Source organism: Cyprinus carpio, chromosome A10 (assembly GCF_018340385.1).
Source record: "Cyprinus carpio isolate SPL01 chromosome A10, ASM1834038v1, whole genome shotgun sequence".
Lineage (NCBI taxonomy): Eukaryota > Metazoa > Chordata > Actinopteri > Cypriniformes > Cyprinidae > Cyprinus > Cyprinus carpio.
The window spans coordinates 16,166,492-16,290,602 of NC_056581.1; the positions used below are offsets into that span (position 1 = coordinate 16,166,492).

A 124,111-nucleotide genomic window follows, 5' to 3' on the forward strand; every position below is an offset into this window, starting at 1 on the left:
AGAGAAATAATCCATTTTAACTAGTTACACGGACCGTGTCCATAGTGTCATTGTGTCGCCTGCCAAAGATGTCGTAACCCCTTGATTTCCGGTTTTGTTTTGTAGAAAACAAATGGAAACATCAAAGACGCTTTAATATGGTGTGCATTTTATTAGACAGATGACATCAACACAGAGTTCAATTATAACAGAACTTTCAAATGTATCTAGTATGATAAAACAGCACTGGATCCTCTGCAGTGAATGGGTGCCGTCAGAATGAGAGTCCAAACAGCTGCTAAAAACATCACAATAATCCACACCACTCCAGTTCATCAATTAATGTCTTGTGAAGCGAAAAGCTACATGTATGTAAGAAAAAATTCCATCAATACATTTTTAATTTCAAACCATTATTTCTAGCTAAAATGTGACTCCTCTATCCATATTATTGCTTTCTTCAGTGAAAAAGTTGCCATATTTGAATCAAGAGAGAAATATGCACAGATCAAGCACTGTTAACAAGTGAAAACAGTCCAGAACCATTCTAAACAAAAATGTTTTTAGATTTTTTTATTAGAGAACAACAGGGGATGGACTTTTTCACTTGAGGAAGCATTGTTATGAATTATGTATTTTGGTCAAAAATGAATTTAATTAAATCAAAACCCACCAGGCTTACCCTCACTCAACGGATGACAGTATGTCTATGGCTGGATAATGTTTAGGATGCTGAAACATGCCAGACCTGATCAAACATAACGGCGTATTTATAATCTATTTACTTGCTTTAATGACTTCACAAAGATGAAAAGCTTTTATTCATGAGTATGCAAACACTAAGAACATGGTGTTTTTTAAAAGTATAATTGCACTAAACCATTGCATAATTGTGCATTTAAAGTTCTTTACACGATTAGTGCTCAAATAAAATTGAACATGACTGCAACCTCTTTCTTATTAATATTTTCATAAAATTACATTTAGCTTGGTTAAAACTGCTGAGCATCTGGTGAGATTTACTCAAGGTTATGATTATATATTTTATCATTCAGGACAAATAAGCATGGCAGACACCCTTTTCATGATTTTCAGGATCAGTGTAAATTTCCATTTGAATGGTCAAATATTGTCAGGACTTTCAGCAGAAACATCAGAAACAAAGTTGATATTTAAAGAAAACACAACCGATATCTCCATGAAGTCTCCACAGCTAAAAAAGCAACATAAGAGCATAAAAATGCTATTACATTTTTAACCATTAAGCATTTAGCTTAGTCTTTATCACACATGAAAGTGCAAAACGTTAAAAGATCAACTATCTGCAGCAGTTTTGTGTTGTTATTTATTTCACCGAGGCCTTTGAGATGATGAATTGTTGTATAACAGCTGTTAAAAGGTTCATTATGTTCAAATAAGCAATCTCTGCATTTGATTATTAGTGTTTTCTTTCTAATGGACATTGTTCAGCGGTGTGAACAGAACTAGTGTGGGATGACTGACTCATGAGGCCAGCGTGTTCCACCATCACTCATCAAACCGACTGGCTGCTGCAATCATCTAATGCATGTACAAAAACGGTAAGCAATTTTTTCACTGAGGTGACTTATGCAAATCATGTGTCTGAAGATACACCCTGGTCCAAGCTTTTTACTAGCAGTAATAACATGCCTTAACCTAGCATAAACCTAACAAAATGTAAATGTAGAAATTTAGAATGTAAAAATGTAGTTTTCTGTATAGGTATACGAACTGTGTGGCATACTATAAGATAACAGTATATATTAGATATTAATAAGGCCTAATGCTGTATTCAGTTTACTTTGGAAGTCAGATGTCGGAGCTAGGAATGACATCACACCCAAGTAGAACATGTTCCAGTAGAGTAGTCAGAATAAATGTAATGGAGTTCACTCATGTTAGCATTACCAGTGTTAGCAAAAACAGAGCATTACACTGCATTTTGTTACTGCAGACACTCACATACACCATAGCAACATGTTCACAGATAAAGGTTGGGTAGTAATGAGTGTATTACTCAATAATGACATGGGAAAATAACAGAAGCTTTATAAATATTATAGTATTTATAGCTTTCACTTCTGCTCATGTAGGGAGCAGCCATCTTGAAAAAAAGTAGAATTAAGTTTAAAAAAAAAAAAAGAAAAAAAGAACGCTTTTCCCAATTTCACTTGATGTTTCACTTGATTTCACAATGTTGCTCACTAAAAAAAAAAAAAAAAAAAAAAAAAAACATTCTGTGTGAACCGGCCCACTACACAAACATCATCATTGCTGTGGTGAATGCTATACAGGTAAACATTATTATCACTCACATGATCTTCATAAAGTGAGACACTTGGTTTTCAGTTGCACTGATATACATCATTGAAGCAATTCTTATCATGTTCTCTGATCTAGATTCTTGTTGCAGTAGCCCAAACTTCTACCCACGGCCAAACAGTTTCATGAGAATTTGAAGCTAAGTTCCTCGTATCAGTGAGAATGTCATTTGAACATCCTGTTTCATATCGTTGGTTTGTTCTCCTCGCGTTATCGCCAATGGCCATTTCTTGCCAAACACCCAGCAGCTCTTCAAACAAATGATTAATGTACAAATGAGCCTAACGTGTTTATATAAATTAACAGGACAGACTTTTGACTGAACATACTGGACGAGTCTAGATAAATAGAGCCGTGAAATAAATTCAGAAGCTTTAAATAACAGCTCTTAATCTGCTCAGAAAGCTCCATTCAGCGGCTCAGATCCTGTCTATGAGAGAGTGATCGTGGAGTGCATTTGCTCAGCACAGCTCTCAAGTGATAACACATTGACAAGACGATGGAGTGAAATAATTAGAAATGGAATGTTTTATTGAACCTTTAGACAATCTAAAAAAAACTTGCATAGGTATATTTAAGGCTTGCATGGCTCATATAGCCTAGTATATAATATGGAGTTTTAGTTCATGAGAAAACACCTTATAATTATTTCAGAGGCCCAAACTGAGCAAAAACATCAAATTTAGTGCAGTTGCGGATATTTATATGACCAAACAGTCATTCTGTATCTCCCAATAATATGTCTTTAATAAGCTGATAGTTTATGATGAAAGCGCTGTAGTTTTTATTGTTGGGGGAAAACGTATAATGCAGTGTCATACAATGGTGATTGAGAGATCACAAAAACCTGATGCATTATATTTAATACATTTTAACGTGAGCATATTTAACAATAACAACAACAAAACAACATGATGTGAGAATCAATTAAACCTAAGTTGCTTCAATCCATTAAGTGTTCATCTTGAAATAGTGCTAACAATACAGTATATAAATCATTATTATGTGTACTTCATATAAAACTAGTAAAGAATTCACAGGAAAAAGACGTGTATATTTTACGAATTGTAATAAAAGGCATTTACTTGCTAAAAAAGTATAAACTATTAATCAGATGAGAGACAGCATGTACAGGATTGCGTATAAGTTGGGATCATGTTGATAATTTAGATGCCTTGGAAATTTGCGTATTAAATATAAGTACGCTTTATAAAAGGATTAAGAACAAAGGAAATTTTACAAATTATATATTCACATAATGGTGCCATAATTCTATGGTATTCCAAGGAAAGCATGTTGCTATGTGGTTACTAGGGTTTTTTGAGTGTTTAATTAGAGATCGCTTACAAGCCCAATTGCAAAGACACACAAGTCTTTCCAATGTATGCCATTTCAAGCCATAAACAACCACTTTTGACGGTCAATTTCACCGCCAGCCTCACAATACATTAACTTCTGCAAATTGTGTCAAAGGGCCTCACTTCTTATTGGTACAGTGAAAAGTAGTCAGACATATGCATGAATGCAAGAAAAAAAGTTTTTTTTTTTTTTTTTTTTTTTTGCAAGGGTTTGTTGTTGTCTTATTAAAAGCGAACACAGCAGCCCTCATAATCAGCATTTTGCTACAAATACATCCCACAACTAACAACCAACCAGAATCATTAAAATATGAACAGCTGCAAACAAAAAATTAAACCAAAAAAATATTCACAAAATTAACATGCAACTGGAAGGATGAAAATATGAACAGCTGCAAACAGTAGATTTTGTCGCATTAATGAAGGGATTCAAAGTGTCGTGGAGATACAGATCGTGGTTTGTTAGTTCCTCAGACAACCTCAGGTTTGCATAAGCATTAATACAATGTTGCTCTAACAATCGCAGGATATCAGCATGCATGCATACCTCTCGTAAAACGTTGAATTAGATAAAGGATGGTTAGTTATGAGAGTTACGATCAAGGACTGTGGTCATGATAGAAGACAGAATAAAGTAGCAAACAACTTATCATGGAAACATGGTTTCAGAGTCTAAGAGACTACAATAAAATAAAAAAATAAACAAAAAAAAAAAAAAGAAAAAAAAAAAAAAAAAAAAAAAAAAACAAAGAAAGAAAGAAAGAAAGAAATTACAAATATACTTACAGGATAAATATAAGCTAGGTGTTGGGGGAAATTTTAATTTTTAAACAATTATATAATTATATAATTAATATAAAATAAAAAAATTTAAAATTAATATTTAAAATGAATAAATTAAAAATAGAAATATTTTAAATATTTAAATGTATTTATTACATTTATATACGTTAAAATCCATTGACTCTATTAACTGAACTGAGTAAAACTGCTTAAATTGATAATGCAAGTAAAAAATAAAGAAATTAAAGAAAATATAAGTAATTTAACATTATTCATGTTATTAATAAATATTTTAATGTATTTACATTAAATAGTAATGTAAATATAAAATAAATATGTAAACCTATTTAATTTTTTTTTTAAATAAAATTGAACACTGTAAATTGAATTGGAAAAAAAGGTAAAATTGATAGTGCCACATCTTCCAATGAGTAAAAAAATCATTCAGTTTGTGAGCAATATTAAATTACAGCCAAATATATGTGCTTTTAGAGGCATTCCGGCCTGTGACATATGATGATTCCAACAAATTTTTAATACTAATATATATATATATATATATATATATATATATATATATATATGTATATAGTAGTCAACTTTTGAAGTGGATCAAAAAAGTTCATTAAAATTGTCCTAAGAAAAGAACGCATTTTGGTTTTAGGAAAACTTTGATGAACAGTTTGGATCCACTTCAAATGTTGACTAGTGTATCTATATAATACAGTGCCCTCCATAAGTATTGGAACAATAAAGACCAATTTGCATTGTCTGCTGTGGAGTCAAGAGCTCTGCAAATATGAATAAAAGATGAACGAGAGACAAAACTACAGAATGTCACATTTCATTAGTGGGTGATTCAACATGTATATGTTTTACCAACTAAGAAGATCAGCACTTTTAGAGTTCTAATGTGAGTATTGGGACAGTTGGCTCACAGGTGTTTCTAAGTGATCAGCTGTGTCCTGTAGTATTAATTGTTCTGATATTAAAATCAGGGAATCAACCAATATAGACACCAACGAGAAGACGAGAGAGCTGACTCTGAGATACAAGCAAGCAATTTGGATGCTAAAAGAAAAGAGGAACTCAATTAGAGCTATATCAAAAACAATGGGCATGTCCTTTGGAATGTCCTGAAAAAGAAAAGAAACCACCGGCAACTACAGCAGCCAACAACGACCTGGTCGGCTGAGAAAAACAACAGCCGTTGATGACAGACAAATCATAAAAGCTGTGAAAAAGAACCCTAAAATAGGTGTTTGTAAAATCACCAACAACCTCCAGAGAGCTGGAATGATGGTCGATGGCAGGTGATTGCATGCAAGATATTCCCAACTAAATATTAGCTGTTTAACTTCCACATTTGCTTTAAATTCAACTGTCCCAATACTTATGCTCACATCAGATTAGGGAACGAAACTCTGTAAGTGCTGTCCTTTTTTTTGGTAAAACATATGTGTTGAATCACCCAATAATAAAATATGACATTCTGTAGCTGTGTCTCACATTCATCTTTTAATCATATTTGCAGAGGTCTTGACTCCACAGCAGACAAAGCAATTTTGTCTTTACTGTTCTAGCACTTATGGAGGGCACTGTACAGTATATATCAATAACCATAACATCATATAAATTAACTATAAAACACCAATATGTGAACACAATCTACAATGATATATTAGCAAATTGCACACCTGTTGCTGAAAAAGCAAAAGATGCAGATGATTTAAATGTAAATCTATTTTCACGCATACATTTGCCTTACATCAGCTCATTTCAGCAGGACGCTTAATGGAACCAAATTTGGTTGAAGCAGTTTTATTGTCAAAGACATGCTGAACACAAGCCTAGCTTCACTTATCTGCACTCACACAATCACCAATATCATTTAGAAGCTAAATTAAACTGCACAAGCCTTCTTATGACAGCTCAAAAAATAATAAAAGTCTTATCAAGAGGCATTAATGAGTGCACAATTCATTTACTGGGACAGGTTCTGATAGCCCAAAGCATCAGCCTGCATACAAATCGCCCATTACTTTCAATCAGAACCCATCAAATTAAGTGATCACAGAGACCAAGCAGACTCTTATCCAGGAAATCCATGCCATTCAATTGGTTAAAATATGAAAACCAGCAAAAATGTCAATCAAAATCATGCGTTTAATCTAAACAGAGAGTGATTGGATTCCATTTTAAAGCTAGATAAAGCTGTACATCTTTCATTTGCTTGGGATTTAAGAGTTCTGATACTTTCCCAGAGAGGTGAAGCTCTCTGAAATCTTCTCATATCCAGCTCTGTGATCTCACAATGCAGCGGAGCCAGAAGTGTCTCTGAGAAAGAGCCACATTGTCTTTGAAAGTACACTGGAAAGGTCACAAGCAACATCCTGGAGGCCAGAGAGTCTCTGCAGAGACACCGGCAAAATCTTATGAGAGTTTCTCACATTTGATGAGGCACCTCAGCTGATGAAACACAAAAATTAACGGAATGTGTGCCGATATATCAGCTCAGTTCAGGAAAGGGAAACGCAGATGAAATGATAGTCATCAAAAGAGAATAGTAAATAGCAGTTAAGTCTGGATACAGAGGAAATCACTGTGTGATTCTCAGATATGTATTTATCCTTGAAGAATTTTAAATTCTCTCAAAAAAGAGTCCAGGTTATTTTTATTTTTTTTTACTCCAAAATCAAAAGAAATTGGTTCTATTTTGTTTTTCTTTGTTTTTGTTTTTCGGCATTATTTTGACATGACAATTAAATGGCAAAAAAAACCAAAAAAAAAACACTAAACATGCTCTTTCCAAAACACTGCCTTACAAAGACATTTATGAAGACACGAAGGCAATACTGAACATGCAATACTGAACATTGATTTACATGAAAAATGTCTAGTTTCTTTGGCAAGGAAAACAAATTGTCAAATTATCTTTGCTGTTAGTATTAGTTCCCTCACAGAGATTGTGGTATTTCAGTGAAGGTGCAATTTCCAATCTTATTCTTTATATAGAAAAAAGTACTGAAATTAAAAGGAAGAAATTACACAAAAAGTTCATAATATATTCATTTATATATGGGTGTGCGTGTGTGTAAATGTATGTGTGTGTAAATGTATTATTATCATCATCATCATCATCATCATCATCAATTCTCAGAAGTAAAACACAATAATGGGAATCTGGCTTAAAAGGCCTTTTTTATCATGAAATACTGGAGTGAAATGAGCCTGACAGTTTTTGTAAGCTTCACCTTTGGAAGAAACAAATGTCACTTTATGGTATAAAACTTTTTCAGGGTTGTCTGCTTTCAAAAAGAACAGTCCTTACACCTTTTACACAGAATCGTTTTGAAGGCTTTACGAAAGTCCCTGTTAAAGATGGTGTAGATGAGTGGGTTCAGGGCACTGTTGCAGTAGCCAATCCAGAAGAAGAACTTAAAAAGTGACTTTGGCAGTTCACAAGCCTTTGGACAGATGGCCTGCAAGCTGTAGCTGAAGAAGAACGGGAACCAGCAGACGACAAAAACCCCAATGACGACCGCTAGGACGAATGTGAAGCGCTTCTCGCGGACGATCATGGTTTTCCTCCTGGTGTTCAGTGTTCCTCTTGGTTTCATGTCGGAAAAGGCCAGCTGGCTGCCCTTTAATGTTGCTTTAAAGTTTCGGTACGTTTGAGTTGGTGAGGACGTCTGGTAGCCAGGCTCCAGTGCCCCAATGTTAGAGGTTGTCCTGTTAGAATTATGTCCCTCAACTACCTCAACATCAGAGCCAGAGCTTGAACTGTCCTCATTGTCCTTGCACCTCCTTGAGAGTGTCATCTGCTGCCGGCTCTCTACTGCTGGTTGAGCCTGGTTTATGGTGTCAGATCTGGAAGCAGCCAGATTGGGAACATTTGAGACATTTGCAGGGTCAACACCTCCCTGAGTTTTCCCGTTCTGCAGCTCCCGTCCCATAGAGACGCAGCCTCCACAGTCTTTTCTTAGCTCTCCTGGAGGACATCTACTGTGCTTCTTGGCAATCTGGTAGATGCGAATGTACACCAGGATCATTATGAGGCACGGGGCAAAGAACGACCCGATGGAGGAGTACAGGATGTACCAGACGTCCTCGTTGAGTTTGCACTGCAGGCCGGCCCCATGCTTCAGCCGCTGGGTCTTTTTCATGGAGACCAGCGGGGGGAAAGAGATGATGGCAGAGATGACCCACACCACCCATATGGCCCCCTTGATCTTGTAAGGGGTGCGTTGGGACGCATATTGCACCGGCCGGGAGATGGACAGGTAGCGGTCCAGGCTGATAGCGCACAGGTGTATGATGGAAGATGTGCAGAAGAGCACATCCAGAGCTAAGATGATCTCACACCAAAAGGCCTCAAAGTACCAGCAGCCCATCAGTTCATTGGCCAAGGAGAATGGGATGATCAGTGTGGCCACCAGGATGTCCGCCGCGGCCAGGGACACCAGGAACAGGTTCTGAGGTCCTCGCAAAGAGTGACACGTCAGGACGGCAATGATCACCAGGATGTTCCCAAAGATGGTGAAGAACATGATGAGTGTCATTGCGGTGGCAAACAGAGCCGTGACTTCAGTGGAATAAGGAGTACTGGAATTACTACAGGCTACATCTGAAGGCGGTATCGTGGTCATATTTAAGTTCCAGGTTAGACAGAGAAGTGCAAAGCAGTCTTGGATGTAAACTTAAATCCTAGCGTAATCCTTCCACAAACAGTCTTTCTTTTAGAAAATTGTTGAAAGTGATATGAAATTAATCTTTACAGCAAAGAATGACTTCCTCCAGGTACTTCCTTTGGCAAGTCAAGATGTTTCATTTGCATTTAAGGGGGGGGGGGGGGGGGGGGGGGGGGGGGGCGTGCAGTCAGTCAACTTCACAAGTAAATCATTTAAAATCAAGTAAAACGTAACATGCGTATCTACAAAACCGGTAATTATTAATAAAAACATGGTATTACTGTATAAGCCAAAAAAAGCTCGTTTGCTATATCTGTTCCGACTCCAGTCCAAAAACATGAGCTAGCGCGCATTTGCAGCATTGGAACAAATACGCGCTAGGTGCGCAAAAAAGAAGAAAAAAGAAAGAAAAACCCCACTACGTTTAGATAGTAATATCTATGGAATACAGAAATATAAAAAATGATTCAAACATGGTAGTTCCGTGGGTTTATGCGTTTCCGAGCAGCTCTGAGATTGTCAAGGTGCGTAAAAAGGCTCACCGTCTCCATACGCGCACTCCAAAACTATAGCATCACACTATAAAGACGACCGATCTTTGCATAAACAGTTCCCCCTTCAGAGAAAAAAAAAATAAAGTAAGAAAAGCTTCAGTTTAAAAAAAAATACATATATATATTAAATAAACTTCCTCAGAATCAACGGAATAAAGAAACTTGGAATGTTTAATCCTTCAGTTCATTTCTCCGTTGTTCAAGTCTTACACCAATTTCTTTTCCTTGGCGTTTCCGAGAACTTTGTGCATCAACCGAAATGAACTGACTCGAGTGTAACTTGGCGCGTCTCTGTCCCCCGTCATGACGTCACGTCAGAGAATCACTCCTTCTCATGGTCAAGTTTTGCCATTTATAATCCTGTTATTTTTCATGCAAGTGGTTCAAAATGTAACCGCGTCTAATATATCTATATATGTGTGTGTGTGTGTGTGTGTGTGTGTGTGTGTGTGTGTGTGTGTGTGTGTGTGTGTGTGTGTGTGTGTGTCTTTGCAAAAAAAAAAAATAAAAAAAAAATAAATAAATTCAAAAAACCTCACCAGACGCAAAAATCACCATGGAACTTTAAATGCAAACGCCGTCTGGCGAATGAAACTAAAAACTTACAACCTATCTAGCATTTACAAGACCACAATTAAAGGTAGTTTAGTATACAGTTTACTAGAATCAACGAACATATTAAGGCTGCTTTTACAAAATACAATAAGAAAACAATATCAGACGTACTGCAACAGATTTCAGCTCTCCAAACAAGGAAACCTGATTGTGATTAGCAAGTATGCTGGTGAAATTAAACTCAAAACCATTTAAGAATTAAAAAGAAAAACACTACACTGCAATGTCATAGAACTGACTTAATGAAATGGTACTGTATACTTTTCGGCAACAGAATCCATTCACATTATCCAACTAAAAGTGCACAGTGACTACCACCTACTGGACAAAATATAGAAATGACAATAAAACAAGAACAGTGGAATGAAGGACCTGTAAATGAATTTATTTCAAGTCAGACAACATTGACAAATTCAGAATGAGCCATACAGATGTCGATCTTCAGACCCTTTTGTCCTCTTAGATTCAGAATTCCTGTCATCAAGTATCCATTAAAAATGCCAATCAGAACATTTGTGAGGTTGGACAAGATTTTGCTTGATCCTCATTTTGTCTCGTCTGAAATGGAGAAAGCACAAATTCACAATGTCGAAGTCACAGAACTATGGTAAGGTAAAAATCAAATCAAATAACTGCATCAGGTCTTTTAGAGATACTGCTATTGATTGTTCACTTCCTCTCCTCAGCCCTCAGAACACGAGCAGGTCATAGTGTTTGACAGATTCACAGTTTCTTGGACTACATAGGGATCTCCATTTTTATACTGCAAATCCTGAATTTGCAGTATTTGCCATCTGATCAATTTCTTTCTCTTTATAACAGATTTGGAGAAGTTTAGCATTGCATCACTTGCTCACCCATGGATCCTCTGCAGTGAATGGGTGCCGTCAGAATGAGAGTTCAAACAGCTGATAAAAACATCACAATAATCCACAAGTAATCAACCCATAATATTGCTTTCTCCACTGAAAAGTCATGTCTGAATCTGGAGAGAAACAGCAAACAGATCTAAACAAATATGTTTGTGTATTTTGATGTGAAAGGACACATGGTGTGTCATGACATGACAGATTTATTGCAAACACACAGCTTTTCACTTCACAAGATGTTAACTGATGGACTGGAGTGGTGTGGTTTACTTGTGTATTATTGTGATGTTTTTATCAGCTGTTTGGACTTTCATTCTGACGGCACCCATTCACTGCAGAGGATCCATTGGTAAGGAAGTGATGTAATGCTACATTTCTTGAAAGTGAATACATTCAGCAAATTTTCATTTTTGGATGAAATATTGCTTTAAGTTTATATTTCGTATCAGTTAATGTTTTATTTCAAGTAACATCTATTTTATGGTTTCAGTTGGAGTTAACTATAATAACCCTGGTAAGATAAGTGCACACCACGTACCACAGTGGTACAGTTTCCTGATCCTTTGCACATCCAGATCAGACAAGTGAGTCCTCTGGCCAATAGTTACATTGCTCTCTTTGGGCTGAATTGTGGGTTTTCCATTGCGAGAGAAATAATTGCTGCAAAACAGAACCAAAACATGACTAATGAAATGTACAGCCAGTCAAACGCGTATCATAAATATGACTTCATGCACACTACAGAATACGGTTTGACGAACACCTACCTTCCATAATGCAAAATTGATTCCAGGTCATACTTCAGACCAAGGGTGTTTCCTTTTCTCTTTAAAAAATTTCCCTTTTTCCCTGTAAAATAAAAAGTGGCCAGAACAACCAGTAACTCATGCATTAATACTTCATAACTCTTACTGGCTGCCTACTGTATCATTTGATACTCAAATTTCTAAGGCCCCTAAATTATCAGCATGATCAAAACTTTGCTGGAAAACCTGTCGCACTCGATCTATTGCATGCCTTCTGTCGTCTGATTGATGGTTCAGACTTTTTAGCAAGTTAAAGGCCTTTTAGTATCATTGTGAACCCGTACAGGTCATGGTACACATACTTTTGCAGTAAAATCTTTACCGATTTCCATAAAGCAAACAAGAACATATTTTATTTAGTTATCAATATTTTAAGATGAATACATACTGGACTGAAGTGACATGGTTGACTTGATCATCCATTTTTTTTGTTTTTTTAAATGTTAAATGTGAGATATGATCAATCAAGCTTTTGAGGACGGTTTATTTGTTCATTTCTCACTCACTGTATTTCACTGCATTTTGTTTTCCCCTCCACAATAATAATAATAATAATAACAATAATAATAATAATAATAAACTACAGAGATCATAAAACTAAGCATTTAAATGTTCCATTAAAGTGTGTGAAATGTCAATTTAAGAAGAGAACAAACAAAACACCAGTTACGAATCAGAAGTACAAAACGAGGACTTGTAAAGAAAAATATCGGAAGATTTCAATATAAGCCAAAAGAAGACTGGTTATCCTTTGCTGTAAACAAAACTTGTTTCTTGCAAGACTGGCATATTTTCACCGGACCTTACGCTATGCCCTACATCATCCGCTGGACCTGCACTCTCTCGTAAACGAGCGTATGACAGTTAACGGCAGCTAGAGATTATGGCTTATGAAGTTTTAAATATGGATATTTTTCTTAGAGAGAAAAAAAAAAATGACTTCACTTCAGAAGGCCTTTATTAACTCCCCAGAGCTATGTGGAGTACTTTTTATGATGGATGGATGTACTTTATTTTGCTTGAAAATCTCAACCCCCATTCACTGCCATTATAAAGCTAGGACATTTTTTTAATACAACTCTGACTGTATTTGCCTGAAAGAAGAAAGTCATATACACCTATAGGATGGTATGAGGGTGAGTAAATCATAAGGTCTTCTTAATTTTTGGTTTAACACTAATGGAATAACAGTATAATTAGGAACCAACCCAAATGGGATCTAAAAGGGATCTTAGAATCAAATAAAATGCTACTGGTAATCTGAAATTCCCATTTGAATTTCAGTGCATCTATAGAATGTGACTTCACTTGGATTCCACTTTAAGCCCTTTAGTATTACAAATTATGACAGGAATTCCATTAGCAATTAAATGTGCAGAAATGCTGAATTAACGTAATAGTATGCATACTGTACCAGAGGCGATGTTTTCATCAAGTACAGTGATATAATCACCACGGTCATAGCGGGAATGCTCGTGGTAAAAGCCAAGGGAATGAAGGATCTCGTGGCAGATGTTCCCAATGTGACATTTTGGCCCAGTCACAAGAGGCTGCGCACCCCCCCTACATCCAACGTAAGACGCACACCTTTAGGAAACCGCAAACTAGATTAAACACGTTTCCGACATCTTCCAAGACGTAAATATACTGTGAAAGTGTCCTGACAAAGATACTGAATTAAACTCTATAAATGAGGTTTTTTTTTTTTTTTCTAGTCAAATTAAAATCTGTGACTCACCCATTTCCATCTACAAAGAGCAAATAGTCAGTTTCATTAGTATGTTTATGGAATCCAACGCAGGTCTTCTCAGAGATCATATTTATGGCTTCAAGAATGTCTTCAGTCCTGTTTTCTGAAGCCCATGAACCACAAGCATTTACAGAAACAAGCAAATTCTATGAAAATCAATGCATCTTCAGTTTTTATTACTTAAACACACATCAGACAGTTCATTGAAATTATGACTATACTACAAGAGCACACTATAGGGTAATATCTACAAAAAAACATACCACCAAACATGTAGAAAAACTCACCAATAACAGAATCAATTTCATAAGGCACTGAAAAATTTCCATTCAACTCGGGCCATAGCTCACTCACTGCGTTCCTGTCAGTCTAAAGATAAATAAATAAATAAATAAATAAAAACCCAGAAGCAACGGTTTTTGTATTACAAGTGTTCTGAAATGTTGTTTAAATATGCAAATGAGGTATTATATAACTAAATAAGCACTGGTTCCATTTTGCTGACATATCATACAGTTAAAGAAAAAAATAAATAAAACTCATACAGGTTGAGGATGAGAAAATGACCATTTTAATTTGTAAGTGAACTATCCCTTTAAATGGAGATTTTTGGCTCAGCTAATCAAAAAAAAAAAAAAAAAAAAAACTAATTTTGAGAAACTGTTAAAGATACATATGTAATCGAAATCTACAGGCACAAACAGATAAAGTGAGTAATAAAATAAACACTTAAATCCATATTTTAGAGTTTTTTTCCCCCCAGTCTTCATTTTCCCCAGACATATTATGGAAGCAGAACTGACCAGTGCAGAAATCAAATGAATGGCAACTAGCTCTAGTCTCAATTGTGAATATAAAAGCATAATTTGGGCTTACTGGTAGTATGATATCCCCCTCCTGCACAGCATAGTCTGCCTCAAAATCTGTTAAAGACATTGACAAACATTTAATCAGATCTAAAGACTCTGATGGGTCCAGCTGTTGTGTATACAAATGACCTACCCAGCTGTGTTTCACTTGTCTTCACTAGATGAGGCGGTCCACTCTGCAGTGAGTATCCTGTGGATAAAAGAAAGTGTCTTTTAAATTAAGCTTAGTTCATTAAAAAAGCAGCCCAGTTTTACCTTCAGCATCCTGGATATCAGTGGCATTCAGTGTATCCACAGGAGTTCCCCACACTTAAACATAGAAACAGCTTTATTTTAATCTATATGCTATAACCACAAATGTAAACTTAAAATACAAATAATTTCTTGTGACAGATTTCTTGTGACAGATATGTCTGATCAGTGTACCTTCACAAAACCATGCAACTAGTAAAATTATCCACAGCATTTTAAACAGTTGTTAACTTGTGGAAACAGGGACAGTATTATATGAAACGACTTAGACAGAAGTGTCCTTTCAAACACGTCCTGGATTCGCTAATTATTCGGCCACCTGGGATTCTTGATTGACAATTAGTTCCATGAACTTCAACGAGGGCCCGGTGGGAACCAAAACGCTCATGTTGTAGTTTCATTCCGGACGGTTTTATTGGTGGGACACAGAAAAACACACGTGAGCTGTTTTGTTGTTGACCGCTGATATCTGAAGATATTCTTTTGTGGTGAGCGTGTAAAATTAATTTATTAAATATATTTTTAAATTACAAGAGATACATTTCCACTAACCAGGAATGTTTTATAGAGATTTATCTGCCGAATGTTCGCCCATTTTGAAATAACAGGCCAATTTTTCCAAAAGTCAGTTTTTGATTATGATTAACGTTATTCATGCTATCTGCGAGGAAAACATAATCCGAATTAATATACTGAATCTGGAATATCCCTTATGACATGTATCCCTATAAAATTTGACCGTGGTAAAATTTCGTTTCTGGCAAATTACCGTAGTATCTGTAAGAATTATGATGAAAAAATTTAATAATAAATATTAATTATGTTTTTCATACATGTTATTTTATATATATATATATATGTATGTGTGTATGTATGTGTATGTATGTATATATATGTGTGTGTGTGTGTTGTGACATACTTTGCTGTATACTATGGTACTGAATGTTTACCATATTCACCATAGTATTTCAAAGCACCTTCAAGGTGAACAACATGGTATATTGTCATGGCACTTTTATAGTACATTGATTTTTTTGTTTTTGGTATATGGACTCTGGTATATTGGCAGAAATATGATTATAATAGTTTATATATTATAGCATAAGGTAAATGTTATTTATCTGATCATGAACTTATTCTCTCATTGTAACAGAACTCAAAATGACGAGGTGGGCCCGAGCGAACAACGTCCATAAACACAAAGCAGCAGACGCCACACCATGGAAGCAGCTGAAGGCCAGTGGGAATAAAGGAGAAGCAGGAACCAGAGCCGCTGGCCGACACATCCATCAGGGGCCAGGTGTGAAGAAACACAACCCCAAAAAGAAGACACGAGAGCATGACAGTGACGACGTGAACGGGTTTCTGGAGTATTTAAAGCAGACCGGTCAGACAACCCCGGACCGGGATCTGAGGGGAGAAGTGGCAACGGCACTGAAGAAAGACGAGCGGCGAGAGAACAGACGGATAAAGAGACAAAACACCAAAAAGAACAATATGGTGAGGAACTGGATGTAACATGACTATCTGGGATACTCACAATTATTTTCCGATTGTGGGATAGCCTGTATACTCAAAACTGAGATGTATAAACTTGCAAACACAAGATATAAACTCAGAATTCTGAGAAAAGTCTGCATTGTGAGATACTGAAACTCGCGAGAACCGCCAAGGAACACAAAAAATGAAGGTTATTGTGACTTTTCATCTCACAATTCTGACTCTTTTCTGGCAATTCTGTAAAAAAAAAATAAACTCAGTTGCGAGGAAAACAATCTGAATTGTGAGATGGAAAAAGTTGCAATTACATTTTTTACTTTATTATTCCATGGCGGAAATAAGCTTCCATGGATAGTCTAAATATGAAATATCTGACACACTTCTCATATTTTCAATCTAGATCTGCTTTAACTGCCGGAAGCCTGGTCACGGTCTCGCTGACTGCCCAGAGGCAGATAACGATGAAGAGATGGGCCGCGGGATCTGTTATCGGTGTGGTTCCACTGAACATGAGATCCAGAGATGTCGTGCTAAAGTGGATCCTGCCATGGGTACGAGTTGAACAAGACTTTTGGACACTTAAAGTGAAAAAAAACCTGCTATGGCTTATATTAATGCAGCTCTTTTCTAGGTAATTACCCCTATGCCAAGTGTTTTATCTGCGGTCAGACTGGACATCTGTCCAAAGCCTGTCCTGATAACCCGAAGGGGCTGTATGCTGCAGGTCAGTGATTTACAGTTTAAGCACTAAATATCTGTGAATTTGAACACTCATGTTGTGGTGTTTTGCTCCTCTCCTGTAGGCGGTTGCTGCCGGGTTTGTGGTTCAGTGGAACACTTTCAGAAAGATTGTCCTGAACACCAGAACTCAAGTGAGTTGATGTGACCATGTCCACTGAAAATCTGGTAACTACTTCTTTAACTGAAATAGAAACATCTAAGTTAACTTCTTTTTTGCAGCTAATTCCATCACCCTCGGCCGGCTGTCCAATAGAATCAGCGCCGACCACGAGGACGTCCATGTGCCTGTGAAGAAAGCACAACCCAAAAAAGACAAGGTGGTGGTGTTCTGATCCACAGCTTTTTGAGGGGAAATATAGAAATGGACTATTTAACTGATCGTTGCAGTTTAGATTTGCTTTCTGCAGTTATGGACTCACCAGTGATTGACCGTCTGCCCTGGATGCTTTTAGACACAAACAAAAGCGACTCTTCCTGTTTTGAGAACATTTACTTGCTATTAAAGGTCCTCATGATGAAATTGTCTGAGACTTGTGAACATCACATTTGTGCCTGACTTAGAAATCTAGGTTTTAATTATGAATCATGTTTGTTTTCATTTATATGCTCAAGAAATAGAAGAGAATTTGAATATGAGAAGCAGCATTTATTTATAAGACACTCTGTACAAATATACTCTATTAGAGTGTTGTGAAGTGTGTGGGCCATATTACTTCATGTAACTTTTACCCTGTAGCGGTTAAGAATACAACTGCACGTGTCTTGCAGAAGAGCATTATTTTAGTACCTGGCCATGCAAATTACTTTCCTGGCAATAAATGCAGAAATGTGCTAAAATGTAAATCAAACCAATTTTTTTTTAACTCTTATAAATCCCATTTGATTTTTTTTAAATATTGACATCCAATTAGATTCCACCTGAATCTACAGAGCATGAGGTTTTAAAGTGACAGGCACATACCTGGAGCATATGCTTACAATAAATAATGTTATCATCCATTGGTGTGGATGCTTATATAGATATCATTATAGTTGGCTTTACAGTTATCAATATTGGCATTTTGAACAACATGCTATAACTGAACATTTTAATGATTACTTAATCATGGCAGTTATCGTAACCTTAATAACAATAAAAAAAAATCTATCCTAGAATTGTCCAAATGTTGCAAATCAGAACTGTGTGGTCAGCAAATCTTGCTCCAGAAATGTAATGCAGGACATTGCCGTCTCTTCCATAGATTTGGACCAGCCGGCGATGTTTCCCTCCACATAGGGCAGCACTCCAGAGGTCACCTGGTTGTAGTACGACACCTAGAACAGCAGCCAGAAATGACCAGATTGAGCATGAGAGTGATGTTTTTATTGAGTTTCAGATGTTATAGTTGGTACCTTGCAGGTTGAATAGCCTATTTCGTGAACAAGGAATCCTGCACATTTAACTTCGCTTCGAATAGAGTTCTCCTCTGGTGGAACTGTTGCCACGGTGACAGACCGGAGTGCTATGACATACGGGTCTCTGTGATGATTAAAACAGTTTGAGCCTCACATTAGAAGAATAATTCACTCAGAAATGAATCCTCCTTATCCTCAGGCCATTCAAGATGTAGATGAGTTTGTTTGTTTATTGGAAGAGATTTGGAGAAATGTAGCATTCCATCACTTGCTCACCAGTGGATCCTCTGCAGTGAATGGGTGCGGTCAGAATGAGTCCAAACATCTGATAAAAGCCTCACAATGATCCACAGGTAATCAACACGACTCCAGTCCATTGTTGTGTTGTCTGGATTTCTGTAATGTTTTTATCAGCTGTCTCATTCTGACGGCACCCATTCACTGCAGAGGATCTATTGGTGAGCAAGTGATGTAATGCTACATTTCAAATTTCTTCCAATAAACAAACAAACTCATCTACATCTTGGACAGCTTGAGGGCGAGTAAAGTTTTAGCAAATTTTCATTTTTGGGTGAACTATTCCTTTAATTACATTAAAGATTTGTTAATCCAAAACAGAATGACTCATGTTAGCAGTGGAATCATACCCATTTTTGCAGGGCTGCCTTTTAGACAAAAGAACCACGAAGTCCCGACTTTTGCTTCCATTGACAGTGGTGCATTTAATGTGATAAATGGTTTCCTCCTCATCTGCTTTCTCGACCTCTTCACAGCTCCTGAAGGATGTAGACGGTGAAAAACAATTTTATGTAATTGCAAAACTTTTAGCACTATAAATTTAAGATAGAGGGATGTAACAAAATCTTATTAGCCTACAAATAGTTTTGGTCCCACTGTGGCCGTAACCGCAGGTCAGCGAGCAGCGAGAAAGCATAAAAAGCTGTAGTTTTGACCTTCATCTCAACTTTTAAACTCAGCTTATCTGCCTCCTCATGCACGTAGACTCCTACCTGCAGAACACAAGTCAATTCAGCATGCTAGCCACATACTAGACATAAACAGATGCATCATCTGGAATAAACAAAGTGTTGACCTTATCATTGATGTTACTGGCCTCCCAGCCTCGCTTTCCGGCTAAGACTGTGAGAGCTGCCACGTTGTTATAGCCCAAGTACACCTGCAGAGGGCAGAGATGTTATACAGTGTTAATACAATGGGTATGTTTGGAATAAGCAGTATGTAGTATGCAGCATGTATACTGTTAAGGGAGGTTTCAGTTTTTCTAGAGCACATTGGTTGCATCCAAAATCTCATACTCTGAAAATGTACGTTTGAATAAGTAATTCCTTTAAAACCAATCAAAGTACTCTGTATGGTATGAATGTGTTGTATGAATATAATCTGGGTGTAAGTGTGACCTTATATTGTCATTCGTGTCGCTTTGAATCACTGACATTCACAAATCCTCTCCTGTGGCCTCATGGGATAGTAAAGAGTCCATTATAAGCACACTTCAGAATCTCACAGAAAGTATTAAGTCATCCAGATACTTCTCGCCTACTGTTTAATGAATACTGTGCATTTGGACAAACTATTCTTTTCACATACTGTTTTTCGCCTACTATATTTCAGATGCAGCCACTATGTGGAAAACAGTATCCTATAATGCAATGCGCTCCACTTGACCATCCATTTCATGTGACTTATTAACTGGAAATTATATCAGTAATGATCTGTAGACTTTTTCATTTGATCACACTTCCAGAAGTGACATTTTTGCACAAAATTGTCTAAATCTACCACTCACTGAATTCAACATGTAGCCCACTAGTGTTTGAAACAACATTTGAAACATTTATCACTTCAGCATCATTTATAATACCTCAGTATAATAACAAATATATATTTTTTAAATAAGCAAAATGATTAAATGTATTATTTATTTATTAAAAACGAATTATTTTATTCTATTTAAAATCAGAATTTAGACATTGACTATTTTTTTTTTTTTTTTTTTTTTTAATGATTGTTATTTTATTTTTTGTGGTACCTGATTACTTCTGTCCCAAGGCACAGAAATGGGTCCCTCATCTCCTGAGTACAGAATGTGTTTTCTGGAAAGATAAATTTGGCTTGTTTCTTAAACAATGAGGAATTTAAAGATTTTTTGAGAATTTTTCTACAGAAAGTACCTGGCCATGCGAATTCTCTTCCTGACAATAGAACCAATAAATCGCCTTTCTCCATCCAAAAAAAAAAAAAATGATACAATTCATGTGCTTTAAGTGAGGCTCAGAGCTGTTATACAGTACAGTATATAATGACTATTCTTGTGTTGCTGAACATGTAAATAACTCACAAGAGTTGTGTAGGTGACTTCAGGAAACGTCTGTTTCTCAGTGTCACGTCCTGGGATGTAATAAATCATGGAAGCGCTGTTGATGTGTCTTGGTGTTCCCTCATTCCACTCCTCACAGTTATACGCCTCCACCCGAACACCCACCTCCACACTGATGCACAGAATAAGAGAACAATGTATTTATAATATTCCTCAGTTTATTAGATACTAGTATTAAAGTCAATACGAAATCAAAATGTACTGCATGTACATCCTTAATAAATCTGCCTGGTGTTATTGTGAGTGATGTGGCAAATATGTCATACTACAAATGCATGCTGTCTTTAACAGTCCTGACAGTTAATGCTTCAAAAGAAGGTTGTTTTGTTTATGATTGCACATCTACAGCAGTCAGGTTATATAGCTACTCTACCTGGTCTGAAAGGCATTATTGACCATCGCTTTGAACACCAGTCTGTCACCGACACTGGACGGACCTCGGAATCGAAACATGTCCACAGCTCCGAGAGAAGGATAGCAGCCACACAAACGACTAGGAGAACAGAAACACACAAATAACATTAAAAGAACAACAATAACCAAAATCAAAAAAACAACAATACACAAAGCCACTAAAGAGTGATCTAGCCTGGATCCACCATGTAGAAATGCTGTTAGACCAAAGAAACATAAAACTGCCCACGCATGAATACGCATGTTTCTGGATCTGGTACCTGGCTGCTACTGTAGCCACGTTCTCCATCCAAGCCATGATTTGTCCTCCAAATGTGTTTCCATGGTGATTGGCGTGTGGAGGCAGCACCAGCTCAATGCTCTCGACCCGCGTGAGCTCGGTCGACACCACGGGCGCGACGGGCTTCCTGCTACACAGGCCTGAAATGTCAACAAATCCTGTTCAGCATGAACTTCATTAGCAGCAGGATTTTAGATTGACGGTGTCATGAATGTGTGCGCATTGACTCATGACTGGAACTTTTGATTCCACTGCCAAGTTGTGGTATTGGTGGCTCTTGTTAAGACTCATGTCTGTCCTCTGGCTGACTCTATCATGGGATTCTTTCCACTGGAGACACTGAGTGAGTGGGCAGTGATTTTAATAGCAAATGTTGCACCATTTGTTCTTTCAGGATTTATTGCCAATGAACAACCAATGAAGTTTGTTTCCATGACTTGGTGAAGTTGTTAGAAGTACAATCTCCTGGAGTAAACTGAGGTGTGACATAATAGCTTGCAGATCACTCAATACACCACCCATCTCAGAACCTCGTAAGCAAACACAAGTATACGCTAATTCAATGACAGAGTTCAAGTAAAGAGCTAACCCTTGTCTTGAAGGTTGTAATAGTCCTTCATGAGGTTCTTGAAGGCCTGTTCGTTGTAGAGACGGAGTCGTCGTCTCTCTGAAGCTAGTGAATATTCCAGCATTTCTCCTACAGAGCCCTGAATGTCCAAGGGTTTCAGAGACACCTGCAGAAATAGATATCTCATTCTCTCTCTGTAATTATAATCCATGCTGAACACATATTGAGCTTACATACCCAATATAAACCAATTTTTTAATTTGTTTGAAAAGAAGTCTCTTCTGATCACCAAGGCTGCATTTATTTTATTAAATACAGTAAAACCAGTAATGTTGTGAAATATTATTACAATGTAAAATAACTGTTTTCCATTTGAATATATTTTGAAATGTAATTTATTCCTGTGATGTGCAGCTGAATTTTCAGCATCATTACTCCAGTGTTCAGTATCACATGATCCTTCAGAAATCATTCTAATATGCTGATTTGCTGCTCAATAAACATCTCTTATTTTTAAGAGTTCTAATTCTAGGGTGCCATCTTGACAGAGACGTTTCCTCACCTTGTGTGTTCCTGTTGGTTTGGCGACAAACGTGGAGAAGGCCACGCAAACCCTCTTCGTCACTCCACTGAGCACATCCTGTACTGTTACATAGATGCCTACCTGATAAAACAGTGACCGGATCAGACACAGGAATGCATTATAGTTATTTTGTTAATATTTAATACTGTAAATGTGTTTCGTCTTGTATTACCTCCATACTCGTGTTGAAAGCCCTGTTCACTCTGGCTTTGATATTGATAACCTGCCCAACCCTGAAATACAGAGAGATATGATATGATAACACATCAATTTATCACACAACATAAGGTACTCCAGAAGGACTTAATCCTGCATTCGCTAAACTTTCTGCTAAATTTTTGCATTACATCACTTGCTCACCAATTGGTCCTCTGCATTGAATGGGTGCCGTCAGAATGAGAGTCCAAACAGCTGATAAAACATCACAATAATCCACACCACTCCATCAGTTAACATGTTACTGCATGCTTGTAAACAAAATCCATCATGAAGATGTTTTAACCATTGCTTCTGGCCAAAATATGAGTTGTTTGTGTATTATTATAATGTTTCTATCATCTGTTTGGACTCTCATTCTGACGGCACCCATTCACTGCAGATGATCCATTGGTGAGCAAGTGATGTAATGCTACATTTCTCCAAATTTGTTTCCAATGAAGAAACAAACACATCTACATCTTGGATGGCAAGACGGGGAGTAAATTTTCCTTTATGTGATAAAAAACACATATTCTAGTACCTTACAGTCTCTTCAAACTGGATATCATCCATGGAAGCCGTTACACACGCCATTCCTGCATGTCTTTCAGCTGAAGGAAGAAATGCAGAAAAAAGACTAAGAGATTTATAGCATGAACCAGTATATGAACCATGAAAGATGGGTACAAACTTATTGTTCATATTTGCTTGTCACCGTTATTTATATTTCATGTGTCTAACTGGAGCAGAAACAGGAAGGAGATGGAGCATCTACTATCAGAGAGGACACATGTAAATCATTGATGTGTGCCTTCCTCTAGCCTCTTTTCTTCAGTGGCAGAGAAATATGGATTCTCACCAGATTTGTGGGTAAAAGGTAGATGGATGCTAGTTACCTTCCTCCTTCATAGTCCAAAGGTGACTGCTTATCTGTACCTGCTCTGATGGGCTGATAACACACTAGGTTGTTTTGGAAAAAGGACATTTTTACTGCTTCTGCAGGTCAGTCGAGGTTTCGGCAGTCTTGTTTTTGCAATTTATTAAAGATCACCGTGTCATTGGCAAGACTAAGCAGTCATTTAAGAAGACTCTTTCATCCAAATGGATTTACAGCATAGGATAGTTAAGCAATTTATCATTTACTGCTTAATAACATATTTTAATCTTTGGTATGTACATGATGATTACTAAGAGAAATAAATGAACATTTGCTCTTTTAGTTGTTACTACACAAAACCATGAAAGGGGGGCGATCTTGTCCCACGACTACTAGGACAAAGAGCAGTGAAGTAAACTTATAATATTTTTTATTATTATATTTTGAAAAAGTTGTCTTTATTGACACCATTGATTCCCGAAGCTGGATTCTGTGACACTCACACTGATTTTACTTTGAAGAATAAAAAAAAAAAAAAAAAAAAGCATTATACAAATAAATTTGAAGACTTAAAATAGTAAATCAAATATTTTAGATCAATTTAAATGTTTTGACAATTTATCTATAAATTCAATTATTTTAATATTTAATATTTTAGATAATTTGTTAATAACTTAGAAATATATAATAATTTTATAATGATAAGATTTAAACGTAATTTTCACATTTAATAATCTACTTATAATAATCAGGGAGGAAAAACCTATCAAACTCAACAGAACCCCTGAATTACAGAATCTGAATTGCACTAAATACAGGAATTCTATTAATTCTACACAGTCTTATGTTTTTAATTAAACTGATGTCATAAAAGCTACAAACTATGCATTTACACAATGATTCCACTCAACTGACCCACAGGTTGCGATGAATAATGAAATATTCTATATTAACTGAATTTATAACTGAAATAAATAAAAAATTAAAACACCATCAACAAGATGCCACAGGTGATCTTCTGTCCTAGTTCTTAAAGGGGCATCTTACCCCAATAATCTCGTTTTTTTAGCCTACTTCAAAATAAAAAGCAATATTAATTACCATATAAATCTAAATGAATTACTGCATCCAAAAATTCCCCAACAAATAGGAATATCCAATTATCCATTATTATTCATTGACAACATTAGTTTATTGAACCGAAAACATTTTCATTTGAAATAAATCTTACAAATGTTAATGTGACAGATGAAAGGTCATGATATAACCTTTCAATAAATTTGTTAAGGGAATCAAACAAGCAATTATCTGGTCACCAACCCTGAACTCCATCTCATATCTGCATCTACTACAGCACAGTCCCACTCACCTGCCAGACAGGCGGTAGTGTCCATCCACTTCAGCAGCTGTCCCGCACCCAGCTCTCCCTGGTGGTTTGCATGCATGGGCAGGATGGACTGGCACATTTGCACCTCTACCGGACCGGACTCTTTCTTCCGTCCCTTGTCGCAGGATCCGTCCATGTCTGAACTGTTCTGATCCATGGGGGCTCATTCAGAGATGTGGAGAATAGAAATAACAGGAGGTCAGCTCGTTCCTGGACTCTTATCAAGGCTGATGCCAGGTGACCTCAACTCTGGCCAACTTGGACGTTCTGTAGGACCATGTGACGCTCGCCAAACAGCCAAGCTGACTACCTGAACTACTGCTAGCTGCAGGACACACACACACACACACACACACACACACCTGTGCTGCAGTTGCTGTTACAACACATGGATTGTGATGTAATCGCCATGTGTCTTTTATTAACTTGTTTTATTTGAGAGAGCCATAAAGCTGCTGAGTGTTGACGGACGTAATGTAAGGTGGCAGAATTGAGGAGCTCTGGTGCACCAAAACTTTTACAGGGCAGCCAACTCTTACACATTCAGCGTGAGACTCGCACAATTTTCTCACGCTTTCATGCCACACATCCATTTTCTCACTCAATCAAAAGCACTAATTTTAGGATGTTTCCTATCATTTTAAATTATCACAATGTATATGACAAAGGGTTCTAAAAATACGGCTTCTTATTAAAAAAAAGTGTTTCTGTGGCTCAATGTGCCCCAGGGTGGGAGTAATTGACCCAAGTTGGTGGGTAAGATGCACCATCTGAGTGTAAACTGACCATCTCATTGAATCTAATTCAAACCCATGTGAAATTTTAAGATAATCTGCCTCTTTTAATTTAACTAATTTAATAATCAAATTTCCTTTTCATATTTTGTTTCTTAAAACTAACTTAAACAACATAAATTAAGCTTAAATTCAGCCTTTTGTTGTTTGCATTTATGAAACAATAGGCCTATGTTGAACACCAAAGTTGTAATCTTCCCAAAAACAGACTAAACAAAGAATTTAAGTAAAAAAAAAAAAAAGAAGAAGAAGAAGAAAAGAATTAGAACAGAGGAATAAATGTCACTGAAACTAATAAACATTTTAGCCACAAGATTCTTGGCATGGTATCTTTTCTGCAATGTTGAACCAGCCATTAGGGACTAACAGGAGATTATAATGTGGGAAAAAGCATCTTCTGGTTCTTATCAGAGAAGAATTTGGTGCACCTGTACACTGTACCTATTAAATAAAGTACAAATAATATTTATATATATGATAAACTAAATCAGTTTTGTTATATCACATTAAAATACTCGTTTATACTTAAGAGGTTTAATGACATTAAGTTAAAATGCTGGCTCACTTTGCCCCATAGCTGCAATTTTGAAAAAACACTAGCTTGTTTATCAATTCAGGCTAATTTCTAGCTATTATATGTTGTTAAATCACCTATATGCATCATAAACATTTCTTAGACCTGGATAAATTTACATTGATGTAACAGCCATTACATCTGTTATGCTAAAATTGAAAAAAAAACAAAAAAAAAAACAGTTTTTAAAGTAAATGGGTGCCTTCCACTCCTCCCGTTTCTTCTTTTCAGTCTAGCAGAAATAATGGGTGATTCCAAAATATATGGTCACATGACAGTAAAAGTGTACAGTTGGCAAGATACAAAGTGTGGGTCAACTTGCTCATCTTACCCCACTCTTCCTATGACAGTAACTACTAGGCATGTCTAGATGTCAGACAAAACTCTGGTGTTAAAACAGAATTATTATTTTTTTCAATTTACACCGACGACGTTCAGTATTCAGTTCAGAGTTCTGTCAGAAACTGCAGCGAGTTTTTAAGGTCGCATTTATTTTTATTAACAGTTGTCCTGACACTTTATCCTACCCGTCAGATTTTCCTACCAGGTATTACACATCAATATTTTGTCCTTTTTCTCAAACTGAACAACATTTAATGTACTGTATCTGCATTACTGTAAGGGTAGGTTTAGGGTTGTGGTAGATGTAGATGTTAATAACCCATAACTAACCGTCAATATTTTTAGCACCCTGAAAAACTCGCTCTGAATGTTGTGGACTTTTGTTATTTAGAGTTAAGGTCTGTTTTTACACCAACACCAAGTGTTATGAAAAAAGGTTATGAAAAGGCTCGTTCACACCAAAGACGATAACTATAAAGATTTAATAATCATTCTAATTCTATGAGAATAGGAAAGCTGTAAGCAGAACGACAGAGGAACGATACCGCGATAATCACTTTCAGGACGATTTCTTTCCAACTGATGAACTGAAAATAAAAACATCAGAACCCAACCAACTTTAAAAGAGCTCGAGTGTTACATTAATATAAGACTCCACTATTCTCACAGAATAAAAGCAATTACTAAAACCTTATCGTTCTTGGTGAGAATTGTCTATTGAACAATTTTTAAAACTTTATGGTTGGAGTGAACGGACTGTAACCGATCTAAAATTGTAGGTATGACTAGTAACCAATAAGCAAAACTTCACACAAATAAATTCTGCCGAACAGATAAAATCAGATCAACAAAATAGCATCAAGAAAATCTTTAAAGAAAGTCAAAACATAAAGTGGTGTCTATACAGTAATATATATATATATATATATATATATATATATATATATATATATATATATATATATATATATAAAGATAGTGGAGTTGTCTTTTCACCCACAAAACAGACGCTTAGTTAATGGTAGTTAAGATAGTTAAGGGGTCAGCAAACAAACAGCAGGCTGATGGGTTTCCATTAGGATATCAGTGACTTTAGTGTAAATTGTATTTAATAATATTTTTATAGATATTTTATTTAATCTGGCGAAACTTGCTAAACCTTAATCATTTGCACATAAATATTATAAAAAGTTTATCTTTATATAATATAAAACAACAAAAAAATTTATCAATTAAAACCAGAATAAAAAATAAAAAAAAAAAAAAAATAATAAAAAAAAAAAAAAAAAAAAAAAAAAAAAAAAAAACCCAAGCAAAATGATTTGACAGTCTGTTAAACAGCAATGAGAAGCTTTATATCAGTATAGGATATCCAAAACTTCTCTGTGTATTTACAAAAGTCAACACAAGGTAGAAAATAAACACTTCACAAAATCAAACATCAAGTAAGTCAAATGAAAATGTTGTACACTCATGATGGGGTCTCTCTCGTAGTCAGGAAAAAAATCAGGGGCAAAAAGGGCAAATGTTATTACAAATAAACACGAAAACACCTCAGTTATTGTACAGTATTGTTTTAAATAATTCACAGAGACACAGATGAATCAGATCCCCAAGCTATAAAAAATTCACATATATATTTTAGAAATTCTGCAATAATAATAATAATAATAATTCCACTTGAAATAAAAAAAACAAAAACAAAGCAAATCACAGTTTCTCCGGGTGACACAACAACGGCTGTATAAATAAGTTGATTATTAGAATGACAGATGTACGGAATTATAATTCCCACCCATGTGCCCTTCCTCAGATTGGACCAGTTTCCTTTTTCCATAAAATCTTCCTTCCTTCCCATATTCACATGCAAAGATTTTCACAAAGAAAACGTCGTAATATAAGAGCAGTAAATGCTGTATCCGTGTACGTCACATGATCAGGAGTGTTTTCAAAACATGACAGAAATATTCTACGGTAACTGTAGCTAGTGCGACGATCTCAGTTCAGCTTCGGGGGACGTTCCTCTTGTGTCCCCCACTTGGATTTTTTTTAAGTGTACATATGGAATGGCTGTTCTTCATAGGCATCGTCCTGAAAAATAAATCTCCTGTATATACAAACAAAACCTCCAGGGTGCTGATCAGATTGGGCTGCGTTTGAGGAGCACAGATGTGTGAAGGCCAAATGCAGTTGGAAATGATAAATTACAGACGTCAGTTGGAATTACAAACACATTTCTACCTGTTTCAATAAAATATGAATCAAACTCTCTCGTCGTAATTTATTTTTAGCATTGCGATTATGTCATTTTATGAACTCAACTGCATCTTAAGGGTTTCCTGCAATAAATCCATTTACATAGATCTGTCGATTTACACCATATTTCAAGAAAATATGATTTTTGTTTTCGTTAAAAACAGTTCAAGTCCATCGTCTTTCTTTCTAGGATCAATATATGTCCTTTCATACACATGCACATGTAACTTTGAATGTACACCCACATATATACACAAAGATATACGTAAATATAGACAGGTTGTTGAATCGTCGTTCTCGCCCCAACATGGTTCAGCTTTGTCTCTCAGTGTGACGCGGCCAAGGAGGTGAAAGAATGATGTTGGAAGAAAAAAGAAAACGAAGGAATGAGAGAGAAAGGAGAGGCTTGGACCCATATTCTTCAGAGAGCAGAAGAGGGCTGGCTACAGCGCGCTTGCACAAGTTCCATGTCATGTGGTGGAATCCACCTGGATTTCCAAATGAGGTCTTCACACACTCATGGTCATGTTTGGAGAATACTGCATGGACATAAGAGTTAGAGATGAATTTTAGTGGGTTTTTGAGAACTTTAAATGAATTATCCACCATAGAATAAAAAAAATTGCTGAAAATTGACTCACTCTCAGGTCATCTGAGATATAGGTGAGTTTGTTTCTTCATAAGTTCTGGAGAAATGTAACATTCCATCACTTGCTCACCAATGGATCCTCTGCAGTGAATGGGTGCCGTCAGAATGAGAGTCCAAACAGCTGATTAAAACATCACAATAATCCACAAGTAATCCACACCACTCCAGTCCATCAGTTAATGTCTCGTGAAGTGAAAAGCTGCATGCTCGTTATAGCATTTTTAACTCTTTTAACTGTTTTGGACTGTTTTCACTTGCAAATGGTGTTAATCTGTGCATATTTCTCTCCTGATTCAGAAGAGATGACTTTTCACTGTAGAAAGTAATATTATGGATAGAGAACAAGATGACTAAATTATGTACAGAATACACATCATGTGGATTATTGTGATGTTTTTAATCAGCTGTTTGGACTCTCATTCTGACGGCACCCATTCACTGCAGAGCATCCATTGGTGGGCGCTACATTTCTTAAAATCTTTTCAGATGAAGAAACAAAATCTACATCATGGATGGCCTGAGGGTGAGTAAAATTTTTAGCAAATTGTCATTTTTGAGTGTATATAAAATATGCATTAAAACGCTTCATTTTTTAAATATGGAATGTTATTGTTATAATTTAAAAATATACAAAAAATACAAATACATAAAATAAACATTAAATAAACTCTTTAATGGACGAGTGGCTCTTGTCAAAGTGAAATCACAAATGCACTAGCAGACAGGAAATGACATACACTCTCATTCTGGAAAGGGTTGAGGAAATTTCCGCCAATTTCTCCATCATCTCGAGGAGTTCCAGGCTGGTTGCTCATGCTTAGGTTACCAGGAGAGTTCTGTACAGATAGATAGTTTGATTTTTCAGTCCAATAAGGTTTGTGGATGACCCAGCTTGTGTATGAAGATTAGGGTTGTCAATTTACCCATTTAAATAATAATAATTATAATAAAAGCTGAACTTATGACAAGACAAGAAAAAGCGGCCAAAAATGCCCATCTATCATCATGTAATGAATATGATTAAAATATTTAATAAATTGACAGTCCTAATTATAATGTGAAACAACAACTCTTACCTTGGACATACTGTCCATGTCAGCTGACCCTAAAGAAATAAAAATACAGATTTCTGATATTAAATTATACTGTAGCTGTATAGCTGCAAAGGTAGTACTTTTAAATTGTGTGATTAATCTTCAATTGCCACAAGGTGGCATAATCATGCAAGGCAAAAAATGACAACAAATCAATAAATCAAGCATGAAAGCTGCAATTTCACATTGAATTATGACATGCTTTGATACTCTCCAAGCAAAGTAAGTAGACAGCACTCGAAGATGTCCAAAAGTACGTTCTAGAGTGCTTGTTTGTATTAGAGACGCTCTTACCTAATGATCCATTCATGTGATGAGGCTCCATTCCTGCCATGCTGCCCATTGGACCATCTCCACCCGGACCAATAGGGAACTGTCAAACACGCACACGCACACACGCACACACACACACACACACACACACACACACACACACACACACAAACGCACGCACGCACGCACACACACACACACACACACACACACACACACACACACACACACACACACACACACACACACACACACACACACACACACACACACGGCTCATATAATGTTATTATAAAAACTACAGAGCAGAAAGTTTTGTCAATAAATACAGAATGAACAAATGCAACTCATTGTGAACTGAGATGCATGTGTAAATATTTTAAGCTCTCCTACATTTTGCCTGTTTCCTCCGGGCGGAACTGTGTTGATCATAGTGTAAATATTTTCTCCCGAGTTTGTCGAGTCTGTAGAGGAAGAGCCAAACACACAAACTCATCAAAAACATTTTAGCTAATGCTCAACTGATATGGTTGGAAAAAGTATTTGGTCACTTGAGTAATAAGTAAGTAAATAAATAAATATTTATAAATCTTAATAATAAAAATGATTAAAAGAAATAAAAAATATTTTAAATACAAAAACATTTATTGTTATAATAGAAAATGTAATATTTTTGTAGTAAACACAAACATTATTTAAATATAAGAAATGTATTATGAATTACTAATTATTTAAAAAATAAAATTATATATATGTATATAAATAAAACACTAAAAACATTTTTTAATATAAAAATATTTTATTGCTATATTTAAAAAATATAACATTTTAAATAAAAATGGTATTGTTAAAATTATATATGTATATAAGATATATAATTTTATTTAATTTTTTCATCTCAATATATCTGTCCATAATTAAATTTGACTATGCATGAAAAACCATCTTCTGCAGTCCTACCTGCAGGGCTAGGCATGATAGGAGTCCCCGGGGGCCCTCCTCCTCCGGGTGGACCCTGAAAAAGAGAAAAGACAAATATTGTTCTGAATCTCATGTAACACACTATAATTAGTTATATTTGCATGCTCTTGTGCTACGTACAGGTGTAAATGTGAGGACAGTCCTGTGTGTGTGTGTGTGGTTCATGACAGAGGCCTGAGGCCCTTGCTGTGGTCAGCACTGTGCATATCTGCTCCATCCTCCCTCTTCCCAAATCTAATTATCTCTCCACTTCTCTGCTGACTCGGCTCTGCTTTCCTGAGCAGCTCGTCTTGTCTAGCTGCTTTCAGTAAGCTACCACAGCTTCCCTTCCACAAATCATCTCAGCCGGGAGTCACTGACAGCGGTTTAACAGAATATCTTGTGTAAATGTCTTAAAATGACGTGTTTAGTCACACTGGGTATCTCACATGTGCTTCAGTGTATCTGGCAGTGTCTAGTTGTGTGAAGGACTTTCATTTGATAACTCACCAGATTTTTCACACGTCTTTCCACAAGCTATATGCCTCATTAAAGCAAATATACATATTTATATAATATACTGCTATATCGAGTATAAATATCTAATCATTCTTAAATCAAAACACGTTTGCTATAGAAGCAAAATGACTTAAGATGCTTGTTTTTTAAGGAATCTATCAAAATTAAGTTAGTTTATGCTTAAAAAAATAAACTTTTTCTGACCTCACTGGCAGATAATTATTCTTGATTTAAGCAAAAATTCACTTACAACAACACTTAAAATCATGTCATTTTGCATCGCATATAAATTGATCTACAAAATACTATTTCAGTCTTTCTACTAAAATCATAATATTAAATGTTTCTTGAGCAGCAAATCAGCATATTAGAATGATTTCTGAAGATCATGTGACACTGAAGACTAGAGTAATGATGCTGAAAATACAACATCTATCACAACAATAAAAAACAATATAAAAAAAAATAAAACAAAAAAAAACACCTCTAAAAAACAACAATAATACACAACAATACTGACTTTACTTGAATTTATTATTAGTCAAATAGATGAAGCCTTAGTGAGCAGAAGAGCCTTCTTTCAATAGCAAAAAAATCTTCATTATACCAAACTTTTGAAAGTACAGTATTTATGTTCAAGTACTGACTAGTAACAACCTTAATTGGGTTCCACTAATAAGGGCGCAGAACTATCTGCGATCTGATGCATGTCTAACAGCTGGACGTGAGCATTCATGGCTGTTGTAAATGAAGAAGGTCACGGCACTTACCACATAACTCCCTGGAGATGCCGAGGAGTACGGGATCTTAAATGCCACGTGGATCCGATCAGACAGAAAAAACAGAGAATGTCAACAAATCAGATGCTCTTCAAGTGCAAACATTTACCTACAGCTGTAATGGCTGACATTTCACAACGACTGATTGGAGAAATGACTCACCGAGTTGGAATTTGGTGGATTTGGCCACGGTCTTCCTCCGGGACCCCTATATTAGGACGAGACGTGTTGTACTCATTGACTATTTCAAGGCTATAGTAGGAAATAATCTTTTTTTTCAGGCAAGTACTTGTTAGTGTAACAAGAAGTACGTACATATTCATCCCAGGCATCCCAGGACCCCCAAGAGCATTGAGTGGTGGTCTCATGCCTCCTCCATATGCCTGGAATGATAGAAAGAAATAAGTAAAGTGTCTGTGCACATAGTTTAGATGAGCGATCCAAACATACAGGTGTGATGGTCTTACCTGTGGCCCAAGAGGTACCATCCCTCTAGGCGGAGTCATTCTCTGCATAGCCCCGCCCATATTTGGATGACCTGTCCAATCAAATGATCGAAAAGAAATTAGTGGTAAACGCTTTAGGTAATATTGAATATATATTATTATTATAGTAATATACATATTAGAATAATAAAAGTGGATCTTAAACATGATAGTATAAATTACCTATTTTTATTTAGGATCATAATATTTTTATGACAATTAATCAGTTGTTATCATTACTATAACATGAAAAATATACATTAAAACATATTTAAACAGCATGGAAATATTTAATTAATTATGAACAAAAAAAAAAAAAAAAAAAAAAACATTGTGTCCAGACTTGATTTTCATTACTGAATTACCATAATAAGAATGAGATTTTTTCGCATTACGATTATTAGAATCCTGGGGCAAAAAGCACTTAATTGTTACGAAAAATGTCATCATGGAAAAAATGGTCCTAAAATAGGCTTCAATTTCTCTTTTCAAAATATCATTTATTTTTCATTTTGATTCAGGTGTTAAATATAATCCAAACATTTCTTTGTAAATTTCCCCTTATAAGATGGTTTAATTAATTATTAACAAACCTTGTTGTCTCGATGGGTCCATACCACTGGGTAACAGCGGCTGGTTTCCAGGGACTCCACCTAACGCCTGAACCAGTAAGATACAGTACAAATGAACAAATTAATTTACTCTTGTCAACATCTTCCTAGCATGAGTAGATGAGGCCCATTAGGTTCCCTTGGGCTATGACATTAGATCAGGAGCCAAAATATCCCATTCATGTGACTGAGACAGTCTGACTGGAAATAAAAAACGTGTAGCCTTAAGCCAACAGGAATGGGGAAAAAACATTATTCAAAGAAATATTAGTCTTGGCTGAAAAGTCTTAGCATGACTTAATTAGTCGAGAATAAAATAAAACATCTAAAGCTCTAATCACTCCATTATGAGTTTGTATTTCTGTATTGAGTTGTCATTGTGTATTAAAACAAAACTGAAATGGAAAAGCACCTGGTTGGGTATTCTGAGAGGAGGTCTGGGGCCGCCAGGATAACGCGATGACATGAAAGGCTAAAAAAAAGAAGAGATATCACGTGAAATCAGCATCTTCCTACTCTCAAGTCAACATAAAATCAAAATTGAGTAACATTCGTCTAACAGTGACTAAAGCACCATCTAGACAGCCAGCAGTGACCATACTGACCTGTAGTCTTTTTTAAGATCAGTACACACAGTGAACTAGCTTTACTTCAGCTCTGGGGGCATTTACTTAAAGCTGGAGCAAATCAATAGCACCGAGAACGTCTCGGGAGAACAGAAAACAATTATTTCCAAGCAACCAACCGAACGAGGCCATTTCCACCTCCACATCTCAGGTAAGATTAAGAAAAAACCCTTGATGACAAAATAAACATAATACATGTATCTAAGATGAGAAAGCTCCAGAAAACATCCCTGTTTACACTACAGATCAAACGCTCGGGTCGGTAAGATTTTTTAATGCTTTTGAAGAAAGTCTCTTATGCAAACATACAGTAAAAACAGAAATATTGTGAAATATTAATACAATGCTGACATGATCTTTTTTTTCTAGTACACACTGAGAATAGGTGAGTTACTCGTCTTATCGGCAAAACATATCAACATCATTTTACATATTGGGCCAATGCCGATATTTTAAATTTTAAGCTTTTATCTGCCAATCACAGTAATGTTCCGATAATATTGTACATCCATTATATATATGTATATATATATGTGTGTGTGTGTGTACAGTATCTAGTAATACATCCCTATATTCATAAGTCCCTTCTATAAATAAGCGAGTTAAAAGGTGTCTATTGATCAGTTCACAAGGCTTGGTGGTCACGTCTCATTTCAGACATCAAAGCTCAGACGAGTGGCCGATCTGTTTTGGGCCAACATCTATCAATAATTAAGGGCAATAAGAGGTTCATTCAGAGTCAGTTATTATGATGAGAAAATGAGATGTCTTCACTCGGTTTTCATGAAAATGCAGCTCTTTGTTCATCAAAGGGAACGTAGACGTGAAGAGAAGATGCCCTGGACTCGACGCATACGCGATGCATTTTCAGCCACATTTCTGTGTATGTGTGCATCTCTTATAAAATACAGCCAGAATTACAGAAGCTCTGAAGTCCAAACAAAACATTGAGGGTCTTCTAAAGCAGACACTCAACAGATTTAATTCTGCGTAAGGAACATTTCAACAAACACAAAAGTAAGAGCAAGTTCAGTTTCAGAGTGTGGATTTTCATGAGTCGTGATCGCCTAAGGAAGTAACCATAGCAACAGCAGGCTGCTGGAGTACTTTCCATGAGGATCCATATCAGCCAATACATTGGTAAAACATAAATACTGTCATTATATATTACTTTATTAGATTTAAATTTCACATGGATTCAGGGATCTCACACTTTTTGACCAATACACTTTTTATTAGAGTCATTTGTGATAATGTTTAAAGCAATTTGATTCAAATGGATTCACTAATGAATCATTCAGGCTGTTCTGAACAATTTGACTCAACTGGTTCAAAAGTTTTAGTCTACACAAGATCAGTATCTAGATGAATTATATATTCTAGATCAGAACAAAAATACTATAATCACAACAGAAATTCAAATCTTTTCTAAGATGTTTTAATGTTTTAATGTTTAACACACTGTAGGGATATGTCAAAAAATATTAAAATCCAATTATGTGTGTTTATATATATTGTGTGTGTGTGTGTGTGTGTGTGTGTGTGTGTGTGTGTGTGTGTGTGTGTGTTTGTTTTAAACAACCCTCTAAAGTCATTGTAAAATTTGCACACTTGTACATTTCGAAAGTTTTATTGCTCACAAGAATTATTAGAGTACTAGTTTCATTTATGGAAGACTCAACATGGTCTCAGACACATACAGTGTGATCATAGCTCCATAATCTTCAAGTTAACTCTGTAGTATTCTGGAAGAATTTGATAACAAATGTTTGAGATCTCTGACTTTCGACTGCTGAAATCTGGATCGTGATGTACCTACTGTAGACTAGAAAGAGTAAGTGTATGTGAGAAGCGGTACATCCTCTCAGGGACCGTGCTCGGTTGCTCGGCGCTGTCTGACATGCTCACTGTGGCCCTGCACACCTCAGTCACTGATTAATTATGGACCGAGGTGAGAGGCCTGCATTTGTCCTCTTTAATAATAGATGAGTGAGGTCTGTGGACTTCACCGAGGTGAACAGAAAGGTCTCCTTACAGGTACAAGCAGCAGACAGTACATTCTCAGCCCATGTTTACTAACCTCAGGTTACAAGCCATGCTGATCAAGAACCAAATCCCTCAAAGTACTGTATATATATATACTGCTGCTGACCACAAACACAGACTGTGTGTGATGTTTTATGAATACCTGCCCAGGTCTAATATCTAAAAGCCAGAATAAAACCGAACAGGCCGTTCATCTAATATAATATCTGTCCACTGCATAATTCATGGCTTAAGCTTTCTAAAAATAACACACCGGCACAATCATAAACATCCATAACACTAACAGGCAAAAAAAAAAAAAAAAAACAAAAAACGTCATAAGGCTTAAATCTGGAATTTTGAGCGTGTCTGTACGTGCCTGTGGACTATTCTATTTTTACAACTTATTAATGAAAAAAGCGAACATCAGAGAACCATATCAAGGATGCATTGACATGCTATAGAAATTTAGGCAGAAATTTTTATAATTTATATTGTGGCCAATAACTGATAATTGTTATAAATATTATAAGTCTGTATAAGTTTGTTTGTTGTTTCCAAGCTTTATTTCGGTCTAGAACTGCACATGGTTCAAGACATCAAAACTTAATGTATATAATATAATATATCATTCATACTTTATAATATTACGATGCATATATATACATATAATATATATTATTATATTATTGGCATATTCAGACTAATATTGATCATGCACAATATATCAGCAACATATAATTTATCGGTCAATATTATAAAACCATTTATGCATCTTTCATATTGTACATTATAATATTATGATCCATAAATTCCCTTTTAGCATACAAAGCATTTATATTATTTTTTATTGTGTTTTCATTTTTTTTTTAACATAGTCAAGTCAAGTCAAGTCACCTTTATTTATATAGCGCTTTAAACAAAAAAAAGATTGCATCAAAGCAACTGAACAACATTAATTAGGAAAACAGTTTTCAATAATACAAAATGACAGTTAAAGGCAGTTCATCATTGAATTCATGATGTCATCATGCATCAGTTCAGTTTAAATGGTATCTGTGCCATAATTTTGCAATCAAGTCAACGATATCGCTTTGAAGTGTCCCCAACTAAGCAAGCCAACAAAGGAACCAAAACTCCATCAGTGAGAGAATTAAAAAAACCTTGGGAACAGGCTCAGTTGGGGGGCCAGTTCTATTATTTTTTATTGTGTTTTCATTTTTTTTTTTTATATAGTAATATAAATATATAATACTGGCCAATTATTGTTTATTGGCAATAAAAAAATAAATTAAATAACACAAGAAAATAAAACATATCAACATGTCAATGCACCCTTAAATATTAGAATATTTGCAATACAGAAAAAACATTATACTGTATAAATATAAGTATATTTTTAAATACAGAAAAAAACATACTGAATAAAGAAAATAGAAAATAGAAAATAAAAAACATGAATTATGATTGAAAGAATGAATGAACATGACATCAAAAACTGTCAGCTTGTTATTTGAGCAGGATACCCAAACCTAAACTCTAATGTGTTGCCTTGATGGGTAGATAAGGAATAAACATGTCTGATGTGTACATGTGTGAGAGCTCTGCCCCAGTGAGAAGCTTTTAGACCCAGCATATCCACTGAATACAAGTTTCTGTCTACAAGTTTGGCACATCATTGCTTAGCTCCTGCAAAAACCTACGGATAAAGACCGAGAACTCCTGAGCGAGTTGAAGCATCCCTAGGGTAAATCATCTCCATTAGTCTGGTGGAAGAGCAGTATCTCACACTCGGAGCAGAGTAATACCCAGCATGCTTCACTCTGACTCTAATCAGCAGGACGTGGATCTCTAAGGCCTTCAGCCCTGCTGCAGTACCATCTTTCCCTGTTATCAAGTTACATCAAATTACGCGCATGAAATATTAAGTGCTGGACACTCTCTTGTCCCACTCCATAGAAGGCAAAGAGAAAAATCACTGATATCCAAAGAGTGCAAAGTGATGCAAAAATGTATTTAGACACTTAATAGGATAGTTCACCCAAAAATGAAAATTCTGTCTTTAATTCCTTATCCTCATGTAGTTACAAACCTGTATGAGTTTTTTTCTTATGTTCAGCAAAAAAGAAGATATTTTGAAGAACGTGGGTAACCAAACAGTTGACGGTAGCCACTGACTTCCAACTGTTTGGTTACCCACATTCTTTAAAATCTTCTTTAGGCTTCAGAAGAAGAAATAAACTCATACTGGTTTGGAACAACATGAGAGTGAGTGAGCCAAATATTTGACGGTAGCCATTGACTTCCATAGTATTTTTTTCATACTACGGAAGTCTATGACCATCGTCAGCCATTTAGTTATCCACGTTTACTAAAATATCTTCTTTTACATTCAGCAGATGAAAGAAACTCATACAGGTTCGGAACAACATGAGCATGAGTAAACCAAAGCAGTTGATGGTAGCCATTGACTTCCATTGTATTTTGTTCCCCATACTATGGAAGTCAATGGCTACCATCAACTGTTTGGTTACCAACATTCTTCAAAATCTTCTTTCGGGTTCAACAGAAGAAAGAAACTCATACTGGTTTGGAACAGCATGAGAGTGAGTAAACAATAACAGAATTTTCATTTTTGGGTGAACTATCCCTTTAAATAGCATGAACGTTCAGTGTTTGAAATGATACAACTATGTTCAAAATTAAGAAAAGGTATTGTTGTAGCATGAACTGACTTCATATATCCACTAAAACAAATCACCAAAATACCAGCTGATTAAAATACATTGAGCCAAAATGATGTAGATAGATGAAGTTAGTAAAGTGACAGTGTTATGTGGCTTTCGGGTCTTTGGGGGGCACTGTTACGCTAAAATTCTCTGTGTGATCTAATGACAGTCTGTTGGAAATCAGACAAAGACTGTTGCAGTGGCTGATTCACTAGGACAAAGACAAAACAACTGCAAAACTTATTTGAAACGCTTATCACCATGTTCTCTGTTTATCACATTTTCCATTATTAAAACCTCAACAATGCTGCAACGCTAACGGCATGTCTCATCACAGATGTTCTGGTTGTAGAACATTTTGTATATATATTAACATGTATATATTTATGCGTTAACATACACATTCTGATTGTGTTCGCTGATTAAACACGGATTAAACAGATGGCACTTTAAAGTCTCAATACTTCACGCTGAAAGCCAAGAATAAAGTTTATGAATTGGATGATATAATGAGTGTTTCTGACACAAAACGATTTCCAGCACAGGCAGATGTGCTGCAGTAGAGGACGAGCCGCAGAACACCTGACTGACAAACCATCTGCCTGAATTACTGAAACTTCCACCCACCTCTACAGACATCTGAGAAGCAGATCTCATATATATGCATTCTCAACAGCCTGCATTCACTTTACAAGCCCTATGCATCCGTGCATTTCTTCATATCGAGCTTAAAGATTAAAGTCTTGTCCTCGTCTGACCACATGGTACAGGGACGGGTTTGTTACAACCCAGCGGTGCTCGGGAAGCTGCGTTCAAACTACAATATACTTAATACTGTCTTTGAAATCTTTATTCAAACATAATAACTTGCTCAGCCTTTGAAACAAATCCAGTGATCATGATCCAATCAATTCCTGATGAACAAAACTTGTTGCTTTCAGAAATACATACATCACATCATGAAAGAAAAATAGTGATGTCATGTCATGGTGACTTTGAACTACGGTTAGGCTGTCCTTAAAAAAAGTAGTTAGCTATTTTATTTTAGTAGCTTATTGTATATTGTATGATGAATCTAATTCAGAGGGATATATATATATATATATACACACACACACACACACATTATATGTGTAACTTTTTTAAAACTCAGATAAATACAACAAATGACAATGATACAGATTATTTTTGCAATTATATATATTCAGTTTTTGCTTTTTTGATTTTTGATATATATATATATATAATATATTATATATATATATATATATATATATATATATATATATATATGTTTACATTATATAAAATGAATTTTGTAAATTTTTGCTGATTTTCAGTTTAAATGTAAAAAGATTCTGGTTGATTGGAAGGCAGAAAAGCTACACACACACACACACACACACACACACACACACACGCACAAAGAAATGTAACATTAGGTCACGACATCAGTCACGGGGCACTGGAGGGCGAGGGTCAGCTGGGAATTAGGTGTTGTTTTGAGAACACATTTTAAGGGCAGGACAGGACGTCTCGGGGGACAATAGCATCTTTGAGTGAGAAATGATACGCCTCAGTGTTCGTAGAGAGGAGAGAGTGGGAGTGAAGAGAAAGTTAAAGATGAGAGGCTTGAATGGAGCGGAATGCGAATGCAGCGCCTTTAATAATGCAACTGCTGCTCTTCTGCTCTCGTACCCCTGAAATCATCTCGACTTCAACATCCTCCAGCTTGTTCTGCGCATGTGTGGTCCCAGAGCCCTCCCGCTGGCCTGAAGCTCATCTGAAACGCTACAGCACTTCGCTAAAACATGGCCAACATACATTAAAGGGTTGGTTCACCAAAAAAAGAAAAGAAGAAATGAGGATTCTGTCATCATTAACTCATGTCGTTCCAAACCCATATGATTTTCTTTCTTCCGTGGAAGGTTTTTTTTTTTTTTTTTTTTTGTAGCTTGACAGCCACCATTATGGAAAAGAGCACTCAGTCTGGACGTTCTGCAATAGATCTTCATTTGTGTTCCACAGAAGAAAGAAAGTCAAATGACAACAACATTTCCATTTTCGGTGAACTATTCCCTTAACATACAAAATTCTGTGTTATATTAGTATCACTGATTATTCTATTATAGTTTTTGTCTATATATATATATTTAAATTTTCACTTTAAATATAGTTTAAGTTTAAGTTTTTTAAATTAGTTTCATTTTTAAAAAAGGCCTTTATAGTATTTATTAATTATTATTATTATTTATTTAATATTATTATAGTTATTATTATTTATTTTTATGCAAGATGTTTGATAAATACTACAAAATAATTATACATAAAAGTAAAGTATATATGCAATTTGTTTGGCAACTAGCTGAACTAATATAAGTTTAAATTTGTATATAATTTATTTTATTTCAGTTAACTTTTAAGCAACAAAAGATTTTTTTACAATAATAACCCTGAAACAATTGTGCAATGGTGTACACCGAGAGTTTTATTATTATTTTTTCAACATTCTTTAACAATTTTTTCAAGAATTTGATGCAAATAATATGAAAGAATTATACATAAAATTAATGTAAATGCAATTTGATTAGCAACTAGCTTAAATAAAATAATTTTTTTATATATTTTATTTTATTGCAGTTAACATTTATTTTAATTAAAAAATTAATTTAGTTAACAATAACACTGCAACAATCTTGCAACTGTGAACACAGTTTTTTTATATATATTTTTTTTTTATCTTGATATCTAGCTGAAATAAAACAAGTAAACTACAAAAATGTTTTCAGTTAATTTTAATTATAATATAAGTAACAAATGTTTTTTTCTTTTTTAATTTTAGTTAACAATAACAACCTTGCAAAATCAACAGTGCAAAATCAAAACTTTCTTTTATATTTTTCAACATTTTTTGCATTTCATTGGTTTCATAAATAATACATATAAAATTTATCCAAGAATTCGATACAAATAATAGAAAGGAATTATACAGAAATGTATATATGCAATTGGCCTGGCATCTATCTGAAATAAAAAAAAGTTTAAGTTTTTTTTTATATTTTAATTCAGTTAATGTTTATTTTATTTAAAATAATGAATTCCTTTTTTTCTGTAGTTTTAGTTAACCCTGCGACTGTATACATGCAGCAAATTCAAATGTTGATAACCAAGACAGACTGTTCCCGTCAGAAACCGCAGGAGGCAGATGAGCTTTTGTTGAGCCACTTAAGAAAGATGATTTGATCTTCTTAGCTTATCGTTCTATTAGACGAGCACCATTAGCGATCTGCAGGGGATTCCTGCACCCCCCACCCCAAGCTTGGAGATCTGCTTCAGTCTGTCAGGCTGCTGGAATCCTGTCGCTCTTAATCAAACCAATTACAACGCACTGGGCGTCAAATACCACAGCTCCTTAGGATAGTGACGTTACGCACAAAGACGGCTGATGCATGAGCGCTCTTTAAGCTGACAAGGCCGATCTGCCTCATTTTTCAACTCTTTTTCTTGAGCAATACCTCATATGTCAACACAGGTGTTGAGTTACACAAACATACACTCTAGAGGATGTTTCCGTTCTACTTTGATAATGACTTTTCTTTGCATCTGGGTCACATCGCATCTGCACATCTTTCCTTCAAACCGGTGATTCAAGACCACAAACAGCCACACCAGATCAAGATGAAAACATTTTTTTGAGAGTCACGCAGGTCAAAGGTCATGCTTGTGCAAGAGAAAACTTTTCTTTTAAGGATTCAGACCACAGTAATTTTGTCTGAAGCTGATTTTACAATCGCACAGCATGCAAAACCTTTCAGCCTTTCAGAAATAAGCCACAGGTGCGTGTTCTTTCGTCTCTGCCTGTGTTAATGTTTGAGGGATTTTAATACTTTGTTATGGCTCACGGAGACAGAATTAAAAGGATTCAAAGACACCTTCGCCCTAAAATCCAGTGAAAGATCAGGGTGGACGAGATCCAGTTAGAATCAAAGGTCTAAGCGAAGAAGAGTTGACTGAAGAGATGTGACGTGAGTGTGCACACATGAGTTATTTTTCAGTTGCTCTGAGCCTGTGCAATTCGACTTGCATGGAAACTACCAGAAAAAAAAAAAAAAAAAAAGAAAACGTTCCAATTCACAGCGTGTTAGTTTATGACTGTATGAGCTTATAGAAAGATCATATCATGTTTGAATGTTTAGTTGGACATGATGGATATGAAGTTTTATGCCCTCTGTAAAAGAAACATGAAAGACAAAAAATTTTTCATTACATAGTAATATAAAGTTTTAAATAACCAAAATATCTAAATTATAATGTTTTAATTTTAGAAGAAAATTATTATTATATTTCTACATTAATATAAAAACACTTTTATATAATATAATTTTATTATAAAAATAATATATAAAATAAAATAAATATTTTAATTATTTCACTTAGTTTAAAAATGAAATTGATGTATGATAGAAAATATATATTTTAGATTCTGGGACTGGTCACTATTCACTATTCATAACTATTAACATTTTTTGGAGTTCAGCATTAATATGAGGTTTCATAAATAATTTATATATAAAAAGAACGAGATAAAAATTATACAAAAGAATTATGCAGAAATGCTATTTAAAATAATTTGTCAATAAAATATATATTTTATTCAGACTATAGTTATGTTCACAAATACCCAACTACCCATAATAGTTTGCATTATGTATACTATGAATCTGTGTGCATGATGTATGCAACTTGCATTATAAAACCACAAAACACCTCATGGAAGACAATTCCCACAATGTGACGTGATCAACTTGTCAAAATATTATGTATATGTCATTTATTTTAACATTTTATTTATAATAAAAAATATAATATAAACAAAAAAATAATATTATATATACAAATTAATATATAATTTTTAATTTATAAAATTTATATATAATTATTTGAATATTTTTAGAGAAATATTATTGTGTCACTCACTCACACGCACACACACATTATCTGTGAGCAACTGTGTATACAACCTCAAAAACTTAATGGAAGCATACTCCCACAATTCAGTGTAGTCAACTTGACCATCCATAGTAAAAAGTAAACAGTAGTACACAGAATGCAGTAAGCAGTCTAATTGTATTTTATTTATTTTTTTAAACTTCATATATTGGCTATGCAGCATCTGCATGTGTGTGTACCTGAAAGAAGCCCGGAGGAACGGGGCCGACCGGCATCCCCTCTCCTGGGGGCATGTTTCCAAGGACAGGACTCGGAGCTGCTGCTGCACTCTGCAATCACAAACACACACACAATTCCAGTTAAACACACACATACAGCTACCGGCGCTTCCCCAAACACTGCACTGTGATGGTCATTCACCACTCAAGGACAAACACATACACAAACACACACACACCCATAAACACACAGTCACTGAAAGCCAAAATCTACATGTCTTAGACAGACACATGGATAGTGTCAACAGCTGCTAACCACCAGAAGAACTGGCTTTCTGTCTGAAAACGCATTCAGCCGCCTCTGAAAAATTCAAGCAAGCAGGCAGGGATGGTAGAGGTCAGATGGCAGGCCAAAGACACATGAAATAAGACAGGATTACTGTGTCTGAGGACGCAGAGAGCCGCGGGCGGGCGGCCGCACACCCCATGCCGGGAGCTAATGAGGAGGCCATTTAGGTTCCTGTGCTAGACTCAGTAAAGCACACACTCAATGCTTGAAGAGAATGGGTCAGTCTGCAGACGTGGATGGATGATGGGTCATCATGTTGACCTTAAGGTCTCCTTCTGGTGAAGTCAATCTAAACAATCAATCAATCTTATGTTATTTATTTGTACATTTTCTGATTTATTCTTATTTTCCTCTTCTTCTTCTTAAAATATAAATGATTATAAATTATAGTATGAGTAATAATAATAATAGCAACAGTAATAAATATAGAATTATATATACATTTGTAGATTTTATTTATTAAAATTACTTACAGTATATTTACCTTATATACACATCTAAATATAAATAAATAATTATGTTTTTATTTATTTAACAATGAATAATCACAATAATGCAAATAATGTGCGTGCACACTAAATTTGTATTTAAAAATTATTACAAAAATAATATTTAATTATATATTTACTCAAAACCTCTAAATATAAATAATATTTATATATAATAAATTGCTATACATATTGTATACATGCTATTATTATTATTATTACTATTTATAATTAATGAAAAAAATCATAATAAAATAACACACATAATGTATACAGTATATTATTTAAATATCATTCCAAAAATATTATTTGTATTATTTGTCCACTTTATTAAAATGTATTTATATTTATTTATATATTTATTTAAAACCTTTAACTATCTATAGTTCTATAATTGTATATATTTTATTATTATTATTTATAATTAATAATAATAATAAACATTGTATGTATTTACTTAAGATTACTATTTATAATTAATGAAAAAATCATAATAAAATAACACACATAATGTATACAGTATATTATTTAAATATCATTACAAAAATATTATTTGTATTATTTGTCCACTTTATTAATTTTTTTGTATATATTTATTTAAAACCTTTAACTATCTATAGTTCTATAATTGTATATATTTTATTATTATTATTTATAATTAATAATAATAAACATTATATGTATTTAATGCTATGTACTTATGAAACCTATAAATAAATATGATGAATGTGATAAACATGTCTGCAAAAATACATTAATTTATATAACTGAGTCAAACACACAGGGATGAACAGCAGCATTTTACTAAATAGTTTGCTACAAAACAGAATACTTTTTTAACCAGTTCTCATTGGAAAAGGTACTGGAAAATCTGCACTGCTTTCAAAACACATGAGCCGCAGTCACCCTAATGAAAAATTGAGTTAATTTCGTAGCGTTGCTGCTGTTAGTTACAGTTAACACTGTACATGAGGATGAGTCGAGATGTACAGTAATGACGAAAATCTTTGTTTTGACATTGACAACAGCCATCAAGTGACAAACCTGCTGGGACTCAATGTTTTATCTGGCACTAGGGTGCTTGTAAGTGCCACGGCTCCAGGCCGGATTGGCACACCAGCACGGCCGCAGCACCAAGACGAACTGTGCTGCAATGACTAGAGACTGTGTGTGTGTGTGTGTGTGTGTGTGTGTGTGTGTGGAGCTTTACTGACATGCAAAGAGAGAGACACACACACACTTAGACACAACAGTCTGATTATCCTTGGCACACAGGGAAATGAGCAGGGGAAATGCACTCACATCCGCCCAGTAATAACAAAGAAATTGCTGGCAAATTGAAGGTGGAGAAATACACGACTCGGAAGAAGCGTTTTCTAATGCTAGACAATGAAAACAGCTACACAACTTTTAACAACAGTTCACCTAGATCAGGGGTCGGCAACCTATGGCACGCGTGCCAACAGTGGCACGCAGAGGCCTAATCGCTGGCACACGAGCAATAGGGAAAACTGCATACTGACGTACATTTTGAGGTATTAACTTCTCATAATCATGCCTGTTAGGAGCAATAAATACTATTAAAGTGTGATAATTGCGCTAGTCACAGACAGCTATATCCAGTGATGCAAAATTTTCTCAAATATGGTCATTTTGAGAAAGGGAGAGAGAGAGAGAGAGAGAGAGAGAGAGAGAGAGGTGTCAATTGTCTGCGTCTGTCTCTCTCTACAAACAATGAAGCTGAGTTTATTTACTTAAAAAAAGCGATTTTGCCCTCCTTGTTGCTGAGAAATATAATGTAGCAATTCAGTATCGATTAATAAAAGTCACGTGGCAGCGCTGACAAGTTTATGAGCTTCTGAATGTTACTTTTTGCACAGCGCGATCTCAGATCTCCGTGTGCGAGTGGTGTGTGTGTGTGTGTATGTGCGCGAGCGCATCAATTAAAGCAGCGCATTAAGGGTGATTAAACTCAACTGTTTTAATGCATTGGCCTTGTCACACACACGCATACGGCACACTGTATATCTGTTATTCAAATTTTTTTTTGAAAAAATCTTTAGAAACTATTTGCATGAAAATTAAATAGGCCTATTGTTTTGTTATAGCATCATTTAAAAAGGTGTATGTACCATATAAATACAGAATACATTAAAACAAGGGGGGGGGGGGGGTTGTTGGCACAGGTGTGAAAAGAAAAATTAAAAATGGCATGTCATGCCGAGAAGGTTGCCGACCCCTGACCTAGATCAACAAGACGTCATAAAAATCACAACTGAGAGAGAGCCGTGCAAACGTCCGTGGCGGTTTATCGATGCCGAAGCCGTCTTTTGTGGTGGTAAATAAGATCCCGCTATGAGGGGCTGAATATTGTGTTTTCCTGCAGTAATGCTGAAGTCTCATCTCCTGATAGCAGTGGCACAATAATGAGCCTAATGCCCTCCGTGCTGAGCAAGCACTCTATCAAAACTACCAAGAAAGATATACTAATGTCCCTCGGCTCTTCAGGGTCCACAGTCAGTCATAAAACCCTCGCCGCTGAGGGCACGGCAATAAAATCTGCCTTCTGATTAGAGTAACTTTCATTTAGCGTGCGTCCCAATCAGGGGAAACCAAAATGGCTCTAATGTAATAAGAAAAGATGTCTGACTGTCTTAAAAGCGAGCTGATAAAAGCGTTAACAGTGACCTGCCACAGCTAATGTGTTTAAGCTTTTGTCTGACGTTGATTTGCAGTGGGTGTTTTTAATACAACTGAAAATTTCACGCTGTGTACAAGATGTGGCAAAAATGACTTGAAAATCTAGATATTCACTGACGCTCTCTTGCACAATTAAAGATCGTTCACCCAAAAATGCGCTCATCCTTAAATCATATGAATTTCCGTTTGGCAGAATATCCTAAATTGGCAGACTCTGTCAGAATGAAATGTATTAATTAAAATAAATAAATAAATGAAATTAATTATTTGCAATTAATTAAATATACATATATATATATATATACAGTACAGGTCAAAAGTTTGGAAACATTACTATTTTTAATGTTTTTGAAAGAAGTTTCTTCTGCTCATCAAGCCTGCATTTATTTGATCAAAAATACAGAAAAAAAATGTAATATTGGGATATATTATTACAATTTAAAATAATTGTTTTTAAATTTATTATACTTTAAATTATCATTTATTTCTGTGATGCAAAGCTGAATTTTTAGGATCATTATCACATGATCCTTTAGAAATCATTCTAATATGATGATTCATTATCAAAGTTGGAAACAGTTCTGCTGCTTAATATTTTTTCAGAACATGTGATACTTTTTTAGGATACTTTGATGAATAAAAAGTAAAAAAAAAAAAAAAAAAAAAAAAAGCTATGTTTTTAAAATATAAAATATTTTGTAATAACAATATACACTACTGGTCAGTAAATTGCGGTCAGTAATTTTTTTTTTCTTTCTTTTTTTTAAATAAAATCAATACTTTTATTCAGCAAGGATGTGTTAAATTGATAAAAAGTGATAGTAAAGAAAATATATTATTAGAATATATATTATTAGAATTTTTTTTTTTTTTTGAATAAATGCAGTTCTTTTTAACCTTTTATTCATCAAATATATTAGACAGCAGAGCTGTTTCCAACACTCATAATAAATCAGAATATTAGAATGATTTCTAAATGATCATGTGATAGACTGGATGTTACATGTGACACTGAAGGCTGGAGTAATGATGCTGAAAATTCAGCTTTGCATCACAGGAATAAATTCTTTTTTTAAAGTATATTCAAATAGAAAACTATTATTTTAAGTTGTAATAATATTTCACAATATTACTGTTTTTTTTCTGTATTTTTGATCAAATAAATGCAGGCTTGATGAGTAGAAGAGACTTCTTTCAAAAACACTAAAAATAGTAATGTTTCCAAACTTTTGACCTGTACTGTGTGTGTGTGTGTATATATATATATATATATATATATATATATATATATATATATATATATATATATAGTATAAAAAATATTATTTTAGATAAAACACAATCATAAAATATACAAAGTAAAACAAACATTATATATATAATAATTAAAATAAAATAAAATAAAATATACATAGCAATATTTTTGTGTACTACATTTTTATAAAATACAAAACATATGTATAATTCAATATTAAACTAATATTAATATTAGTTATATTTAATTATTCTAATTATTAAAAAATGACTATTTAATTACATGAAATTTAATTAAATAACTACAGAACGTAGAATATAATAAAGAATAGAGAGAGAGAATTTTTATTTACAAATTGCATTATATTTTTATAAAACTAAAAATGTTATATCTACAGAAAATGTTTTACCCACACATATATATACACACATATAGAAAAGAATAAACATTAAATTTACTTCTTAAAAATGTAACTTTAAAAAAACCACACAATCGATGTAAACAGCAATAAACAAGCACTTAAGACGAATCTTGGGTGGAAAAAAACACATGTCCCAACTATTGCAAACCTACCACCTTTTGGCAAAGGCATTTGTATTATTAATTATTCAGCGGTTACTTTTCAGGGACTACAGTTACCGTTTGGCTCGGTGGCACCTGGGGTTTAATTCGGTTCTAAAGCGGCCGTTTCTTAAGTCTTCAGTTGAGTGTTATGGGCCTGTGAGCTTTACATTCATGCGACAGAGAGCTTGAAGTGCCGAGTGTAATAATGCCATTCTTGGAATTGTGAGGGAACTGATAAAATGCACATCCTGCTGGGAGTTTATTTAAGAGAAGAGGGAAAAGGATTAAAACAGCATGGCTTGACGCATATTCAGCATGTAGGGTACAGCTTAATGGCTATTTAAGCACAGGTTTAGCTTTAAAACCTGTCAACAGCAGCACAGATCTCATTGGTAAATGCTGTTTGGCCGAACAGTTATGGGTACTGCAATCGTTAGAGCTTGTCCCCGTATGCCAGACCCTTGCCATCAACTGGCAGGTCCGTCCTCCTGTGTCCAGTCTGCCAATGTTAATTAAAGGACTTCTGACAATTAACAACTCAACAGCCTGCCGCGGGACTCCCTCCACCTGTGCTTCCCACTTGATTCCTGGTGGTTACAGAGCGTGTTCCCGATTAGCACTGATTAATGAAATCAATTACCTGTGACAGGGAGCGGGAATGAGTGACTGGAGAGCGCTGGACTTCTAACAGACAGTCCACTATCAATATCAGTGACTCATAACTCACTGGTGTTACTTGTAGTTACTTGTTTGTTATAAAAAACAAATTAATTGAAATGAAAGTATTTTTAAGTAATGTAATATTACTAATAATATAATTATTATTATTATTTTTACTATTAGTATTAACATCCTTTACACATTTACATTCTGAAAATAGTAGTCTTATTATAGAATCAATATTGTTCTAGTATCAAAGTATGTTTTGTAATTTTATAATTCTAATGTTACAAATTATTTGTAAATATTATATGGTGGATTCACTTAAACAGGGAATAATAATAATAATAAAAATGTATTAACAAAATGATTAAAATAATGTACTAAATCATTTACTTAATTATTATTAATTTATTTATTAAGAATTTAATTTAAACCAGTGTATCATTAAATAATGTAATAATAATAACAAGCTATTATTGCATTATTTAATGATATGTTTTATTAAGTTCTTAATAAAAATTAATAATTCAGTTGATGTTATTATTAGAAATTATAACAAATGATTATTACAATAACATGTTCAATAACTCATTGTTAATGCTTCCAGTCTTTGTCGAGTGAGAGGAATACACGATGCAACAAAAATCACTAAATACAACTCACAAACTCAAAAGCAGAATCTTCCCAAGAGGACTTGGAGGTGGCAATAGATCAGTAAAAGTGAGTGTCTTCTACCTACAAATACCTTCTTACAGACGGTGTGTTACAAGAGAAGATCGATTCAGTATGCTGCTTTAATGAAGCTTTATCCAGCCTTGATATACAGGCCAAACAACAGTCTGTCAACCTTTCAGACAAGCAGTCACAACAGAACAAATCACCCTCTGAGTGGAAAAAAAGCTAATGGGTTTCAACATTTGTGATTCTTCAGCATTGTTTTGATGCACAATAGCAGCATTGTCAGTCCCCGAGTACGACATTTGGATATGTTAAACAAAAACTCTTGTCAAACAGAGAATAAAGTTAAATCAGATGGGTTTTAGTAATGTTTACAATATTCCCCAAACAAGCACTCTAACTTTCAGCTGCCATCAACATTTCTAAGAAACACCCCTAAAAGCGAAAATGACCTATAATGTTAGACAACACTGGTAACTGTACACAAATTAAATTACAAGTTTTATTAATAATTTACAATACAACAAACAATTAAAAAGTAGCTAGCTACACAACAAGCTACTAAAAAGTTAGCTGAATACATTTAAATAATTAAAGATAAAACGGCAAAAACAAATAAAAAAAAGGAAAACTTTTTTTTATCATTATTTTAGCAATCCGAGCACTATTAATGTGACAAAAAAAATAAAAAAAATAAGGGTGATAGCAATCATTTGTCTAAATAAAGATAAAATGTGCACTAAATTTAAATATTAGTTTTATTTAAATAATACATCATTTAAATAACCTGAGCTACATCTGAAAAGCAACTTTTAACAAAATATTTCAATAAAACAAAGAAAGGACTTCTGTGCAGGGACACAGCTACTAAAAACTAGCTAAATAAATATTTATAAATATTTTGTAAAAATAATTAAATACAAAAAAAACAAAAAAATAAATCTAAAACAGAGGGTGTTACGGTACATGGTTGTAATAAAAGCGCACGATGAAGGAGTTTTTAATAAGCATCTATTTTTTAAATAAGAGTCTACGTTAAGAGTTTTTAATAACACACTGAACGACAGAAACTGACGGCTTATAAAGGAAGGCAAACTACAACACAGGTGAACAGAATGGACGATGATTAACTATTAATGAGAACAGGAAAAGAACCAAATAAGGACAGACAGGAACTAAACAGAAACCGACACGTGACAAGAGGGAAAAATTAAAACATTATTTATTTTAGCAATATTAGCAATATTAATCTGACATCAAGACATTAATATAATTAAAGATAAATGCAAACTAAAGTTAATGCAAATATTTAATTTAAGTAACATATCATTTAATAAATCTAAGCAAAATCTAAAACTAAATATTTAAATAAATATTTATAAATATTTTCATAATTGAAAGACAAAAGCACCAAAGATAAATCTAAAAAAGGGAAAAGAGAGAAAATATTTATAATGCAATATAATGTAAATATTTCATTTAAACAATATATTTAAATCATTTAAGATAAATCTAATCAGCAACTTTTAACTAAGTATTTCAATAAAACAAAAAGTGAAAGTGACTTATGAGGAATGACTCTTTTAGGAACTAGTTCATTGAAATGAACCATCAGAACAATTTGATTGATTAAAATTTATCTTAGGAAGAATGTGACATGAAAAAAGCCAAGTAGCATTTTGTGACACTGTTTTTGCTAGAAAATGTAGTTGTATTTGCTAGTAAAATGAGCTGTGGTCTCGCTACTGAAAAATATAGTCATGTTGGTAGCATCACTATTTTAGATAGTCATGCCATGTTTTATGTAAACTATAATATTGTGTGTGAAAAGCAAAATAACAAATGTTATGGCGACAGTCAAAGTGTGGTGCTTCAAGCTAATCCAGCCAAGAAATTTGGATATAAAGTATTTAATTAAAAAAACACTTTTCCTGTCATTACTGTTCCCATTTAGTAATTTGAGAACATTGGACGCAGCCTGCTATGAACATCCATCTGTTACCACATAAAACAGCAAACCACAATATATTTGCTACTAAATTGCTTGTGGAAGTGACTAACATGAAGAAAGAACACAAATACCTCCCATGATGCACCTGGGGTCAGTTCAGGACATTTGGAGACTCTGCAATCCTCAAATCAAGCCTCTTAAATGGAATAGCACACAGTCTGGGTCACCAGCATGGGGTCCCGAGATGGGATGGAGGGGCTAATGGTTACCACACTGCACTTCCCCAGGTGGCAAATCCCCAACAGGGAACGGTAATGAGGATCCCGTTCTGGCGGCCAGCTTCGGTGCCAGCTCTGCTGTACGAATGGACAAACATTTGGACTGGAAATTTCTCCTGGGAAGCCAACAATGCTGCTGGCCTGAAGTCTGTTCCGTCTTTGTTTTGGCAGGAGCGCTTGACGCACATTTGTCAACACTCTGCGATGCCTTTGCAGTGCCGATTAAAAGCTCAAATTGGAATAAAGATGCGATTACTGCGAGGAGGACTCCTGCTGTTCTGTGTTGACACTGTATCTGCTCTAAGATTCATTCAGCTGAATGTATGAAGTTCACCTGAGCTCATATTCAGAGAGAGATAAATGTGGAAGATAAATTAAAAAAATAAAAAATAAAAATAATAATCTTTAGTACTTTGTGATGTACTCTAATGTTCACAACATAAAAACATTCATATATTCGGCGCTCAATAATGTCACTTGCCTTAAAAGACTTTTTTTTGTTTTCTGTGAAATATGGTCGTGAAGTCTGCTTGCCAACTTTTTAAACTTAAACTGAAATATACTGATGATATTCTGAAGAACGTTGGCAAGCAAAGAGTTGCTGGTAGCCATTGACTTACATAGAATTTTTTCCTTACTATAGAAGTCAGTGTCTACCAGAAACTGTATGCTTACCCACATTCTTCAAAATAACTTATTTTGGGTTCAGGAGAAAAAAGACAATCATTGAGATTTGATGAATTATGACAAAATCTCTTTAAGGGTAAAATAATTTGAGTGGCCAACACAGAGCTTTGTTGCAGGAATAGTTTGAATCAGCAGTGGTCGAATTGTAAATAAATTCAGGCGGGATGATGGGGCAGGGGTCCTGTAGCTAACGTCACACAGTGATTATAATATTTTTCTAATTTTTAAACATTTTTATTTAACAAAAAATGATCTTTCTTTATTGAACTATGATTAATAAGCTTTTCCTTCTCGGGTTTGAAATGTGTTTTTTTTTTTGTTGATAATTAAATTATATTTTGCTTAATTTGTTTTTCTGCTGGGGCTTTGGATGATTTAGGGCTGTCAACTGCTTTCTCAAGACGCGTTTTGTTTAGTTTTTTGCAAAGTCAGTGACATACTCAATTAAAACTGAGCATCAGTAAGTATTTTGTAAATTACAATATTTTGCCATGAATTCCATTATCTTCCTGCAAAAGCGTTTATGAATTTATTTCTTTATAAGTATAGTTGTATGATTTTCAGCAATTGCAAATTATTGTTGCAAACTGTCTTGTAAATCTATCTTTATAATATTATTTTTAAATGCATATATTATTTTTGTATAAATTTTTTACATTTACTATTCAGGTATTTTCAAAAACCCTCTTGAGTTTTCAATATTTCTTAGGTGTCTCAATATTTCATTCTGTGCTATATATATATATATATATATATATATTCATCAAAACTGTTTTGATGTGCTTTGAGTGATTTTGGCCTGTTGCTAAGTGGTTGCTAGGGTGTTCTAGACCTTAAATATGACTTTGGTCCAGTCTGTGGGAATTGTTTGTCTTTTTTATCAATAGTAACAGTGATGCTTGCTTGAAATTGATTGCTAGTGACTGTAGATGATGATAGCACTTGAAAATATAATCATGCACTTAACGTAAACATACTACAAACAACCAATAAAAATGATTGCAAGTGCCATTAAAAACATACGTTCAAATAACTAATGCAGTCGCATCATAACGTGGATTCCCAACAAAACTGAATAAATGTATTATGAATAACCAAACCCCTTACATAAGCATATTTCTTATTGACGGCGTGCTAATGTGCGTCCATCAAACGATATGTCAGTAATGGGAATCGGTGATGTCATGTTGTTTCAGGGAAGTGAAGGCTAAGACAGAGCCGCATCCTCAATGGCACAAGCCCAAGCTGCTAACAATCACATCAGGTCCTCATTTCAAAGCCCAGATGAAAAAAAAAGGTTGCCTAGGAAACGGCTCTAGTGCACTGCACCTCCCTGGAGGTCCACCAATGCTAGACAAGGAATGAGATCCTAGCGCTCACCCGGAATAAACCACACTGTGTCGAAACTCCTCCATCCGACTAGAGCAATTACAGCGAACTATTACAGTATCATCTGCCAGGCTGAAGGTACTTGTTGACATGTCACACACGTGACCACAACAAAGCCGTCGTGTGGTTTCTTATAACACGAGCCGCTTGTCATGGCTTTCATCACAATAACTTTGTGGTCGGTAGGAGGTTGGTAAAGGGAGAACTTTGAGAATCAACACAGAAAATAAAAATCACAAACTTTTTATCTCAAATGTTTCTCATGAATGAAATGGAGAGCATATTGAGACTCTCAGATGTGTTCTTGAGGACAAAGATCTCAATACTCCTCTGGAGTTTCAATAGATGTCTCAATAATATCTCATTCTGTGCTCAGATATCTCAATATGAGCTCAAAGTTTTCTCTTTCGAGACCCCAACAGAAGCCCTCCTGATTCTCAGATGTTTCTCCTGTGAAAGATCTCTCAATAATTTAACACTTGCATCCTTTAGGGCTTCATATGCATTGTAGGTTTCAATACAATCACATCTGAGAATAAACACAGAAAAGAAAAGTAGATCTATTTAATATCTGTTAATAACTGTTTCTCCAGATGAAAAAGAGAGAGCAAATTGATGCTTCTCAGATGTTTCTTCTGAAAGAAGAAGACCACAAGTTTCATTAACCACTTTGTGGTTGGTAAGAGGTTGGCAAAGGGTGAACTTTGAGAATGAACTAAGAAAAAAAAAAATTGATGTCTTCAATTTCTCAATTGTTTCTTCAAGACCCCAAATAGAGTCCCTCATGCTTCTCTTCTCCTCTCCTCTCATGTGAGCCTTCACTATGCATGAACAATTGTCTAATTGATGTGCTTGTATCTCTTTTAGGACAAACATCTGAGATAAGAGTGATACTTTAGGGTGTGACTGAAGGGTGTGACCTCTGGCACCGACTACAACAGAAGCCATGTGGGGTGACAGCAGGGTGGTTCCTTTGGGTGGGGACAGATTGGGCTCAACTGAAAATGTCGTGCTCTTCAAATACGTCCCTCCCATGAGATTACACTCACGTTGACCTTAGTTTTAACTGTCCAGAATCTGACCTGACTTCAGGGCTCAAGAAGAGAGGTATTCAGTTTTACAGATGCCCCATAAACCTGGTTCTCCCACACTTTTCTCCAGTTCATCTCAGTAAATGGGCCCATCCCGTTCTCTGCAGCATGAGCTCATGGTGCTGTTGTGGCTTGTGGGTCTGGCCACGTCTGCATGGCAGGGCTGTGTCATCTTTGGCGCCAGTGTGAATGCGCACTCCAGTGTTTTATCAGTTCATCAGAGGTCTGGATGCGGCTCAAGGACTGCCTTACTGCTGCCGGCCTGTAAAACTGCTCCCGTAAAAATCATTAACTCTTAGATATGTCTCCTCTCTCTCGGTTTATACATGTGAGTGTGAATAAAGCAGAACCCAGTAGAAAACTTTATTGTTCAGACACTGCTCTTTCATAGTTTAGGAGACTTTACAGATTTATCATGTTTCTTTGATACAACAACATTTTTATGAGTAATAAAGGTAATCACAAATGAGGCAACTGCTCACATACAGTAAAAATTTAGAGCTATAAAATTATACATTACTTAGATTATTTAGTCTAAGAGGAATTTGATTAGAAATATTATATTGCGTTCTTTGATTATAGACTTCAGTTTCTTGGAAAATCTCAGCCAATAATAGTAATATTATGAACATAATAATAACATAATATCAAATACTAATATTATTAGTTTTTATGTCTTTTCATAATTTTATATATTATAAGTGTTTATATGGTTTAATATGTCTCAGGTGAAGACAAATCTGTGGAGCTGGCTTTAGATTTTTCTTTCCAAAGCAAAGCAAAATAGAACTAAACTAAACAAAACTAAAAAAAAAAAAAAAATAGTAGTAGTAATGTCTCATATGTCACATATGAAAAAAACCCTATGAAGATTGCTTTTTCCCCTATGGGGTTTATAATAAAATAGAATAAAATTTCACATACAGTATGTCTTAGGAGAAAAATCTGAAAACTAGGAAACTTAAGAAAAGGTATCCATTTGCTCTGCATTTACATCTCATTTCATTCATGGAGAAACTATTAATGCATTATATGAAAGAGATCTCATTTATGTTTTTTCTTGCCATGGTACATTCCTATTTTTCTAAATGAGGACTGACCAAACCATTAAGCAGAATACTAAAAGTAAGATGAACTGCTTGTAATAGTTTATTTTCTATAGCGGGAAAAACAGAGTTGCAATTGTGTTACTGAAAGTAAAGAAGTCTAGACAGAGAACTGCTCATTTTCAGGACATATGCTGCAGGAATGGAGTATTGACTGGAATAGACTGGAATTGTATCTGTGACAGAATGCTAGATTACTTAGATTGTAGATTAGAAGTAAATGGGTGCAGCTGGAAAAAGGGCTGTTTCTAATGTGAACACAAACCACAGCACCTGCCAGCAGCCCATCTTTACCACTGAACACAGCAGCACTGCGACTGCCAGAAACACCAACTTCAGCACGCCACAGCGATAATGCAATTAATGCCAAAGTTCCTTACGAGTTCAGCAGAGATGCATTGCAATTACTATTGCTCATAACTCCCTAGCAACCACACAGTGCACCCTAGAAACCGCAAAGAAATCCACTATAAACCACCAAACGACACTGCAACCACCTACAATGTAAAAAAAAATACTGAATAAAGAATGTCTGATTTATTATATTATCTGTGCTATTCTTAATAAGTAAGAATATATGAAAGCTTGTTTCCACCACAGGTCGCAAAATGTCTTTTTTAAATTCCAAATTTACATCTTGCAATTCAGTTTTTTCATTTCCACCATGGACAAAAAAAAAAAAAAAAGTAATTATAACTTTTTATCTCATAATTCTGACTTTTTTTCTTTCAATTACATCTCACTATTTACACTTTTCTTCTCAGAATTGCAAATTATTTTTTCTCAGAATTGTGAGTTTATATTTGGCAATTATGAAGTTTTTCCCTGAATTGTGAAGAAAAAAGTCTGAATTGTGAGATAGAAACTCAAAATTGCGTGATAAAAAGTCGCAATTACTTTTTTATTAATTTATTTTTATTCCGTGGTGGAAACAGGCTTCCACGGTAGTTTCAGATTGACTGATTGAATTCCTTTCAAATAACCAGACACGTTTTGCTTGAACAGGATGTTTGCGAGGAGAAAGGGAAGAAAGAAATCGCTGTATCACTGGCCTGAGATTCAGACAGACTGATCTATCAAAGAGAGCACAGCCTCAGAAATACACAATCATTACATCCACGTCCCTCCCAATCCCTCCCATGAGGCTCTGCTGATCCGAGGTGTATCCGACAGACTCTCTAATAACCCTGGAGCGGTGGAGAAAGAGAGAGAGAAAGAGAAAGAAAGGCCAGACCCAGCCAAAGGTGACATTTACACAAGAGAGTGCATAAAAATATGAACATACCCAAACATGCACAAATCCAACAACAGACACATAATATTTTGTGTAACACACATACACACACACACACACACACACACACACACACACAGTCGCACGGTTATATAAAGGTGCGTAAACACGATTTGTCAGCAAATTCCTGCATTACAGCGGATGATGTGCATGCTGAGGAGAGAATGACGTGTCAGACGTGAAACTTGGCAAATGCACTTCTAAAAAACAATAAATACAATAATAATAATAATAATAATAAAAACACTATATATTTACAATAAAAATGCTAATATTCTTTTAAAAACAAAACAATAATATAAAATATTTACAAAACAAATGTCAAATAGAATAATACTATGCATAAATAATATATATAATAAAATAAAATGTGTAAATAAAACAAAAACATTACTTAAAATTAATAATTGATGAAATTAAAATTAATAAATGTTAAACAAAAATAATGCTCTATGTAAATAATACAAAGTTTTTAGAAACTTCTAGAAACAAAATAAAAATATAATTTAAAAATCATAAAAAAAAAGTTAACTAAAATAAAACTATTCATACACGATACATAAAAAAGAATATACATTTAGAAACAAAACAAAAAATATCATTTAAAGATAAGGAAAAAATTAATATTAAATAATATTAAATTAATACTATATATAATACAAAAATAGAAAATATTTTTAGAATAAATCAATCAATCAATCAATGCAAAATATATTTTCAAGATATCTAAAAATTATTTATGGCTGGTATTTTCTCTCTTGACCTGCTACTGCTATTGGCAGAAGTAGCAAACAGCTCATTTTAGACCATGCACACAAACCAGCACAACAAGCACAAAGTACAACAATAAACACCTGAATTAATCATTTGACTAAAATAAGCATCATTGACGCAGACTTAGTAAATGCATGTCATTAAGGCAGCCGTTGTGGATTGTTTTAAGCCATTTTTGTGCCTGTGCGTCATGCTATGACTCCTGCGCGCAAAGTGCCACGATGTACTGATGTCATTATGATCATTAATATCACAATCATAACACTCATCAATGGAAATCTGTTCAGTGTCATATCCTGCTTTGATTAATATGCAGAATCTCACTAATTGGATGCCTAATTAATTCAGCAGGGCATCCTGGAGATGTTTTGGGGTGACGCACAAAAGATGCCTTGAATAGCATGCTGTCAGATGCACCGTCATTGAATCCCAGATAGCCGAAGGATATAAAAGTCATTCCAAACATACAAATTCAAGACCTCAAGTGCTGAATAAATACTTAATATGCTTAAATCTGAATACTTAAATCTAATAAAAATTTGATTTTAAGGGTAAATGGTGTCTGATAAAACATGAAGTTTTCGGGGTTTGTTAAAATCTCTAACTCTAAGTATGAGCAAACATGACTAACAAATACTAAATAACTCTGCAAAAGCGAGGTTAAGTCAAAACAAATTGTTTCAAAACTGCTTTTTGGTTTTAAGGACTGTATCATATTGAAGGTATTCAATTATGGAAAGTGAGTCTTAGATGAACCAATGGTATTATTGGATGCAAATTTATTCAAAGCATATGCAAAACTATGAACTCCCTTCTATCAGCTTCTCATCTCTCTATTCCACTTCAGCTCACGTTTGGAGGTGTAGCCGGAGAAGATTCAGTGAAGTGGGGATTTTATTTTAGATATTTTGCCTTAATTCTCCATTTCTGGGGGAGCTCTTGCTCCCGAAACATTAAAAATAAATCTTCTTCACCACTGAAAGAAAAAAATAAAAAATAAAAAAATTTGAGAGTGAAGAAAAGACCACCTGCATCTCCCAAATCCCATTCGGCATCGCTATCCTGCATTATGAAGGAGCTTGTCAGGCAGCGAGTGGCCGCCTGCCTCCTCTTCCTCAGCCTGCCGACTCGCTGCTCATTCATCATTTACACAGGCAGAGGCAGCTGAAGCTCAAATACTGACTCGCTGCCTCGTACCACCAACCGACACACTCATACAGCACTGCAGCAAACGATTCACAGCCTCTTCAGCCCACAAAACATTACAGCAACAACCTAAAACTCCAAAAAGTAAAAAAAAACCATTCATTCAAAATATATCAAATACAAGTAGGGTTGTCACAATTCTAAATACGAATTTGGATACCACAATGTAATCTAATATAGATTTAAAGTAGTGTTGTTAACGTTAACTAAGAAAAAAAAAATGGTAAAATTTAATTAAACATTAAAAGGTAAAATAGGTAAAAAAAAAAATAGGTAAAATAAGTTTAAGTTGAAATATGAAAAAATGACTAAATCTAAAATAAATATGGAGCTAAAAATAATATTAACTAATAAAAATGGCAAAAACTAAATTAAACTAAAAAATAAAATAGAAAATACAAAAATACTAATTAATTAAAATTCAAAAACTAATTCACTATATTATATATACTATAAATAAATAATAACTAAACAGTACTATAGATAAATAATACCAAAATGACTGATTAACACACTAATTTTTTAAAAGTCATTTGTATAGACAGCATTAATATATGAATATATTTTATTATATTTTATATTTTCACCAAAGTATCCATACATTTTTATATACAAGCTTTTGTGGCATAGTTTTAGCAGTCACCCGTTTTTCATAAAGCTGAGCATATGCTGAATTTCAGAGCGTGCGATCAGACATCAAGTTGAAATGCATGTAATGGTGCCCATTAGCTGAGTCTGCTTTATGCATGTTATTTTGTACATGAATGATTGTTGTTTTTGTTTTTGTTATTATTATTTTGATCGTCATGTATTTTGTATGCATATCGTGTCATATTTACCCTGTGTATATCTGATCTGGGAACGAAGATTGATAACGTGATGCGGAGGAGAAAGTATGAGGTGGAAACTAGCATGTTAATGATGTGTGGACTCGGATGTATATAAGGGGAGCGCAAACGGAGGGGAAGGACAGTTCCGCTTATGCCCGGCGAAGCTAGACCGGCGTTCACTTACGTGGAATGCTTCATCGAAAGTCGGAACAATGGGCCCTGTGGTGGATTTTTGGACCGAGCACGGTATTTTCCACGAGTGAGCTGTGCTGACGCAAAGTGCCGGTGTGGTAAGCAGCGGGGGTTTAAATGTGTGAACTGCTGTGTGCTGCTTATGATCGCTATGGAGTCAAACGGCCGCAAAATGAACTGGTTTTAAAGTGGACTAAATTGGAAGAGACTGGAAAACGGACTTTGATTGGTTCTAATGGACTTTGCAGGTTATTATGCTGGAATTTCCTTGTCGATGATGCAATGTAATTTGTAATTGTTTAAAAGGTACTGGGTTATGAGCAATGTAAGCTATGTGGGGTGACAAGGGGAAAAAGTGGTTTAGAAGATGAGAAATGAGATCAATACACGCCCTTTGTTTAAGCAATCTATGAAGTATGATGTGTGTTGTTGTTGTTGTTGTTGTTGTTTTTTGATCAAAATGTTAGTTGCAGTCGCAAATGGATCCAACTTATGCCCTTGAAATATACTGTGAAATCCCTTATTGTAATTTTTTGGGGAAGTGTAAGGGGATTGTTACAGAGTGGTGGCCCGTACGGGGAAATGCTTGGTGTCGATTTTATGGGGCCGCTCCCTGTGAGTAAGGCCCGTAATAGCATGTTAATGGTGGTTGTAGATTACTATTCGAAGTGGGTTGAACTTTTCCCTTTGAGGGATGCTAAGACACCAAAAGTTTGTCAGATCTTGAAAAATGAAATTTTTACCCGTTGGGGTGTTCCAGCCTTTTTGGTTCCAGACCGTGGACCCCAGTTTACTGGCCAAGTTATGAATAAGTTGTGTGAATCCTGGGGAGTGGTACAGAAATTAGCCACAGCTTACCACCCTCAAACTAATTTAACGGAAAGGGTAAACAAAGTTTTGAAAAACATGATAGCTTCATATGTCGGTGAGCATCATCAGGATTGGGATAAAATGGTTACCTGAATTCCGTTTAGCGATAAACACAGCTGTTCATGAAACCACCGGGGTGGCTCCTGCATTGCTAGCTTTAGGACGGAATATAAAAGGCCCACTTGAGCGTTTGATTAAACCCATACCGGATACGTCAGCATATGACACTCTGCAAAAGCAACAGGAAATACAGGAAGAGGTGCACAGACATATTGGGGTAGCCAAATCTAGACAAGCTAGATATTACAATGCACGACGCAGAGATGTACACTTTGAAGTCGGGGATCTAGTCTGGGTAAGGGCTCATCCTTTGTCTAAAGCTGAAAGTAAATTCTCTGCTAAACTTGCGCCACGATGGTTAGGGCCAGCTAAAGTAGAGAAAAGACTAGGTCCCATAACATATAGAATTAGCGGGGTGTTGAGTGACGGGAAATCAGATACAGTTAATGTAGTTAATTTGAAACCCTTTTTCTGTAGCCCCAAGCCATAGGCTGGGGGGGGGGGGGGATGTAATGGTGCCCATTAGCTGAGTCTGCTTTATGCATGTTATTTTGTACATGAATGATTGTTGTTTTTGTTTTTGTTATTATTATTTTGATCGTCATGTATTTTGTATGCATATCGTGTCATATTTACCCTGTTGTATATCTGATCTGGGAACGAAGATGATAACGTGATGCGGAGGAGAAAGTATGAGGTGGAACTAGCATGTTAATGATGTGTGGACTCGGATGTATATAAGGGGAGCGCAAACGGAGGGGAAGGACAGTTCCGCTTATGCCCGGCGAAGCTAGACCGGCGTTCACTTACGTGGAATGCTTCATCGAAAGTCGGAACAATGGGCCCTGTGGTGGGATTTTTTGGACCGAGCACGGTATTTTCCACGAGTGAGTGGCACTGCTGGCTGACGCAAAGTGCCGGTGTGGTAAGCAGCGGGGGTTTAAATGTGTGAACTGCTGTGTGCTGCTTATGATCGCTATGGAGTCAAACGGCCGCAAAATGAACTGGTTTTAAAGTGGACTAAAATTGGAAGAGACTGGAAAAAACGGACTTTGATTGGTTCTAATGGACTTTGCAGGTTATTATGCTGGAATTTCCTTGTCGATGATGCAATGTAATTTGTAATTGTTTAAAAGGTACTGGGTTATGAGCAATGTAAGCTATGTGGGGTGACAAGGGGAAAAAAGTGGTTTTAGAAGATGAGAAAATGAGATCAATACACGCCCTTTTGTTTAAGCCAATCTATGAAGTATGAGTGTGTGTGGTGTTGTTTGTTGTTGTTGTTTTTTGATCAAAATGTTAGTTGCAGTCGCAAATGGATCCAACTTATGCCCTTGAAATATACTGTGAAATCCCTTATTGTAATTTTTTGGGGAAGTGTAAGGGGATTGTTACATGCATATCTGAGATTGTGTGTGACGATCGCATCTGATGCATAATGCCAAGAAGAGGAAGAACATTTGTAAAGCAGAAAGCATTTAAACAACAATCATAAAGTGAGGCCATTTGGAAATCGTATTACAAGGGTGGCCATGCACTCAAAGCAAATGTGTCCGAAACGCGTGGCTCGGAACAGGCCGTTTTTTTGCGTCTTAATCCAGTTAAAATCACGGCAACATGAGCCCGACAGGAAACAGGGAGCAATTCAATCTTCAATTCTCCTGCTTATTAGGAAGCTGAGTGCTGGCTAGCGCAGAGCTTTGTGCTGCACCAGAGAACAGGGCCGCGCAAACAGCCGAACCCAGAGACAGCAGGCCGAATGCTGGGTAAACAATGACGACGCACAGCCTCCCTCACGAAGCTCCAGACTGGAGGTGCGGAGAGAGAAAACGGCGAAGCTTATCCCAAAGTCTCGTCTGTCCCTTTCCCAAAGAAAGCAGCCGTGAATACTGTGGAGGCCAATCTTCCTGCCAGACTTTAATCCATGGAGAAAAATCCCGATGAGGATGCTTGGGGCAAAGAGGCAGCACGTCGACTTTGATATGTGCAGAAGTTGACTTTATTGTGGGGGGTTTTGAAAGCTTGCCTTCTCTCTGCGGTTTGAGCAGCCAGCTGTTTAGTGATTGTGCCGATCCAAACCATATATGATTTACATACTTCAAAAGCAGATTGTAGGAGGTTTAACACACACTCTATTCGTCCAAATCCAGACACAGTCTGCATAAATGTGTGACAAGCATCAAATCCCCATGGCTTGCACACTCCTGACACTTTTGGGCACTTTTTATCTACAGAACAGAAGAATGAGGACAGAAAATAATAGGAAACCAAAAAGAGGATTTCCCTCAAGAGCACCACAGCTCAATGTGTCCTGAACTGTTAGGCCACGGATCCAACACCCTTTTGGCACCGGTAGTATAAACCACATACAGTGTCTGGGAAAAGAAAATACATGGATGGATATTACATCTCATTCAGTTAAAGGGATGAAAAATGGTTACTTGTAGAAAATCTTTTGGTTGAAATGTATTTATACTCATTAAGACTCTGTCATTTAGAAAGAGACTGAGACTATTTGCAATACAGTTCTTGAATTTGAATTTAATTTGAATTGAGGTAGCAAACAAGATGGAAACTTGCAAATTGAATTTGAATTTAAAGGAATAGTTCAGCTAAAAAAATCAAATTAAAGATCAGTCATCATTTGTTCAACCTTAAGTTGTTTCATTCTTCTGTTGAACACAAAATAAGATATTTTTGAGGAATGTTGGTAACCAAACAGTTGACAGTAACCACTAACTTCCACAGTATCCTTTTTGCTCAACAACATTCAAGAAAACATCTACTGTCAACTTTTTGTTTGGCTACCAACATTCTTCAAAACATCTTCTTTTGTGTTTAACAGAAAAAAGAAACAACTTGAGGTTGAGCAAATGATGACTGATCATGAATTTTATTTTTTGGGTGAACTATCCCTTTAAAGAAGTAGGATTTAAAAAGAAACATCATATGTAATAAGTGTCAATTTTAACTATATATATATATATATATATATATATATATATATATATATATATATATATATATATATATATATATATATATATATATATATATATATACATACATATACACATATATATATAAACATTTGTGTTTTATATAAATACTTTCTTTATATTCAATAAATTTATGGAATTTAACAACAACAAAAAAAAGCTTAATTTTAGAGAATGCAATATCCAAATTTTTTTCTGAATTGTAAGTAAATTCCACTTCCTTTACTTCCAATTTAACTTTACTGTGTGTTGTGGCCATTTCAAATCAAATTCAAATTCAAATTCCAACTCATGAATTAAAAAGGAAGTCAATTTATAAATAAAATTAGATACAATAAATTTTTTTTTAAGTACAAACAATTTTTTGTGATTAATCATGTTAGGTTGCCCATGGGCGTGATTATAAATAAAATTAAAAATATATACATTATAATATGTATATATATATATATATATATATATATATATATATATATATATATATAATATATATATATATATATATATAAATAAAATAAAAAATCTATAAAATGTAAAATATGAAATAAAATAAAATAGTGATGCAGTGTGCTGCTCATAGTGCACATGTAACACTAGTCACAGAATGTGGGGAAAAAACAGTCCATATTAAAAATCACTCAAATAACACGGTACAAATATGTAACTCCAGTTGTTTTTATATTCAAATACATTGAGCCTAAGTAGAGGTCAGTTATCAGTACTGCTGCAACATCAGCGACACGATGTTAAGCAATGCCACTAGAAAGCTTTTAGTGGCTGTCATGTCATAAACACTTATTTCAGATGATACACCGTCACTTAAGAAATGAGCTCCCCTATCGTTTATATGATTGTGGTCAATCAATGGAAAAGCAAATTAGGTTTCCAAAGATCACATTTTGTTGGGGTTGGAAGTAAAAACCATTTCCATCTTAAGCATTAGCAAGTTCATGTTACATATCCCAATCGACTTTATTATCATAAGGTAATAACCATGAGAATGGACACCAGGATGAATATAGGTTATATTAATGTGCTAATAATGAATGAAACTGGGGACGCCGGGCTCCTTTGCTCTCTGGGTTGGCCTTGGCACATGACATATCTTCTGCTAGCTTGTGTGACGCACTTCCACAAGCAACAACAGTATCTGGAGCATCCCAGAGCCTGTTTCTAGATATGACAACCACACACTTGGCTCTTATCGCTGAAAGGAAACCAGCGCCAGCGTCCTTATGGGACATTAGTCTTGAGCAGATCGCATTAAACCCTTATCTGCCCAAGGATCAATTAGCATGGCATTCAACACCACTCGCAGGGCCCTCGGAGTGCATTAGAACTCCCCGACAGCCCAAAGAAACAAACAGTGACACGGTTGTTGTAATGAGGGAGAACAGACTCGGCTGGCATGTCCGTGTATGGTTTTATACTAACTCCATTAACGTGACCACCAACAGAGAAGTCATTAAGCTGAAAATGAACTGAGGCAAAGGCCGGGTCAAAGACCGCAGCTATGGAGGAAGCCATCCGAGGGCAAAAAGCAGAAGTTCCAGTGTGAGAAAGCAAAACATTCCATGTTCAAAATGCCATAACACCATAATACTCATACTATTTTTGCTGTGCTAAGTGATAAATTTGGACTGTAAAAAAAAACCCCAAACAACAACGCATGAACATGCTAAATATCTGCCTATGAAAATCATATTGATTTGGAATGACATAATAGTCTATAAAGTATACATGAAGTCGTGCTTCAGACTAAATGACTTAAATTACTAAATTAATAAACGCAGATAAAAATTATTTAAACCATTAAAATCAACCACCAACCCATATAAAAATAAACACACACACACAAACCCACACAAAAAAAATTATTTATTTATATGTGTGTGTGTGTGTCATATTTATTTATTTATATGTGTGTGTGTGTGTGTGCATGTATGTGTATGTGTGTATAAGTTTAAATAAAAATTGATGATGGTCACTAAATTATGAAAAAAATTTATAATTATTTTATGCAAAACTGCTTAAAAATAATAATAAAAAAAACATGAAAATGTAAAATAATATATACAAAATGTAAAAAATACATATTTATTTCAGAAATATGTGGACAGCATTCTGCTTGATAATCTATTACAAAACTTTTCTGTAGTTTAAACAGTACAGCATGGCACTGGCAACCTCAAGATCATGGGTTCAATTCCCAGAGAAAGCAAGTACTGATAAAATGTAAATGCGTACCTTGAATGCCATGTAAGTCACTTCAGATAAAAGCGTTTGTCAAATGCATAAATGCAAAGGACCAGTAGGAAGTATACAGTACACACTTCCCAAATAGTAGTATACTAGTATGCCACTGAAAACACAGCCGGAGGGAGAACCATCACGTCACACATTTATGGAGAGAGGTGACACTTTGACCTTATCTTGGAAAGTGACCTCTAGGAGCTCTCTTTAGATGTGTTCTCACTCCCTGAGGGAGGATGAGGAGGGCTTTATTCCCTATTGCTGTGGCTTTTATTCTTAGCACAAAAGCCACGGCGCTGACTCTGGCACGTAGGATGGCACTGCACGTCTGCCTGAGCCTCTGATATCCTCCAAATAAGGATGAAAACAACTCCCCCGTGCAACTGTCATTACATTGCCGGGAAAACAAAGCATATGTGCAACACAGTCCAAACAAAATCAAGCAACATCTGTAAGTCAACGTCAAATGTCTTTTTTTTTCTTTTCACAATGTTACATATTTTGGAGTGAAATACAATATTTAATCAGAAAAAAAAAAATGTAGAGGACTGAGAATTACACTACTGTTCAAAAGTTTGGCGTCAGTAATAATATTTTTGTGAAATAAATTAATACTTTTATTCAGCAAGGATGCATTAAATTGATCAAAAGTGACAGTAAAGACATTTATAATGTTACAAATGATTTCTATTTCAAATAAATGCTGTTCTTTTAAACTTTCTATACATTAAAAAAGGAACAACAGTTTCCATAAAATTATTAAATATTTTAAACATTGGTAAAAATAATAAATAAATGTTTCTTGAGCAGCAAATTTTGGCTTCTTTCAAAAATATATATAATTTTCTTTTTTTCTTTTTTTTTATGTGCTCCGCTATTAGGGGTTGTCAAAAATCGTTTTCTTTTTTTTAACAGTGGAGTCCAAGCTTTTGAAAGGTAGTGTATGTGGATTGTAAAAAGTCCATTAAGTATCATAACAGAGTATAGAGCCAGACAATGGATTTGTAACCATACAAAGTTATTACACTTTAACAAAAAAAACTATTTTTTCTTTTGGAGTAATGTGTATCAGTGATGAACCATTGACAAAAAGAAACAGAAATGCAAATTTATAAAGCAAACTTCATCAATTTTGAGTTTTTAAAACCACAGTCATGTGATATGGTGCATCATAGCTGTAAAGTGCATTTGCTGTACATTGGCGATTAGTCACAGAAAGCAGGCAATGTATTGGACAGAGATGTTCTCGTTTAAGAATCTAGAGCTCTCTGTAATTACTCTTGTTGTGCCTACACTCCAGACGCTCTCAGAGGAAATTCAGCTAATTGGTGCTGGAAAGAGAAATGAGTTTGGGGCCAAACCAGTGATCTTCGGCATCGCTGTGCTCTTTACTCGTCCTCTGAACTGAGCTTTTGAGGTGCACACAACAGCAGACAGCGTGTTTGGGTGAACGTAGTCTGATCTATAATTGAACATTTACATCATCCTCCGAGGTGAAACGAGGAAAACCTGAGCTCCTCTGCGCTCTTGTTTTATGAGAGTTAAGGTGACCAGCAGCCCGAGGTACACAGGAAATAGAATCACGCTTCCTTCCTGTAAGTCCTAGCAGCTTTTGGTCTTTCTCAGAACACAGCACTGCAAAGAATGAAGCCACAACATCACTGCGCTGATGCACATGGGACTTACCCATAAAATGAACTGATAAACATCCTCTTTGTCAAAGTTCATCTATCTATCTATCTTTCAAGCATTCTATCATCCATCCATCTTCTAGTGTTCTATCTTTCTAGCGTTTTATCCATCTATCCACCCATCTTTCAAGCGTTCCATCCATCTGTCCATCCATCCTTCAGCTTTATATCATCTATGCATCAATCCATCTTTCTAGTGTTCTCTCTTTTTAGCATTCTATCCATCCATCATCAATCTAACTTTCTGGTGTTCTGTCTTTCTCATGTTCTATCCAACTATCCACCCATCCTTCATTCATTCATTCTTCTAGTATTCCAACTTTCCATCCATTCATCTTTCTAGTGTCTATCTATCCATCTATCATCCATCCATCTCTCTATCTTTCTAGCATTCTGTCCATCCATCCATCTTTCTAGAATTTTATCATCTTTCTATCCATCCATCTATCATTCACCCATCACTCCATCCATCTTTCTATCATTTTATCATCTATCCATGTATCTATCTATCTTTCAAAACGTTCAAACTCTCTAGCATTCCATCCACCCATCTGTACGCCACACCATTCATCCATCCATGCACTGTGAGAGTAACTTACGTAGTCGTGGAATGCCTTGGCTTCGCTGGAATGCTCACAGGTTTCTCTCCTTTCAGGTGCCGCACAATATAAATCCCAGAATACACTGCAAACCACACAGGGATGAATGAAGCAGTTGCCATGAACAACACATCAGCACATGAGAAACATTTAACAATGCCAATCTTACCACCACCATGAATGTAAGAATCCTGGAGGTTCTCCTAATGTTATGTTCTTCTCCCATCTTATCTGAAGAGAAAGGTGAGAAATACACTGTGAGACTTGTTTCACAGTAAGACTACTTTCCTTTCATTAAATGCCCACCAGCATGTTTTTCGAGTCAGCTAATTAACTGGTCAATATTTGGCGAGTCCACTTTGCAGAGGATGTGATTCCCGCTTCTATCAGTTCCAAAATACAAAGACATCTTTGTTAATTGATAATCGGTTTTCAAATGTAATTCTTGAGTAAATATGTATGATTTGTCAAATCTGTTTAAAGTGGAGTCCAAAGGAATACCATCTCAGGTCAAATTTAATATAAATTATATGATCAGCTATAATAAAAATAAATAAATAAATAAATAAATAAAATAATAATAAAATAAATTAATTAATTAATAATAATAAAAACAATATTTGATAAGTTACCTAGATATAGTCCAGTATATTAACTATTTATTCTTATTTTTATGTCATAACGTTTCTTGGTTTGAGATCTTTCAAAATCCCAAAACATTTCCAGGTTTAAATGGGATTTTAATTTCTAGATTTTTAACATAAAATACTGTTCAGAAGTCAGGGTCAAGAAGTCTCTAATGCTGACCAAGGCTGCATTTATTTGATCAAAAATACAGTAAAAACAGTAATATTGTGATTTTTTTTTTTTTAATTTTTAATAACTGCTTTCTATTTTTATGCATTTAAAAATGTAATTTATTCCTGTGATGCAAAGCTGAATTTTCAGCATCATTACTCCAGTCTTCCGTGTCACACGATCCTTCAGAAATCATTATAATATACTGATTTGCTGCTCAAAAACATTTCTTATTAATATCAATCAACAGTTATGCTGCTTAATATGTTTGTGGAAACTGTGATACTTTTTTTCAGGATTCTTTGATGAATAAAATATTCAAAACAGCATTTATTTGAAATTTACTGTCACTTTCAATCAATTCAATGTGTCCTTTCTGAATAAAACTATTCATTTCAATCACATTCAGCCACTAGTACTGAACTAGTTAAAGTGTATATTTTACATTATTTGTAGTATAGTTAAACTGGACCAAACTTGCTGTTTTGTTTTGTGCTTTAAACACACTTCTCTCTTCTTAGATACAAAGTAGCAGACTTAAAATAGTCTAGTCTGAGACATGTGGACAATTAACCTTGCAAATCAGAATATATCGGGCGACTTGAAGTGCCTGCCATTTCTTGTGATTGGCAGAGCTTTAGAATTAGAATGACAATCAGAAATGGCGCACTAAGTGTGTATTATTGTTTTCTCAGATGGCTTGTACTCTTAAGTGTGTATGACTCATATGCAAATAATGGTGAGACTATAAATATCGAAGCAGTGCTGTCATAGTTTCCTTCACATAGATCAATCCCACAATGCCTCAGTAACACTAAAAGGAACTCACTCAGGCATAAATGATTGTGATCTTCCTTAAAAGCACTACATGGCAAATAAAACACAGGATCAAGAGCAGCTGATATAACAAAGCAAAGATGTGCTTTTCTTCATAAAAAGTGGAATGAGGTGATGATTAACATGCCAGCACCGCTCCAGCGTTTCTGCTGAAACAATTTAGTTAGTTCGTTTTACAGCGATGCACTGACTCTCCTCCAATCCCATTAAGTGGACACCAAACATCTAATGTGTCCTGCTTGCTCAGCATATCATCTGCGTGTAATTAAATTAGCCGGAGCCCCAGGGGGGCGGGCCGATGCTTACGAGGCCGTGTGCCTGGATGGCACATCGATAAGCAGGAGCTTAAATAAAACCCTGACTGGCTCACCTCTGACAGGAAGGTCTGTGCCGACTTCTGGGCTCCTACATGTAACAAGTACTCGTACACGTAGAGCGCTAGCCTGCGAAACAGACAGAAAAACACACAAACACAATCTCATTAATTCATATAACACTATGCTCTATAAGCACTCTATTCTATTCTGTTCTATTCTATTCAGATATTAGGAAAATAATGCTAATGTACCTGAATAGTTTTAAAGGCTACATATTTTGGACGTCAAGTCTTAAATTTACAGATTAAACCTTTTCTTTTCATTTTTCAGAAGCAAGTATCACAATATCAGAAATATAATGCAGAATAATATTTTTATAAATACAAATATTATCATATTATTGATGTGAATAAAATTATTAATATTTAAACTCACAGTTTTCACAATATCCAAATTAATGACTCAACATAAAATAATATAATTATTTAATTGCTAACATAATAATAAGAAATAATCAGAATTTAAGAAACTGTTACAAACTCTTTTTAAAAAAATACCTTATCTTGATGATAAGTTTGAATTCTTAATTTTTCTTATATTGACTTCTGTAAATTTCGCATTATTACTTGTTTTTACCGCATCCATCTCTTTATAAAAAAAAAAAACAAAAAATAAAAAAAATGTTCATAAAAAAAAAAAAAAAAAATAAAAATTAAAATAATATCATTTTTTTTGTATTTTATAAAATAAATAAAAAAGAAAAAATTTTGCCACAAAAAAGTGAGAAACACATTAAGAAAATAAAAAAAGATGCTGCATTAATTGCATTCATTTTAAAATATATTAAACAGTCCATATATAATATTTTATGCAGTGCAAGTGCTAAATTATTTTGTGATGTAAAGGTAAAATCAAGCATGCAATTTTTATAATCTGAGTTACATGTAAAAATCGCATAAAATCTGATTTGTTAACAATTTATTTCAATAAACTGAAGTGGCCAATTGGAATTGACTATGTCAAATTCAGTGTAATTTTTGAAAGTTTCAACACATAAACAGCGTTACATGACTAAAGGTATAATCCATGGCTGATGCGCAGATAATGGGGGACTAGTTCAAGTTAATTCACATAAGATTATGCTCTAAACATTCTAGTCTAGTCTAGTCTCATCTATTCAGATATTAGAAAAAATAAGAATTATTGCCATATACCAAACTGGCCAAAATTAGAACTGATAAAGATTCAGTGTGATTTTTGCTGTTCACAGTGTCATCCAAAAAAACATGTGAGGAGGAAAATAATTTGGACCACACAGACTGTCTGAAGTATGAAAGTTTCCAAAATCAACAAATGCCAAGTTTTACCCCTGAAGAAAACCATTTTTTTAACTTAAAAGCCGTAGTGACACTTCACTCTTGCAGGCATAAAAAAAAATGAATAAACCTGTGTAGAAAAGGTCAGGCTAGAGATTGCACCTGAACAGTGAACATTACAGAACGACAATCTTTAGATGCAGATCAGCTTTCCTGATGCCGAACGATCTATCAAACAAAATGAAAGTTCAGAGGCTTCACTGTGCCTGTCAGCATAGGCCAAAAAGTACAATTTCCTTTGAATGATGAACATGGTAACTGGGAGAAGAGAGGAGGCATTGACGTTCATTCATCAATCTGCATTTTCAGACTTGATCACTTGACTCAGCACGGTTCATTTCAGGCCACCGCAGCTCTGTGCTTCAATATGAAAAATTCACACACATCCTAAACCTCAGTGTGACATCTGGCTTTAGCACTGGTTGAAAGTTAATATTGATAAAATGCTAAGGCATTGCCAGGTGGTTGCTAAAGTCTGTTTCGTTGCTATGAGGTTGCTAGGGTGGTTATTGACAGGTCCAAGTCAAATGAGCTCATTCAAAGTCTCTATGATCCAAAGATGTGACTTGGGCCCCTCCTTCAATGTAAATCTATGGGACCTTTCATAGATTTACTAGCACAGCATGGCAAGATTTGAGGTATAATTCATGGCCGAAGCATCCATAATGGGGTACTAGTTCAAGCTAATTCACATTCAAATGACTTTACATTTGCAGTCTTAAATCTACAAGTTAACATTAAAACTTGTCGCTGTTAAAAAATAAATATCACAATATTTGAGGCCTAATGTAGAACAATAAGTTTACAAATATATTTATGTATTTAATTTTATAATAATATAAATATTATTATAACATTAGGACCATGAATAAGATTAAACTAACACAAACATAAAATCCCCATAATAATGTCAACATGAAGTAAATATAATTAAAGGGGTCATATGATGCGATTTCAGTTTTTCCTTTCTCTTTGGAGTGTTACAAGCTCTTGGTGCATAAAGAAGATCTGTAAAGTCGCAAAGACTAAAGCCTCAAATCCAAAGAGATATTCTTTATCAAAGTTAAGACTCGTCCACGCCCTCCTAAAACACCTCATTTAAACACGCCCCCACATGTCTATGTCACTGTGTGGGAAGATCTGCATAACGCCATCCAAATGTTGATGCAAAGAAAGAAGGCGTGGCTTAAACTTGCGGTTGCCGCCGGCACCATGTTGTGGAGACGCTGTGTTTCATTGTGAAAGCGAAACTACTTTGTTTGGCCTTCTAAAAGAAGACACAACTAGAAATCAGTGGTTAAGTTGTATTTACAACACTGTTCCAGAACAGTTCAACCCAAATATTCAGATGTGTGCAGCGCATTTTACGGAGGACGAGGACTGTTTCCTGGGAGAGTAGCATACAATGCTTCTGTGCACAAAGGTTGTTTCTATAAAATGGGGCAATTCCAACTTTGCAAGGACAGTCTGGCGCTTTTGACTCACAGCCTGTAAGTACGTTTACAAATTTAAAGAATTTGCCACTGCTGATTTAAATGCGAGTTTTGAGCAGTGTAGAGCAGCGCTTGTTGTTTGTCGTTTCTCCGATCACAAATGCAGACATGGTTTTATGTTTAAGCAGCGCGATACGCAACGTGTAAAAAGACAGTGTAAGTCATTATAATCAGTAATTATGTCCCCACTGGATGCAACAAATGTCTCGTTTGTAATGGGTTTTGTTGGTTTTGTCTTGTCGCGCCAGGACACAGGCCATCCACAGTATGGTGAGGGGCGTAACATTTCCATCACACGCTTGAGGTATTCGGCCAATCACAACGCACTGGATAAATCACAAAACACCTCACACCTCACACATCAGAACAATGAGCTTTGTAAAAATGTATGCGTTTCAGAAAGGCAGGGCATAGAGTAGCAACAATAATGAACATTATGTGGAAAATAATGTTTTTTTTTAACCTTAAACTGCATAAACACATTGCATTACACCAAATACACAAAATAATGTTCTTTTTAGCAGCATCATATGACCCCTTTAACAACTTATTATTATTATTATTATTATATAACGTTAACCACAAAAAAGTGAGATAACATTAAATAAAAATAATAAAAAATTTACAATAAAAGATTAGATGCTGCATAATTTTATAATGGGTGGTTAAATAATGTAAATATATATAAATATCAATATTATTATGATATTAGGGCTGTGAACAAAGAATAACTAATTAAACTCACAGTTTTCAGTGTAACACAAAAATCCCCAAATTAATGTCAACATAAAGTAAATATAATTAACTTAAATGCTTTATTAATAACAATAACTATTATTATTTCATATTAGTGACAAAAAAGTGAGAAAACATTAAGAATAAATAAATAATAATAATAATTAGTAAATTAGTAAAGGGGGATTAGTAAAGTTTCATTCCTTCATTTAGGTTTGTAAACCACTCATTTTTGTGCAATATATACTAATTTGCATATATAATCTAATATAAATATGTTTCATAATCAAATGGACAATTAATACAGAATGTAAAACCGGAGAACAGCTCTTTGATCAGGTGAGTTTGGCCAGTATTGACTAGTAGTGATCTCTCGTTTGATTTCAAACAGTTCATCAAACTCCCCTTAACCTTGAGTGTCAGATACTGATTAACGATAAGACCGGTAAAACCTGATTTATCACACATCTAATTTATCCTTCCCAAACCATCAAGAAACTTTGATGTCCTAACATCTCAGTTTGAAGGCATCAATAAGGACATTGAGTGAATGCAGAAAGCCCAGTAGACCACTGTGCATCATTTTAGTACAAATGCAAATGAGTTTCACAATCAGTTTGCCTTTTCTGTCTTTACCAGAGCCTCATACACCAAGTAGCTGGTCGGTAATATTCCACCAAACGAATTCTAATGAATGACCAGGACAGAGCTTACACCAAGAGATGTGCGTCCACTTATCTGCACCTATTTAAGAGCGTGTGGAATGTGGTCAACCGCAGGGAGAGAAATGAATGAAGAGAGGAGGAATATCAGAGGAACAAAGGAGCACGAGCAGGGCTATGTGGTGAAGATAATAACTACGGATACTGACGCAAACAGCAGTGAAGATGAAAGAAGCCGGGTGGGCCCAAAAGCAGGGTTCAATAAATACTCCAGAGGTCTAGAAACTTTCGTAATGTCATGGAGATCACAGAATGGTAATCATCAAATAGACAGGCCTGACACTGAAAATCACCCCCTACAAAATACAGGAAGAAGCTCAGAATGAAATCATCAAATAGACAGTGTTCCCTGTACTCTAACATTAGAAAATACTTGGATGAGCAGAGAATACTGTATACAGATATGTGTACCAAGGGTTCATCAAATGCCGACAGGGAATCAGCTGTTTCAGATGTGCTAAAACATTAGTCTCTTTAAATTTAGACTCAAAACTCATCATTTTTGTTGAATGAGCAATGTGCGATGGATGATTGCACACGTTTTCTATGTAAAATATTTTCTATACTGTATACAGATATTTTGTCAATGTGTGTGTGTTTTAAAATTGTGTGTGTATATATTTTTGTTATTATTGTGTTTTACCTTCTTTTATGTAAAGCACACCCATGGTTTGGCATTACAACAACAGTGATTAACAACAACAACAAAAAACTTACTGAAACAGTGACTCTAAAAATGTACCTGGCTTCTCATTACATTACAACAACAGTGATTAACAACAACAACAAAAAACTTACTGAAACAGTGACTCTAAAAATGTACTACAAACCAATCCGTGAGTAATTTGATCGTTAATAATACACATTATACATGCACATAAGTATATTGAAGAAAAAAAAGAGAGATTTGAACAAACCTAAGTTTAAATGATTTTAATTATTGACTTATCCCCCATTATAAAATTATGCAGCACATTTAAAAAAAAAAAAAAAAACTCTCTTTTTGTGGCTAACAACAACAACAACAATAAAAATAATTATTATTATAATATAAATTAAAAATATGAATGCAAAATATTTTTTGGCAAAAAAAATCCTATATTTATTTAGGGCTGCCTGATATATAAAAACCACCATAATAAAAGATTGAGGGTTTAACATTTGAAGATTTAAACAGTAGTACTGTCATTGTAGAGTATATAATAATTTTAATTAAATACTCTTTATTTTATACTACAACAGTATTGTTAGTTGCAATATAGGTTATTCTTTTTATTTATTATTATATTGAATGAGTCAAAAATAGTGTTAATATGAAAACTCAAGTGAAAAGAGATTTAAAATCTGTTCACTTGGTTACTGAAAGATTCTTGTAAAGAGTAAGTGTGAACATTAACATTCAGAGTGTGAGGAAAAAGGTCTTGTGGCGTGTTCCCAAAGTTGGGAAGTGGGCAAAAAATTCAACATAGCATATTGATGAGCAATGCTTAGATGCTTCCTGATGCAACTCAAGACAAACACACCAAACAGAGAGAATTTTTTTATTGGTCATTCCTTCAGTGGAGCCTCCACTGCATCTGTGCAAACGGCTGTTTTTCTGTCAGAGTTTGAGTAAACCCCTGCTTTCGTCTGTATTTCTCTTCCCCCTTGAGATGAAACACTGACAGGAGGTGGTGGGGGGGGGGTGTAGAGGACTATTAATGTTTCATAACAGTGAGGCGGTCCAGATTAGGACAGGAGATGAAAGGAGTGTTTGGGTGAATGGAGTAATGAGAGAAACGAGGAAAACACTGGTGACCTTTCTGCTCTGAGACGATCGGCAGCCAAACAAAGACGGCCGAGTTTCTCCATCGGGTCATTCGAGGATGAAGGAATGTGTGCGACAATCTTCCACAAACACATCATGTACATTTCTCATGAGGAATCCTTCTTTACAGGTGCTGTGGGTGATTTTTTTTATTTTAAACACTATCTGTACCTTAATGTACTGAGACAACTTAAAGTAAAGCATTCATAGATGGATTTCCCCAAAGAGTGTAAACACTGTGGCACTTCCACATTGCCCTGTTTGAAACACCTCAGTGCTCAACCAGGAGATTGAAACTAACCATTTGTCCATACAATGATGCTTAAACCACACCATTTGGTGAATATTGGTGATGCTCCAACACTATTTCTTACATTTGGCATATTCAAAGTAACAGAACGTCTTAACAATGTCGTGGCAACCATCCAGAACACCCTGGCATGACGACCACTTTTGCATGGAAACAACCACTAATTTTTTCTTCACAAAAAGTACAAATCAAAAATGTGTCCTTAGGACTTGAATTTCAGTGCAGGATTGTGGGTATTGCGCATAATTTTATTAATTCCAGCAGGGTCTGCATTTATACTGTGGGAAATTCCCACACGAATATATTCATTAAAGCTTATAGGTTGAATGAGTGTATTAATCCACACAGCTTATCTCACAAATCAGCATTTTGAAAACTTTGTGAAACTGTAGTTTCACAAACGGCATTAAATGATTCAGCGCTACTGCATCTTCCCTTTTCAAGAGAACTGTGCACACCCGAAACACGCACTCTGAGTTGCCTCTCCAACAGCTTGCAAGTACAGAATTTAGTTACTTTTCACTGTTAATTGTGCTTAAACTGTCAAATACACACAAAATAATGTCAAAATGCCCATCTTAGCGAGTTTTCACCTTAAAGGGTTACTCCATCCCAAAATGAAAATTTTGTCATTATTCACTTTCCCCCATGTCGTTCCAAACCCGTAAAAGCTTTGTTCGTCTTCAAAACACAATTTAAGATATTTTGGATGAAAACAGGGAGGCTTGAGACTGTCCCACAGACTGCTAAATAAATAACAGTGTCAAGGTCCATAAAAGTATGAAAAGCATCGTCAGAATAGTCCATCTGCCATCAGTGATTCAACCGTAACGTTATGAAGTGACGAGAATACTTTTTGTACACGAAGAAAACAAAAAATAACAACTTTATTCAACAATTCCTCTCCTCTGTGTCTCTCCAAATCAGCGTAGCGCCATTTTGACAAATCTGAGCAGTATGCAGATGGTGTACGCTCTTCTGTATCACCCCTTGCCACAAGTATTTGTTTTTTACGTGTATTTACGCTTTGGTTTGAAAGCAAGCAACGCATCGGCGCCGCGCAGCTGACACAGCTCAGAATTGTCAAAATGGCGCTACACTGATTTGGAGAGACAGAGTGAAGACTCTCCAGTGTTTTTACATTTGATTAATTTATTCAATTTCTAGTATTCCTGTAATTTTCATTTGTATATTTATTCTGTTGTATTTATTTGTGCTATACCTTGTAATTTGTTCCTATTTTATTACTGACTGATAATTTATCTTTTTTTAGTAAAAATAAATTAAATTCAAAGTTTGAAATCAAGTTTCCCTGTGTAATCTATTGTGCAACAAAATGACCCATAACACCATCTAAAGTTGTGTGCTTGGAAATTTTTGGTATCTTCCTAACAATATAAATAGAAGTCAACTCACAATTCTCTCTCAAAATGGAAAAATCCCCCCTATAAGAGTCACCGAAGGGGGGATTTTTTCCAAAACTAAAAAATATTCATATCGAGACAGGCTTATTACCTTTAACTAAAACTAAAACAATACAAACCCATTTATTACTCAAATCAAAATAAATTCTAACTTAATTAAAATCTAATTCAAAACATTTACAAAAACTATAATAGTATATCAGTGATAGTAAAATAACACTTTCTTGTTGTATAAATACCAAGTGGCAACAAGTGATGTTTTAAACATTTAGAGTAAGTCACTGAATCATATACTCTACTGATTCCTTATAATTCACACCAGAAACAAGTTTGAATCCATAACTAAAATTTGTCTAAAAATCTACTACGAGACTCCAAAAAGAGAGAGGCAAACACGATGTTTCATTCATTTAGTTCATTCACAAACAAGATGACTCATTCAGTGCTGCTCCAAATCATATTCATTTAATGCTTATTCAAAATATGCAATCAGATAATATTTAAAGCATTCCCACACCCCAAATAACATCAAACACATCAAATAACAATCAGTGCATGGAAGTAAACAAGAATGATCCATTGACTTAAAAGATTAATTTAAAAACACTCGGACCTCTTATGTTGTATACAAGTTTGCCATCCATTCTTTGACAACAGATTCTGCCGAGCAAACCGGATCAATCTGGCAACCCAGTTTAGTGCCTATCAAGCTTCGTCATGAACACAGATAATAGCCCTACAGACGGAAATAAGGAAATAAACTGACGTTGCTTGGCAATAGTGTCCCTGTTCGGTAAAATATTAAACAAGTTAATCACACCAGCGCCAAAAGAAGTTGTGAGACTGTGTTGGGAGTTCAGGGACCGTAGCAGCACTGCATTTAGGGAGAGCGAGATGTCTGGAAGAATTCGGCTGAGTCACACCTGCGCAGAGGAGGCAAAGTTTAAGCCAATTTGCCATTATCTTCTGCAGCCAGACTCTGCCAGTCTCCCCGAGGGAGCGGGGCAAGGGGCCATCCTGAAAACCCACTGACGTGGATCTTGGAGGGCCTCTCGCCTGGGCAGAGAGGAGCAGAGAAGAAGAGACAGACCATTCTGAGGACGCCGCTGACATACAGGCAAAAACAAACAGTTTCATCAACTTGTCCCCCGAGGCCGGATCCAGGGAAGTGTCTGCCACAACCACATCCAACAGAATGCTTTTGAAAGCAAGAACATATGTGTCTGCTGCTTCAAAGTGGCATTCTTTAAATTCAAGTGGTGCTTCATTATGAATTGACATCAAGCAACCAGGGGAGATGCTTGTAAGTCTAGTCAAACTGCTCGCTTATAAAGTTCCTAACGTATGCACTTTTGCACACACTGAATTAAAAACTATAGCAGATCCATTCATAAGCTGAAGCACTAATAAATCATTCACATCAAGAATGATACAACAAATCGCTCTGACAATGAGGCTGAATAAATCTGTCTCAAAAGAAAAGTTTGCCACAATAATCAGGATTTGGAATTATAATTGTACATTTGTATTTTCTAATTTAAAAATGTATCCTTTTTATATTATTTAATATTTCATTATTATTTAATATTTTACATTATTTAATTTTACATAATTTAATATTTATTTTAAATATTATATTATAATCATTATATTATAATTTATAACAAATATTTAAAAAAAATTACAATAACTGTTTAAAATGTTAGTTATTATTCTACCATATAAATATATATTTATAAATACATACACTAAGGTTCAAAAGTATTTTATTAAATAAAGTATTTAGCAAGAATGCACTAAATTGACAGTAAAAAACATTAATAATGTTAGTAATAATATGTTTGAAATTTCAACTCAAAAAAATCTTTAAATTATTTTTTTTTTAAACTCATGGTTTTCTACCGAAAAACCGAAAACAGCTTTTGCAATAATATTTCACAATATAATTTCAACTGATCAAATAAGTGCAGTCTTAGTGAACATAAGACTTTTCTTTCAAAAACAAACAAACAAAATAAAGTCTTACCGACCCCAAACATATACTCAACAGTATATTGTACATATTTTTATTTTTTTTAACATCAAGAGTTTCTTTTCAAATAAAATTTGCAGGAATTTATACTGGTGTCATTATGATACAGTAAACTCCATGACAGCCATAAATTAATAAAAAATTTGCTGGAAAAGGCAAAATATCACTGTGCCTATAGACAGCGAACTATGTGGCATCCCATGACCACTACAGCCCCTCATGTGTCATGAGCAGACATTCCTGACACTTCACCTTTGATTAAGCACAAGATGCTCAGGCCTTGCCATCTGGCTTATTCTGAAAGTCACAATTCATAAACAACAGGAAGTTGAACAGACGGACAATGCAGACAAAACGACTTAAAACCATTGATCTTTTCCTACAATGAAAGGGCTAGGAAAACCATCAAGTTTGGTTCAAAAACCAAAAGGCGGTTTCCTCAATCATGCCTGTTTGAGAAAACAATAACTCAAAACAATAACTCTTCTTGATGAGATAAAAGGAAACATCATAATGATTTTGTTTGTTAAAATTAAAATAAGACAGGAAGAGCAGAAGTTTTAAGCATCCTGTTTTACACAGTGCAGAAGACAGTCCAAACTTGACCACATGAGATACGCTTTGAGCTTTATCCGGGAAGTAAGACTGATTACATTTGATGATAAGCAAAAGTCTTGTACTACAGCAGAGAAATGACCTTTCATAGAGTACGACACAAAAAGAGGTCAACCACTGACAATTTTCACACTTACGGTCAGATTTTTTAAAGAACAGATGATTGCCTCATGAGGCATAAACCGTCCATATCTATACCAATTTTCAAGAAACAAAGACAGCTTGGCAATTAGGGTATGGGTATCTATACATATTTTCTGATTCAACTCAATTTCAATTCACAGGCTCTCAATTCAATATGATCCAACTGCTATTTATTTAACAGACACATTTGAGAGCCTTTTAAAGATTCATTAAAAGGACAATCTCGCAAGAGTTATTTGTTTGTGAATCGAACTTTACTGGTTGTACCGTATGGTTTAGCTTCACTGAAAAGATCTAGCTCATAAAGGCCAGTTCACACAAAAAACGATAACTATAAAGATAACGATAAAGATATAGTTCTAAAAATCGTTTTCAGTATTAATGAACAGGAGAGTCGACACCACAACTATAACGATAAAGACAAAGAAAAACGATATTGTTGGAATCACTTTCAAAACGATTTTTTCTCCAGCTGATGAACGATAAAAAATTGACAGCCAATCAGAATCCATCTTGCTGTAACGAGCTCGAGAATTTAAAGTGACAGATGAGCGTGCGCTTAGAATAAACAGAAGATATCATTCGCTGGTGTGGACGCTAATAACGTTATCTTTATAGTTATCGTTCTTGGTGTGAACGGGCCTTAAGAGTCGTCTTTATGAATCGGACTATACACTGCATTCAACTTCTACTTGCCCTACCAACATTTCCAATACAATTTCTTAAAATAAATTCCTAATTTTACATTTTCTAATTTTAATTATATAATTTTTAAATGCATTATTTAATGTTTATTTTATGTTTTTTTATATTTTATATATATATATATATATATATGTAATTTTTTAAATAATAAATGAAACATTTAAGTACTGCCTATTATTCTAGCATATACATTTATAAATATATATAGATTTATTTTTTGCCATCAAATTAGGTATTCTTTTCAAAGAAAATGTACAAAAATAGCTTACAAATTTACAGATATTATAATTACACACAAAACTCAAGCCATGAATCCAATACTATCTATAAAGTTAAGAGTTTGGTGAACCCAAAACCAGCCTAATTTTACAGGGCTTTACTGAAACCAAATGGACATTCAAGAAAGTCAATATGTAGTCATTCACATTGCTAGGCGCAAAGGACTCTCAGGCTGAACATATGCAAAAAAAAAAAAAAAAAAACTTCACACTCTCCTGTGACAGCAGGTCAGTTCGATAGCCTGTCTCCATGATGAAAAGATAACATGTCACAGGCCAGTACCTCCACCATGCAATAGTCTCCTGTAATGAACACTCCCAGACACACAGTGACAGGGAGGAGAGAAACAAAGTTCCCCAACAGTATCTGAGGTGCTTTCTCTCTCCTCTCGTCACGCATGCTTAACCTTGTGCCGCTGCGTGGACCACACTGTTTGCATATTAATGCGTGGAGATATTAGAGAGGTCTGCTCTCCAGAGAATCAGCAGAGGAGAGAGAGAGAGACGCAAAACCAAAAACAGATACACAAACACTAACAAACCTAGCTATATACCCACAGCAGGCAGACAAACTGTGAAACCACAAACTGCATTCTGAAACACACCTGGATGTTTCCAGAAGCTCACAACTTCATACAAATACTGCACATAACGTTTGAGTCAGATGGTACATATCTGGCTGCACAATTAATCAAAATAAAAGCGTGGCACTATGTCCTTTTACATAGGCTGTCGCGGTGAAGGAATTTCCCTTGCGGTAATTTTATGCAGTATTATCGCCATATAGCATGTAAGGGCTGTGACGGTGGGAGATTTTTACCACCGCGGTGGTAATGGACCAACAACCGCTGGTGGTGCGGTGTTAGATATATATATATATATATATATATATATATATATATATATATATATATATATATATATATATATATATATATATTTAACGCGTTAAAAAAAATATATTAGTGGTGTCAAAATTAGCGCGTCAACGCAGGCCATTAATATTTTTAATTTAACGCGTTAAAAATATTTAAGGCAATTAAAACAGGGGTGAGGCTATGGTTGGCCACCCCACTCACAACTGCTGCTTCTGTCAATTTTTCTCCTGACAAGAAGTGAATTTATTCAGTCGCAGAACGGGAGACGTTTCAGACGCGCGCTCCACTTCAGCACCAGGTGCGAGTCACGCAAGCGCGGAAATGGTACTGTGCTGGCAGTGCGTGCTCTTCAATTGCACGCACAAAGGCACCGGCGCGCTGTAGCCTTTATCCTTTCATATCAAAGCGCGAAATAAACTACGTGCATGCAATGTCGTGGTCAGTTAGGTTATGAAGTTACTGAAAAGGCGATTAAAGCTGCCTTAAAACTGTGCATGCATGTAATATATTTTATATGAGTCACTGTCACATTTAAGAACATGTCTCTGAAATGATTTTCAAAACTGTCCTGGAGCAGCCCAGCACTGTCTCACTCATCTAACGCACCCGATTTAACTCGTCAGCTCGTGTTTACTTTAGCACTTCTGTCAATGAATACGCAGCCTGAACACTAAAATAAATGTCATAGAAATAATGCTGTTAAACAAGAAAGTAGCCTAAATAAGAAAGTTAAACACACCCTGTCTACCGGGCACGTGCGGCGCAGCGTGACAAAGTAGGCCTCATTATAATCAGTGATGCTGCACTGGATGCGGCACGACACGACATGAGAAATCCCCGACAGTAAACTGCCTCTTTCTATTAATGAGTTACTGACACAGAGTTCAAATGTCCTGTGTAGACAATAGACAGACTCAACCTGTTGCAATGCGGCGGTGTGGCGTCCGGTGTAGACACGGTTCACTGTTCCGCTGCCAAGCAAGCGGCGCATTAACTCCTCATCTGCACGCAATCTCTTTGAAATAGGAATCGTTGCCACATTTCTTGTTAACATCTTTCATTTATCACGGTCTCGTTTGTATTTGGCCAGTTTGGAGAAATCGTTTGCGATCACGGGAACTTTTACAAACGCGGATGGGTGACATGAATGGAGATGGCTCCAGATCGGCAATGTAATATTTGGTTGCCCAACACAAAATTAAAATTGCTTAATGCATAAAACTGTATTTTTTTTTCTGCACTCAAACCTAGTCTAAATAAAACAATTTGCAACTATTACTGTTGTTACACTTGTATACAAAACTTTGTATTATGCTTGTTATAGAGTGCGTGATGTCACGTGCACTACCGCTGGTGGCAGTAGACAACCGTGACACGGTTATCACGGCGACCGTCACAGCCCTAGCCTATATATATATATAATCTGTGTGTATATGTTATATGATATAACAAAGTCAAATTCAAAAATCAATGAAACCGAAACCAAATAGCATTGAAACAGGAAGTGGCAGTAACAAACATTTGTGGCAGTAACAAACATCAGTAGTAGTTATATACCAAAAATTTTCGCTACTCCAATTTGTCTGCCAATTCGTGGCTATTTTGAGATTATCAATTCTTAAATATGCAAACAACTTCGTCAACAGGTAATCAGTTTTCAATTCTGTTTTGCAGATTTTTTGACTAAAATCAAATTATCTAATTTTATCGATTTTCATCTAATCTCATTGAATTGTATTGTGTGTAAATCAGCATAATACCAGACATTAAGAAATGTACTGTCTGTGCCATTAGACTGGATTCAGGTAGTTAGCTATAAACGTGTTTAATGTGCCCAGCAGCATTATCTTCCAACTGTTGCTTTGCCATCATACTACCTTAACATGGAAAATAAAACCAAACATAGAAGATGACAATTTAAGCTAATGCTCGTTATAGTGCATACTGCATAAACGAAAAAGCAACATTGTGTGAAATTGAGCTTGCGCAGCTAAAAGCGTCCATGTGGTATGTTTCAGGACTAAATGTGTTCATTGAGAGGGTTTATGGTAATCACCAAACTAAAAACAAAGCCTACAGTAACTTCCATCAACGATGGAACAGATTAATTCTGTGGTATGCACGCATTTCAAGCCACTGGGACATAAGCTTTGAGGTTTTCTTTTTTTTTCTTCTTTACATCACACAAACCATCCTCCTTGACAGTTAACAACTTGTCCACTTTTCTTTCAAGAGAAGAGATAAAAGGTACTGTGATCTTCTCAAAGCCGTCACCTCTTTAAACCTGCCGGAGCTACAACACCATACAGTCTAGCAGTTGTCGAATTCAAACAGCTTAAGTGTTAAAACAGAACTGACTGATTCTGCACATCCTCCTATCAAATAAAACAAAAGCTTCTTTTGTCACTTAATGACATCACACTTTTATCCATTTGATGCTGAGACTTGCTTTGCAAAAAGACACTCTATTAAATAATTAAAACCAGCTTGTGATCTCTGAAAACAATTAACTAAAAACAGTCTGTCTACTAAATATCGATTTAATCTGTGTATTACAGGTAAAGCTTTTCATGTGCAATTAAAATTCGTATACAGCATGAGTCAAACTTCCGTAGGGATTTCATCTTTCCATTCCCACACTTTCAGCCAATGCATAAAATGACTGACCATTCATAAAAAAAGAACACATGCTATTGTGTCCATTCATAGCACAATGATCATATACAGGGTTCCCACACTTTTTGACCAATAACTGTTGTGACTTTAAGATGTTTTTATTACCGGAAGAAATTGTTAATTTGCATAAGGATTTTAAGCACAAATAACAATTTCTAGGCAATTAAATATTTTAAATCCGAACATAACTAAATAAGAACATATTTCTCAAAAAAGATTACAATACGACTTAAAGATATTTTTTTGGTAATATTTACAAGCCTTTTAGGCCTGGAAATCACCTGGATTCTCAGATTTCTAAAACTGTGGGAGTCCTGTATATGCAAATTTTACACTTGGATTTTAGATCAAGTTTTTAGTCAAGAACGACTGAAACGAATGACAATGTAGGAGCCATGGTGCGGCTGTTAGCGTATGTGCTCTGTCATGCTCATATGGGAGATGTGGGTTTGAGTCTATGCATCATTTTCCCATTCCTTCCCTCTCTTCCCATGATTTTTTGTCTATTCTACACTGTCCCTGTAAAATAAAAGTGGCAAACCCCCAAAATTTCAAAGAAAGCAGCGAAAATTAACAGAAAGTTATACAACAGTGATCATTTTTGAAATCCTGAAGCATTCCCACCACAAGCAAAGAACCACAAACGACAGTAAAATTCATTTAGAAAAAGCGAGAAGCAGTAAGAAAACCTCATAACCAGCAAAACTGCTTTCTCAAGCTCAAATAATGCTTGAGAGTTTTCACTGAAAAATCACAAGTCCACACATGTCCCACAAGACACCGGCCTGAATGAAACTGCAATAATTGCTAATTACTTCAAGACAAGACCTCACTGCTGAAAGACAAAACTGTGTGTGTTCAAGCTGACAACAAAGGCGATATGAGTATACTAATTCAGTTTTAGACCACAGGAAATCATCGGGTGAGGTGACACTTTCTCATTGACTGACACTTGTCAAATAAGTTCCCATGTCCAAGACATCATCTCAGCAGTGAGAAACACTCTAAAATCTCCACCCTGACAAACCAAATACACTCTAATACAACACATTTTAAAATACAGACACAAGTCCTTTAATATATTCATGATGAAGGTCTTTTTGGAGACTCCTATAGCAAATATTCTTATCAGAATGGTTTAAAGGATTAGTTCACTTCCAGAATGAAAATTCTGTCATCATTTACTCACCATCCACTTGTTCCAAAGCTGTATGAGTTTCTTTCTTCTGTTGAACACAAAAGAAGATATTCTGAAAAAATGTTGGTATCTGAACAGTTGATGAGCACCATTGACTTCAATATTATATATATTTTTGTCCTACTATGTCAGTGGTGTTCAGATACCAACACTTTCCAGAATATCTTCAGAAGAAAGAAACTCATACAGGTTTGGAACAAGTGGAGGGTGATTAAATGATGACAGAATTTTCAGTACGGTGCCCGGGAGGTGACATGGTCGGTTTACTTAGTTTTGTCGTGGTCACGAGATCATTTTGTCAACGTAACGACATCCTTATGTCGTGGAAACAACATCATATTTATATATTTTGACATCCATTTCTCGTGGCCACAAGTTTAATACATAAACAAACCTGTGTGACCGTAGCAACCCAGGATTATCAGCGATGGATTCAGTAATATTTTGTTTTGAATTAAGAAATTATTATATTATTATAGAAATTGTTAAATTATTAAATTATTATATTAACCATAGGCCTTGGCTACTGGAATGTGTTACGTGCGATAGCCAGCTGTCAAATGAAGTTTTTTTGTGAATAAATGTTACATAAAGTGCATAATATAAAATAGGCCTACAAGAAAACATTTTTATCCATTCTACAGTCTTGTAAGTCCATTAACTGATCATCTTTTTCCTGTAATATCTGTATATTATTATTATTATTAGCCTATTATTATGAGTTATATTTTTATATGTTTATATTAATTTTGAAAACACGACATGCTCATTTATCATCACGCATAGGCATAAATACAATCATAAAGTCAAAACTTTATTAGCATAATTGTCAGGTGTTTATATGCAAAATATATGGTGGGCTAGAAAATACTAGCATAATTATACAAAACATTAACTAGGTAAAGCAATACACAAATTGAAAGAGGAAATAAGCATTTATAACAATAAAAATAAAAATATAGCTCTAATAAGGTAATGTAATAATAATAATAATAATATACAAATATTAAATGTTTAATGTTAATAAAAATGTTTTATCCATCTCTGATAAACCCGGGTTGCTATGTTCATTCAACTCAACACACAAATAAAAATCGCAACCACAAAAAAAATATGTTCACTCATCAACATAAGATGTCGTGGCCACGAGTAATGGATGTCGTTCCCTCAACATAGCATCTCGAGGCCACGACATAATATCACATTCCCACGACTTAATATGACGTTCCCACAAATTAATATCTCATGGCCACGACATATCACGTTCCCACGAGTTATGTCGTGGCCACGACAAAACTAATGCCGCTTTTCCACTGTGTGGAACGACTCAGCTCGGCACGGCTCAGTACAACGCGGCACGGCTCGCGTTTCCACTGCAGTTTAGTTTCGTTTTAGAGGGGGCGGGATTATTCACATGTCGTTATTGTTGCGCCATCTCTAAAAACTTTTTCATTCTGTGTCGCCCCATCAAACTCTCGCTGTATACGCTCCTCTGCTATCAACGAGAGGAACATCTGTACATCCTCAACAGACCACGAGACAGCCATTTTTTGGTTGTTAAAAAGGTACACTCGTTCAGAATAGTTGCGTTTGATCCTTCCGGCTGTGCTGATTTAAATCAAGCCATTCTGTTGACGCAGGTAGTGACGATTCTCACCGACACCGGCCAATCGGTAATGAGCATAGTTTACACGTCAAGTTTTGGTAATGGTATGGTTCACTTGAAACCTCAACCGAGGTGATACTAAAAAAAAGCACCAGGTACTGTACCCAGTGGAAAAACCCCCCAAAAGTGAACCGTACCAAACGCCATAAGTGAACCAACATGTCAACTCCCGGGCACCGTACTGGAAGTGAACAACTCCTTTAAGGTGTGCTAGACATCCTTCTAGGATACTCTAAAATCTCCACATTATGCCAAACACACTTCAATATGAAATTTATAACTAAATAGTTAATATATTAATTAATAGAGGTCTTTTGGAAGCTCTTAAATAGAGATATTCCCTCAGAACACCGTTGTAAGTGTACCAGACATCATTTAAAGATCACTCATCAAACTCTGTATTTCCCTATTTAGCACGTTTCTCCGTTTCAGACGCTATAACGAAATATGCATAAGCAATATTTTTAAAATGACATTCAAAACAGATGATCATTTCCTCGGGTCGACGGACCTCTCGTCGTGCAACCACCATCTTCACTGAGATTTTGCGCGCAGCCAAAATCCTTATATAACAGAGAAAAAAAATAAACGCCACAAACAAGAAGTCTCTCTCGCGCTGGAACTTTTCACGCTGAGACGTCAATCATATTCTTTCGCGTTCTATACTGCTGTAGCTCTCGTGCGCTGGAACTTTTCAGACCGGAACGCCAATCATACTCTCTCCCGCGAGCGCACGGAACACAGCAACAGCGTTCATTCTTTTAACAACGGATGATTACCATTCATTTTTTCTTTTCTTTCAGCTTAACGTTACCTGACTAGCTTCAATCGGCTTTTAAACTTGTAAACGGGTACGTAACACATTTGACCATGCACTTTTCTTTTAAAGCCAAACAAACTTGTGTACTCACCTCTATTCCAATTCAAAAATGAGATGTAGAAATCCTTAAAATTAGCTATAAAGCAACTTTGCATGCATAAACACATATTTACGGATGTAGAAATTTACTCTTTTTATCGACAGTCCACATATGAAGCTTAGTCTTCGCATCTCTTAACGTCTGCGCGTGACATGCGTTTACTAAAGGGGGCATGTCGCGTTAATTAGACGCAAGAAATTCCGATAACAACTTTCTTGCACGAACTACAAGCGCTGTCAGAGACAACACAGCATCCGAGGAACAGAGCGTATCCGCCGCTTGCTAAAAGTCTGTCCGCGCGCTGTCTTCATTATAGAGTTCCCCCCTCATAAATAAAACTTACTTTTCCCTCGCTTGGCTGTCGGACGGTACGTTGTTACTCTTGCCTTTGGCGTACATGCTTGCAGAGAGCTCCGACTGTCACGCACCTGTCAACCCATCACAGCCTCCCCGGACACAACCCCGTCACCATGGCGACTACAGGAGCGATGGCTCTCATTGGACCGAGCGCCGAGAAGGAACGCCCATTTTGTTGGGTAACTCGCGTGAGTGACAGTTACTCGGCCCCGCCCCAACAGAAACACAACCCCTTTCTTATCTCCAGCGCTCTGTCTGTGGAACACACACACATACACACACTTCGACTTACCCGGCACTGAGGGGAATTTGAAACCGTACTGAGAGGGATTTTAAACAACTGGCTGTTCCCCTCATAAGCAATCACACCCTCGACTGTCACTGGCCAAATTTAAAGTGAAATGGCAAATGTGGAGCGGATTCTTCAGCTTCTGCTTGTACAGATGATTGAAGAAAGATTATTTGGGTCGTACAAAACAATCGTACATGAAATCTCTTCATGAAGTACAGAGATAATGGTTTTGCATAATGTTTGTTTTGTCTTCTAAAAAGTTGATGAATGGCACTACAGTAGTTTAGACAGCAAAATACTACCTATAAATGGATAAATGACTGTGATAATAAGCATGCTTTTAATGCAAATAACAATTGATCTGATTACTTAGGTTACTGAGATATTTTCAAACAAATGGGTTTTTATACAATGTCACTTATACAATGTTACTTTAACCAAATTCTGGCTAAATATTTTAAAAACGTATATAACATAAAAGTGTTTGAAATTTCAAATAAAGTAAATTTTTGAATCAAAATTTCTATTTTAATGTTTAGAAACTGGAATATTGGCTTAATGTTCTTATTGCAATCTGGTTTTGTTTACACAAAGTTGACATAAGAATATTCTTGTGCTTGTAAACAGTCAACATCAAATCAAAATGGACTGTTTACTTACCTATTTATTTCCTAATGCACTTTCTTCATCTTATTGTGGATGATCAATCGATTGCATGATATTGCAAAGAAAATGAAATGTTTGTCTTCATAAACTGAGCAAAATACAATACCTTTCTACAAACATATAAGGTGTTTGAACACAGTTGTGTTACAACACCAAAAAAAAATAAAAACACCCTATAATGGTAAAAATCCACTCACTCATTGTTTTATAATCCCAAAAAATCATAAACAGTCTCTCCACACAGACTATGACGTCATACTCTGGGAAAGTCCTGCCCATTTGTGACGCTCTCTGCCCTATTAGCATATCCACAGCCCTGAGAGAGAAGCTGCGGTCTGCCATTACTGCTGCTGGAGGTACAATGTCAGCGCCAAAGAGCCATTAAAAGTGTCGTGTGTTGGGATGCACCAACGAACATAGGAATCTCCATAGAGCGCTGAGGACACGGTGGTTAAATTTCATTTTCAAAGGAAATGTCTCGGAAAAACCCCCAGAAAAGTCCTATACTTTGTGCTAATTATTGCACAAGGGTCAGTTCAGCGCTGGAGTTGTGCAAAGATTGCTTCTGAAAGAGGGGTCGATACCAATGCTTCGTGTGCAAACGTCCAGACTCCAGACAAAGATAAAAATTGCATTATAAATTACAAATAGCTACTCAGCCATTGGTTGATTTTGGAATACCATACTAGCATTCTAACATATGGCAGAAATAGTACAAGTAAGTATGCTAGTATGCAGTTCAGCCATTGTTTTACCAAACCATATCAGGTCCTGGTAACACACTTTTCACCATTTAATCAATTCCTTCATGCATTTTTTCCAGTTTCACTCAGGAATACATAAAATTTAAATAAAATTGGTTCAAAACACTGACTTTATTCTTTTAAAAGGGTCATATGACGTTGCTAAAAAATAACATTATTTTGTGTATTTGGTGTTATGCAATGTGTTTATGTGGTTTTAAGGTTCAAAAAACATTATTTTCCAAATAATGTTCATTATTGTTGCTCCTCTATGCCCCGCCTTCTGAAACGCATCGATTTTTATAAAGCTCATCATTCTGAAAAGCGAGGTGTCCTCTGATTTGCCAGCTATCAAGTGCGTTGTGATTTGCCGAATACCTCAAGCGTGTGACGGAAATGTTACGCCCTTCACCATACTGTGATGCCTTGTCCCGGCGCGACGAAACAAAAACAATATAACCCATTACAAATGAGACATGACATAATTACAGATTATAATGACTTATTCCTTTTTACGTGTTGTGTATCGCACCGCATAAACATAAAACCATGTCTGCATTTGTGATCGGAGAAACAACAAACAACAAGTGCTACTCTACACTGCTCAAAACTCACGTTTGAATCATCAGTGGCAAATTCTTTAAATGTGAAAACATACTTACAGGTTGTGAGTCAGAACAGCCGGCATTGTAGGTTCAGGAAACAGTCCTCCGTTAAATGCGTTGCACACACTAATATTTGGTTTGAACTGTTCTGGAACAGTGCTGGAACTTAACCACTTGTTTCTAGTTGTGTCCTCTTTTGGAAGGCCAAACAAAGTAGTTTTGCTTTTACAAACGAAACACAGCGTCTCCACGACATGGCAGCTGCAGCAACAATACTACAGCGAGAATCAAAGTTACTCCTTTCTTTGCATAATAATTTGGGTGGTGTTATGCAAATCTTCCCACATCATGACATAGACGTGGGGGCGTGTTAGAATGAGGGTTTGAGACTTTAGTCTTTGCAACTTTAGGGATCTTATCTATGCACAAACAGCTTGTAACACTCCAGAGAGAAAGGAAAACTTGAAATCGCATCATATGACTTCTTTAATCTCGACTAGTTGGTTGGTTAGATCATTCCCTACAATACAAGTTTTACAATGTATAAAATCATATAAAAGTATAACCTACACATATTTTTCAGATAACAAATATTCAGTAAAATATTGTAAATAATACAAGTAACCCCATCTTATGTCCTAGACCATACTTTTTGTTGTTAATGTACTGTTAGCTGCTGTAATATTCAACCTGTTATATTTTAGTCTAAGATCACTAAGACACTGGAAGACCCTTTAAGGGTCCTTGTTTTATTCTCTGCCCTCTTACTAAAAGTCTTTATAAAAACACTATGAATCGAAATGTGGATTCACTGCATCATCTGATGCAGTTTTTGGTAAAAAAAAAAAAAAAATAGCATTTAAAAATGCATTGGCTACTAAAAATGAGTCAAATCTTTAGTTTGGTAGAAAGTCCCTCTTTGTGGACACTGATCTTTTGTCTTTTCGGTTGTGTATATTATTTTACCGAGTGTTTTAACTGCTCTCTGTCCTCTAATGTCTGCGTTGTGCTTTTTTTCGGAAAGTGGGCGGCTTGAAACCGCCTGTGCTGAATAACATTGGCTGTTCCGTTTTACCCCCTCCGCGCTCAGGATCCCGGAAGTAGCCGCGTGAGATCATGGTAAGACAGAGCGGTAGAGCACTTTGCGCTGTTGTGGATGTTCTTTCTGACAGCTCCGAGTTATGCAGCAACAATGTAAAATGTCAGGCAGCCGGCGTTTTAGAAATTACAACAATGTCAAAAAACGTGCAATGCAGTTACCACAGCAACGTTGTTGCTGACTTTATAAATATGTGCTCTCGAGTGCTGCACGGTTGAAGCGCCACGAGAGCTGATGCTCAAACTGTTGTTCCGTCCTTTATGTTGATCTGTGCTGTAGTATTCGAGCTCAGCTCCATTAAGACGCCATATAACGCTTTATGTAACGTCAATATTCAGGCTATAAAGTTCAGGAGGCTGTCGTCATAACGGAGAGGGCAATACAATGAAATACTGATATTTGTAAGTTTAATGTGATTTGTGTCATTTTTAGATTTTAAAATAATTCCTATTAAAATTTCATGACCAGAGATAAATGCATATTAAAATAGATGTTTATATGTAAATCACTCTTAGGTTAAATAGTGGGAATACTATAATTTAACTTCATTGTTTTGTTGTATCCTGACCAGTCCAACCAAGTATAGGTCTCTGCAGGACTCAACCAATGGTGTGAGTTTGGGGCGGGACTATCTGTCTGACCAAAGACAAAAATAAAATGAAAAAGAGGAAACCCTTGACAAAACACACACAATACGGACTGACAAGGTGTTTATGCTACACCATTTTCAACTAAAATGGAAAACTTTTGTTTGTTTTTGCCATTAATTTACACAACAACGTAGTTTTGGGGGTCTGAAAATGCAAACGTTTGAAACCAAGTGGTTTTAAAGTGAAACTTTTTGATAACAACACTGTTTATCTCTGTGGCTACGTTCACACTGCAAACATTAGTGCTCAATTCAGATTTATTGTTCAGATACGACTTTTGTTTTGTTTTGTATGGCTATTCACAATATCATTTGTAAAAGTGGCCAATATTAGATTGTCTGGCCTGAACTGAGCCACATGTGCAAAAGGACGATAACAAGACAGCATTGAGCTCGCTGTCATACTGACGCAGAAACGAGCGATCTCGTATGTATGCATATACATATGAAAAACAATGCGATCATCAACAATAAACAGCATTTAAATGAAAACTGCCTAATGCTACAGAGTGAAGTGGCAAAGGACTGTTCAAGCTTTGGGGGTGTTGATGGAAGCGATCTACTGCATTTTTGCTTTGATCCTCCTACTGAATATAATCCAGATGTAGTATTTGATAAAAACATGATTTTCTCTGCTTTTTGCTTAAAATGTTGCTCTTTATATAAAACTTTCTTCCATTCAAGTGTTGATTAAAAAAGAATGCTTAAAGCTAGAATAAAACTGATTTTTTTTTTAAAGTACAGGTTCTGTTCTTTATTTTGATGTATTGCATGTTCAGACATTAATAAAACAAAATATTCTGGGGGCCATGAAATTTTAGTGAAAATCATCAAAAATGCTGGAGGTGGCTGGGAACTTTTTTCAAAAACGCTGGTGGGTAAAGAGTTAATATCTCTTGTCTCTTCACTGACTACCTGCGCAACTTTTTGTCATATTCAAAGAGTGATCAAAGAAATACTGGTACGTAAAATATTTATGAATCCCAACAGTGTGAAATTATGATGGATGCCAATCTAAAGTGACATAAAAGTGACATGAATTCCGTTTTGGCTGTTGCAGTAGTGTAGCAAAACGTCTGACCTGAATCAGATTTAGTAGAACATATGGAAGAGGCCCAAATCAGAATCAAAAAGATCAGATTCCATGTAAACACATGTAAACTACAAAAATACAGATTTGTGGTAAGGGTGATGTCGTGCGGATGCATATTACATGTTTGCATAGTGTTTCTTTCCAAAATGACATCGCCAACTACTGGTCTGCCGAGCATAATACAGCATTTTATATGTGTGTATGGGGATCATTTTGACCACATGTCATCTGTACATGAAAAACCGGTTTTTAGCACATCGTTGTCATGTAAATGTAGGCTTCCCTAAAATTGTCACGATTGTTATGCCAACTTTAAAGGGATAGTTAACCCAAAAATGAAATTTCTGTCATCATTTAATCACCTTGTACAAGTTTCTTTCTTCTGTTGTGCCTAAAAATATATATTTTGAAGAATGTTGGTAACCAAACAGTTGATGATAACCATTAACTTCCATAGTATGGAAAAAATACAGTGGAAGTCAATGGCTACCATCAACTGTTTGGTGAGTGATGATGTGAGTAAATGATGACAGAATTAACATTTTTGGGTGAATTGTCCCTTTAAGTATGTAGCTGTGTATTATAAAAACATTCATGTACATGCTATATTCACCATGTTAAATGATAACAAACTAGCAACAACCATAAAAATTATATTTATGCTTATATTCTTTATTGTCTTTTTAAAGTGAAATTGGACGCACAATAATGGTTCTTCACAGTTTGAAATATTTACTAAAACCTTAAATTAAAGTCAGCATGAAATGAAAATTCTTAATCTATGTTCTAAAATGCATGTTATATATATTTTTTATCATTTTGACATTGTAATGAACTGGACCCTTCGGACCCTTCACTGAAAATCACAAGCTTCTTTCTGATGAAGTTTGCAGGACTTCTCCAATCGTTTAGTCCATTATATTCATTCTGTTTATGCATCATAATAAATGGAATACACAATCTTTCTGGCAAGTGAAAAAGTCTATGTTTGCCAAGTAACATAGCAACTTTTTGAGTTCACAAGTGTGCATGTATCAAGAATGGTTTCAAACGTGGCTCATCCCATCTAAATTCTGATTCAGTAGTACGCACTAATTGTTCTTTAAAGAACTGTCCTTTCCCCACATGTCAGAATTGGACTATAGCTAGACACACAGACACTGCTAATCCATTCAAGAGTGTGCACATTTTGTTTATTGCTTCATACGCTGTAATTAATCAAGCCATGTTGAGTTCATTTAGTTTGGAGTTGTAGACACTCACTAAACCGGCTGATCAGTGAAGATTCAAATAAACGGGTTTGTTTGATGTTTCTCATTTCTGCTTGTTCATGCAGAGGGGGTGAAAGAGGCATGAGCAGGAAAGGGCCACTTAGAGAATCAACCGTTTCCTCTTGAGTAATTGAAGCCAGAGCCACTGCTGCGATCCAGCGACCTAAAGTTGTGATGGAATTTGGGTTTCAACGATTCCAAATGTGCATGTGGACTTTTTGAGAGATCTTAGTCAACAACAGAACTGTCCCAATTTGCTTTCTTAATACAGATTCCTGGTGTAATTGTGCATGTTTAATTTTTATGTTATTCCAGTGATCGTGCCTTCATGGTGCAATCAACTACTGGTGGAAAAAATTGCATGTTTTCTTATCTCTTATTTTTATTTTACCCGGAAATCACATTACAGAAGTAAAATTGGTTGGGAGTGGTGTTTCATTTTGACTTTCCAATGTTCATGTCAACAGTGATGTTTGTTTTGAAGCATGATGTTGAAGTGATCTTCAGTTATTAGCCATTTAAATGTGCTCAATCTAACCCTCAGATGGCAGCTGAGAGAAACACTGTGTCATGTTACCTTGATGAAAAGACCTTCCGGCTTTGCTGTCAGCTCTTTCTCCAACACTCGGAGACCATCCAGGATGGTTGGAGCTGGGAGCAGATCAAGGTGAAGTGTATGTTTGAGTAACTCCACAAAGTCTGGGCCTACTTGTTCTCCTTAGAAGATCATTATGAAAGAAAGAACTTTGTGTGATCTCAAAAAACATGTCAAGAAAAAAGAGTTTTATTTTGAAGATGAAGAAAATTAAGCCTATTTAGAAGTTATTTGGTATTTTGACATTAATTTAATGACAATGCCATTCCCTCCTGAAATTCTCCCTACTTTTTAGGTTCTCACTGCAGTAATGTTTGAAAGGACTGTAATACAACTTTGTTTAAATTACATTTATGTGTTTAGCAGATGCTTTATCCAGAGTGAATTGAGGAACATAAAAATAGGCTTTGTTTAATTAAAGGAATAGTTCACCCAAATTTGCTGAAAATGTACTCACCCTCAGCCCATCCAAGATGTAGATGAATTTGTTTCTTCATCAGAACAGTTTTAGAGAAATGTAGCATTACATCACTTGCTCACCAATGGATGCTCTGCAGTGAATGGGTGCCATCAGAATGAGAGTCCAAACAGCTGATAAAAACATCACAATAATCCACACCTCTCGAGTCAGTCAATCAATTAACATCTTTTGAAGTGAACAGCTGCATGATCATAAGAAACAAATGCATCTTTTAGTAATTTTAACTGTAAAACTTTGCTTCTGAAATTTTTTTTTTCATAATAACTCTTCCTCCAATGAAAAAGTCCATCGCAAAAATAAATCTACATCTTGGGTGGCATGAGGAGTAGTAAATATTCAGCAAATTTGCATTTTTGAGTAAACTGTTTCTTTATAAAGTATATAATAATAATAATAAAAAAAAGTTTTATTCATTGGATTTTGGGGTGAAAAATGACCCAGATACGTTCTTAACAGATTTTGTGCTTTGTTCTAGGGCACTGATGAAGGCTTCATGAAGAAGACTCTTCTCATCCCTGTAAAATCCAGCATTTTGAACAAACAACATGAGTGTTCCATCCAGGATGAAAACATGGAGACAGATGACATCCAGGTAAGACGAGTATCACTATCACAATTACTCATACTTAGTGTACAAACCACTGAAACCAAGTATTAACATTTGACGAGCAACTCATCCCACAGCACTTCGTCTTACCCATTTTGTTCATAAAAGTGTACCGTCTCTGAACCGGGGGTGGTTCTTGGGTAGAATGAGCCAGTAAAAACCCTAACAAAATGGGCCACCGAAAATGAAGACTTGACCTAAGTGTTTCCCCACATACTGAATCAATTACCTGATGGAAACACTTTAACGAAATCCTGTGCTTTATAACCGTCCTGGGTTTAGTTTTGGAAAAACTTGCTAATGTTGGCATACGCTTTCATGTGACTGTTAAGATGTTTATGCTCTTTTGTCCATCAGGGTGTTGCACACATGATTGTTTAACTTTGTCTGCACACTACATGCATTCTCCATTTGGAGAAAAATGGTTGTGTGTGACATATTTAAACTTTAAAAAGTATGTCTTTGAATCAGGTAGTATCAGCAAAATATTTTGATTCGGATACTGGTCTAAATGACTCCTCCAAAATGGGGGTTGTGCCTCGTGGTTGATTTTGCTTTACCTCCACTCTCAGCCCATTTCATTAGTAAGCCCTTCCGGCTGATTGCAAATGACTCGACTTGCTTATTTACATTCAGCTCACACACACTAGGGAAGACTCGACACCTTCTCCTTTCATGAAGGAGATTTTGCCATATTTCACTGCTATTGGAGCAAGCAGTTTTTGTTTTTATTAAGTAACTGATTATAATGCAATCCAGTCTGATATTCTGTGGTCAAGGCTGGTCCATTGCGCTAATTATTAATGATATTCACTACATATCTTTATATATGTACAGTATTTGCTTTGAAATGGTATTTGTTTTTAGTACCTTCCATACTAACAAACTTGCTTGGTCTAGGAAATACAGTAAATAGTTTATATTATATTTTATAGTAAAATTATATTATGTATATTATTATTTGTAGATATATTATATGAAGAAAATATTTAAGAATATATAATAATTATTTAAAAATAAATAATGCATTATTTCTAAGTATATTATGCATATTCATCATGGAAGTAATTGTTGTGTATTTTCAGTACAACAAACAATTTTACTGTAAAATGTCCCACTGCATTATGGCAATGAGAATTTGGATGGGAATATGTGCTAAAATCTCAAGCAAAAAATATCACTGTTGTAATGTGAAAAGAAATAATATAATTTGTAAAGTATTTATTCATAATGGTAGTATTTGTTGTATATTTTAAGTACCAAAAAAGCAAAAAAAAAAAAAAAAAAAAAAAAAAAAAAAAAAAAAAAAAAACCAGATAAAATAAAAATAAAATTTCCCAGTGCATTACATTAATGGGAATTTAAAAGGGAACACAGGCTTAAATAAATGAAATAAATAGTATATTATATAAAATACTACCAGAAAATATCATTGTTGTAAAGAACCAAGAAATAGTATAATATATTATATAAACTGTAAACTATTTATTCATCATGGTAGTATTTTTTCATATAGTACAAAACAAAAACTTTATTCATTATGAAAGGAAAAAATGTGCTTAATCTCAAGCAAAAAGTATAATTTGTTGTAATGTGAAAAGAAATAGTATATTAAATACATTGTAAAGTTATTTAAACATCATGGTAGTGTTTGTGTATTTCAAGTACAAAAAACAACTTGGCAGTAAAATGTCCCAATGCATTATGATAATGAGAATTTAGAAGGAAAAACATTGATGAACCAAAATATTCGTAATGCTGATGTGTTGTTTTCTGTCCTTTTGCTGTTGAGGTGAAATGCGTGTGAGATTTATCAATTTCTGATGAGTTACTGACACACCAAAAAGGCCAGTATTGTCTGCAGTGATACCAACTCAACATCAGCATCTCCTTTGTTCACTCATAACATTCAAGTCTTGCGTGCAGTCGTGCCACAGCGCACGTCACCTGACATGCCCTGCATAAAAGAACATTTAGAAAACTTGACCTTGGTAAAGACTGTTCGCCAGCAAGCAGTAGCTTGCAGGCTACAAGAAAGCCTCTTTTTTCCCCATTGTTGAGGAAAGGAAGAAAAAAAATCCCAAAAAGATCTGTGGAAGATTAGAGAAGCCAGGACCGTTTTTTCTTCTTTCTTTCTTTTTTGTGGCATCCTGTTTTGAGTGGTGGAATTCCTTTTAGGGAGTGAATAAATGCCTCACTCAACAAAAATCTATCAGGGTTAACCCTTTCAGTGCCACACACCTGACGTCTGTGGAGCTGTGCTCAATGTTACTCTTTGTCTGTGAGCACCTGTACATGAAGGGTTCATTACTTCAGTAAAAAAGAATACCCATCATTATAGTGTCTTCTTTATGTTTGTAGGCAGCAGAATGTGCTTATCAACTGCTTCCAATTATTTAAAATATTTATTGTACAAAATGTAACCAAAATGTCTAATGTCTTATTGGTTTATTTATTTATTCATTTATTTTCTCACTACAGTTCAAAAGTTTAGGGTCAGTAATTTTGTTTTATGGTTTAGAAAAGCATTTTTTGTTGCATTACAAATGTCTTTACTGTCACTTTTTTATGTTTTACATAATTTTTTGTAGCCTTGCTGAATAAAAGTATTTTCTGTTTCTTATATATATATATATATATATATAGATAGATAATATTATATATGTAAACAAAATATATAATTTTTTAAAATATATTATATAATATATATTATATATAATCACACACAGAATATTCACAATTCTTTTTGTTCACAATATCTTTTATAACATATATATATATAAAATGTTAACAACTTTGTGTGTGTGTGTATATATACAGTGTGTGTGTGTGTATATAATATATACACACACACATTTTTTTTTATATTACCGTAAATTGCATTAGATTTGAAATTCATTTAATTACATTAAAATTCATTTACATGATTAAGACTACATGCGAGAATTACTTTATAGTTTTAGTAGTGATTTAAAATGGTTTCAGCCAATAATTCAGCATAGAAAAGTTTTTTTTTTGGGGGGTGGGGGGGTCTCACTCACTAGAGTCTCTGGTAGCTGCTATATAACCACATTTAAGAAAGCAATCTTTAATTGTTCCCCGAGAGATGCATGCAGAAGCAAAAGGTATTTTAATCCTTTAAGTGCGAAGAATGTAAACGGAATTACTAGAATAATTAAACCCATAATTAGGGTTAATGAAAGAGCCCATCCTTCATCATCCTCTGAAATTACCCAGCCAAGCTCTGGTATTCAGGTAAGCGAGGGGAACATCATCTACTCTGCTATTGCACGTCCAGTATTGATCTTCCTTTTGACAGTGAAAAACGGAGTGTGTATAAAGTGTATACCTGAGCTCATGGCTCTGTTAGTTCTCTTTAGATGATGCTATTTAAAGCGTCTGCTGCAACATGCCACGCTGCCCTTTGCTTTACTTGCGTGTTTGTGGAGTTGAACAGGTGCCGTCGTTTAGCGATTACACCGTTACGTCTGTACACCTGCGTGAACGTAAACACAGCAGCGTTTGAATGACAACAAACGGCGGCGGATGCCAGAAGTTGTTGCTAGAAACACATTTCAAAGTTAATAAACGCCCCTTTTTGAACTTGACCTTTTGAAAAGTTTAAGCGGTGCACAAACAGCAGCTGAACTTTTGTCCTTTATTTGAATTCCAAATGCAGTCGAAGAGTCAGTTATGCAAAGGTTGAATGAGAGCTGTGAATATTCGTTTTGCTAAATGAGTTCCTGCCACGGCAGACTTGAAATTGAATGCGTTTTCTGCTTTCTTGTTTGCGCTCTCTCTTTAAACTCATCATCCTACACATTATTTTACAGCCTCTGGGTGAGATATTTTACCTTTAAGTGCAGGTACGGTTTGGATGAAGCATGATATCATTGTTTATTTGACCTGCCTTCCCTCTTTCCAAACCCCTTTCATTCCTGACAGACGTCGGATGTGAAACAGTAGTAGTGTGTCTCTCAAGACTGCACTTGTATGGGAGGCAGGAGATGTTATCAGTGAAGGCATGAATGCGTGAACAATCCTCGAGACTACAATGAAGCTTCCAGGGATCCAGCCACCGCCGCTGCTGATCCAACTTGTCTCTCAGACACTATCGCTAATTAAACCTGCGCATATCAGTGTGGACCGCAAAGGCCATAGTGATGTCATAGCGTCTCAAAGCCGCCTCTGTGTGACAGAAATCACGTCACAGGTGCCATTTAGGAGTGCAAAAAAGAGTTTTTATTATAAAGACTTTATTACAAAGAAATGTATTAGAATGTTTACATCTCGTTGTTTGGGGTCATTAAGATTTTTTTTTTTTTTTTAAGAATTACACATTTTAATTTAACAAAGATGCATTAAATTTACTAAAGTGACAGTAAAGAGATTTATAATGTTACAAAAGATTTATATTCCAAATAAATTCCTTTGGTTTTTACATTCATCAAAAAAATCCTGAAAATAAATAAAAAAATAAAAAAAATAAAAAGAATATCTTAATATTACTGTAGGCTAGGCTTAATATTATTGTAGGCTAGGTGGAAGCCTACAAACCAATAACAAAAGTAGATGCATTGAAGGAATCTATTATAGATGCGTTGAATCTTTATCTTTTATTATTTACAAATTAAAAACGGTATTTATAAATGTATATAAATATAAAAATACAATAATTCTAATGATTTCATTCAAAAAGAAAACATATGCTGACCCCAGACTTTTTTTATGGTAGTGTATTGTTACAAAAGATTTCTATTTTAAGTAAATGCTGTTGAAAATCTTGAAAAAATTATCACAGGTTCCAAAATTTTTTTAAATAAATAGCAGCAAAAACTGTTTCTAACAATCGATAATAAATGAGCATATTAGAATGATTTCTGAAGGATCATGTGACATTGAAGACTGGAGTAATTCAACTTTGCATCACAGAAATAAATTATATATTAAAGTATTTTAAACAGTTATTTTAAATTGCAATAATATATTTATATTAGAGCCCCGAATCAGTGAATGGTTTCTTTTTCATTTGGTTAAGTCACATTGTCTTTACAAATGTCCAATTTAACTGATTTTTTAAAACAATTCTGAATTTCCAAATTGTTACATAAAGCAGCAACATAGGCTTTTGTTGTGTTACATCGCTACTCGTCAGTAAAAGTAGCTTGTTACTGGTGAAGCTATGCTGTGATGTAGTCTGTGATGTCTACACAATGAAGCTAGTTGCGTCGCTGTTTTTTAGTTCTAGTTACTCACCAGTAATGATTGTGAACTCCTCCCAAGTATGACGGCATCCCTTCCTGTTTATCTGTGTTTGTGCAAGTTGCAGCGCCCTAAACCTTTATTCCACATTCTGACAGCCAATTAATCACTAGGGGTTGCAGGTCGAGAAAGAGCGGGAAAATCCAGTCCGCACCGCCCGAAAGAGAGGTAACCTTGGTAAACTGTCTGCACAACATTTGTGCATGCAAACCCGCTTGAGGGTCCTGTGCATGAGACCATTACTCATGTTCTGCAACACAAAGGGGGAAGTGTACAAACTCCCTCAACATGTCAACAACATCCAATGAATGAAGGATGCAAGAGGAAAGCAAAAAAGGTAAACACATGTTGTTGCCCACACAGACTGCTGAGGAGGCCTCATTTTCATCAGTCAAGTTATGGGAAGAAGAATGAAGTCACATGTTAGTCGATGAATCACTCACGTATGTCGCTGGCTTTGGGTTTGGTATCACAGCACAGGGTTTATGGCAAGTCTGCACACGTACCATGGATCAGATATGCGATATGGCTCCATACATGACTTCTTGCATGGGGAAAGCTGGTTCCTTTTCTTGCAGAAGATCATTGAAGCGGTGTTAACAGAATTAGCATTTATGTGGCAAGATTTCATCTCTGTTGTAAGTGAATGTAACGAAAATGTATTTATTCACATATTCACCCTCAACCTGTTTGACTTTATTTGTTTTTGGAGCACAAAAGGAGATGTTTAGGAGAATGTGCTGGCTGCTCTTGTGTGTACTCTGAAAATGAACACAGATGCATGTTGTTGAGCTCCAAAAATTGTCAGAAACAACATAAATGCACTGTAAGTTTAGCCCACAAGTTGTAAATAAAAATTATTGGAGTATGTTTTACTTCTAAATGCTATTTCAATCTTTCTTCTTCAAAATTCCATGTTTAATTTCATGTGTTAATTGGCATTTATGTGTTTTATATATATATATATATATATATATATATATATATATATATATATATATATATATATATATATATATATAACAAATAAATGCTTATTATTATTATTTTATTTTAATGAATTTTTTTGCAATTTCTGAGTGTAAATTGTTTCTGCAGCAAATTTTTGAGTGCATACAGTATGACTTGCAGTATATTTTATTTATGCTGTATATGGCAGTATTCTAAAGCCATATATGAGGAACAGAATAAAATGTAAATGTTATTTATGCTGTAGCTCACATTTGCATGCATGTAAGATTTAAAAGACTAAATGTTGGTCTGTTCCTCACTCAAATCTATTGTATCGCTTCAGTAAACTTTGAATATAGGATTTAAGTCATATTGACCACTTTTATAGGTTTTTTATTATTATTTTTATTTTTTAAGAGCTTGATTACCCATTCAAAAGTTTGGGGTCTATAATGCTCACTAAGGCTATACTTACTGAAAAAAAATACAGTAAAAACTGTTATATTGTGAATATTACTAGAATATAACTGTTTTCTATTTCAAAGCAAAATGTTCTGCATCATTACTCCAGTCTTCAGTGTCAAATGATCCTTCATAAATCATTCTAATAAACTGATTTGCTGTTCAAAAAACATTTCCTAATAATATTAAGATATTCTTATTATTTATTTATTTATTTATTTATTTTCAGGATTTTTTGATGAATGTAAAAACCAAAGGAATTTATTTGAAATATAAATCTTTTGTAACATTATAAATCTCTTTACTGTCACTTTAGTAAATTTAATGCATCTTTGTTAAATTAAAATGTGTAATTCTTAAAAAACAAAAAAATAATAATAATAATGACCCCAAACAACAATGAGATGTAAAAATTCTAATACATTTCTTTTGTATTCTGTGGATGGAAATAATACATATGTGTTTATAACAACAAGAATGTGATTGAACTAATGGTTGAACTTAGTATGTTGTCTCAGAATTTGACTTGATATTCATTTATAGCAGTTGCCATTTTTTTTTTTTGCCACATTTATGTCTTTGTCATTGAATGGCATGAGTCTCTCTATCTCACTTTCTATCCGTTTCTCTCTGTCTTGTTTTCTAGGCAAACGTTGAGGATGAAACGGCTGGAGTTCAGGCAGTATGTGAAATTCACGCTGTGCTGCGCTATGAATACCACGTTCTGTATTCTTTCAGCTATCAGATCCCTGTCCTCTATTTCAGAGCATCCACGTTAGGTACACGACATTCTCTCTCTCACTGGATTTCTATCATTAAACTGCACAGTCTTGTTTATATGCTGTCTGCTTCCCTTATCAGTGTGTATTTCAGAACCCTCTGTGTTCTGCTTTCTCAGTGTCTGGTTTTATGTGCGCTGCAAAAACAGACTTAACATTTACTCTGAGATCCCATCTCGACAGGAGTGTTTGAGTTTTGACAAAGCAGGCAGCACGGTGACTCGCGTCTGTGCTCAACAAAGTTTGACTTTGTGCTGTAAATACATTAATAGCTGCCATGTAAACATTTTTGGAGCTGTTATTGAGAAAGTTAACAAATACACACGTGATGCATTTGAAAGCGATCACTCGTATTGTCTGTAAAAAAAATAAAAAAAAAATAAAAGGTCATTCTCCATTGCAGATGGGCGACCCCTGTCTCTCGAGGAGGTGTGGAGCAATGTTCATCTGAACTATAGACAGAGACTACAGCAGGGACCCTGGGACACGCTGACCCAACAGGTAACCTGTGTGACATCATGTGTGGACTGAATTTGTTGAAAAGTCTTCATGTTGTTTCTGAGGTGTCACTCTAGTCAAAGCTGCAAATGGAACATTCCCAAACCACCAAAAACAGTTCATCGACTGTCGAAGGCACATTGCACTTTTGCAGGTGACAGTTGCTTTCTCATAATCAATGCTCCATTATGATTCGATGGCAAATAGATAAATTAATAAATGCAGCTTTGGTGAGAATTAAAGACTTCCTTCAAAAACATTAAATCATATGCATAAAATTGTAATAAATTATGTGTGTGTGTCTCTGGTAATTTTGGATAAAAAAGTGATCTGAAAATAATGCAAGCCACTTTTTTTAAAAGTACTAAACAAATGGAGTTGTTAAGCAGAATTGCAATTGGAAAAATATATCTTAAATTTTTACTATATCCATGAGTTGTACACATTTCCAGTCATTTCCATATTGTCTGTACAATCGTTTATGGAGACTTTTGTGTTGTTTGAATAACCTTTTATTTTATTTTGTTCCAGTTTATTATTGTCAAATCACTGATTTCAGATTTACTCTAAATGGTATGTAAAATTAACTAAGGTGGCTAAAATCAACATCAGGACTAGCCTTTTTAATGTGTTTACTTGTGCAGTTGACATACCTATTAGTTTGACTTGTTTATGCACAAATCTTGTGCATCAAATCCTGCAGCCTGTGACTGGTCAGTTTGCATGTCAATCAGATGGCTGTCCCTGTCTGAGTGGGTGGTTCTTGCCAAGAATAAGCTGCGATGTGGATCAGACTTTATGCTGATAGCTGGCATTTCCTCCTTGTAGATCTCCTGGAGCATTTGGAAAAACTGACTCTGGCTATTTGGTGATTACAGAGAGATATTGAATGGATGGAGTGAGTGGAAAAATAGATGCAGAAAAGGCTGATTAGAGGCAGTGTAGGATATTATAGAAGAGGGATGGCAGTAATAGCAGAGGGAGAGATTCGGGAAGGGTTGAGGGTCTCGAGGTTCACAGGAGATGGAACACTACCGCATCTGACGCAGGTAAACATGAATGACTCACATCGAGGCCTTATGAGCAGTGACGCCAATGGACTCTCTCTCTCTTTATCTCCCGCTCGGTCTCTCGTTTCCTCTGTTTTTGCCCTCTTATATCGCTCAGTCTCCTCTTTATCTGCCCAATTTTCTCAAACCCAAATCGCATTCTTAGCATAACCAATAATGGAGGTAGCAAAGTAGATTAGGACAACACAGAACACTTCTCTCTTGAGGACCCAATAAGGCCTCTAACGTTGACTGTGAACATGTAGTACACTGTACACTCTCGAAAATAAAGTATGGAAGGCCGTTTCTGCCACAGAATAAAAATTCTGAATTGCGAGATGTAAAAATTGTAAGGAAAAAGGTCAGAATTCTGTTTGTTTCTTGCAATTGTTGGAAAAAAGTCAAAATTGTGAGATATGTCTGAATTGCGAGATATAAACGTTAACTTGCAAATCTAAGAAGAAAAGTCATGTTAATTCACAGTGCATTAACTAATGTTAACAAGCACAACTTTTGATTTTAAATAATGCATTAGTAAATGTTGAAATTAACATACTACAGAAGTGCCTTTTTGAACAGAACTAGACTCTGAATAAAGTGTTTAGTGTCCATGTTCACAGCAGTTTGGTGTGCAAAGTGATTCGGTCTGTTCTCCCATGAGGCCTGTAGATGAAGTCATGATAATTGACTAACAGAGCTGGAGTCGTGCCGCAGTATAGGAGCACGATGGCACTGCTATTCACAAATAACCTGAAAAAGTCCAACTCTATACGGCTGATGCTAACAGTGAGGTGTTGTCGAGGAAATTTGAAGAGTCAGCACGTCTTTGGTGCTTGAACAGTAACAGAGCAATGCATCCAGACAGGTGATGTTGTGAATTTTAATGCGGATAGTGACAGTGCATTGAGGTTGTTTTTATTTGCAGAGTAGAGGAGATTTTTTTTTTTTTTTTTTTTTTTTTTTTTGAGGTTTTGGATGACTGGATTAAAACGGTGCTTACTGACACCTTACTAGAGTTGGTGCTCAAATTGTGGATCTGCAAACCTTTTTTCAAAATGGCTTGTGCTTTCACTGCCACTCGATTCTCAAGTCAGTGCAATTTGAATATCTTGTTACTTCTAATTGAATATGTTACTTAAGTCTCTTTGGATGTTAAAATATATACATAAAATACATTTAAATATATACTTTGGAAGTTTTCTACACAAATTTAATTTAGCATCTATTTAAAAAAAAAATATTTGGCATCTTTTATGCACTAGCTGCGATTTTACAGTCAAAAGTAATTTAAATATGTGTGTGCGTGCACACACACATATAATGATCAGATCTGCTTCTGCTCTCAGTTCAGCTCTTTTTATTTATTTTTTCTTGATGTATATTTCAGATTAGATCAGGTTACAGATGTTAAATTGATTGTAGATGTTGTTTCTTGTTGATTCAAGAGGAAAGCTCTGTTCAGATTATTCCTCTGCCTTTGTTCAAAACGTCTTCCTTAGTATGACTTCTTCAAATGCTCCATAATAATCTCTCTGTGTGATGGAGCAGTGCAGGTCTCTCTGGTGTGGCATTATGGGATAGAACATTCCTCCGTCTCTGCTGTGCATGAGTGCCCTCCAGTGTGTGAGACTCGCTCGAGAGCGGCTCAGCAGGGTGCAAATGAAGCCCATGTGTCACATGGCAGATTTGCTTAAATCTGCCTCGTAATTTTCTTTTTTAATTTATCCAAAGCTTTGAGCGTAATTGAATTCAGGTAGTGAAAAGTATCGTGTGACTAGTTAACGCTGAGTTAAGATGGAAAAACACATGTTGTGGCATCGGTTTAATGGCTGTGTTACAGCGTGTGACAGTGAGAACCTGTTCCTAATAAAAAATGAGGTCAGAATAGACATTAACAAAGAGCTGAACGAACTCTCTCTGTGTGTGTGTGTGTAGGAACATCCTTTACTGGGCCAACCGTTTTTCATGCTTCATCCATGTCGCACCGAGGAGTTTATGAAACCTGCTCTGGATTTGGCACAAGCTGAAAACAAGTGAGTTTCTGGCAGCTTTAGCCGTCTTGCATTATAGTAAGTGAAATGAATATTCTGGGTTCAGTGCATGTTCACATTTACAGAAATATTCCTTTTAACATTTTAAAGTGGTATTATATCATCTCATAATGTTATATCTGTCTCATTTAGCTCTGAGTGTCAAGTCACCTTTATTTATATAACGTGCTATACAATACAGATTGTGTCAAATCAGCTTTATAGTGTTAAACAGGAAAAACATGACAGAAAACAGTTTATCAGTTAAAGTCAATTCATTGTTGATTCAGTGATGTCATCGTCCATTGTCTAATTATCAGATCTGGCATATCCATCTAAGATGTTAGTTAGACATGACTAGATATATTAATTTCTTTACTTGCAGCATTGTAATATGGGTAGATGCTCTGATTATCTCATCTGTTCTCAGGAGGGTGAACTATATTGTGACTTGGCTCAGTGTTGTTGGACCCGTCGTCAGACTGGACGTCCCTTTGAGCTACAGCACCGAGGTGTCCGCTCCAGACTGAAGCGCCTCTGCTTTGACCTGCTTTGATCTTCCTGTCTGTCTCAGACTCCACAGACCCAGAGGACGTGCAGAGGACATGCTGAGGGTCTCCGAGGGGCCAAAGAGGCTTCAGAAGTCTTGTCAGCAGTGTTTGAACATTCAAGACACCAAGTCTTTAAGTTCATAAGTTAGCCCAAGAATGCTCTTAATGTTTTACTAAATTGTACTAAATTCATACACTGCTATTCAAATGTTTGGGGTCAGTAAGATTTCTTGTTCATCAAGGATACATTAAATTGATCAGAATTAACAGTAAAGACATTTATAATGTAACAAAAGTTTTCTATTCTAAATAAATGCTGTTCTTTTGGCCTTTCTATTCACCAAGTAATCCTGAACATTACAGTTTTCAGAAGAATATGAAGCAGCACAACTGTTTTCAACATTGATAATAATGAGAAATGTTTCTTGAGCAGCAAATCAGCATATTATAATGATTTCTGAAAGATCTGAAGACTGGAGTAATTCAGCTTTGCCTCATTACATTTGAAAATATATTCAAATAGAAAATTGTTATTTTAAATTGTTATAATATTTCACTATATGTTTTACTGTATTTTTGATCAAATAAATGCAGCCTTGCTGAACATAAGAGACTTAATTAAAAACATTAAAGAATCTAGGTACTCTTGCTCCATATTATCTGACAGATATCACTGAAATGCTCTGAGAATGATCTGTTAGAATTCCCATTCAACCCAGTTGCATTTGTTCAGAGGATGCATGTACGCAACCTGCACTGCTGCCATCGTTGTTCATGGGAAAATCATTTAAATACAAGGATCTGTTCAGAAAATGTACAGTATGTGACACTGTCATCAAATTAATTTCTCTGCTGCTATTTATTTTTTGCATTTTGAAGGCATTGTAAAAATTACTAAGAGTAGCTGTGTATGCAGGCATACGGAGGATTGCTATTCAAACATGAGTCTGGAAGTCTGTCTTCAGCTGCGTAGGTGTGTGTGTGACTCAATATATTTTCCCTCACTGGTCGGGTATTGTGAAGCATGCGGATGTGTTTGGCCTATTTTTGACATTTCAGAGGCCTGAAATCGAAGTACAGTATGATTTGTATAACCTTGCATCTAATAAGCAAAGTAAATAGTCTTAATATATTTTTTGTCGTGTCTCCCTGTAGTCTGATATTTCTCTTCATTACACATCCAAGTAGCGTGCTGTGCCAGGACACGGTTTAAAAGTTGAATGGAATCAAATCCCTCTGAAATCCTGACCGTCTGAAACGGAGGAGCTGAGTTTAGAGTCCGGAGTTTGAGAGAAGACGGTGAAAGTCCTCAGTCAGCATGTCTAAATGGGGCGCGCGTCTCTCTGGGGACTGTATCAGTGTTGGTAAGGAGGTCAGCCTCCTACCCGGAGCATCTCGCTCTAAAGGACAGACAGGAATGATGGAGGGGAGAGAGAGAAACACATAGATGGAGCACGGAAGGGAAACGTTACCTGCTTCATAAACACGGCCATTCTTAAAGGTTTCAGTCACCCAAAAATGAATTAAGGTGTCAAGCTCAATTATAGTCTTCAAATCTTTTCAAATCTGTGTTTTTGAAATTGAAATGTCCAATGGTGTTCGGTTTCATTTGTGTCTTGAATTCACTTGGATGTTTCTCACACAAAGCTACAAGTCATATGGACTTGGACAAAAAATGTTGTAAGAATGTTTTGGTAATGTTAGTTATTAGGGTACAAAAATTTTTAATGCAGAATTTTTTTTTTGGGGGGGGGGGGCTTTGCGAATGTTACAGAAACATTAGAAGAACATTCAATTTTATCATTATGGGAACACTATTTTTGAATGTTCTCAGAATATATTAACAGTCAGTAATGTTTAAAACGTTAAATGAACGATCTATAAATGAAAATTTTTGTGCTGGAATTTTTAGAATGTTCATTAAAGACCAGACAACTTTGAATGAGCATTCTATTAACGTTACAGAAATGTTAAGTAACATTACATTTGATAATTAGGGGAATAATTACTTTTGAATGTTCTCTGAACATTCCAAAAAAAAAAAAAAGAAACTAATTAAGAAGAAATAAGTAATTTTGAATAAACTTAAATGTTAGAAAAAAACATTATGGGGACTTTATTACTTTTGAATGTTCTGAAATTAACATTTAATAAAAACATACAACTAAAAACATTTGTTCACAGCTTTAAGAGAAAATTGCCACAATGTTAGTCAAAGTACTGCAAATGTTCCTTGTTAGCTTTGATGGTGCTTTTTGTCCCTTTCTGCAACTTGACAGGCCCTGGTCACTGTATGTTTCAACTGTATGGATGAAATCAGTGTGAACCATCTTCAAACTATCTCCTTTAGCATTTCTGGATAAGAGACATGAGGATGAATAAATGATAACTAAATAATTTATTGGAATAGTTCACAACCAGCCTACATTTTGTCATGTTCTCACCCTTGTTACGTTTCGAAACCATATAAGTTCCTTTGTTTTTATAGAATAAACTGCTACAATTAGACTGTGAAGCTCCAAATATGAAAAAAGAGGGCAATAAAGTAATCTTTATGAAATATGAGGTGTGATTCAAGTCTTGGTGTGAGGAACAGAGGCAAAATGTAAGTCATTATTCACTTATATTTCAAATGTCATTCAAGTTTGCCTTCATTTCCAGTAATTTTGCAGCTCAACAATTTCACTGTATGGAAAAGAACAGCGCAAAACATCATTATTTTTGCACAGCATGCTCCAAAGCGCCTGACGTTGAGTAAATGATGACAACATTTTCATTTTTTGGTGAACTCTTCCAGTCACATCTGCGATTGACTGTGTGCAGAACGTCTAATTGACGGACGTAGTTAAGTTTTAAACAGACCTCAGTATTATTATTATATCTGGAGGAGTTGTTACATTAGAGGAAAGGAAATTAGAATTGCCTTAGAAACAAATACCCATTTATTTTACATGCTTCACTGGAGGTATCGCTCCTAATGGAGTTGGGGAATTAAATTTGTGAAAAGCCACCCTGAGCGTGAACGAGCCGCTGCTGACATCTGTTGGTCAGTGTGTGCTGTGTGCTGTTGTTGTTGTATTTTACATGTCTGTCCTTTAGGGGCCGCCATTGACCGAAGAGCAAATGATTCAACACTTATATGTTTGAATTAGCTTTTATTTTTATATTTAAATTTTTCAACTTAATTTAAGGTTGAATAATTTTGTTACATTTGGTCATTTTAATTTTTCTTTTTCTGTATGGCTTTCATTTATTAGTATTTCTTTTATTTAGTTTTAGTAATTTATTTCAATAATAAATAACTTATTTCAGTTAGTTGATTAGAGGTTTTCTAATCGATTATTTTATATATATATATATATATATATATATATATATATATATATATATATATATATATATATATATATATATATATATTTAATTATATTTTAATTATTGATGACAATAATATTACAATGACATTTAGGTGTTTTTAAGTCTGAACTTATAAATGATTTTTCAGGTTGCTGTATTAATCTTTATGTACCTCAGCTGAATGATGTATTTGTCAGTTTTATGTGTACTTTAAAAAACCTGTTTTACAATTATTTATTAGCAGACGCTGTTATCCAAAAGGACCTGCAAATGAGGAATACATAGGCATAATACCATGTTTTTTGGACACAAGCAAGATGGAAATACCATGGTAGGACTTTAGAGTACTTTACAGCAGTGTTATATTAGTTTTATTATATATTATATATAATTGAATGAGCTTTTATTTTTATATTTTCAGTTTTAATTTCAGTTATATATATATATAATTATAAATTTCATCACTAATTAATTATACAATAAAAATAAAATAACAACACTTATATATTTTAACTAAAAAATTAACAACTTTAAAACATATCTTTAAAAATAGTTACCATAGTCACAATATAAAACAACAACAACAACAGCACCCTGACATATGAATATGATTATCAAACTCTACTCACACAGTATTTGCAGAACTGAGAAGAATGAAAAAAGCAAACAAACAAGGTTTTACTGTATTATTGGTCATGTTAACAATTAAATTTTTTCCCCTGAGAATGTTTTATGTGGCAGTGATATTCCAGACAAGGAAGACCCCTTTCCTGCCCAAATAATCCAGACATCATCTTGGCTTCCAGCATGATTCGGATAATGATAAAACCAAACAGAACACATCTCTTGCTTGTCTACACCAGACTTTCCAACAGCAAGTAAAAATGGGTCAGATCTTCTTTTCAGGATCAAACCAGCATTCGGTTTCCTCCATGTAAGTTGTCTTAAAAAAATTTTGGGTTGCAATTTCCAAGCCTTTGTAGAGCACTAGAGTTTATTTATAATTAAATAAACCCTTAATTGGGGTTTTATAGGACCTTACACTTCAGTCAATGCCAGAAGCATGAGTCTAGACTTCTTGTAAATGCTTGACATATCTGACGTATTTACAACTGTATCATGCTATTGTAAACTATAATGCAGCCAGCATGAGGTATTATTATAAAGTAAAGGCATTACTGAGGTAGTAAATGTGATTTAATAGGAAAATTAGCTGCTGGACATGCTCCAACCGATCTGCTCTGAGTCTGACTGATACGGGATGGTGCGACAGCCGCTGTTTGTTTTCTCTCTCTCCCACACACACACACACACATACACAGATGCAAATATATGTCCCCTGAGACATAAGTACATAACCTTTGTGGAAAAAGCAACCGTTTTTGATTACGTCCTCTAAAAGACATCAGTGTTTACAAGGTTTCACTGATGCCAACGATGAATAAACAAAAACATATGGTTGTTTAATGCACCAATTATTATGCTAAGTCAGATTTGACCTTGTCTGAGATTGGAGAGAGAGACTAAAATAAACGTTTGATTAGAAAGTTGCTTGACACTGACTCAAAAACAAATAATCAAGAATAAAACATAAAAAAAAAAAAAAAAAATAACTATATATAAAATATAAATTACTATCCACTCTCACTACCCAAAAAACAAAAAACAATGACTCAATCTTTTGAAGTTTTTTTAGTTTTTAGTTTTTTAAATTAAAAATTAGAAAAGTTATATTATGTCTATAGCGTTTTATTAATTTAACTAACATAACTATCAATTTTATTCATCAAATAAAACTAAATAGAAAAATTACAAAAGTTTCCTTTACTATGAGGCATTAATCACATTCTGGCTCGACTCAGGTTGGAATCGTCTAGTCACTGTGCTGGATTTGTTGAGAAAAGGGCCTTTTGTTTCCTTTACTATGAGGCATTAATCACATTCTGGCTCTTTCTCATATACTGCCTGAAGAGTTTTGGCCAGTGTCATTGTTGCCAAGTTAAACAGAGTTTACTGGGAAAGAACTAAAGATCTGTGAGCTCCAGGACCAATAGATGGCCTCATATCACATGGCACAAGCAAACTTCAAGGTAAATTTGACTCTGCTTATTCTTCTCTGAGCACTTATAGTCCATTCTTATAATATCATTAGCTGTGCTTGCTAAAGCCATGTTTGAACAGAAACTTAACCCTAAGTGTTAAACTTTGATTGATGTGTAACTTGTCTTGCACCATTTGTGCAATGATATCTCAGATTGTGTGGCCTTTTGAGAAAAACTGTGCTATTATTATTTTATGCGTGTTATTTTCAGACCTGCGGTTTTCACTTGGTAGATGAAAAATTGCCATAGATTTAGATTGACGTAGGGACCCAAGCCATGACTAGAGCCCAGAATATCATAATCCAGACTTGGAGGTGAGCTCTTTTAACTTGGGCCTGTAAGTAACTACCTAGCAACCACAAAACAGCCTGCTAAACCTACACATTAGCATCTGCAAAACAACACACTAAAGCAATTCAGCTCATATTAGGAACCACATAACAAGCTAAAACCATGCAGAATGCCCTAATAAATACATAACAACATGATAAACCACTTGGAATACATGAGCAAACACTTAGCAGGCAGAAAACAAGTCAGAACATCCTAGCAGTAGCTTAACAAGCTAAAACCAGAACCACTCAGTTGCAGTTGCTAGGGTGTTATAAGTGGTTCTTGCCTAACAGCATGCTAAAACCACTCAGAACACTCTAACAACTGCTTAGCAACAAGCTAAAACCATACAGTAAACTTTAAATACCACATAACAACATGCTAAATCCACTCAGAACAGCTTAATAACCACATAGCAAAAAATTAAAACCATCCAGAAAACTTTAGCTACTGCATAACAGTGTAAAACCACTCTAAACCCCATTTAGAAAATATTAGCTACCGAATAACAACATGCTCAAACCACTAGAACCACATGACAACAGGCAAAAACCATAGTTACAGAATGTATAGATGCCTTCAACAGCTCCAAGCACATAAACTTCCTGAAGAAATTCCTGATGAAACGGGATAACCTTTCACAGCTGAGAATGAGAGAGAGGGGCGGAACCAAGGATATGTAAGGATTGTGGCATCTTCAAATATTCATTGTTTATTATGGTGAATGACGTTAAGTTGACCCCTCCAATATGGCGGACAGTTTGCATATAGCAGCCCATAGAAACAGTTGCTAATGAGGCATCTACGTGTACATATCTATGGCTAAAACCCCTCAGAACTTCCTAGCACCACTAACACCAGGGCCTGGCAACCACATGACAACAGGCTAAATCCATTCAGAACATCCTAGCAACCACATAAAATGTTAAACCACTCAGAACACCCTAGCAACCACATAAAATGTTAAAACAATTCAGAACATCCTAGCAACCACATAAGATCATGTTAAACCACTCAGAACACCCTAGCAACAACATAAAATGTTAAAACCATTCAGAACATCCTAGCAACCACATAAGATCAGGTTAAATCACTCAGAACACCCTAGCAACCACATGACAACAGGCTAAAACAATTCAGAACATCCTAGCAACCATATAAGATCATGTTAAACCACTCAGAACACCCTAGCAACCACATAAAATGTTAAAACCATTCAGAACATCCTAGCAACCACATATAATCATGTTAAACCACTCAGAACACCCTAGCAACCACATGACAACAGGCTAAAACAATTCAGAACATCCTAGCAACCACATAAGATCATGTTAAACCACTCAGAACACCCTAGCAACCATATGACAACAGGCTAAAACAATTCAGAACATCCTAGCAACCATATAAGATCATGTTAAACCACTCAGAACACCCAGCAACCACATGACAACAGGCTAAAACAATTCAGAACATCCTAGCAACCACATAAGATCATGTTAAACCACTCAGAACACCCTAGCAACAACATAAAATGTTAAAACCATTCAGAACATCCTAGCAACCACATAAGATCAGGTTAAATCACTCAGAACACCCTAGCAACTAGCAACCAAAAAAAAACAAGATAAAACAATTCAGAACATCCTAGCTACCATATAAGATCATGTTAAACCACTCAGAACACCCTAGCAACCACATAAAATGTTAAAACCATTCAGAACATCCTAGCAACCACATGACAACAGGCTAAAACAATTCAGAACATCCTAGCAACCACATAAGATCATGTTAAACCACTCAGAACACCCTAGCAACCACATGACAAACTTTTAAATTTAAATTTTAAAACATTTAACATAAAAACATTTTGTTAATGGAAAAGTAACAGAATTTATGTTCTAATGTTATAGTCACTTCTGTCTCTTTCTTCAGGGGGGCGTCACATTTCAAAGTTTGTTTAGCACCTCGCTAAGACACGCTAACCCATTGACAACTGTGTAAAATCATCATAATCTGCTCTAAAACAGCAGTTTTCTGACTGGGGAGGGTCCCACAGGAGAATTAGACAAGCGTTTAACGTCACAGAGGATGTATGTCTGAGAGCCCACCTTTTTATGCCAGTGTTGCTTTGTTTTTCCCAGCCTCCTCTGGTCCTAATCTCTCTTTTCACTCCATATATGTGTTTCTCATTAGCATCTGAACTCTCAAAGCGCAGCTTAGGGTTTTTAATATACCTGCTGAAAGATGTTACATCCAGAGAAACCAAAGAGAAAATAAAGCTGTAGGAGGTCTGTAATACCTGGAGAAAGCTAACTGTTAGCACTGCTATTTTTCAGCTAGCATGTTTAGCCCTGAAAGTATATTTTATAACAGCTAGCCAACAACAGAATTATTTTGATACTTGATAATACTGGATTGGTTTTAAATGTAAAGTAAGTTTTACGCTAATGTGTCTGCCTTAATTCTCCACTCTAGTTTCCTCAACACTGCGTCCCATGTTGTTTGCTGATTCTGTTAAAATGCCCCCTCAGGTTTGGATCACAGTACAGGGAAACAGTCCCATATGGAGGGAATCATGCACTAGCGGAGCTGACATACAACCAGATTAACGTGAAGTACTTTAGAAAAGAACACAGGAAGGACAACTCATGTGAAAGGTTACACATTTTACTCTGATGATTCATGGGTGATTATTAAATTGAATATTTAAAGTAAATCATAAAAGACTCTTAATCACAAACCCGTGATCACACATTCTAAACTAATTGTCAAGGTATTATGTTGTCATGTTGCCTGGTAAGCAGCAACCATAAACAACCCACAGTATGCAAATGAACCATTTATTCTTATTGTTTATTCTGATTAATAAATCAAACTGATAGTTCTGATTCTAAATTCTGATTGGATAAAGCCGTTGTAACTGCACGTATTGGTGTCCTCCTGGCAATGTACCTTTTCTACAAAAAACTTACAGAATAAAAATATACATCTTCAAAATAATAAATTAAAGAATGGACATTAAAGAGCTACATCAAACTGTAGTCTGTTACTGATTACAAACTACATGACAAAATATGTAGTTTACATGTAATCAGTTACTACCTAGCACTGGCATCAAGTGTGTTCATGCTGTTTATAATTTTATTTAATGCTGTAAAGGCAATCTTTATATATTGTCATATTTTGTACATGCAACTTTAGTTTACTGGTAAAAAAAATAATATTAATAATTTCAACAAATTTACCATAAATGTATAAATGCCGTTACTTTTTATCTGCCATGTTTACTCACTGACACAAAACTCTGGGCTCTAGAAAATCCCAAGTTTCCCACTCATAATTACAACATTGTAGTTCTGTTCAACATGTAAAATAAATAAGATCTTTCCGACCTAAAAGCACTGTATATTCTCTATATTGCTTAGCAACTGTGAACAACCTGAAATAAGGCTAATTCACTATATTACAGAGTGGAAAAATGGTTTATTCTGAATATCTTTTATTGTATTGTATCTACTACTTATAGTTGATCTGCTAATAATGACACATTTAATTCATTGCATGTAATGAAATACCCCCACAATGGCAGGATTAGGCATGTGTGGCTCTGTAGTTTGATTTGCGTTTGTCTCTGTATTGACTCTCACGTTCAGCTGCTTCCCATTGGGAGGCTGGATATTGTGCTTGTTTCCTTGAAATGTAAGATGCCAGTGGTTAAAGTTTATAGGCAGTTTCAAAGAGCCCCTGCTCACAATAACCCCTGATGCTCAAGAGATGAGTCAGTTAAAAACAAGCATGTGTGTATGGTCATGTGTGCGTCACGCTACGCTTAGCATGTGACTTAGCATACCAATTCAAGCCTGATTCAGATCCTGAAAATGTTTACGAACAAGAGGATTGTACAGAACCTTTGCTAGCATGGATTTTACAGGACATGGTATTTTTAAGAGTCTACGGTCTCTAGCGCTGCTAAACGAGGCCTCTCCACCTTTTTTGTGTATTTCGTGGGCGGGATTATTTAAATGAGTGACATTGTGACTTAACAATATCCAGAAATAGAGCACTGTAGTGTAGTCCAAACGAGCCGTTTGTTGTAGTTCTTGAAAATAGTTTTCTGTTAAAGAGAATATCTCCCTTTAGAGTGGACTTTCAGCTATGTAACCTTACCTTGCAGATCTTTTTTATTCTCAAACAACAACATTACACATTAACTAAAGTTGAAAAAGTATTAAAGCATAATAACAAAAATAAAGTATTCTGGCAAATAATTTGTGTAAATTTGCTACAAGCTCATATTTTCTCATGCAGATGAACTTGTAGCATATTGTCTGACACATTTATTATATATTTTAACCACATGTTGGTCACAAAAAAAATAAAAAAAATAATAAAAAATGGTGACGAGCCAATAAGCAATACCCTAGCAACCACCCAGAATTGTTGGTAACCACCTACAAAGTCCTAGCACGAGTTTTACACAAGAAAACACAACCAAACATGTACTTTATTCATAATTTGCTCACCAAAATATTACTTAAGTGCGAAGTAAATTAAATGTTACTAGGATTCGACTGCAGAGACCCTATTGAAATTTATGTATTTTCCTCTGTTACAATAACACCACAGGGAGAAAGAAAATGTCCACTCTGACGCTCTGCCACAGCTGTTGCCTTTTAAAATGCTCATTGTGTAAGAGGATATACAACAATTGAAACACATCCAATGATAACATGCTGGAAAAGTGTGCTGTGGGCACATCCATTGCCGGGGACATTTATCTGAAGGCCAACGCTAACATGGCTGTGTTGCGTTAAGTAATACCCTGTTAAACAGTTAATGAAGATATACTGTCTACTCATTTCTTTTAGAGCTCCATTCAAGTATTAGGCAACACAGAAACAACTGTGTGATTGTGTAACATTGCTGGTAGTTCTTGTGAAGGATGTTGGTGCGAGACACTCTTCTAGTGGCTCAAATCTGTGGCACAACACCACTTGTTGATAAACTAGACAGACATTTTCTAAAGTAAATTTAAGTGGCAAAACTTGGTGCCAAAGCGTTCTGAGTGGTTGCCATGATGTTGCTAAGGTGTTCAGGGTTATTTTTCATGTGTTGCTACTGTATGTGATTGCCAGGTGTTGCTAATGTGTTCTTATTGATCGTAATCACGCTTCTAAATATGTGTTTGCTAGGGGTTTTTTGGGGTTGTTTCCAGGACGTTGCTGTTTCTTAGGTGTTCTGAATGGTTTTTATCATGTTGCTATGCGGTCGCTAGGGTGTTCTTGGTAGTTGCCAGGGTGTTGTTTTTTCTAATGTGTTGCTGTACAGTTGCTAGGGTATTTTGGGTGACTGTCAGGGCATTTCTAAGGTGTTCTGAGCGTTTTTGACATGTTGCCAGGGTGTCGTTAAGGTGTTCTGGGTGGTGTTTAGTGGGTTGCTACTGTATGTGGTTGCCAGGGAGTTACCATCGCTAAAGTGTTCTGATTGGTTGTGTACATGCTTCTATGTATGTGGTTGCTAGGGTTTTTTGGGTGGTTGCCAGGGTGTTGTTGTTGCTAAGGTGTTCTGAGTGTTTTTTATCATGCTGCTGATATATCGTTGCTAGGGCATTCTAGGTAGTTGCCAGAGCGTTACTATTTCCAAAATGTTCTGAGTTAATTTTAACATGCTGTTGTGCAGCTGCTAGGGTATTTTGAGTGTTTGTTAGGGTGTTTCTAAGGTGTTCTGAGGGCTTTTTATCAGGTGGCTATGCTGTTGGTTGGGCATTCCAGGCAGTTGCCAGGGCATTGCTATTTTTAAAGTGTTCTGTGTTTTTTTTTTTTTTTTTTTTGGGATTTTGATCTACACTGCTGTGCAGTTGCTAGGGTATTTTAAGTGATTGTCACATTGTTTCTACAGTGTTCTAAGTGTTTTAGTATCTGTCCTGCTAAGGTGTTCTGGGTGGATTTGGTGTGTTGCTATGTGGTTGCCAGGGAGTAATCATTGCTAAGGTTCTCTGATCGGTTTTAGTAATGCTTCTACGAATGTGGTTGCTAGGGTTTTTGGGGTGGTCTCTAAGTCATTGTGTTGTTGTGCAGTTGCTAAGGTATTTTGAGTAATTGTCAGGGCATTTCTAAGGTGACACTTTCTATCCCTTATCTACATGTCTATTTATGCAATCTAAAAAACAAATAGGTTTTACAGCCTAATGTCAATCTTTTTACGTTTCAAAGCCATGTTTAAACCCAGGAGGATACTTTGAACCCATGTTGGACCTATAATGAACCTATAATGCCACATCAAACAAT

At 35.3% G+C, this 124,111-nt stretch overlaps 6 protein-coding genes across 11 annotated transcripts; 2 read left to right on the plus strand and 4 right to left on the minus strand.

The window, feature by feature from the left end:
* Positions 1 to 6,053: 6,053 nt before the first annotated feature.
* LOC109054878 (alpha-2B adrenergic receptor) lies at positions 6,054 to 9,298 on the minus strand. The gene has a single exon (XM_042765420.1). It carries the CDS (start codon positions 9,110 to 9,112, stop codon positions 7,775 to 7,777), a length of 1,338 nt encoding a protein of 445 aa, XP_042621354.1. The 5' UTR covers positions 9,113 to 9,298; the 3' UTR covers positions 6,054 to 7,774.
* Positions 9,299 to 10,290: 992 nt separating this feature from the next.
* LOC109054889 (astacin-like metalloprotease toxin 5) lies at positions 10,291 to 15,200 on the minus strand. 2 transcript variants are annotated; one of them, XM_042765422.1, is made up of 10 exons: positions 15,044 to 15,200; positions 14,873 to 14,926; positions 14,751 to 14,807; positions 14,625 to 14,671; positions 14,036 to 14,117; positions 13,737 to 13,851; positions 13,413 to 13,561; positions 11,960 to 12,041; positions 11,731 to 11,852; positions 10,291 to 10,881 (listed from the first exon to the last, which is right to left on the minus strand). In XM_042765422.1, the coding sequence occupies exons 1-10, from the start codon at positions 15,081 to 15,083 to the stop codon at positions 10,868 to 10,870; spliced, it is 762 nt and encodes a 253-aa protein (XP_042621356.1). In that variant the 5' UTR covers positions 15,084 to 15,200; the 3' UTR covers positions 10,291 to 10,867. The 2 variants fall into 2 exon arrangements, with proteins under 2 accessions (XP_042621356.1, XP_042621355.1); XM_042765421.1 differs by having other exon boundaries at positions 13,413 to 13,585; positions 15,044 to 15,199.
* A 6-nt stretch (positions 15,201 to 15,206) lies between these two features.
* Positions 15,207 to 17,630, plus strand: zcchc9 (zinc finger, CCHC domain containing 9). 2 transcript variants are annotated; one of them, XM_042765423.1, is made up of 6 exons: positions 15,207 to 15,357; positions 16,023 to 16,369; positions 16,770 to 16,920; positions 17,001 to 17,093; positions 17,173 to 17,241; positions 17,330 to 17,630. In XM_042765423.1, exons 2-6 carry the CDS (start codon positions 16,031 to 16,033, stop codon positions 17,440 to 17,442), a joined length of 765 nt encoding a protein of 254 aa, XP_042621357.1. In that variant the 5' UTR covers positions 15,207 to 15,357; positions 16,023 to 16,030; the 3' UTR covers positions 17,443 to 17,630. The 2 variants fall into 2 exon arrangements, with proteins under 2 accessions (XP_042621357.1, XP_042621358.1); XM_042765424.1 differs by having other exon boundaries at positions 15,232 to 15,344.
* Positions 17,631 to 17,741: 111 nt separating this feature from the next.
* LOC109071741 (acetyl-coenzyme A thioesterase) lies at positions 17,742 to 25,563 on the minus strand. Its single transcript, XM_019088160.2, has 15 exons — positions 25,193 to 25,563; positions 23,488 to 23,557; positions 22,921 to 22,981; positions 22,728 to 22,829; positions 22,187 to 22,331; positions 21,578 to 21,737; positions 21,277 to 21,396; positions 20,865 to 21,015; positions 20,698 to 20,753; positions 20,556 to 20,619; positions 19,599 to 19,682; positions 19,382 to 19,515; positions 19,153 to 19,281; positions 18,503 to 18,629; positions 17,742 to 18,424 (listed from the first exon to the last, which is right to left on the minus strand). Exons 1-15 carry the CDS (start codon positions 25,365 to 25,367, stop codon positions 18,284 to 18,286), a joined length of 1,719 nt encoding a protein of 572 aa, XP_018943705.1. The 5' UTR covers positions 25,368 to 25,563; the 3' UTR covers positions 17,742 to 18,283.
* A 2,690-nt stretch (positions 25,564 to 28,253) lies between these two features.
* ssbp2b (single stranded DNA binding protein 2b) lies at positions 28,254 to 92,596 on the minus strand. Of its 3 annotated transcripts, none has more exons than XM_042765427.1 (17): positions 92,336 to 92,585; positions 73,067 to 73,139; positions 71,231 to 71,292; positions 71,062 to 71,146; positions 45,116 to 45,205; positions 34,959 to 35,018; positions 34,529 to 34,595; positions 33,918 to 33,988; positions 33,766 to 33,833; positions 33,613 to 33,658; positions 33,442 to 33,477; positions 32,153 to 32,207; positions 31,586 to 31,656; positions 31,214 to 31,292; positions 30,902 to 30,930; positions 30,563 to 30,661; positions 28,254 to 29,715 (listed from the first exon to the last, which is right to left on the minus strand). In XM_042765427.1, exons 1-17 carry the CDS (start codon positions 92,389 to 92,391, stop codon positions 29,686 to 29,688), a joined length of 1,077 nt encoding a protein of 358 aa, XP_042621361.1. In that variant the 5' UTR covers positions 92,392 to 92,585; the 3' UTR covers positions 28,254 to 29,685. The 3 variants fall into 3 exon arrangements, with proteins under 3 accessions (XP_042621361.1, XP_042621362.1, XP_042621360.1); XM_042765428.1 differs by lacking the exon at positions 92,336 to 92,585 and adding an exon at positions 91,984 to 92,305; XM_042765426.1 differs by having other exon boundaries at positions 33,766 to 33,988; positions 92,336 to 92,596.
* Positions 92,597 to 95,649: 3,053 nt separating this feature from the next.
* atg10 (ATG10 autophagy related 10 homolog (S. cerevisiae)) lies at positions 95,650 to 112,528 on the plus strand. Of its 2 annotated transcripts, XM_042765430.1 has the most exons (8): positions 95,758 to 95,774; positions 98,186 to 98,207; positions 99,312 to 99,434; positions 100,319 to 100,435; positions 107,772 to 107,904; positions 108,308 to 108,405; positions 111,387 to 111,484; positions 111,912 to 112,528. In XM_042765430.1, the coding sequence occupies exons 2-8, from the start codon at positions 98,205 to 98,207 to the stop codon at positions 112,009 to 112,011; spliced, it is 672 nt and encodes a 223-aa protein (XP_042621364.1). In that variant the 5' UTR covers positions 95,758 to 95,774; positions 98,186 to 98,204; the 3' UTR covers positions 112,012 to 112,528. The 2 variants fall into 2 exon arrangements, with proteins under 2 accessions (XP_042621363.1, XP_042621364.1); XM_042765429.1 differs by lacking the exon at positions 98,186 to 98,207 and having other exon boundaries at positions 95,650 to 95,774.
* The last annotated feature ends 11,583 nt before the right edge of the window (positions 112,529 to 124,111 follow it).

What these genes read in the sequence shown, in the direction of transcription:
- LOC109054878 (XM_042765420.1), bottom strand. Translation starts at nt 9,112, where the DNA reads ATGACCACGATACCGCCTTCAGATGTAGCCTGTAGTAATTCCAGTACT.
- LOC109054889 (XM_042765421.1), bottom strand. Translation starts at nt 15,083, where the DNA reads ATGCTGTGGATAATTTTACTAGTTGCATGGTTTTGTGAAG. An exon ending in TGATATCCAGGATGCTGAAG is followed by an intron (nt 14,808 to 14,872) that starts GTAAAACTGGGC and finishes TTTTATCCACAG; the next exon opens with GATACTCACTGCAGAGTGGA. An exon ending in AGGGGGATATCATACTACCA is followed by an intron (nt 14,118 to 14,624) that starts GTAAGCCCAAAT and finishes ATTTATCTTTAG; the next exon opens with ACTGACAGGAACGCAGTGAG.
- zcchc9 (XM_042765423.1), top strand. Translation starts at nt 16,031, where the DNA reads ATGACGAGGTGGGCCCGAGCGAACAACGTCCATAAACACAAAGCAGCA. An exon ending in TAAAGTGGATCCTGCCATGG is followed by an intron (nt 16,921 to 17,000) that starts GTACGAGTTGAA and finishes GCTCTTTTCTAG; the next exon opens with GTAATTACCCCTATGCCAAG. An exon ending in GAAGGGGCTGTATGCTGCAG is followed by an intron (nt 17,094 to 17,172) that starts GTCAGTGATTTA and finishes CCTCTCCTGTAG; the next exon opens with GCGGTTGCTGCCGGGTTTGT.
- LOC109071741 (XM_019088160.2), bottom strand. Translation starts at nt 25,367, where the DNA reads ATGGATCAGAACAGTTCAGACATGGACGGATCCTGCGACAAGGGACGG. An exon ending in CACTACCGCCTGTCTGGCAG is followed by an intron (nt 23,558 to 25,192) that starts GTGAGTGGGACT and finishes TTCTTCCTTCAG; the next exon opens with CTGAAAGACATGCAGGAATG. An exon ending in CTTTCAACACGAGTATGGAG is followed by an intron (nt 22,830 to 22,920) that starts GTAATACAAGAC and finishes CTGTTTTATCAG; the next exon opens with GTAGGCATCTATGTAACAGT.
- ssbp2b (XM_042765426.1), bottom strand. Translation starts at nt 92,391, where the DNA reads ATGTACGCCAAAGGCAAGAGTAACAACGTACCGTCCGACAGCCAAGCG. An exon ending in ATCCACCAAATTCCAACTCG is followed by an intron (nt 33,478 to 33,612) that starts GTGAGTCATTTC and finishes GTGGCATTTAAG; the next exon opens with ATCCCGTACTCCTCGGCATC. An exon ending in ACATGGACAGTATGTCCAAG is followed by an intron (nt 30,662 to 30,901) that starts GTAAGAGTTGTT and finishes CTATCTGTACAG; the next exon opens with AACTCTCCTGGTAACCTAAG.
- atg10 (XM_042765429.1), top strand. An exon ending in TGGAGACAGATGACATCCAG is followed by an intron (nt 100,436 to 107,771) that starts GTAAGACGAGTA and finishes CTTGTTTTCTAG; the next exon opens with GCAAACGTTGAGGATGAAAC. An exon ending in TTGGCACAAGCTGAAAACAA is followed by an intron (nt 111,485 to 111,911) that starts GTGAGTTTCTGG and finishes ATCTGTTCTCAG; the next exon opens with GAGGGTGAACTATATTGTGA.